This window comes from Leopardus geoffroyi, chromosome E2, assembly GCF_018350155.1.
Source record: "Leopardus geoffroyi isolate Oge1 chromosome E2, O.geoffroyi_Oge1_pat1.0, whole genome shotgun sequence".
NCBI lineage: Eukaryota > Metazoa > Chordata > Mammalia > Carnivora > Felidae > Leopardus > Leopardus geoffroyi.
In genome coordinates this window covers 12,893,947-13,001,653 of record NC_059335.1, presented here as the reverse complement: position 1 = coordinate 13,001,653, position 107,707 = coordinate 12,893,947, and the positions used below count along the sequence as shown (strand labels likewise).

The following is a 107,707-nucleotide window of genomic DNA, read 5'->3' as shown; positions in this document are numbered from 1 at the left end:
TCCCCGGCGGCCCGCGTCTCCGGCTCTCGGCGCGCCTCTCTCCCGCGCGTCTCTCTCCGCGTCTCGCGGTCTCTGCTCGGCCCCCCTCTCCGCGTCCCCGGCTGTCCCTCCGTCTCCGGGTCTCTCCGTCCGGGTCTCGCAGTGACTCTCGCTCCCGCTCCGTCCCCCGGGGCCCCCGGGCCTCGCCCCCCGCCCGGCCCCGCCCCCCGCCCCGGAGCCCGCTCCCCAGGACGCCGCCGGGGCCATGGCTGCGGGATCCGAACTTTAAACACTTCTCGCCGGACCGGAGCGGAGGCGCAAACCCCGGAAAGTGAGTGAGCGCCGCGGGCCGGCGCGGGGGCGGGGATGGGGGGCGGGGCGCGGGAGGTGCTCCCGAGAGACCGTCGGAGCCCGGCCGCCGAGCCCGGGGCGGGGAAGACGGGAGGGGTCGGCGGCCCGGGGTGGGGGTGGGGGCAGCGCCCAGCTCTGGGGGTGGGGTGGGGGGAGGTGGGGGAGAGGGCTGGAGGTGCGCGCACGGGACAGGGGCTCCGGAGGCGGCGGGGGGTGGGGGCGGAGGAGTGCGTGAGAGCGCTAGAGATGGGGGCCGGCAGAGACTGGGGTCTATTTGGGAAGCGGGGCCGACGGGCACACTTGAGGGGGTTCTGGACGTGCGGGGCTAGAATCCTGGGAGGTTTTAGAGACCAGGACTGAGGGCTTGAAATTTGGGACCCGGGGGTTCAGAGCCAAGAGACTGGCTATTGGGGGTTGAGAGCTGACAGTTTGAGGCTGGAGTCAGTATGGGGCGTGGACCTTTGGGGCTGTGGTCAGTATGAAGGTTTAGCTGGGGGTGGTGGTGGTGCTGGGAGGTCTGGATTTGGAGCTGGAGTTCAAGGCTGAGGGTCTGCACACTTAGCTCTGGATATTTGGGGTCTGGATATTTGGTGGAAGGGGGTCATCTAGGCCAATAAATGGGTCTGCACACTTTGGGGCTGGGAGCTCCTGACCTTCCAGGGACTGTGTCCTTCTGGGGACAGGTGGCCAGTATGCTGCACGCCTTTGCTGTCTGTCATTCCACCACCGTCCCAGGGCCATGCTGGGCCACCTCTGCCATCTCCTCCGTGACTGGGTCTCTCCTGACTGTGTCTCTGTCTCTTCCAGCATCTCTGGCTCCACCTCTAACTCCAAGAATCTGTCTCTGCCTCTTTATCTCTGTCTTTTGGAGCATCTCTCTCTTCCTCTTTGGGTCCAACTCTCGGACGATCTCAGAATCTCTGTGCCTCTCTCTCCCCAGGTCTTTCTCGGTGTCTCTCTGTCTCTGCCTTTCTCTGTCTCTTGCTATCTCTCTGTCTCTGCCTCTCCCGGCATCTCTGTCTCTGTCTCCCCCTCGCTGGTTTCCGCTCAGATTAAGCCGGGGACCTAATTCCAGGCCCAGGATCGAATTTTCTGGCAACAAAGGGAAATAGCGAATCGATCGGTCGCTCCGGAGATTAAGAGACAAGCGGCGCGCGGATCTATCACGGCTAAACGGCCCCCCCGCCCGCTCCCCCTGCCCGGCCGGCCCGCCGAGGCCCAGACGCGCTCCGCATCGCCAAGCAGCCTCAGGAGCCCGGCTGCCCGGCAGGCCCGGCCGGCCTCGCTGAGCCCAGAGCTGACTGCGTGAGCTAACTGCGCGCCCTGCCAGGGGCCGAAGCCGCGGGAGGGATCCCAGCGCCAGCCCTGGCCCCTGGGGAGGGGAGGAGAGGGAAGGAGGTGAAACCAAGGCAGTGAATCACCCTGAAGAGCCATGCTGCACGCACCTGTGGCCGCAGGTAACACCTTTCACTCACACCTGTGTATCAACACACCCGTCACGTTAGCGTGTCCCCTTCAGTTCCCCACATCTGGACCTCCAGGTAACATTAGTCTCCTTATACCTGTCCCCTGCAGGTAACCTGTTCTCTTCATCTGTCCCTGTAGGTGTCACCTATTTCCTGTCACCTGCTTTTACAGGTAACACGTGTCCCTTGCAACCTGCCCCACAGATGCCTATGATCTCTCGGTGACACGTGTCCTCTCTTACCTGCTTCTCCAGGTAACACCTGTTCTCCAAAATCGGCCCCTTCCATTCGAATCCCTGCCTCTGTCCCACGCATGCCACATCGTCCCTTTCCTACCTGCACCCCCCCCATTCCCTGAAGCTCTAAACACACTTATTAAACACACTTCTCACACATTCCTGTTCACTTCTGTGTCTCAAACAGTACCTGTCCACCATATCTTCTCTCTCCGCCCCCCGCCACACACACACACACACACACACACACACACACACACACACTCACTCACTCCGTCCTTCGCACATAAGCACTCATCCTCTTAACCTGCCCCCTCCCACCTCTCCCGTCCCATACTCCTCCCTTCCAATGCTAACCTTGTCCACTCTCGTATCTCTCCTTCCAGAAGCACTTCCCACTCATGTGTCACCTGAGAACACACCTGCTTCCCACCATGCTCCCTGCCTGCACCTAACGCCCCCACACTCCATCTCCCATCCTTTGGCCCAAAGATACCTACTTCCCGCTGTCTTTTCCACTTGTCAGTTCAGGTGACTCACCCTAGATGGCAGGTGCACCCACCTACCCGCACCTGTCTCCTAATCGGCACGGCTTGATTGCTCACACGTGCAGTGGGCCCTGGGCACCCTTCCTCGTGTGCCTCCCCCCTGCCATGATGTCTCCTACGAGCCCTTGTCCTGAAAGTCACCCCTCCCCCCTCCACACTTGAGCTGCTCACATTGTATCTGGCTCCTTCTATCTCTCTGTCTCTGGATCTCTTTTGTCTCTCACACCACCACCTTATAGGTACACAGGTTTGGACGGGGAATCTGACCTTGGCCTCGGGCAGCTACCTGTTTCCCCACACCGTCCCTCAGGCACTGCCTACTTCTCTTCCTCCCCCACAGAACTAATTCCCCGTGTTTCCCACATCCCCCCTTCCTTGCTGCACGAGGTCACCCCAGCGTCTCTCCATACCTGCCCCTTCCTCACCTGTCTGCCAGAGCATCACCGGCTCCAATGTCCTGTCCACTCACTCCTGCAGCAAACACGTACCGAGGCTTCCACACCTGTCGCCTCCCTGATCTCTCTCTGCTTTTCATCTCTTCAAGTGAGTCTCTGCCATACCCCTGGCATCCGCAGCCTGTCCACAAAGGGAATGCCTGCTCCTGGCCACACTCTTGCCCCACAGACGTGAACCAGCTTCAAGTCCCCTTCTCTCCTTCCCTCTCACTGACGTCCACGTAGCTCTTGTCCCCTCCCAGCTTTTTCTTTATTATTTTTTTATTTAAATAAACATTTTATTTATTTTTGAGAGAGAGACCGAGCATGAGTGGGGGAGGGGCAGAGAGAGAGGGAGACAAAGAATCCGAAGCAGGCTCCGGGCTCTGAGCGGTCAGCACAGAGCCCGACGCGGGGCTCGAGCTCATGAACCATGAGATCATGACCTGAGCCGAAGTAGGACGCTTAACCGACTGAGCCACCCAGGCGCCCTGCTTTTTCTTTAAAAAAAAAAAAAAAAAAAAAAAATCTTAAGTAAGCTCCATGCCCAGTGTGGGGCTTGAACTCATGATCTTGAGATCAAGAGTCTTATGCTGTGCCGACTGAGCCAGCCAGGCCACCCCCCTTCACGACTTTTACAGACATTGGGTACGTACCCCAACACCTCTCAGCCACCTTGTCTCAGCTGTGCTCGTCTTCACTCCCTGCTCGTGCGGCCTGTCACCCCCCCCCCCACATCCCACCCCGGCACCTTGAGAGCCTAACCTTCAGATCCCTCACACCTGTCTCCAGCCTGCTCCCCTCTGGAGATACCTGTCCCTTTTCACAGGACATGTCACTGGCCATCTAGCCCCTCAGGGAACACCTTCCTTGATGAGCTTAAGTAACACCTGTAGCATTTGCGGACCACATAACACTGTTCCCAGGGGTTCCCACACCTGCCCTCTGCATCGTACAGACTCCCTTAAGCCAGAGGCTCTCTGACTTCAGTGTGCAGGGGAAACACGTGGAGGGGCCGCCGGCACGTACCGCTCCGGGCCTCGCCCCGGAGACCCTGGTGCGGCAGGCCTGGGGTGGAGCCTGAGACTGCATTTCTAGCAAGCCCCACGGGGCTCGAACCCACAACCCTGAGATCAAGACTTGCACGCTCTACTGACTGAGGCAGCCAGGAGCCCCAGCCAGCCACTGCTTACTCAGCCTGTCTCGGTGACTGGCAGTGTTCTCCGTCCCTTCTAACCACAGTCTCGTTTCCTCCTCACGAGGCCCCCCGGGAGGCAGGTCCTTATTCTTATCCCCAGTTTACGGAGAAGGAAACTGAGCCCCGAGAAACGGAGGAGTTTCTCTGAGGTCTCAGAAACTGGCAGTTCTTGGAGGCCGTCTGACTTCAGTCATCCAGGTGTCCTTCCCTCCCCTCCCTGCCTCTCAGGTGACCTGCTTCCTCCACAGAGGCACCTGTCCGCCCTGTCACTTTGGCACCCTTTGTTTCTCCACGACCCAGCAGCCCTCCTGCTCCCCAGCCTCGCGTTCTCCCCCCCCCCCCACTCCTGCCATCAGTCGTGTCCCATCTCCCTGCTCGTACACCTGTCTCTCGGACACCCACTCCCCGGGGCCGAGCTGGTCACCCACATCCTTACTCCCTCCCACCGTCCAAGCTGCCCGGAGCCAGCCCAGCTCCTCCCAACACGCTCCTGTCTCCTCAGACACCCCTTGCCCTGCAGAACTACCCATCTCTGCACACCCGTCTTCCCCAGCCTGGTGCCTCTCTGCCCGCCCTCCCTCTGTGTGCTTCCTCTCTGTCTCCCGAATCTGAGTCTCTGTCTCTCTGTGTATCTCTGTCTGGCTCTTCCTCCCTCCCTGTCTCTTTGTTCGCTGTGTTTCTCCACCTCCGTCTGTCTCTGTGTCCCTGTATCTTCTCTCTTTATAGGGTCTGATTCTTGTTCTGTGTCCTGCATTCTCTGTCTCTTTCTCATTCTCCGTCTCCTCCCACCTCTTCTTTCCCTCTCCTTTGTTCTCTCCTCCGAAAGTACAGGTTTTGGGGGCTTGGAGTCCTGACCCACGTTTGAGTCCAGGCCTCCCCACTCACCCCTGTGGGACTTTGGCCAAGTTACTTTTCCTATCTGAGCCTCAGTTTCCGCATCTGTGAAATGGGCATCACGGCACTTGCTACCTCCCAGGTCGTGTGGTGAGGATGGGGTGGTGAGGGAGGCGAGAGGACCTGGGCCAGATGGGGGCTGATCTTCCCTCCATGGCTTCCTCTCTGCTCCCGTCTCTTCCCAAGGGCTGCTGCCCCACCTGGATGTTGGTGGGAGTATGTGTGGTGGGGGAATGGAGAGAGAGATGGGCAGAGGCGTCCGGGCCAGGGCTTGGGCATGGGACCCGGTGTGGGGCTGGGGACAGGGATCGATCCGCCTCGGCGGCAGTGCGCGGGCCAGGATTGCATCTTGTCACAATAATTTATTGCTCTCATCCCGTCTGATCGATGGAGCTGAATTAGCACCGTGCGATGCCCCTGGAGCCCCGAGCCTCCCCCAGCCTGGCCGGACCCCGGCCCTTCTCTGGCCCTCGTGGGATCCCCTGCAGCCCAGGCACCCAGCTCCCATGGGCCCAGGACCTGCACTTGGCCCCAGGCTCTGGGGCCCTGCCCTCTGTTTCCTGGTTGCCTGTCCCCCTGTGCCTCTCTTCCCTTTTTGCCTCTATGTTTGCCTTCCTGGGTCTTTGACCCCATTTATCTGTTCCTCGTTTTCTCTGACCCTCAGTCACTCACTTCTCCCCCATTTTTGTTCCTCATCTGTTTCTCTGTCCCCCCTCTGTTCCTGTGTCTCAGTCCCCCATCTGTCTGTCCCCCTGCTTCATCCCTCAGTCTTCCTGTCCCCCCCCCATCTCTGTGCCCCTGACCCCACGTCTCGCTGTACCCCCTTCATCACTGCCCCTTGGTCTCTGGCTTTCTGTCCCTTTGACTCCCTGTCTGTCCCTCTGTTTCTCTGCCTCCTTTTAATATGAGTTTCACTTAAGCCCCGTTTCCTGAGCACGTACTTGGTGCCAAGCCCCATGAACAGGACACAGGGTGCCCCCGCCCCTGCCTCTTGGCCATCACGGTCCAGAGGGGCCCCCTTAGACTTCGGCCACTGGGATTAGCTGGCCACACTTGCCTTCAGCTTTCTGTCCCTCCACCCCTCCGGCACTGCCAGATCACAGCCCTTGCCCCTGCACCTCTGTCACTGTCTCTGATACGAGGCAGTTGGTGGGGGGGGCGGGGGGGGGAAGGTGGTGCTGGGGTGTAGGGATAAGACAGGGGAGGGAGCTGGAACTGAGGAGTCTAGGGAAGAGGTTGGGGTTCAGGATGAGGCAGGAGGTGGGACCTGGCCAGGTGGAGGTGAGGAGGAGGGGCAGGGTGGGTTTTGGAGTTGGGGTGGTAGCCAGGAGCTGGGTCAGCCCCCGGGGACGCTGACCACCCCCCCCCCAAAGACCACAGCTGGGCCTTGTGCTGGCCGTGAGCCCATACTTGTGTCTTCCCCTTGCTCCCGCCTCCTCTGTCCCTGTAGCCCCTGCAGCCTCTGCCCTCCTTGCCCACTCCTTTGCCTCTGTCCTAATCCCTCAATTTTCCGCATCTCTGCCCCTCCTCTCCTTTCTCCCTGACGGGGTCCCTCCTTGGAACAGCTCTCTTCCCGACCTCTGTCTCCCTAATTCACTTTGTCCAAGCGGCTCTGACTCACTCCCCTTTTCCAGGTTTCCCTAACTCGTCCCCTTCTGTCCCCCTCTGTCTCCCGGTAGGTGTTGCTTTCTGCTTGTCTCTGTCCCCCACCCTCCCTCTCTGGGTGTCTCCCCCCTCCCTCTACCCGCCCCCCACACTTCCTCCATCTCTTGGGGTCTCTGAAGGGGAAGGCGGGGGGGGGGGGGTAGGGAAGCAGCCTGAGCTCTGGGTCCACATCCGCGGTGGCGCCTCCCGCCCTCCCCTCCCCCAGTGCTGTTTGGTAGGCGGGGTGCGTGGCACTGCGGCTCCCACCTCCCCGGGGACGCTCCCCCCCCAACTGACACGGTTCCGCGTGCTGGCCACAGCCCCAGGGATGTTCGTGCAGAGACTGGGACTCAGGGAACGAGAGAGACGGAGACAGAGAGACAGACCCAGAGACACCAGCGAGAGGGAGAGAGGGGGAGAGGGTGGGTGTGAGGTCTCTGGTGCTGCCATGGCTTGGTGCCTCTCGCCTTCCCCAAATCGCGTCTCAGACACGCCTTCTCCGGGCCGGGAGGCCGGTGCCTCGTCTGTCTGCCCGCCTGTCCTCCTGTCTCACACAGAGAGTCTGGTGTGTGTGCATGTGCACACGCGCAAGCTACCGTAACTCTGTGTGTGTGTGACACTGCGGGGGGTGGGGGCGGGCTTGACGGTTCGTGTGGCTGTGACTTGTGTTGCAGCGCATGCAGACGTGACCTGCGGAGACCTGTGCGTTCCAGGGCAGCGGGGACTAAGCGTGGGAGCGGGAGCCCGTGGGGGCTGGGAGACGCCGTCTGAGCCGTGTCTGTGAGCCCGGGCGTGCCTTGTGCGTGTGACGCTCCTCTGCGGGCATCTGGTGTGACTGCCCACGATTCTGGAGTGGTGCGGAGTCTGGACTTTCCAAGTCTGCTGGCCTGTCTCGGTGACCGGGACGGCCCACGCCTCTGCAGGCGAGGAGACCAGAAGGCTTAGTCCAAGGGAGGCGTTGGGGGGGGGGGGGGGGGGCGAGCGGGCACCACCCCGGGAACCGGGCTGGCGAGTGTGGGCGTGGGACACCGTGAAGGAGCAGCTGTGGGCTGTGATCACAGCTCCCGCTCGCCCCCCCCACCCCCACCCCCACCCCCACCCCCACCCGCGTCAAAACCGGCCGCGTGAGCCTGGGTGGCGGTGCGTTTTGTGTTCAGGAGGTGCCGTCGTGTCTCCGAGCCTGTGGGCTTGTGTCCGAGTCCGAGGCCGGACGTGAAACGATCCTGCCTGTGCCCCGAAGAGTGTCGAAGGCCCTGTGCGCTTGTGGTTGCGTGTCTACGTGTGCCCGCCCGGCTGGTGCGCGTCTGCTCTCCACGTGGGAGCCGACGCCCCAGCACGCGTGAGGCCATGTGTGTGTGTGTGTGTGATGACGCACGGGCACAGACGTGTGCTCCGCGCTGCCCTGTGTGTGTCGCGTATATTCCGTGGGTCTCTGTCATGGGGGCCTGCGTGCTTCTGTCCCTGCGTTTTTGGGTTTTTTTTTTTTTAACTTTTTAATTTTTTTTTTTTTGAATATTTATTTTTGAAAGAGAGACAGAGTGCAAGCAGGGGAGAGGCACCATGAGAGAGGGAGACACTGAATCCAAAGCAGGCTCCAGGCTCTGAGCCGTCAGCACAGAGCCCGACGCAGGGCTCGAACCCACAGGCTGTGAGATCACGACCTGAGCCAAAGTCAGATGCTTAACCGACGGAGCCGCTCAGGCGCCCCGTCTGTCCCTGCGCGTTTCGTGTGCCCGTGTGAAGATGCGCTAGCTCTCAAATGAGCCAGCCTGTTGTGGGGATGACGGCGTGTGGCCTGGAGAAAAGCAGCCAGCGGCGTGTTTGTGTGCGAACGTACGTACACGTGCGCTCACGCACCCCAGACGCAGAGACGCCCCCGCCCAGGGGCAGGCTGAAGCATTTGGTTGATGCGGGTAGGGGTGGGAGTGAGGGTGACCTTGGGGATGGGGGGGGGGCGGGCAAGTCCAGGCAGGAAAGCCCCCGGTCCCGTTCCTGGCCCAGTCCTCCTCGGGACAGCCGCAGAGGCCCCCTCGGTGCCTGCGGTGAGACCGCCCGCGGGCCCGTGTGCACACAGATGTGGGCAGGTGCGTGTGCGAGCATGTGCGCAGGTAGCGTGCGACAGCGGGCAGCTGGGCCGTGTGCGGCCGGAGGGGACAGGGCGCACGGTGCGTGACGCGTGCCTACCGGTGGGGGCCTGGAGAGGGTGGTGCGAGAGTCTGCCGTGTGTCGGCCGTGTGCACAGATGTGTCCCGCGTGGGCGTGTGGCCTAGGGAGGGGCGTGTCCCCGGCGTGGGTGCAGACGGAGGGTCAGGGTGTATACGTGTGTGTGTGTCTAGCCGTGAGGTGTGTGCCTGTTGGCGTGTTGTGCGTGTGCACGTGCGGGGGCGGCAGCGGGAGAAGGGTCTTGGGCCGCGTCTCTCTCCTCTTTAGACAGAGCCCCGGAGAAGATATGAAATTTAAAAAAAAAATCAATTTTCATTCCACTTGTGCAGATTGTGTTAAGGGGAGGGGGTGCTGGGTGAGGGATGAAGGGGCTGTGGGGGGGGGTGAGGCCCGAGGCGGCTCCCGAGGCGGCCGGAGCAGCTTAGAGAAATCAAAACAACTGGTTAAACCCCAGCCCAGGGGGCCGGGGTGCTGGAGGGGGGGGGGGTGGTGAGGAGACCAGAGGCGAGGAGAGATGTGGAGAGACAGAGACGCCCAGAGACAGAGAGAGACAGAGACGCCCTAAGAGACAAGAACCGCAGACCCTGAGACTCTTGGAGCTCCAGGCGGACAGAGGGATGGAACAACAAAGACCTCTGTGAGACGGACCCCGCCAGCCCGTGGGCCTGAGGCCGGGAGCCCCATCTCTAGAGAGACAGAGGCAGACGTAGGCCTGAGACGGTGCCCGCTTTATACACGCAGACACGCGCTGGAGAAGTGCGGGGGGGGCGGGTGGACAGACAGCCGGACAGACGGCGGCTTGACCTCTGAGTGCCCGCCTCGCCGCGACACAGCCCGTCACCCAGTTGGCCTCTGGGTGTGAGCGTGCTGCTGGGCGGGCTGGTCCGTGTGCGCGCGCGCGTGTGTGTGTGTGTGCGTGCGTGCGCGTGTGCGTGGTCTCATGGTGGCTGTATCGGTGCCACGTGTGCGTCTGTGTCGCCGTGTGTGTGACACAGGGTCTCTGGTGCTGGTGCGTGTGGCACTGTGTGTAGCTGTTGCGTCCCTCGTGTGTGTCCCTTGTGTCCCTGGCTTGGCTGTGCTGGTGTGTGTGCCCGGGTGGGTGTGGCGCCGTGTCCGTGCGCGCTCGTAGGTCTGCGTGTCTGCGTGTGTTTCTGTCCACGGTTGTGTGTCTCCGCTTCCGGGTGGGATCAAGGTGGTGTGTGTATCCCTAGACAACCGTGTGTTCCTCTGTGAATATCTGTGAGCGTCGTGATGTGTGTGTGTGTGTGTGTGTGTGTGTGTGTGTGTGTGTGATGGTCACGGGGCGTGTGGCTGTTTTGACCTGCATGTCTGTGTGTTGCGTATGACACGGTGTGGGGGGGGGGGTGCCGAGGGTGCCGTGTGGGTCTGTGTGAAGTGTGCCTGGGCCGGATTGTGGGTCTGTGTGACTGCTTGGCGAGGAGGGGAGAGGCAGCGTCTTGCCTGCCCAGCCCCTCTCCCCACACTGCTGCACGCACACGCACAAGCACACACACATTCAGTGCCGTGGCTGCAGGCGGTGGAGATGGGGGGCGGGGGGGGGGTGGAGGAAGCAAAATAAAATTAAAAATTAAAGCTGGCCCGGAGTCCCCATCCGCACGGCGCGGACCGGTGGGGCGGGGGTTTGCAGCGGCTCCCCCTCCACAGCTACCGGGTCTGGGGCCGGCTGTCCGTCTGTCCAGCGTCCTAACCGGGCCCCTGCCTGGCCCCGCAGCCCCAGCCCCAGCCCCGCAGGCCCCGCTCCTTCCACCGGTCGATCGGCGATCAATGGGGCCAGGGGGGCGCCAGGGGCAGGGCGAGATCAAAGGGACCCCAAGAGACGGACAGTGGGACGGAAACAGAGATGCGGAGACAGAGATGGAGACAGAGACAGAGACGGAGAGACAAGGATGTGGGGAGGAGAGACGTGGAGAGACGTGGGGACCCAGAGAGAGAGACACGGGGACCCTGAGACGTGGTGCTGTGGACCCTGTCCGTCAGGGCAGGGACCCAGTCCCTGTGGGCCTGACCGGACAGAGACGGGGACAGAGAAGGGGCAGGCAGAGATGGCGAGACGGCAGAGATGCGTGAGAGACGCGGGGGGGAGCGTGGGAGCAGGGCCCGGAGCGCCGATCCCACGGCTCCTCGTTATAACGTGTCCGGAGGAGGCGGCGGGGAGTTGAAAGCGTCGGGAAGAGAAATCAAAACCAACACGGAAATGAGAGGGGCCAGTGGGGGTGGGGGCGGGGGCGGGGGCGGAGGCAGGAGGGAGGGGGACCCGGAGAGGCAGAGCGAGCGGGAGGTGGGAGAGAGGTGGCCGGCGAGGTGCGGAACCGGAGCCGGGAGGGAGATGGGGAGACTGAGGCGGGACGGGCTGGGGGCCGAGCCGGGGTGGTGGCACAGCTGGGGAGAGGGGAGAGCCGGCGGAAGAAGGGACGGAGGGGATGGGGCGCGGGGAAGCCAGAGATGGGAGAGACCCGAGGGAGGTGGGGGGGGGGCACAGGGGTTGGGGAGAAGGGGTGGGAAAGGATGGGAGGAGCCCCCCTGGGTTGAGGAAGACAAGGAAAGAGAGAAGAGAGGTGGAAAAAAGGAAAAGAGATGAGGAGGAGACAGAGAAGGGGAGAGAGAGAAGAGTGTGGGAGGGGGGGCGGGGGGGGGAAGAGACAGGGAGGGAGAGCAACAGAGAAAGTTGGGGAGATTGGATGGAAGACAGGGGACGTGGGGGTGTGGGGGCAAAGTGGCCGCAGGAAGGGGGGACCCTGAGGAGGCAGATGAGGTGGCCGGGGGGCCTGAGTGATGGAGAGGACCGTGTGGGAGAGACGCAGTGGACACCGGGTGGCGGGGGGGGGCCGCCTGGGTGCCCGTGGGGACGCGGCAGGTCTGGAGGGAATGGGCCATCTGCCAACTCTTGTCTGCCGTCCAAGGGGTGAGGTGGGGCTTGTGGGGAGCAGAGCGGCCGTGCGGGGTCTTTGGGGAGAGCGGTGTCTGCGGGGAAGGCTGTCTTATAAGAGCACGTCGTGGGGGTGGGGTATTTGAGGGGGGGGTCTGAACGAGGAGGTCTGAGAAAAGTGCTCTCTCTGAAAGGTGGGGTCTCAAAGGGAGGAGCGGTGAGGGGCTGAAAAGTATCTAAGGGGGAGGATGTGCCCGAGGGCCGGGTGTCTGAGAGGAACAGATGTCCAAGGGTCTGGGGGCACGTGGGGGGGTGTCGGTGTAGTGGGGTATCGGCGGGGGAGAGGCTGTCAGAAGGGTAAAGGTTCTGAGAGACGGGTGAGGAGGGGGGCGGGGGTATCTGAGGAGTAAGGGGTCTGAGAGAGAGGACCTGAGAGGGGAGGCATGTCCAAGGAGGAAGGGGTGTCTGAAAGAGGAGGCATATTCAAGGGGGAAAATACGTCTGAGGGAGGAGGCAGATAGGGGCACAGGTGTCTGAGGGGGGAGGCATATCCAAGGAGAAAGTGGTATCTGAGGGGGGCCTCCCGGAGGGAGATCTAAGAGGAAGGGGTGTCTGGGGGACGGCTGGGGGGTGAGGGGAGGCAGATCTAAGGGGAAGCGGTGCCTGGGGGGGCTGTGGAGTGAGGGGAGGCAGATCTAAGGGGAAAGGGTGTCTGGGGGGGCTGTCTGGGGGATGGGGATCTGAGGGGGGGGCTGTGGGGTGGGGGAGGCAGATCTAAGGGGAAGGGGTGTCTGGGGGGGGCTGTGGGTTGAGGGGAGGCAGATCTAAGGGGAAGGGGTGTCTGGGGGTGCTGTCTGGGGAAGGGGATCTGAGGGGGGCTGTGGGGTGGGGGAGGCAGATCTAAGGGGAAGGGGTGTCTGGGGGGCTGTCTGGGGGAAGGGGATCTGAGGGGGGGGCTGTGGGGTGGGGGAGGCAGATCTAAGGGGAAGGGGTGTCTGGGGGGGCTGTGGGTTGAGGGGAGGCAGATCTAAGGGGAAGGGGTGTCTGGGGGGGCTGTCTGGGGAAGGGGATCTGAGGGGGGCTGTGGGTTGAGGGGAGGCAGATCTAAGGGGAAGGGGTGTCTGGGGGGCTGTCTGGGGATGGGGATCTGAGGGGGGGGCTGTGGGTTGAGGGGAGGCAGATCTAAGGGGAAGGGGTGTCTGGGGGGGCTGTGGGTTGAGGGGAGGCAGATCTAAGGGGAAGGGGTGTCTGGGGGTGCTGTCTGGGGAAGGGGATCTGAGGGGGGCTGTGGGGTGGGGGAGGCAGATCTAAGGGGAAGGGGTGTCTGGGGGGCTGTCTGGGGGAAGGGGATCTGAGGGGGGGGCTGTGGGGTGGGGGAGGCAGATCTAAGGGGAAGGGGTGTCTGGGGGGGCTGTGGGTTGAGGGGAGGCAGATCTAAGGGGAAGGGGTGTCTGGGGGGGCTGTCTGGGGGAAGGGGATCTGAGGGGGGCTGTGGGTTGAGGGGAGGCAGATCTAAGGGGAAGGGGTGTCTGGGGGGCTGTCTGGGGGATGGGGATCTGAGGGGGGGGCTGTGGGTTGAGGTGAGGCAGATCTAAGGGGAAGGGGTGTCTGGGGGTGCTGTCTGGGGAAGGGGATCTGAGGGGGGGCTGTGTGGTGGGGGAGGCAGCTCTAAGGGGAAGGGGTGTCTGGGGGGGCTGTGGGGTGAAGGGAGGAAGATCTAAGGGGAAGGGGATCTGAGGGAGGCTGTGGGGTGGGGGAGGCAGCTCTAAGGGGAAGGGGTGTCTGAGGGGGCTGTCCAGGTTGGGGGAAGCAGGTGCAAGTGGTAGGGTCTGAGGTCAGGGAGGCGCATCTGTGGGATCCCTCCTTCAGGGTGCTGGGGTCTGCTCTGCGGGGGCGGGGGGGCCCTCTCTGGGCCGGCGGGTGAAAACTGGGGACCGCTTGGGAGCTAGATGAGCCAGCCCGGGGGGGGGAGGGGGGTCCACTGGGCGGGCCAGGGGGTGGGGGCGAGGTTCAGAGCGAGACAAATCTGGGGCGGCCAGATAGAGACCCAGAGACGCTGAGACGGATGAGAGGTCAGGCACGAGCCGGCCGGAGAGGCGGCGGCGGCGGCGGCGGCAAAGCTGGTGCGGGGCGGGCGGGTGGCGTGGCCAGCCAGCGAGTGTGAGTGAGCCAGAGAGTGGGAGCAGCGCGGAGGGAGGCTGGGGGCGACGTGGGTAGTGACTGAGGCACAGGGTGAGGGCGAGGCTGCGGGAGGAGAGGCTGGGAGGCAGGGTCCGTGGGACGTGGGTGGAGAGGGTGGCGGGTGGCGGGCCGGGAGGGCCCGTGGGGAGCGCCCGCCCCACTGACCCCTGTCTGTCTCTCCTGCCTGTCCCCCGCCTGTCCCCCGCCTGTCCCCGTGTGTCTGTCCCGGCCTCTCTGCAGGGCTGGCTCCACCATGGACTGTAGCTGCGTCTCCGACCTTCTCTTCGCCCCGCCCGCCCTGCCGGCTCTCTGGACCCCCGGTAACTGGCCCGGACCTCCTGCCCCTCCCAGCCAGCTGGCTCCTCCTTTCTGCACCTCTTCCTGTCCTCCCTCCTCTGTCCGGGTCTGTCACGGTCCCCTGAATGCCACCCCCTAATGAGAAACTTGGCTAAAAACTTCACAGCCAGATGTCCCTGCCACCTGCCTGCTGGGACGCGAGGGTCTTTGGAGGGTAGGGGAGGTGTTGGGGTCCGAGAGGGGTAGGCTCCTGGGATCCGAGGTGCTGGGGTCTCGGCCTGCTCCCACCCAGGATCTTGGGCAGAGAGGCAGGTACTGGAGACGCCCGGGCAGTGATGGAGCAGGGCCGGGGACCAGAGGGGGCACCAGGCCAGGCGCGGGTGTGCAAACGGACAGGGGCTGCCTGGCCAGGGGGACGTGGAGCACGGTCCAGCCAGCCGGAGCCCTGGGACAGAGGACGGCCTGCTCAGAAGCGGACACTCAGAGCTGGGGATGTGGACAGTAAGACCGGCTTGGACGTGCATTTAAGCCCAAGTCACACGCCCCACAGATGGGGAGTGCGCGTGTGCGTGCGTGTAGACTGGGACTCTGTGCCTGCTAGTTTGGGGGCTCGGAGTGTGTCCTTGGGTCACACGTCAGTGCTTCTGGAAGAAGTGGTCGCACTGGGAGAGTGTATGTGCAACGTCTGTCTTTGTGTGAGCTGGCGAGCCTGCTCGTGCGCGTGCACACACACACACACACACACCCCTACCTGAGCGCCTCTGGGCTGGGTGGGGGGGGGGGTTCTTCGGGACATCGGGCAGAGCATGTCTGCGTTTTAGGATTGGGGGTGTCTGTGGGCTTGCCAAGCACGTACCTGCCTCGGGGGTGAGGAGCTCTCGACCATTACTTCCCAGTGTGTGTCATGGTCCGGGACGGAGGTCTCGGTGCACTTCGGGCTGCGTGGGCGGGTGGGTGCCCCCCAGGCCTCTGTGTCGGTGTGTGCGCGGTGTGGGGAGGGGTCCTTGCATCCGTGGGTCACTGTGACTGAACTTGGGGGGGGGGGTCCGTCACCGTGTGTCTGCGGGCTGAAGTTGCGGGTCCTCTCTAGTTGTGCGTTGTGGGTCCCGGCAGATCCAGTCCGTCTGAGGAAATGTGTTTGAGGGCACGTGGTGGTTCCGGACTGGGTCGTGTATCTGCAGGTGTGGGGCAGTTGTGCACTGTCCTCTCAGGGTCGCGTGTGTGTGCGTGTGTGTGTGATGCAGTAGCGGATGTGGAATGGGCCGGAGCTCACCAGCTGATTGAGCCCCATCACCCGAAGTAAGAAAGACCCAGAACGGGGTTGAGAGAAAAATTCTCCCTTCGGGGAGGAAACCGCCTGGCCTCCCAAGCCCTCAGCGGGAAGGCATTAGCGCCGATTCTCACACACCAGCACCAGGCAGCCTGGGTGGGACCCGCTGCTCCTTGCCTCCTACTGCTGAAATTCTATTAAGCCAGAGAGGGCAAGGACCTACCCTGGGGCCACACAGCAAGTAGGTAGCTTAGCGTTGTCTTCCTCCCCAACCTTGGTTCTCTGTAGGCTGATCCTGCCTGCTGTTCTCAGGCCTGGGCCCCGGGGGTCTCTGAGGAGGGAGGGAGGACAGAGGATGTGGCCCAGGATTGAGCACAGAAGTGGGCCCGGGGCCTTGTGGATGGGAGGGGAGATTCGGGGGGGGCGAGACCCTCCCCTTTCCATCCAGCTTATTTGGCACATTTGGACGGTAGGGTGCAGGCCACCCGTGTGTGTGAAGCGTGTGCCGAGGGGCGAGCCGTGGGTGTTACAGAGCGCGGGTGCCTGCGTCTCGTGGGTTTGGGAGGCCGTTCTGCAGGCGTGGTCTCAGTCCGCGTGCGCCTGTCAGGCTGACACACGCGTCCCGATGCCGCACCCGCCAGTTCTGCCACACCGTGTGTGATTTGGGCCTTTGGCGTCCTGTGCGTCTCCCGTCATGGCTGCGTTGTTAGTGGGTCTTGGTTCCGAGGGGCCGGAGATGTACGATAGTGTGTTGGGACGGACGTGTGATGCCGGGTATCTGGTGTGTCCGCCGTGGTGGCACGTCGTGGGCGAGGTGTCGTGCCCCAGCAGGAGCGCCGCCCTCGGGGCCGCCTGTGTCCCACGGTGTAGCTGGGCATCCCTGGAGTGTGAGGGGATGGCTGTGTGTGTGCTGCAGGTTTACGCTTATGCACACTGCTCTAGGACCGACAGAGCCAGGTGTGGGAGGGGATGTGGCACGTGAGTGTAAGTACACGGACTGGTGCAAAGACACACGGGCACACGGGCCTGGCCGCCCCAGGGTGGGGTCAGCGGAGGGCTTCAGGGAGAGATGGAGCAGGGGGCAAGGGACAGGGAGGGGGTCATGCAGCAAGGGGTCAGGGGTGTTCCAGAGAGCAGGAGCGACCGGGGGCTTCCCAGGGCAGGGCTGGAGGGGGCAGCGGGAGGAGGGCTGTCCCCGTGTCGGGGGTGCCCTTCCCCTGCAAGCTGCCCCCTCCATTTCCTCCCCACGGTCGAGGCCGCAGGAAACTGATCCCTCCCACCTCCACCCCGGGGGCGCTGAGCCTGGCAGACTTCAAGTGCCAAGGTCGAGGATGAGGCTGGAGGTGCCACCCCGGGGTCCCCGGACAACGGAGTTCTTGCCTCTTTGGCCAGATGGGGGACTAGACACCAGCTGGGGTAGAGAGTAGGAATTGGGTCCCTAAAGACATCAAGGGGTGGGTAGCTAGCTGTTCATCAGAGGCTGGGAGCCGGGGGAAGACCGGATGCCTCTCGGTTCCGGAGTCCAAGTAGGACCGGGAGCCCTGGCCTCGGTGTCCTGACCCGGGGCCACTCCCCTGCCTCCTGTCCCCAGGGTTTGCCTTCCCAGATTGGGCCTACAAGCCGGAGTCGTCCCCTGGCTCGAGGCAGATCCAGCTGTGGCACTTTATCCTGGAGCTGCTGCAGAAGGAGGAATACCAGGGTGTCATCGCCTGGCAGGGGGACTACGGGGAATTCGTCATCAAGGACCCTGACGAGGTGGCTCGGCTCTGGGGCATCCGCAAGTGCAAGCCCCACATGAATTATGACAAGCTGAGCCGGGCCCTGCGGTGAGGAGGGGTGGGGAGAGGCCGGCTGGCACCTTGCCCCTTCTCCCCTCCCTGTCCCTCTCGACCCCCACCCCCCTGGGGCTTGCCCTCAGTCTCCTGGGGCAGAATCCCTCGGATCCCAGCACGCAGTAGCTACCGTGACTACTTGTGAGCGGACGGGAAGCAAGGAGGAAGGCCGGAAGCCAGCGTCCCAGCCTGCTTCACCCTTTCCTTGCCTTGTGACCTTGCTGAAGGGACTTCTGTGAGCCTCCGTTCCCCCAAACTCTAGTGCTCTGTGCACCGTGCCTGGCACAGAACGTGAGTTAGGGGCCCTGCCCAGCATTCCCTCATTCTCTCTCTAGCTACTACTACAACAAGCGGATTCTCCACAAGACCAAAGGGAAGAGGTTCACCTACAAGTTCAACTTCAGCAAAGTCGTGCTGGTCAACTACCCGCTGTTGGATGTGGCAGCAGCCACCACGGGCTCCCCACTCTTGCTGACCCCTGGTCCCTTTGGGGGGACCCCTGGGCCAGATGCTCCTCCCCTTACCCCTGAGGTGAGTTAGGGACACTGAGGTCCCAGCATTGGGTGTCTGGTGCCCCCCTCGCCAGCCATCAACCCCCTGGGGACGGGGCAGCCACTCTGAGCGGTGCTGCCTCCCCCCTCCCCCTCTAGACCTTGCAGACCCTGTTCTCTGCCCCTCGCCTGGGAGAGCCAGGGGCCCGGGCGCCCCTGTTCACCCCTGAGACAGACAAACTGCGTCTGGACAGCCCTTTCCCGTTTCTGGGCTCCGGTAAGAGCCTGCGGGTGCTGGGGGGGGGGGGAGGGATGCTGCACGTGTTTGAGGGGAAAGGATGGGCAAAGATGGGGAGAGACAGGATGCAGGAAGGAGGCCCGGGGCGAGGTTGTGTGTGTGCACGTTTTAAAAGCCACAGGAGGATTCGTGGAGAGGCAGGGAGGAGGGAAACTAGAGAGGGAACAGCCTGGGAGAAGGGCTTTCAGGGCGCCAAAGGAATGGGGAGACCTGGGGAGAGCTGGGGGCAACCACAGGGTGGGGGGCGGCAGATGTCACGTGGGAGAGAGGGGGAGAACCGGGTGGAACACTGCAGGCAGCCCCGGCAGTGGAGGTGTGCCCGGCCTGATCCTCTGTCCCCTGTACTCACCAGGTGCCACCGGCTATTCCAAGCCCCCTGGCCTGCTGGGTCCTTATGGCCGCGCCTTCCCAGAGTACCCCTGGAACTTTAATCCGTACCTCACCGGCCCCTTCCCCAAGCTGCCCCCCTCTCTCTACCCCCCACACTTCTACCCCAACCCTCTGGCCGGTCCCCTGGGCCACCTGCCCTCAGCAGGGGCAGGGGGAGGCCCCACAGCTTCACCCCTGCTGGCTGCGACGGGGGAGGGCCTGGGCCCTGAGCGCCCCTCGGGCCTGGCAGCCGCCCCTCGCCTGGCACTGCCCGGAGCTGGGGGTCCAGAGGCTGCGCTGGGTGGGAAGGAGGACAGCGACTCGGAGCTGGAGATCACTGATGTCAGCGGCTGCAGCTCTGACAGCGAGGGCGACGAGGGCCTCCCTGTGCCGCCCAAGGCCAAGGCGAGCAAAGGGGGGATCGGCAGCTGAACCACCGTGGGGTAAAGGATTCTGCCAGGGTGGGGGCTTGGGGGGGGGGCAGCCTCTGCCCTGGTCCAGTGTGCCCTCCATGTCCCGCCCAAGGCCAGGGCCCTGCCCTCGGCCCCTCCTAGGACCGGCCACATGGTCACCCACCTTCTTTCCTAACCCTGGGTTGGGGTCTCACCTCCCCCTTCAGACGGGGAGGGGACACAATGGTCTCCAGCCTCTTTCCCAGGCTCCGGTTTGAGGGGGCTCCCCGCCTGGCCCCACTCCAAAAGTGCAATATGGCGCCCAGCCTCTCCTGCCCGCCCACCCCTGTGCTGTGACCTGTGTGTTTGTTCGGCCATGTCTGCTCTTGTGCCAGCCCCAGTCCTGACACCCTCCCCACACAGGCCCCCTGGGGACAGGGAGCTCAGAGCAATAACCCCGCCCCCAGCCCCTGCCCAGGAGGGCCCCCTCCCCACAACCCCCAACAGCCACCTCCAGAGAGTTTACTACAAAAATAAAAGAACGGAAAGGAGTGTGAGATGTGGGGGAGCCCAGTGTCATGGGTGACGGCGGGGGCTCAGGGTGTGGGAGGAGTGGCCTTGGGAGTCTCTGTTAAAGCACAGGAATCAAAGAATGACGAACTGGAGAAGAAGGGGATGTCAGACAACCCAGGAGGGTCCAGAAGCCACTCCAGAGCCCTCACCCCCACACACACACAGACCTCTCCTTAGGTAATATATATTAAAAAATAAACCTCCAATTCAGGGTATAAAAACAGAGCAAAGGCACTTGGGGGTGGGGGGATGGAGGGGTGGCCCAAGCCCAGGCAATACAGAGCTGGCCCGGGGAATGGGAGGTCACTGTGGGTCCGCCCTGGAATGAAGCCCTGAGTCCCCCAAGCAGAAGGCAGGAGGGAGAGAAGGCCAAGGCCAATGGGAGGTTGGGGGGAGGCAGTGATCCCAGCTGGGCCCCCCAGGCACGCCTGGCTCCCTCTCCTCAGGCCCTTGGGGTTGGAGATGCTGCGGCAGCTGTGCGGTGGGGGCGGGTGGCCCTCAGTCTTGCGGAAGGCCTGGGGGCTGGAGGAGAAGGGAAGCGGAGAGATGAAGACAGCAGAGAAAAGGCGGGGAGATGGGGGGGGGGGTGGGGAGAGGGTGTGGAGTTGGGAGGACAGAGGTGGGGGGCAAAGAGAAGAGGGAGGGAGGGGACAGAAGAGCCCGAGAAACGGAAACTGATGGCCAAGAGGTGGCACAGGGAGATGCAGCGAGACCAAGGGAGAGAGATGGACGGGGCTGTGGACAAGGGAGCCCTGAAATGCCCACTCTGGTCCCTCCCCTCTGGGCAGTGTTGGGGCTTCTGGTTCCCCCACTCACCTGCCTGGGGCAGGAAGCCTCAGGTACAGCCAGGCTGGGGGACAGGGTTTTCCCCAAGCTGAGACAGGAGGAGTCGTAGGCGACAGAATTCCTCTTCCACCTCCTGGTTGGGGGGGACAGGGGCACAGAGGTCATCAATGAGTGAGGTCCCTCCACCGAGCCCCATCCTCCCCCCACTCTGACCCTCCCCCCAGGCCACCACCTCCAGCTGTTTAATGGTCTCCTCCAGGCTGAGCAGCTTCTCCTGAATTTCCTGGGTCTGGGTCTGTGTCGGGCTCGGGGGGCCGCCCCCCGGGACCCCATCCCCTTCACGGGGAGGCCCCGCCCCACTATCTTCCTCCGAGGGAAACAGGAGTTGCTTCAGGGACAGCACTGGCCAGGGACAAGAGGACAGAGTCAGAGGCAGGACTGGTAAAGAGGGGAGGTGGGGTGCAGAGGTGAGCCTGTGGCTAGAGCTGGGGCAGGGTGGGAGGGCATGGAAGATGGCATCCTGGGAGAGGTCGAATTGAAAGGTCAAGGAAAGGACAGAGGCTGCAGAAGGAGGGGCTCGGCCCCCTGAGGGAGGTGGTATAGGCCTGGCATGCAGGCTGGGGCAGGAGGTGAGCTGGAAAGCCGGGCTGGCAGCAGGACGGGACGGCACAGGGCTACCTTTCTCAAGGGCCTTGGCTGCCAGCTGGCCTTCAGGGCCAGGTCTGCAGTAGGGCAGGAGGGTGCTGAAGATTCTCTCCACGCGGCCTGGGTGGGGGAGCAGGGAGGGTGCTCAGTTCCGGCCGGGTATCCTCGGCAACCCTGCCCCCTTCGAGCGCCCCCCGAAAAGGCTCACCGTCAGCTGGGGGCATCTCTCGGCCACCACAGTTGCCATTGTCCGAGCTGCTGAGCAGGGGTTCCCGGGTGCTGTGGGGAGAAGTACTGGGTGACCCCACAGCCCTGGGGGGCAGCAGGGAGACAACAGCAGGGGGCAGGGAGGTTCAGAGACCAAGAGAAATTGAGGCTGGAAGATGGAGACAGAGGGACCTGGAGAGGAGCCAGATGGGCTGTGACGGGGTGGTGGGTGTGCACGCACGTGCACACACACACACACACAGGGCCAGAGCTCAGGTTCTGGGGGCACAGAAAGAGGTCTCCCCCGGCTCCTCAGCCCTCCAATTTCCTCCCAGGCCCCTCACCTGCTCGGGCTGGGCCGGGGTTTGGGGCGAGAGGCAGGGGCAGGGACCTTCAAGGATCCAGCGGTCTCCGTGATGAGGGCACACCAGCTGGGGAGACAGGCCCCGGGGCAGTCAGAGCCCCCCAGACCCTGTGTCAGGGCCTCCCATCGCCAGCCCTGCCCCTGGAGACCCGGGGCCTGGACCTCCTCTTCCACCCAAGCTTAGAACCCAGACCCCCTCACTTCTTCCGTTCCGACACGGTCTGGGCCACCAGCTCGTAGATCTGAGCCTCTTGGTCCCAGGTAAAAATGACATAGAAGGCTTTGTGATCTGCAGGAAGAGGGAGGGGGGGTTCGGAGCCAGGGTCACCCCACCTTGTGCCTCCCCTGAGCCTGGGCAAGCCCCTGACTGCGGTGGCCTCGGACACCCCAGCTCAGTCCGTGCCTCCCTCTCACTCCCCCTGTCCATCAGGCAGTCAGTCCCCAGTCTGGCTCTACACACAAACCCCCGGAGCCCTTCGTGCAGCTTCCCGGCAGCACACGTGCAGACCCCTCCTCACTGGGCTCCCGCCCCCACCGCTGCTCCCCCACCATCCCCAAGAAGCAGCCACGGTGTCCTTTCGAACGCCGGTCAGAGCCGGCCGCTCCTGTGCGGGCACGTGTAGCTGTAAGATCTACAACCCGGCCCCCCGCCATGGCGAGCTGGGGGCCTCTCACACCGTCCCCTTCTCAACCTCCGCAGCGGCCTCCCAAGTGCTAGAACGTGCTTTCCCCAGCTCTCTAGAGGGTCACCTCCCGTTCCACGGGCGGGTATGCCCGGGGCCGCCGGGCCAGGCCTCACCGGTGGCCACCTCGCGGGTCATGGCGGAGGTGAGCCGCAGCACGGGCCGCAGCATGGTCTTGCCGTCGGGGGTGGGCGTCAGCGTCCGGCTGTGTGACTTGAGCAGCAGCCGCTCGTCCTGGCGCTGGAGCAGTAGCAGCAGGTCGTCCAGCAGGAGCACGTGGACCTCTGCAGGGCAAGGCCGAGCTCAGCGGCCTCCCTGCTCTGAGTGCCCCGGCCCTGGGCCCCACTCGGCGCCAGCACCCACCTACAGCCTTGTCCTTCGTCACCCGCCACGTCAGAGGGCCCTCATGGACCAGCTTCCTCCTGGTGATATCTAGGTTCTGGAGGCAGGAAGGAGTCATGGTCGATGCAGGCGAGGGCAGGGGAGGGTCGGGATGATTCACAGGGCCAGGGTCGTAGTCAGGGATCATCAGGAGGGGCAACCCGCTGGGAATGAGGAGGGGTGCAGGGTGCAGGGCGCGGGGGTGGCTCTCGCTCCCTGGGTGCATTATGGGAGACTCCCCAGGGCCAGAGGGTCAGGGCTGGCTGAGGGCAGGGGAAGGCAAGGGAGAGGAGAGGAGGGGAGGCCAGGGCAGGCAGAGCCACCTTGAATTCGTTCAGCATGGGGTCGCTGCTCTGCCGCAGGTGGGACAAATCCAGGCGCTTCTGATAGTCCTTGAGCCGCTGGGGCAGGGAAGGGAGAGTCACGGGGACAACCCAAGGGCTGGGGCTGACCGACAGTGACCCTGAGGGGGACAAGCCAAGGGCTGGGCCCGACCTCCCAAGAAGTGGCCCCGGGGAGGACGAAACAAAGGCCGGGCCAACCTCTGCACACATTCGTCCCAGTGCCCTGGGCCCAGGGCCACACGCGGGCTCACCAGCAGGTCCTCCATGTCGCGCACAGCTTGGTTGACGTGGTGCAGAATTTCCCGGCAGCACTCAGCCGCCCGCTCCACTTTCTCCCGTTCGGCCAGCTCTTCTGTGGTAGAGGAGAGACCGGCCCCGGTGAGCTCCAGCCCCGGAAGCTCGGGTCCCACAGCCACGCGGGAGATGGGAGAGCGGGGCCCGCGGTACCTGTGTTCTGCCCGATGCTCTGCAGGAGCAGGGGGTACTTGGTCAGGCGCTGCATCTCCGTGGGGATCATGTCCTTCAGCTGCAGGCGGCGGCACCGTGGGCGGCTCTCGGCCTCCTGAGGGGAGAGTAGCGTGGAGGCGGCTCACCTCGGGGACTGGGACACCAGCCCCCTCCGGGGCCCCGGGGTCCAGGCTTCCCCCTTACCTGCACAAAGGCGCAGAACCGAGGCTCCTTGCGCTGTTTGGCTTTGAGCTGCTCTAAGGCAAATGACTGGTGGCTGCAGAAGCGGGAGGAGATTTTCTGGAACCAGGAGCCTTCGGCACCATCAAACTATAGTGAGATTCAGGCCAGGGAGGGTGTCTCAGGTAGGATTGGAGAGAGCAGGGCCTCACGTGGGAATAGCGGCCTAGACAGGAGGACAGGGCTAGGGGCCCAGACCCCCGGGTCTTGATGGAGGGGAGGCTTGAGAGCTGGCCTCCTCGGGCCTGGATTCCGGGTCCCTGGCTGGGAGGAGGGGCTCCCGGGGGGCGGGGGGGCGGGCAGGGGCTGGGCACCCTCACCCGGGCCAGCAGTACATCTCCGATCTCCTCAATGAGGTAGCCACTATCCTGCCTCCGCTTCATCAGTTGATCCAGGAACTGGGCTGTGGAGCGCGGTGAGGAAAGGGGGCGCTCTGTCAGGGCCCTGTGAGGACCTCCGTCAGGGTGCAAGGTTGCATGCAGAGCCGGTCAGGAGTCGGTGGTGGCTGGGCTGCAGGGTGTCTGCCTGATCCTTGGGGCCAACGGGCTGTCCCCCACCCCCACGCTTCGCTTATTGATGTGCCCCATGGAACGTGAGCTCTGGGGGTCTGGGGCTGTCCCCGCTGCTAGAAAAGAAGCTGGCCGGGGTAGGGACTCAGGGAGACGTGCTAGGCTCCAGGTCTAGCCGCCAAGGCCTTGAAGGAGGGGGCCCACGGTGGGGCGCACTGTGGGGCCGCTGCCCTGCACTCACAATGCACCTCGATGAGCTCGTCCAGGCTGGGGAAGATGTACTGTAGCTCCTCCAGGGGGAAGAAGCCTCCTTCCGCCATGGGCTGGTAGAAGAGGTCGTGCAGCACCCGGAGCATGCGCACATGGGCCGCCTCGGTCACCAGCAGCTCTGGAGGGGGGCAAAGAACAGGCAGCATGGCTGGGGAGAGTGCAAACTACAGGGTGCAGTCTCAAGGGCAGGTTGGGAGAGGGGGACGAGGACGACTCTCTCTGGACAGTCATTTGCCCCTGAAATAGCCACTGAGGGTTCCTTAGCCCATCACTGCTTTTCCTCGGCTGCAGCAGCCAGCCAGGCTGTGGCCACGGCTCCCAGTTTGCCTGGCACCGATGCATTTCCCGGCGCGTGGGATTTTCAATGCCAAAGCCAGGAAACTCCCAGGCAAACTGGGATGATGTGGTCACAGCACCACCAGCAAGCCTGCAGCTGTGTTTTGTGTCTAAAGGTCCAGTGAGTCTCTCAGCCTTGGCTTCTGGAACAACAACAACCCCTCAAACACACACTGATAGCCTTGGATTCAGGTACCCCGCCCCCAGAGGGACCATATGCTTGGATTTCAGGGGCCCCAGGAGTTCCTGGAGACCGAATGTACAATTCCACATTATTCGTATTTTTCTGACTAGAGAAAGTGCTGTGCTGTCTGCTACGGTAGCCACTAGCCACACACGGGCCTTCGGAATTTAATTAAAATGAGATGAAATACAAAATTCACTTCTCGGTTGTACTGGTCACATTTCAAGGGCTTAAGAGCCATTATGTGGCTGGTGGTAACCATGCTGGACAGCACAGATGTTGCGTGTTTTCATGATGCCGGAAAACGCTATCAGATGGCGCTGCTTTACGTTTGGATCACGTCCCTAGTAGGATCTGTAACACAAAAAGGATTCACCTAACTGCCCTAAAAATTCCAAACGAGTACCCTTCTTACTAAGTAACTTGTAAATGAACTTCCAAACCAGAGCTTCCAAAAAGGTCTTCTACTTGTGCCAAACCCCCCTCCGCACAATTTGAAATCACAGAAAAGAATCCAGACAGAAATGATACTCCCATCATCTCTCCGCCCAGAAGCAAGCACTGATACATTATCTTCTGAAACTTGCCCATTTCGCCCCTAAACGGTTAAGATCACAGCAATAACCGTCACATCGGAAGGTTCTTACCCAGCCCCACACCCACGCTAAACATCACGTGAAACATCTCCGCTTCGTGACAGTCTTTTGGGGTAGGACCGTTACTATCCGTGTTTCCCAAATAAGGAAACGGATTTGCACTAGAAATACAACGTTCTGTGCCATTTCCAGCTCCTGCCTGCACTGTCCCGCACAACCAAAAACTCTCTGCGAGCGTCAGTTTGACGGGCTGACAGCCACAGTCCTGTTCCACGAGTGGCTGTTCTACAATTTACATAATGAATGGCCCTCAATGGGAACAGGCCAGCTTGCAGTTCGGCCTGTTGTCATTGACCCCCGGGTGGACATCTCCCCGCACCTGTCTCTTCGGCAGAACTGGGCTGTGTGGCTGGCCACGGGGTGGGGCAGGGAGGGGTACTCACCGCTGATAACCTCCTGCCGCTTCACCTGGCTCTTGGGCAGGCTGTGCAGGGTGCCTGGGGGGACGAGCTCCCGCCAGCCAGGGGGCTCTTCTGGTTCCAGCTCTAGTCCAGACCGACCTGGGTCCCCTTCATCTCCAGGCTCAGGGCTGTGGGACAGAGGCCTTGTTAGGGCCCCCCGGCTTGGGGCATCCCAGGGAGAAGACCTCCATTCCTAGTGTCCAACCCCCCCTCTGTGGCCTTGGCATTCAGTGCCTCCAAAGTAGCCCATATGCCCCCAGATCTCTAGAAAGAAGAGTCCCACACCTTTCTTGTGACCTTGGTGACCTTAGCATCCAAAACCCAGTTCTCTGTCACTCTGGCAACAACCCCGCCCCCACCATCCTTCTGACTCTCCAGGCTGCCTCAGTGGATGGGGGGGAGGAATGACCTACGTGGCTCGTCGGGCAGGGCCAAGCACGGCCGTGGCAGAGCTGGGGTCCATGTCCACGTCACTCCGGGAGCGGCCCCCACCCCGGCCCTTAGCCCCGAGGCTGCCCCGGGAAGGCCGGCGGCGGTCACTCACCCGCAGGCTCTCCGAGCGCCCCAGACGCCCCGATAGCCTGGACCCCGAGGCCAAGGACAGAGTCAGCCAGAGGCCAGTACAGAGACAGGGAGAGACCAAGACAGGGACAGAGATGGGGAGAGACCAAGACAGGGACAGAAGGGGAGAGGCCAGGACAGGGACAGAGGTGGGGAGATACCAGGTCAGGGACAGAGAGACCAGGACAGGGACAGACGGATGGGGGTAGGGGAGACCAGGACAGAGATTGAACATGCAACAGAAGAGAGGAGAGAGTCAGAAGGAGCAGTGGGACTTCGGGGTGCTGGGGCAGTGGGGGTGGTCAGGAGGGGTAGGGAGGGAAACCCAGTATGGAGCACAGGACTGACCCCTCCCTTCCCTGAGGCAGGGGGATGGTGGGGGCAGAACTGGGAGTGAGGTGGGGAAGGGGATTTTAATACTTAGCTCTTCTGCTGGGAGGGTGATGTCCCCACCCACCCCTTGCAGGGTGAAGGGGAGGGGGTGGCCCATGGGGAGAGGGGAGGGGCTGGGAGAAGTGGGGGAGGGGCTAGCCCTCCCCCAACCCAGGGCCCAGGCACCCACCTCTTCCACTTTCTGGGGAGAGAGGGGCACAGGGTCAGAGGAGGACCCAAATGGAACCCAACTCACCTCCCCCACCCACCAAAGGGTCCCCAAAGCAGCGGCACAAGGACAGGCAGGGGGCAGAGCCTGCCCCCCAACTGTGAGGGGGACAGGGCCCCCAGGCATGGAGCACACAGGGTGGGGGATGGAGGACAGGGCACCGGGAGGCAGGAGCAAGGCGCTGGGCAGTGGCTTAGAAGAGGAGGGAAGGGCTGAAAACCTGAAGGGGCTCGGAGCGCAAGAAGAGGAAGTGGGAGGAGGAGATGAGAAAAGAGGAAGCCGGAGAAGGAAGGAGAAGGAAAGAGAAGGCGGAAAATGGAAAAAGGGCGGAGCAGGGCGGAGTGGAGACGGCTCGGGGACAGCAGGTGCAGATGGCAGCGCGACCCGGCACACGGCACACGCCTCCCCAGCCTGGTAAGCCTGGTCCTGCTCCCAGCAAGCCCTCCCCCCGCACCCGGCCCCGGGCACCTCTCTGTCTCAGCACCCTCCTCCGTGTTCTCCGGGGGCACCACGGGCTCCAGGCTGGCCGGGCCCTGCGGGGGCGGGTCCCCCAGCTCTGGTGGGGCATCAACACCTGTGCGGGCAGCGGGGGAGAGCGAGGCTGGCTGCCAGGCCCTCGTGGCAAGACACATGCTCTGGGGGCCTCCGTGACCCCCGGGGAACGGGGGATGGGGGCTAAAACCACCCAATGCCCGCCAGACACCAGAGGCCGCCCTGCGCTTCAGCGGGGGACGGACAGGTGGAAATGGAAAGGCCTCTGAGAACACGGCTGTGGGCAGCTGGGGCCGGGGGGGGCGGAGGCGGTGAAGAAAACACTGAAGCAGGGGAGACCGGGTGCTCTGCACGATGCTTCCGCGTCCATTCCCTCTCCCGAGCCTCAGCCGGGACTTACGGGAAAGTGGGGGGCGGGGGGTCCCATTTAGGAACGAGGAGCCTGAGTCTCAGACAGAGGAGTGACTCCCGAGATACAACACAACTAAGCCGCAGAGCCAGGATCTGAACCCAGGCCCAGCCAAGCAGCTGTCTCAGATCCATGGGGGTGACTGACAGTGTACTGAGAGGGTCCTGGGAAATGCCGCTGTGGGGGGCTGACGGGAAACGTAGTCCAAGCAGGTGGGAAACGCATCACCTGGACAGCGGTGGGAGCCTGAGAGGAAAGCTGTGGAGTGGGTGAACTGAGGGAAGGGGGTGGTTTTATTAACAAGACTGGTGACCAGGAGCAGGGAGGGGGGCAGTCTCTCTGAGAGACCCAGGAAACTCACCTGGCTCCCGGTCAGGGCTGTCCCCAGACAGAGGGTGCAGAGAAACTCCAGGGATGTCCTGCCCGGCAGCTCCAGTGTTCCGGTCCCGGGAGGGCACCCCCAGGCCTCCCTTCCTTTCTGTAAGGCCTGGCTTCTCAGCTGGGGAAACATCCAGGAGAAAGTGGAAATGAGAGCCCAGGGACTCTAACCCACACAGCAGCCTGTGCTCCAGCTCCATCCCACCGCCCCCCACCCCCTCCCCGAGGCCCCCAGCTAGCTTCAGGACCATTACCATCAGCCTCGACTTTGAGGTGTCGGAGATCTGGGGCTGAAATGAAAAGACGGGACCATGAGGCGGGGGCGGTGTGGGGGAAGTCAGGGAGGGCCGGGGCCAGCCACCTCACCCTGAGGCTCTCCCCGATTCCAGCGGGCAGCATCCAGGAAGATGCTCAGGCCTTTCTTCGTCTTGGTTGGCTCATCTGACCGTCGATTCCCTATCATCTAAGGGAAGGAGGAGAGTGGAGAGGGGGCTGTGCATTTCTGAGACCCCAACAAAGCCGAATCAGACCCCAGGAGGCCAGAGTCACGGGGCTCCCCGGGAGTCCCTGGGGAGGAAAGGGCCAGGTTTGGGCGCTCAGGGAAGCACCTTTTTTCGGAAGAAATTCCTCCCTGACTTCTTGTCCCCGCTCTTGGTCCGCACCCCAAGGTGGCGCATGTACAGGCTGATGGCGTTGACCACAGCGGCACTGTGGGAAGGGGATGGTGAGGGCCCCGACACGTGCACAGATGCGCACATGCCCATGGCCGCAGGGACACCGCCATCCCCAAGCCTTCCCCTCCACGTTCGCTCCCCACCCCAACCCCACAACAGCTTCCAAGTGAGTGTCTGAGGAAGGGGGAGAGGGCTCCGGAGGACAGGGCCAGGGATGCCGTTCCATGCCCAGGCCCCCAGACCCCTGGTCCTCCTCCCTGGGTCCCAGGGGGCTAAATGCCTCTCCTGCTGTCCTCTCTGCTTCCATCACCTCTTTTCCTCATCAGTCGAGATGGTGTGTCTGTAAAAAAGAAGAAAGAAGTTTGTGATAAACTTGCTAGGCCTGGGTCCCTGCCTACCCGGCACAAACGTCTGGGTTGCTGTCCCCTTAGACGCTGGGACAGGAGAGAGAGAAGAGGCAGAGAGGGAGAGTGCCAAGGCTGAGGGGAAGGAGGATCACAGCAGGGAGGAGTGTCTCTTTCGAGGGCACCAAGGGCAGCCGGGAGCTGCAAGGACAGGACCCAAGCGCCAGGCCCACACGCAAGGCTGTGGAAAGACCTGGAAACTGGGAGGGTGCCCCAAAGCTGGGAAGAGAGGACACAAAACCAGACAACCAGACGGATTAAAATGCCAGGGCCAGGGGACCCAGAGCCCAAACGTTAAGGAACGAACGCTGAAATTGCAGGGACCAACCCCCCCACCCCCACCAGGCTGGACAGGGCACGGGCCCCACTCACTGCATCTCTTCCAGGTGGGTCAGCAGCCGCTCGGCCAGGTGCCGCTCCCGGGCCTCAAAGCTGGCACGGTCCCGCCCCACCCAGGCCTCCAGCTGGGTCAGGTCGTGCTCCCAGGGCGTCATGCCCATGAGCCGCTTGGAGCGGAAGTCCTCCAGCAGCTGGCTGACGGTGGCCTGCTGGCTCTGCACCACCTCCTGCACAAACTGCCGCTGGAGGTCCTCGGAGAGGAGGTCGGGCCGTGTGCGGTCTGTGTAGGGACACAGGCAGGGGGCTGGAGGCCAGTTCCACCCACCCTTGGGCTGCAGCGACCAGGGGGAAGGGGAGGAGGAATCTCTACTGTCCCCGTGAGCAGAAAGGGCGGCCTCCCTCCCTGGGACTCCCCGGATACCCCAGCCCCCGGCTAGCAACCTCTCCCTCACCCACAGTCCCCTTTTCTCTCCTTACCAAGTTCAAAGGCGACAGTGGGAGGGACTGGCACCCGCAAAACCTGCTCGGGACAGAGAACAGAGAACGGAATGAAGGAGAGGACTGGGCAGTGGTGGGGTCACGGGACCGCAGCCCAGGTGCCCACTGGGAATGACGGTCTGAGGGGAGGGAGCGGCAGAGGGTGGGCCAGGGTGGCACAGAGTCTCCCCAGGACCAAGGAATGGGGGGGGGGAGGGGCTGGGGTCCCCCGAAGGTGTTTCTCACCGCTGTCTTTTCCAGGAAGCTGTGGCAGAAGTCGAGGAAGGCCTTTCTGGCCTCCTTAGGGCCCAGTGAACCCAGCATGTCCGCGTGCAGGCAGCAGAGCTGGGGACACAGACTGTCACTCGTCTTCTTCCTCCTCCCCAAACCATATTCTCCCTCAAAAAGCCTGGGGCTCAAACCTTCTGCTAGTGCTCCCTGATTTCCATCATCCCCCCACCACCTCAGGCCCTTGCCTCTCTTGGCCTCCCTGGGGCCACCAAGAGCATTTGCTAATTTTCTGTCCCGTGAAATGGCTCTCTCCGGTTCTGTCTCCTGGCGTCGCCTGCTACACTAAGACAGCTAGGGGCGTGTACCAGATGCTGCTCTAAACCCTTTAACCACGTTAACCTGGTCAACGTTATCCCATTTTACAGATAAGAAAACTGAGCTCAAGAAGCTTGCTCGAGGTCACACAGCTAGTAAGTGGCAAAGTTGGGATCAGAATCCAGGCAGCCTATTCCACTACACCCCACTGCCTAGGAACACCATGAGCAGGGCGCCCGGGGGGGCTTAGTCAGTTAAGCATCTGGCTCTTGATTTCAGCTCAGGTCATGATCCTCAGGGTGGTGAGATTAAGCCCAGAGCTGGGCTCCGTGAGCTGGGTGTGGAGCATGCTTGAGATTCTCTCCCTCTCACTCTGCCCCTCCCCCTGCTCTGCTGGTGGGTGCTCTAGCTCTAAAAAAAAAAAAAAGCCACAATACCACGAGAGACTTGAGGATGCGTGTGTGTGTGTGTGTGTGTGTGTGTGTGTGAGGTTCTGACTCGCCTGCGCCCCAGACAAGGCCTAGTGCACAATGGGGCTGAGTAAATAAACAGGTGGACAAGTGGGCTCTCTCTTTCATTTACCGCTCTTTTCCTGAGGCTGGCTGTGTGTCAGCCCCATGCTGGGTGATGCTGGCAGGGAACTGGAAACTCCAACCCGACTCCTGGGGTCTCTCGTCCAGTAAGGGACATGGTCTCTGCGCTAAGAACTTGCTCCGGCAGGGGCAAGAATCTATTTCTCTGCTGTAACCATTTCCAACAAATCTGCGTCTGCACACCCCCAAACTCCAGGAGAGGCCAACAGGAAGCAGCCCACGGGACCGCAACTCTTTCTTGGCCGCTTTCCCAGCTGATGAGGTGAGGGAGCAGCAGGAGGGCAGATTCCAAATGCTGGGGTGGGGGTGGGGGGGCATCTGGGTCACCTCAGCCAAGCCCCTGGCCCTTGCCGGGCCTCAGTTTCCACATCTGTAAAAGGCCATGGCAGTCAGCACCACCCTGGGCTGAGTTCCAAGAGCTCAGGTTCTAGAAACCTCAGGTTCAGTAGGGGGACCCCCTTGCCTGGAGGACCAGAGCCTCCATTCACAGGTAAGGGGCAGCTACTTTTCTGGAGAGAAGGCACCTTCCCGATTCCTGCCGATCTTGGAAGCCACAGGATCAGTCAACGCGCCCTCCCTTCTGCATCCCCCAGGCATCCTGCCCTGGCATTTCTACCAGTCTCTGGTTTCCAGAGGGACCTACTATGCATTTCCAGTGCAGTCCAGTGCTCTAGGCCACCCCCTAACTGCAGCCTGTGCTGGGTTGCCCTGGGTCATCTTAGGAGGAGATCCTTGCCTGGAGCCCCCTCCAGCCCGAGCGGTGGCCTCTTCCTTTCTAAATCACCCACTGGTTCTCTGGACTCTGCATGTTTCCGGACGGCACAGTTCTCTGGGCATCCACCACCACCCAGGTAATTTCTGTCTGATATCTGTGGATCATCAGCTGCATTCTCTCTGCCTCGTGGGCTGCTTGTGGTGGCTTCTTATTTCTGGACGGGGGCCTCCTGTGCCACCTGGACCTGGGAAGGCTAGTGGCTTTCTCCCGTGCACCAGCCCTGAATGACTGGTGGCACCTGCTGAGGCCACAGAGGGCGATCCACTTGCAGGGTCCGTGGGAAAGGTCGCTGTCACTGCCACGGGCTGGGAAGGCAGGGGTGGGGCAGGATTCCCTGCTGCCCTCCGGGTGCCCCTGCTGGGTGTGCTCTCCCGCCTGCACCTGCTGCTCACGGAGACGGACACGGGGTACCTGCAATCTCGTCGGGATCACGCGGCTAGTCCTCTGGCTCTGTTTCTAGATCTTGTGCTGTGTATTCTGGATCTGTTTTCCAAACCCTCCCAGCTCACCTTCACTCGCCCATCTCTCTGAGCGCGTGGCCTGTCCCGGTCCCACCCCTCCCTCGGCCCACCCAGCCTTGCCCTCACCAGGGGTCCCGGCTCAAACTGCAGGGCGACGTGCTGCAAGAAGGCCATGAGGTGGGCGGGCCGCCGCTTCACCTGCTCCAGACTCTGGAACTGGCTGTTTTGCTCCTCTGCATTCTGAGGGTGGGGATGGGGGTGAGACGGTGGGGAGAAGGGGAGCCTTGGGCTTGACCCGTCCCCCACCCACACCACCACAGGCAGTGGTGTCTACGCTGTAAGGGTGGTGGCCAGCGCTGGTGTCGGGGACAGGGGATGAGATCTAATGTTATGCACGTGGGTGACAAGGACAGGCATTAGGAGACAGAGTAGGGGTCTGTGCCGCAATTAAGGAAGATGGTGACAGAAACCAGGGTGAGAGTAAAAAGGGTGAAAGTCTGTGCTCTAATGGGGCATCAGGGATGGGGTAGTAGGGGACGGCAAAGGTGGTACCCAGAAGATTAGAGAAAGAGGGGCGAGCGGCGAGAGGAGGCAGGGGGCAGCATCCAACCTAAGCATGGACCTAAGGAGGGAGGGGACCCTGAAGATGGGACTTGAGGGCTGGGGCCTAGGGAGACTGGGACAGAAGCTCTTCCACCCCTCACCGTCTCCAGCTCATTCTCAAAATCTTCGTCTTCCGCCCCGATGATGCTGACTGGCACCAGGCCAGGCCGCGGTGGTCCCGGGGCCTGTGGAAGAGGGATGGCTTCAGCTCACAGTGCTCCTCACTTCAGTCCCCCAGTCCTCTCACCCCAGGCTCTCTCCACTCACCAGCCCGCGGGCAATGTCGTCTGCCTCCATGGGCTCCACAGGGCTGAGGAAGAGGAGGGGCCACGGTTAGGGGGGGCAGGAGGCAGCGGCACAGGCACAGGGCGGTTACTCACAGATTCCTGGCCCAGGTGTGAAGGTGAGTAAACAGCACCCCCCCCCCCAATCCCGGCGTCCGCAGCTCAATGGGGCCTCTGTGTGGCGACAAAGAGCCCTTCAGAGGCCAGCCAGGGCGGGGAGCCCAAGGACAGGGAGCCTTGGAATGGGGGGGAGAGATGGGGGCCCAGGAGCCTGGGTCCATGAGAGAGCTGTGGACATGAGAGCCTGTAATTTGGGGTCCCTAATGGAGGAGAGGCCGGGGGGCCTGGACTCCTGGGTCTGAGGGAGGAGGGGGCTGCAGGCTGGATCCTAGGGAGGCAGGGCCTGGAGCCAAGCAGAGCTGGGAAGGTTGAAAGGGAGGTAGAAGGGAGATAACTGGGGTGTGGGGGGGGCTCTCCTCCATCTGACAGGCTTGGGGCAGGATGTTGCCTCTGAACCCACCAGCCCCACTTCCTGTGACAGGAAATCTAATGGCAGATCCCCCAACCCCCAACTCGCTCTACATTAGAAAACAAAACTGAACCTCCTTCCCCAAACCCAGCAGTTTCTTTCCCTCAGGGACCCGGTATCTTCCCCAGCTTCCAATCCCAAAAAACAAGGGACAGTCCTCAGCCAGTCCATCCCCAAGGGGTGTCGGTCTCCCTCACCCTGCATCAGTCTGTCTGGTCGGCCCTCCTGCCCCAGCCAGCTCTCCCTGGCTGTCTGTCCTGTGAATGTGCCTCAGGTCTTTGCCTCTCTTCTCCCTGTCTCCCTTTCCTCCCTCCCTTCCGGCCCGTCTCACTTCCCCACCATCTCTGCCTCCCTTCCGAGTCAGCCACCTCCCCCTAACACTGCTTCTGCTGCTCCCTGCCTGTCCCCTGTGTCTCTGCCTGTCTTCCCACGTCTGGCTCTGCAGCCACCTCCCCAAGTCCTCTCCGAGTCACTGTGTCAGATGCTGTCTCTCGTCTCTCTCTCTCTCCCATCTCTTGCTGTCTCTCCCATCTTGTCTCCCTTAGAGTCTCCACTTCCCCCTGTGTCTTCCCACCGCCATCTTCTGTGTCCTTAATTAGGCTGACTAATGCCACTCGAGCCCGTGTCAGGCGGGAAGGAGCTGTGGAAACAGGGTGGGGTGGACCAGCAGGGCTGTGGGGGGGGCCTCTCCCAAAGCTATTTATAACCCCGGTCGCCTCAGACCCAGCCTTCTCCCTCCTCCACAGGCCTCCTCCCTGGCACTCAATAAACGGTGGCTATGATTTTGATTAGGCTCATCAGGCAGCGACGCTTTCTGGAGTCTTCAAGTGCTGTCCTGTGGGTTCCCCAGGGCCCGCATCGTTTTTATTCTTTTCCATAGAGTGTATCTGTCCAACTTCAAGTTTGGGTTAACCGAAGATTTGAGCACCGCTTAAACTTCACTTAAATAAATTTGTAAACCAAGGCAAAAAGAAAAAAAAAAAAGTAATGCTTATTTATGACAAAAGCTAAACTTACCTAGCACTTACAGTGTGCTAGGCATCGCTCTCAGTGCTTCTCACATACGAACTCAACGCTCACAACCACAAGCACCCCATGCGATTAGTATTCCCGTTCGAGATGGAAAACCTTCACCAGGCCACCAGCTGCAACTTCTGGGCTGGAAAACATGACCACGCACATGGAACGTCCGTGCTCATCCCACTTGGGGGGGGGGGGCGGGGGAAGGTTCAACAGAGGCAGGGAGGTTCCAAAAGGGCAAAGGAAAGGACCCACATTATGTGAGCAAATGCTCAGTGCCAGGCAGACCCCAAATCATGCACTAGATGCTCGTGACCTGCTTCATTCCTCATCACGCTAATACGAAATAATAGCTAACACCTGATCTGCGTTTAAGGGCCGCTGAGTATGTGCCAGGTACCACGCAACTGTTTTATAGGTATCAACTCATTGAATCCCCTAAATGACCCCTGGAGTTCAGTTTTATAACTATCCCCCTTTTACAGAAGAGGAAACTGAGGCACAGCTCATAAGGGACAGCACCAGGATTCAGACCCACATAGTCTGGCTCCAGAGTTTATGCATTTATCAGAATGTGCTGCTTCAGAGCATGGGGAAACCCCACCCCAACCTTAAGAAACTAAAATCTGAACCGAAGCTGAGACCTATCGGGTCTCTTCATGGTGTCTGGGAAAGTCAGAGGTATGTGGGCACTGTGACCTGGGCAGGAGCGCAGGCTGCTGCTGAGGCTGCTTCACAGGGACTCAGGGCTCAGAGAGGACGCTGGCAGGGAAGGTGAGGGGTTGGCTGCTTAGGAGATACAGGGTGAGGGGCTGCCACAAAGGGCAATTATAGGTTGAAGCCGTCAGATGGGTCTCTAGGCAACTGACAAGGCCTAAGGTCCAGCAGAGGGGACGCTGTGTGCATGGGACTGGGGGTGGTGCTGGTTGGGGAAGGTTTAGAAGGTTCTTAGAGATAAGGGTCCCAAAGCAAAGCAGACATGGGTCAGGGACCACATGGGCGCCTGGATTCTGTGCAAGGTTTGGGGTCTATAAGACATTGCATGGATGACCCTGGTCTCCAAGAACCTCTGGGAGGGAGCCTTTAAGAACCTAAAATAGAGTATTCAAATTAAGTCCATGAAGGGCCCTTGGAATGTATAAGGCCCCAGATTCTATTTGACACATGGTGGGTCTACACGGATCTGGGGATCACACAGAATCATGATTCCATATGTAAAATAGCCAGTTCCTGGGGCCTATGTAAGGTAAAAAGGGAACCAGGATTCTCTAGGAGCTTGTGGTAGTCCCAAGACCTAGGATCTACAGGGCCCAGGATTCTAGGAGGTACTAATGACTGATCTATTAAGAAGCCTGCATCTATTAAGAAGCCGAGTTTCCATGGGGGGCTAGCAGAAAGCTGGTGAGCCTGTAGGGCCTCGTAATTTATATGGAACGTGGCGGATCCATAACAGCCCCAAATCCTATGTGGGACGTGGCGGGTCTATACGGGCCCCAAATCCTACAGGGGACGTGGCGGTATGCACGGCCAGGGATGCTGGGGCGGACCTGCGGAGTCAGGGTTTGACGCCTGACAGGGGCCGCGTCCCTCACCTGCTCCTGGTCGTTGGAGTATCCACCGCAGCCGCCAGAACCGAAGTCTCGGCGCGCCGGTCCCCCACCCCCAACTCCGAGTCACTCTAGCTGTCCCCAAATCTACCTTTGCTTCCAGCTCCACTCCTCCCGCCAGCCACTCTAGCCCAGCTCCTGCCAGGCTACTGCCCAGGCGACTCTACTCCTCCCGCCGGCCGCTCTAGCTCTTCACTGCGCCACGCTGGCCAGACAGGGCCGCTCTGGCCTGCCTTGGAGGACTGGCGTTTCCGTATCTCGACTGCTCCTGTCACTCTACCCTGCCCCGCCCCCAGGCCGACTAGAAAGTGGTTCCAGCCCCCTGGCCAAGGCTCAATTCGAGAGCTCCGAGCCACCCGTGGCCCTTAGTCTCCGGACTGGGCTCCCCACCCTATCTTGCCTTCCTAACTCCGGAACCAGCTGAATTCCCAAGGTGTACGTTAAATTTTCCCCGCATCCCCCACTCCCCACCCCCCGCCCCGGCCGCACGCTTTCTGCTGGGGCTGTAATGCAAAAATCCTGTGTTCCAGCGTACCTCTCCCGCAGATACCTTTCCAGTGTAACCTGGAAAAAGTAATTACCTCTTTCCGAGCCTCAGTCTTCCCACCTGTACAATGGGGGGAAGGTCTCTAGCTCTGTCCCCTACAACCCATGTCTCAGGGTATAACCAATGGCCCAGAAAAAGAGCTTTCCAAAACTGCTTTCAAAAGGCGCTCTGCAACTTTCAGCTTCACCGCGGCCTACGGCGTGGTAACGGACGTTTTTCTTTTTAAGTGGCCCTAAAGCATGTGGCGTCGGAGGAAGGTGCTTGAAACACCTGCAAGTTCAAATCCCAACTCCACTCGGTCTCACGGTGTGTGTACCCTGGGATGAGTCGGTGCCGCTCCCCGAGCCTCAGTTTCCCCAGCAGTGCAATGGGAGTGGTCATCCGTCCTCGGCTACACAATTGGGAGGCCTTGACCCCGGCCTCGCACCCCTCACCCCCACTTACTGGGCATTCGGCAGGCATGAGCTCTCTCTCCTCTCTTTGCCCCCTTTGACAGATGGGAAAACTGAGGCCCGGGGAGGGGCGGCCGCTGGCTCTGTGGGGCGCAGCGAAGGCCCCTCCACTGCCGGCAGCGCCCCGGCCCCCTCCCTCCTCCTCCCAACTTCCCCCGGCAGCCGAGGGGCGGGAGGCCGGGCGGGGCCAGGGACGGTGTACCTGGTGTCCGCGCGGGGAGGCGACCGGCGGGGCGCCCGAGGTCGGGCTCGGCGATCCCGGGCCCTGTGTCCCGGCTCCCGCTTCCTGACTCTGGCGGGGCAGGAAGTTGGGGCGTTTTTCCGGAGGCCCCCGCCCCGCCGCCCCTCCCCGCTTCCTGCCCGCGCCCCGCGCCCGCCCGGCACCTCCGCTTCCTTCCCCTTCTTGCCGCTCGCCCGGCCCCTCCTTCCCCCCCTCGGCCCGGGACCCGCGGGCCCCAACCCCGCCCCGGCCCCGCCCGGCCCCTCCCGGCTTTGTCCGTCTGTCCATCCGCAGGGCGTCGGCCCCACGTTTCTCGCCCCTGCCGGGTGTCCGCCATCGCCTCCCCTGCTTTCCGTCCGGGTCTCTCGGTCTTCCTCTCTTTTATTTGCCTCGCTGTGCGTGTTTCTTTACGTGCCTCTCTCTGCCACTTTCTCTCCGTTGGGGTCTTTTCCTCCCGCTCCCTCCTGCCCCCCCCCCCCACCCCACCGCTTCCCCTCGTTGTCCGTCCCCTCTGTCACTTCTCCCTCAGAGCCCTTCTCTTCCCACCTCCGGGTCTCTATCTCTCTGCATCTCTCTGCGTCGCCGCCTCAGTCATTTCCCCCACTGTTGCTTTCCTTAGAGTCTCGGGGGTCAGCCTCTCCGGGTCCATTTTTTCATGGACCCTTCTTTCATTTCTCTCTCTCCCTGCTTTCCCTCTGTCCCAGTACCTCTGCCTCTCCCTGATTCCCTGTCCACTCCTTGTTTTTCTCTTCACTTGCTCTCTCTCCCTCACTATCTCTCTGTGTCTCGGCCTGTCTCTCCTCTCCCAGAAACCCTGTGTCCCTCTGCTTCTGTCATTCGCACCCCCCCCCCCCCCCCAGGCTCCCTACCATCCCCAAGTCAGAGCCACAGATTACAAATCCCCCTGCTTGGACTCCACTGCCAGAGAACAGGTACGGCCTGGCTGTGATCAGAGTCCGAGTCTGGTCCCGGCCCCACCAGACAGGCCCCTGTGTTTGTGAGACTTAAATAGGCAGAAATGAATATGGTCACCTGGCTCCTTCCTGTGTCTCTTCCCTGCTCTGGGATGTAGCCTGGGCAAGATGCTCCCCCAGACACTTCCTGTTTCTCTCACCTGGCAGCCAAGGCTGGCTACCTGGTCCCAGGTGTGGACAATGGGTAGGGGCTGGGGTCCCAGGATCCTGGGTCTGAGGAAGGAGGAGGCCAGAGGCCTGGACTCCTGGGTCCCACCAGAGGAGGGGGGGCATCCCCATGAGATCCATGACTCCTGCCAAGGTCTGCAGTTGGGAAGGATTTATTATCACTAAGTGGCCATGACAGAGCAGGGAGGGGGAGGTGACACTAACGAGGCTCTACAATCAGCTCCCCTGGAGGCAGCGATTAAGGGCTCATTACCCGCTGGGTGTAGGGGGAGGCTGGGCCGGGCAGCGGGAGAACTGAATTGGGGTGTGGGGAGGGGATGAGGACGGTCGAGAGGGAAGAAGAGTGGATACCCCCAAGGGGGAAGTTGAGTCAGGACACTCCCAGGGAAGATTTTGTGAAAAGAGAACAGGAAGGGGTGGGGTGGGGGGCACGGGGGCTGGCAGCACAGCTGGTTGGCGCAGCCCTCAGGGTCAAGGCTTCTCCAGCTGGACGTCCCCGTCTCCGATGTGGAGGCTGCCCACATCCTGGTAGGTGCCCTGGAGGCCCCGGGAGATGTCCTCGTACATGGAGCAGTCATCAAGGTTCAGGCCCTGGGGTGGACACATGGTGGCGGGCCTCAGCGCCCTGATGGCCGAGCCCCTGCCCCCGGATGACCCTAGGGAGGACCCCACGAGAACCCCCAGGCGCCTGCCCCTAACTTGTCCCCACCCACCACTCACCTCGTAAAGGTTTTCGTCTTCATAGTCATCCTGGACGTCCACCCCGAACTTCAAATTCTGCCATCGTTTCTGGGGGGGGGGGGTGGATAATTGGGAGCCTCAGTGAGGGGGGTTGTGGGAGAATGTTTTCAGACCCTCCTGGGTGCCAGGAGGGGGTAAGGGGCATGCCAAAACCACATAGCGGGGGAGTGGCAGGTGTCCCTGGGTCCAAGCCAGTGTCCCGGCTGTCTCCACTGTCCTTCCACAAATAGCAGCAATCACAGTAAATGGCAGTGGCTGCCCGTGGCCTCAAGAGGGGCTGGTGCAGGTCAGAGGCCCCTGGGGGAACACGCAGCCCCCATCTTCCCTGGAGGGAGGGCCACTGCACTCCCGGTTGGGGGTGGGGGTAGAGTGAGACACCATGACTGGGGGGGGGGCGGGGAGAGGGAGGTACACCTGGGGAGGTGGTGGGGGGAGGGGGGGTTGAGAATGTCCTGGGGTAGGGAGGTTGAGGACAGCCCTGAGGGGAGACTGAGGCAAGATACCCCTCTTGGCCCCCGCACTCTTTAAACTCCCGTCATGGTACTAATTCATTTACCCCCTCAGCACTGTGAGGGTGCTGTCAGTCTCCCATTTTAGCAGGTGACCTCAGACTCAGAGGGCCCTGGTCCCCAGGGGGCTCACCCTGAACAGCAGCAGTGTCCCAGGTACCACAGCACAGAACAGCAGGATGATGCCCTCGGCCGTGATGATGTTGTTCTTGGTGCCCTCTCCCATGTCCAGGAAAGGTCTGGAGAGTGGCTCTGTGAGGAGGGGTGCTGCTCAGAGCGCTGCTGCCCCCTGCCCCCACACCCCTGGCCTCCCAGCCCTGCCCCCCCCCCCCCGCCCCGCAACGCCAGACCACTGAAGCCCCCACTCCACAGATGAGGAGATCTGGCAGTGCGGGCCAGAATATGCCCATGGTGGGGGCACTGGCTCTGTCCCCCACCTCCCAGGCAGGGTGGCAGCGGTGGGGGGGGGGAGGGGAGACCCCCGGAGCCCAGCCAGGGCTGCCACTCACCGCGCACGCGGAGGTAGGTGCCGCAGGACTGCAGGAAGTTGAGGACTTTGCTGTTGGGGCCTTTCTCCTCCACCTGGCACCTGTACATGCCCATGTGGCTCTTGTTCACGGTGCTGATGGTCAGCTCGCCATTGGGGCCTTCGCCGTGGCTCCAGAATATATCGGGCCACGTAGCATTGCCTTGGAGGACACGCCACCACGTGACGTTGAGGGTGCTGTCCGACCCGCTGCCGTTGTGCAGACACTGGAGGTGGACGGTGTCCCCCAGGCTCACGGTCACTGATGGTGGGCCCCCATCCACCCACAGGGCCTGGCAGCCGGGGCCTGCGGAGAGGCGGAGGAGTCAGGGACTGTGGATGGGGACACAGGCCCCAGCCCTGGCCCCTGCGGGCAGCTGCCTGTGTGTGTGTGTGTGTGTGTGTGTGTGTGTGTGTGTGTGTGTGTGTCGTGGGGCTTGAGGACACTCCAGCAGGGCGGGGGTGGGGTGAGGTGGGAAGAGGGCACACAGTGTTGTCATTGGAGTAAGGCTGGGGGACTGAAGCTGTACCTAGGGCAGCGGAGGGAGGGCACACCTGTGGAAGATGAGGACACCCTGGGGGAGGAGGGGAGGACACACCCCTGCTGGTCCCCACTCACTTCTCCAGCACTCCCTCTTGCCCCCCTCCCCATGCTCTGTGCTTTGGCCCCACTGAATTCACTGGCATTTGGATATTTGGTTCCCTAGTGGCAGAGGTGCCCCTGCCCAGGCAGCTCCCTCCAGAATCAGTTTGGGCATCACCTCCTCCTGAGGCCCTCCTGGTCCTCCTTCCACCACCCCCCCCCCCAGCCCTGCCCCGCCCCTGCCACTTTATCTTGTGTAATCTTCACAAAACCCTCAGAGGTAGGTTCTCTCATCCCAGTTTACAGGTGGGACAGCTGAGGCCCGGGGAGGGCAAATCTGTTGCCTGGCATCATCAGGGCAGGGGGAGTGGCTGGGGTTTTTAAAGCCTGAGCCTCCCGGGCCTCTTCCTGCCAGTCTTTGGGCCTGCCTTGCCCTGCACCCTCACGCCCACCCATTATTCTCTGTAACTTTCCTGTGTCAACCTTGAGGTTCTGGAGCGAGTTCAGTTGATGGCTGGGCTGGGGATTAGGGTAGGGACTCAGCACGGTGGTTGTCAAAAGGAAGCCAGGGGCGGCCTCAGCTCCCGGCCCCACGGGCCAGCCCACAGCTGTCTTCTGAAGGGAGGAGGTGGGAGGTGAGGAAGAGAGGAGGGGGAAGAGGGGGGGAAAGAGGCAGCCATCTCAGGGTCATGGGCTACAGTCCCCAGCCCGGCTCCCAGTGTAACCTGGGTGGTCACAGCCCCGCCAGCTGGCATTGCCGGGGCGGGGTGGGGGGGGGGGCGGGCAGTACAGCTGGGAGGACAGTGTCAACGAGGAACCCCTCCCCTAGCATTGAAAAGGGGCTCCCAGCCCATCGGGGGTGACCGAGACTCAAGGCAGAGAAGGAGAAAGCTCTTTCTCCCCCCTGAAGCTGAGCCCTACCCCCAAGTGCTCTTCCTGCCCCCAGCTCTGGAGCTCAGTCAAGGGCGACCTTAGTTCCTTATTTTGACCTGTGGGGGAGATGAGGGGGTGGGGAAGTCATCTCGCGCCCCTGTCTCCTTCCATGTGGCCGTGGACGGCCCTTCAACTTCGCCGAGCCCCCTCCGGCCTCCCCTCGGACCTGCGGCCTACTTGGGACAGTCAAGCAGACAGATGCAGTTTCTTTAGGGGCCTTCCCAGCACTGCCCCCCCCCCACCTGCCAGTTCCTCTCCCCCCACTCCTAGTGTCCTTCTCTCTGCCCGAGCCCTCTCTCCAGCCTCCAGTCCTCCCCCGGCCCCCCAGCACCAGCCTGGTAGCCACGTACCCAGACCAACAGCGGCGATTAGGAAGAGGAGAAAGGTGGTGGCACACGGCACTCGGGGGACCCCGGGACCCCCAGGCATCTCTCCCAGTGGGTTGGTTAGTCTGGGCTGCAGCAGTCCTGGGGTACCAGATTCCACCTCACTGGCCCCAAGCCCCGCCCCACTTCCTGCCCAGCCCCGCCGGAGATGGGCTCCAATGGCCCCACTGCTGGGCCCTTCGGCTGTGGGCCCAGGGGCAGCCCCTGCCGGTGTGCTTCAGGCCCCGAGTGGAGAGAAACCGCTCCCTGCACCTGTGGCCGCAATTCCCCCGAGGGGAGGCTGCTGGGTTGGGGACAGAGACCAGTTCACAGCCTGGCTCGGCCACTGGCCAGCCCTGGGAAGGAAGCCTGAGGGAGTCAGAGTTTGAGGTGCCTGCTGCGTGCAGGCGGTCTGTCCTGTCGGGGTGGTGGTTCTGAGCCCGGTCTCAGTCACTGGCCTTAGGCAAAGCTGAGCCTCTCTCTGAGCCTCCACGTCTTCACCTCTTGAGGTTGGAATCCAGGATTTAAAGGGGCTGTGCATGCACAGCTCTGAACGTAGGGCCTAGCCCATAGCAGGTGCTCAGTAGATGTTGGTTGCTCTTAATGTTCATGAAAATAAATGGGGGCAGGCTGATCGGCTCTACGACTAGGTGGTGGCTTTCTAAGCCTTGGCATTAAAAGCAAAAAAAAATTTTTTAATGGTTATTTATTTTTGAGAGAGAGAGAGAGAGAGAGAGTCAGAGCTCGAGCAGGGGAGAGGCAGAGAGAGAGAGGGAGGCACAGAATATGAAGCAGGCTCCAGGCTCTGAGCCGTCAGCACAGAGCCCGATGTGGGGCCCCAACCCACAAACTACAAGATAATGACCTGAGCTGAAGTCGGATGCTTAACCGACTGAGCCAGCCAGGTGCCCCCTGGGCCTTGGCGTTTAAAAGTTTTTTTTTTTTTTTTTTTTAAGTAATCTCTACATCCAACTTGATGGGGCTCGAACTCACAACCCTGAGATCAAGAGTTGCATGCTCTATTGACAGAGCCAGCCGACAGCCCCAGCCTTGGTGTTTTTAATCTCAGCAATGAGAACAAGAATATCTCCCTGCTGTTGTGAGATGAGCTGATGTCCCCGGCACCCAAGGAGTTAGAGCCATGATGGGCTCTCGACATGAGTCAGCCTCCCCACAAGTAGGTAAGGTAGGTCACGCCCCCCCCCCCCATTTTACAGAGGAGAAAACTGAGGCCCAGAGAGGAGATGCCATCACTTACCCAGTGTAGTACAATTTGGGAGTAGTGGAGCAGAGATTCAAAGTCACTTATGTGGGCCCACATACCTTTGAGCATCATTTTAGGTCACGTGGAAGGAAAATGAGGTCTGAGGAGTGGGGGGGGGGAATTACAGGAGGTTGTTGAGATGTTTGTGAGCCGTTAGGGGACAGTCACACATGCACCTAAGGAGACACATAGGGAAAACATTTATTGCAGGGAGATTTTTGGTAGCAGAAGTGGGAAACAGAAAGCCCATTTACAGGAGAATGGGACGCATACATTGTGGTGTAGGCAGCCGGTAGAGTAATACTCAGCAGGAGAAAAGGCAGAGCTCTGCTTGTCAACACGGCTGCGTCTCAGAAATGACATGAAAATGACAACGTGTAGCATGAAACAGTTGACTTGTTTTCAAAAGGCGAAGCAACACTGGGTGCTGTTAGGGACACATGCATCTGTAGTCAATTAGGGAACCCATGCAGGTGAGTGACACCCAGTTCCTGAGAGGGGGTTCCCTTTGGGGCAAGCAAGGAGGGCTGTGACCTCAGAGGGCTGGTACAGAGGCTTTGTCCCAGTTTTAGGTCTTGTGTTACTTCTTAAGCTGGGTAGGGGGTACGTGGGTCTTTCTTACACTAATAGGTATACTGTTTTGATTGCTTGAAGCATTTCATAACTTATAAATGAAAATGCAATTGTCACCCACACAGAGCATGGGCCTCCAGAGTTCATGTTTGAATCTCAGTTCTGTTTCAATCTCAGCTCTGCCAACTGACTGGTGGTCTGAACCTCAGTTTCTTCTCCTGTAATCATCCCGCTTGTCCCCCTTGTGAGGCTACAAGAATACTACAGTGAGCTTATCACAGTTCCTAGGACACAGTTCCGCTTCTCTGGCCTGGGGCCCTCCCCCTTCCCTCCAGGGACCCAGGTGTATCTGCTGTGACCCTCGGTGTGTAGCAGGTCACCAGCCCCTCTCTGCTTTAGCTCCTCCTTATGATCCTCGCCCCCCCCCGCCCCCCCTCAAGAAACCTGGGCAGACGCTGCAGCAGCCCTATAACTCACCTCCTGCATCTGCCGAGGCAGTTTCCAGGCCCTCGACTGCCCCCCAGCGGCTGGAGAGGCGCAGCTGCTGGATTGCAGGCCTTTGAGGCCGAACTGGACTGTTTGGGCACGTCCACACCCCGCTTACCTCGTTGCCCCATTTCCTGTACTTCTGAGGCGGGCAATGCACTGTAGTGGCTGGAGCCCAGCTGCCCGGGTTCAAATTCCGGCTTTGCCACCCCTATAGTACATAGGCAAATTACCCACCCTGTGACTTACTCTCACTAGATCTAAAATGTGGGGGCTTTTGGGCACCTTCAGCAGGTTGCCTTGTGTGTTAGGCGATACAAAGTGCCTTTGCATGTGGTAGGCTGTTTATTCAGTACAAGTCTTCCAGCACTTTTTTTTTTTAAACGTTTATTATTGAAAGACAGAGAGAGAGCGTGAGCAGAGGAGGGACAGAGAGGGAGGGAGACACGGAATCTGAAGCAGGCTCCAAGCCCTGAGCTGTCAGCACAGAGCCCGACGCGGGGCTCGAACTCACAGACCGTGAGATCATGACCTCAGCTGAAATCGGACGCTTAACCGAGCCCCCCAGGCACCCCCAGCACTGACTTCTAAGCTGGGAGGGAGGCCAGCTTCATTTCCCACCCGGTGAGGGACTCTGCTTTGCTGTTCTCTGGTAACTGGTTGTCTGCTTGGTGTGATGTTCTGAGCCATGGCACAATCTACCTATATGGTACCTCCCCAGATCCCTCAAGAGTAAGAAACTAAGCTGGGGCACCGGGGTGGCTCAGTCTGTTGGGCGTCCGACTTCGACTCAGGTCATGAACTTGTGGCCTGTGAGTTGGAGCCCGCATTGGGCTCTGTGTTGACAGCTTGGAGCCTGCTTCTAATGGTCTCCCTCTCTCTGCCCCTTCCCCATTTGCACTCTGTCTCTTCCAAAGCCAGCTCAGGCTCAGCATCTTAGCACTCCCCAGGTAGGAGATGGGTTTGGTCCCACGGGGGCCACTTTTCCAGGCTGTTTTCTGGGGCCTGGCACATACACACTTGGTGCCCTTCGTATCCCCTGCCCCTACCAGGGGCCCAATCATAGGCAGGCTCCTGCCCCATTCATGCCTGAGAGCCAATCACCTTGCAGGACTGAAGAGGCAGTGCCCTCTATCTCTGCTCAGGTGCCTCTTGCACCTCTCCACTAGGAGGATGGTGGGTGTGGGTGGGAAAGGGCTCTGGGTCCCAACTCTGGGGCAGGTACGACCAACTCCAGAAGGGCCCAAGGCAATAGATCTCTAGAGAGCAAAGGTTCAGGCAGGGTCAGTGGTCTGTTTGCCAACGAATGGTGAACACCAAGTCACCTTGGTCTGGAGGCACTCAAGGAGTCACCAGGAATGAAGGCCGGCTGCCCCAGCCCTGCTTTGTTGCAGGAAGGGACAGAATGCAGTCTCTGTAGCCCAGGCCCCAGCTGGGGCCACTGCCTGAAAGCCACTCCTTTTCAGTTTCTCATCTTACTGAGAATTGCAAAGGCAGGATGTGGGGGAGGTGCAAGGGCCTCTAGTCCTGGCCCCACCCAACCACCAGTCCAGCTAGGGCACCAGGCCCACCGGGGGTGGAACTGCTTGAACCGGGAAGGGTGGGCCTTAGGCTTTAGTGGCTGTTGGTATCAGTCACTAGGGATCCCTAGTCCCCCTCTTTCACGAGGAAAGGGAAGCTCAATGCGCCTCCCTCATGCCCCCAAAAGGAAGAGCAACAGCAGCCAATCAAGAGACTCGGACCAGGATTACGAATGAGGCAATTTATTAACCCAGCATTTGTTCTAATGCTTCTTGTTGGCAGCTGCCACCTGTGGGAAAAGACGGGAGAGTAATTAAGATCGGCCGTGGGGTCTGTGTTCCGGCGCTTTGGAGCAGATACCCCCCACTCCAGGGACGCCAGGCACCTGGATTTGGGGTCTGACAGGTGTTCATCCAATCTAATCCTTACAGCCTCGGGCATTTCCCCATTTTACAGAAGTGTCAACGGGGACTAAAAGAAAGGGAGTGGCGGGGCAGGATTCCAACATCTGCCCACTGCTCTGCTATCCACACTGTCTATGCCCTGCCCTGCGCAGAAAAGATCACCGGCTCCTTCCAGGCAACCCCCGGACTCCCAGGGGGCTGACACCTTCTACTCTTTTTTGACACTTGACTAAGTGATTGAGCCCTCCAAGGCTCCTAGGAGACCTGAGTCAATGACACAGAAAGAAAAAACCCAACAATGGGTTCATGCCTGGCCCTGGGGGCTCCCCCTGCTGTAGCCCACTGAGCCCTCACCACTACCCTATGGAGGCTGGCAAGAGTAGACCATTCTACAGATGGGAATGGCTCCAGGCGAACAGACTCTGCCCCAAGGTGTCCAGCCAGTCAGGGATCTGGATGGAGACCCTTGTTCTGAGCTAGCTTGCCTCCCCCACTCTCTCCACAGCCATCCCGGCTGATGTCAGTGAGCATGAAGAATGAGGAAACACTGCAGCTAGAGTCCTGAGAAGGCTGACTGGGCAAAGGGGAGTTGTGTGCAGAAACCTGTTCTGCACGAGAAACAATTCCAGCTGCACGCCAGGCCTGGGGTCCCGACACCCACATTTCTAACCAGCTCTAGCAGGAAGTCAGTCAGAAACGTTCTTTCTCCTGCCCCTGACCCCACCAGCCTGGGCTGTGCCCTCTAGGGTAGGAAATTCTGACCTGACAAAACCCAGGCTCTGGAAACGCCCAGGCAGTGACTAAGAGACCCAGTCCCGGCCCACACCCAGACCTCACCTGTCCCGCGATTCTGTCCAGATCTCTCTGTCCCTGAGGTGTCAGTTTGCGTCCCCTGCGGGAGAAGGGTCATGCAGCCCCCCATGAGTGAAGGCTCTCAACCATGTCACTGCCAGGCCCACCCTGGATGTAAGCCAGGCTTCCCAAGAAGGCACCTGGCCATGGGACCACATGACACCAGCCAAGTCCCACTGAGGGCCCCAGTCAGCTGCATTCTAACGAGCTGGGGGCAGGGGTGGGAGCCCCCCTGGGAGCTGCCAGGGTGTCGTTTGTGCAAGCATTAGATCAAAAGCCCCGAAAAATCAATTGGGAAAAGTTAACGAGCAGGCTAATGAAAGCGGACAGTCGCTAAATTACCTTCCTGGAGCTTGGGGTAGTCAGCCAGAGAGGTCGGGGTGAGGCCCCTCACTGTTCGCTTTTCTGCAGAATCCCCTGCCCGCCTGAGGGGCAGGTGCAGACGGCAGGACAGACCTGGCACCTCTCCACACGGGGGAAGGATGGCTCTAGACAACTTCATTACAGGTGATCTGACCCCAAGTCTCCTCCATCACTCCTGTCCCAGCCATTCCCCGCAACCCCACTTACCCATCTTGGTCTTTTTCCACCATTTTCAGCCCCTCTAGGGCTTGGAGGACCCTGCGGGCCACGCTCTTGGAGCCTCTGCTAAAGTGGCTGGGCATGACCCCATTTCTCTGACGTCCTCCGTAGATCTTGGTCATGGAGCCGACTCCAGCGCCGCCCCGGAGGTACAGGTGCCGTGCTGTGGAAGCTGGGTGGGGTGTGCGTGAGATGTGAGGATCCTTCTCAAGCAAAGCAGAGTCCTCTCTACAGCTGAAGCAGGCTGAGGGAAGGGCCTCACTCAAGGCCACACACATAAACTGTGTGCGTAGCAGCTAATTCCTCCCATTGTATAGCCCGGAAAACTGAGAATACACAGACTAAGGACTGGGCCCCCACCCCAGCTATCCCACAGCCAAGCTGCCCTACACCCCGGGCCCAGCTGAGGAGACTGAACGGCCTGCCACAGCTGAGATGCCGTGAGCCTGGGCCCAGGGTCCTATGGGCAGAGCCTGGCAAATGCTTAAGCCGTGACTTTCCACCTCCAGACCCAGGCCTGAGGGGCAGGAGTACGAGCAGGGATATGTCGCCACCTGAGCACAGCTCCCTAAGCCCCTTGGCCCTGGAGAACTCAGGGTCAGAGCCGAAACCCCATGCAGTGACGTTCCCAACCCTGAAAGGGCATCACCCCTTCCGCAACCACAGGATTCTTATCCGGCTTGGACAAGTCCCCCGTCCCTCACTGTTCTGTTCAACAGGGCCATTTGCCCACCAGGCCCCGTGCCATCTGCTTTTCATGATCCCCCATGAGGCAGTAAGATGGCCTTACGACCTGGCCTGATGGTGTGTGGCCTCGGTAAGTCACCCACCCTCACCTGAGAGCTGCACGGATGTCCAGTGCTATTCTCCTTCACAGAAAAGCAAACAGGCTCCAGAAGGTACTCACTGGCCTCATGTCACATAGCACGGAGGGACAGACTGTTCTGGCTTTCTATCTCAGGGGGCCACTGAAATTTGAGGGAACTAGGGCTTGAGATGCAAGAACTCCAAGTCATTCCAGGGCTGCCAGCGATCAGTACATAATGGTTTTGCCCAAGTGACTACTTTTAGTCCCTACAGATCAGAGGGAAAAATCAGGATTCCTTCCTCCAGTAACTACTTACTCCTAACAACCAGGTGCCAGGCCACATCCATGACCTTGTGGGGTTCTGAGCTGGGGGTGGGTGGAACTTACCACCTGAAGTGGGCTACTCCTCCCAAAGAAGTTCTTCTACACCACTTGTCCCCACCCAGACCCCTCCTGCCCTGTAAGATGGTCTTCAGATACAGTCATGGGCTTCTGGGGGCCCCGGCATGGCTGAAACCCTCACCACCTTTATCAGGACCACTGTACAACCTCTCCCTGGTTTCACTGCTTCCAGCTTTTGCTCACTTTAAAACTGTTCTCCTTGGGGGGCGCCTGGGTGGCTCAGTCAGTTGAGCATCTGACTTCGGCTCAGGTCATGATCTCACAGCCTGTGAGTTCGAGCCCCGCGTCGGGCTCTGTGCTGACAGCTCAGAGCCTGGAGGCTGCTTCGGATTCTGTGTCTCCCTCTCTCTGCCCCTCCCCCACTCATGCTCTCGCATGCTCTCTCAAAAATAAACAAACACTAAAAAAAATTTTTTTTAAACAGTTCTCCTTGGTTCTTCCTACCTCCACACCACCATCCAGGATCAAAACTCCCCTTCCAGTGATATCACTGGAAAAGTCCAGACTTCCAGACCAGCTCACATGCCCAACAGCTACCACCATTCCTCCTGTGCCTGTGCCAAGCCATGCTTTGGCCTGGGTGGAGATGTGCTCTCCCACCTGGGCTCTACCCAGGGCTGAGGAAAGCAGAATAGCCTCAGGAAGGGGTCAGTGGAATACTCCCAAGCACACAGATGCCCAGCAGAAGCCTGGTCAGGCTAGGACCAATGCTCAGCCTAGTCCCAATCCGGGCTCTGTATAAAAAGAGATGGCCAACCCCTGAGCTGTCTGGCAACACAGGGTGTGAATCCCAACACTGCTCCTCTCAGCCGAGTCCACCCCCTATTTGGGCGGCCTGGGCCACGGGACTCAAGGGGAAGCACTCAAATCCTGAGGATTGAGTGGCAGAGAATAAGCTCCAGTAAAGTCCAACTATTAGTTTCTTCAAGGAGGAGGTGAAGGGGCTGCTGTAAATTTTTCCTTAAGCTGCAAAAAACTAGCTGGTGTGGTGTCAGATAGAGGGTACCCCCCACCCCAGTTCTTGGTAATTATTTTCCTGACCTATTAAAAGGGAAAGAATATTAATGCTATAAATCGGAAAGCATTACAGTCAAAATAACAGAATTCTACAAAATAATTGGCCTTTTCTCACTTCCTTCTTAAGTGGAGCTGTAATTGGGGCGCCTGGGTGGCGCAGTCGGTTAAGCGTCCGACTTCAGCCAGGTCACGATCTCGTGGTCCGTGAGTTCGAGCCCCGCGTCAGGCTCTGTGGGCTGATGGCTCAGAGCCTGGATCCTACTTCCGATTCTGTGTCTCCCTCTCTCTCTGCCCCTCCCCCGTTCATGCTCTGTCTCTCTCTGTCCCAAAATAAATAAATAAACGTTGGGGAAAAAAAAAAAAAAAAAAAAAAAAAAAGATTTGAAGTGGAGCTGTAACATCACAAATCAGGCCATCCTAGGTGCTGCTTAGGAGGTGACAGCAAGCCAGGTGTGGTCACAAATGGCTTCTCAAGTCCCTCTAAGACTTTCTGTTCCTCTTGGAAATCCTGCCCCAAGTGTCCAGGAGTCACTCCCCACCTCAAACTATAAAGGAGGGACCAGTAGCATCCTCCCACCCAAGGGGCCACCAGGCGGAGAGGGTCACAATGCTCTTGAACACCTGGTATACCAAAGTTTTACAAATGTCTTTGCAGCGCAGCATCTTTTTTTTTTTTTTTAAGTTTATTTATATTGTGGGGGGCAGGGGAGGGAGGGGGGGGGAGAGAGAGAGAGAGGGAGAGAGAGAGGGAGGGAGGGAGAGAGGGAGAGAGAGAGAGAAAGAAAGAGAATCCCAGGCAGGCTCTGCACTGTCAGCATGCAGGGCCTGAACTAACTGTAAGAACATGACCTGAGCTGAAGTTGGATGCTCAACTGAGCCACCCAGGTGCCCCTACAGCTCAGCATCTTAATAACTGTTCTTTGCCAAGCTTCTAAGGAAAGAATCCGGACATTGTCACTCCTTAACTTGTTCCTGCAATGTCTCCAAGGCCTTGATCTTTCCAGTTAACAGCATATGTGACTGCCCAGCCCTATGCACTGATCAGAGAAGACCACGTCCCATCCACAATGATTTCATTTGAGACATTCAGATGTCCCAATTCAGGAGTCACTCACTGCTGGACAAGACACAATGGATTCCCACCTCCCTCCCAAGCAAGACCTTCTGACAACGAAGAAACCAGGGGGCTTGTCCAAGGCCACACGGCAACACCCCCTCCCCTCACAAAGCCCTACAGTGGTCTTTCCTTGACATCACAATGCAGGGAAGGAGAAAATGCAAATACAGCACAGACTCGGGTCTGCCAAGCTTGGAGTCAGCGTGTCATGCTCTCCTAGGGTCACTTCACCTATCTGTACCTGTTTCCTCTTTGGTAATTGAGTATCTCCAGTGACTTGCCCAGAGTATGAGCTAACCCCAACTAGGTGGGAGCACTCTAGGCCGGTAAACTTCTCCAGTAAAGGGTCAGAATAAATATTTTTGGCTTTGGAGGCCACCAGTCTGTCACAATTGCAACTCTGCCTCTGGTGTACGTGTAAACAAATGGGCGTGGCAGTGTCCCAACAAAAATGTGCACAACAGACCTTGGTCTAGAATCACTATGCTATGCCACTAAGGCAGATGGGGAAATGAGGTCAAAAAGGGAGTTTTGGAAACCTTGAGTAAGGGAGATCAGGATGGCAGGTAGAGGATGCACACTCCGTGTGAGTTGTCAGAGAAGGGGCCAGGAAACAGTCTAAGGCTCATCTAGGTGTACTGCCCAGGGTGGTCTCGATCTCATTTCACATTAATCTCTCCCCATCTACAAAAATACAACAAGCATAAAACAAAAAACCACCAGTACTATCTGGGAAGTTTTCAACAGGGCAGATTCAACAAAATATGTAGATTTACCTGACCACATAGGAAAAGCCAGTAGACTTTCTCCTCATCTTAGATCCAAAGCTGCCTTGACCAACTGATTCTTGGGGCGTTGCCAAAGAACATTCAGGACCAGGCAGCCTTGCTTCCCAAGATGGGTAGATGGGGTGGTGGTCTCATCCAGGCCCCATCACTAACGTGTGCCTGGGGAAATCAAGCCAGCTTCCCTTCCCCAGCCCTTTTTTCTTCCTAAAAGCACAGTGGGGATCCCCGCTATATGCTACCCACCCTACCCACCTGTGAGTTGACCTTTTAATCCTCAGGGGTCTGAGGCTGTGGCCAAGTCATGTTGGCCTCTGCCCGTCCAGGGCCTGAAACAGAGTGGACCTCATGGACATCTGATGCACGAGGGCAACACCAATCTACAAAATACATCATATTCCAAAGTGCCAAAGGGACTTGGTGCCAAGGCCAACTCTTCTCAAAGTCACCCTGAAGCTTTCTTTATTTCTAAACTGTGCTTCCCACCTACTTCCCGTCTGGAGACAGTCTTTGGCCAGGATGGAGCCCCTAGGTCAGAGATTGAAGGTTAAAAGATTGCAGAAGCTGAGGGTCCTTAACGAAGGCCTGTGCAGAGGTTGCTGCCTTGAACAACCTAGCACTGACCACCCCTCCATCCCTAAGTTAGGCCTACATGGAGTGACAGCCGGGAGAAACTTGAAATGTCAAGGACAGGTGAAAATTACCACTGTGCCATTGGGCACTACACTGAAGTCACTCCTTCCAACTTATCACTGGTAGACTAATAAGAGAGGGGACTGGCAAATGGTTACAGGGTGATCATAAGGCTTTGTTTTGGGTACTTGGGACTTACCAACATTTAGAGCAACGAGTGACCCGGCCAGATCCCAACCACTTAAAAGAAATGGTCTCTCTAGAGAGACAAGGAGAAAACCAGCCTATGGATCTGAACGATAAAAACGGGACACCTGACGTTTCTTGAAGGACTACTCTGCCACAGGGGTATTGTACAGGTTCTAACTGTCATAAGCTCATTTGATTCCCACTACAATCCTGCGTTAACAACCGTTAGCCTCATTTCAGAGAGGACACAAAGAGGAACAGGCAGATGGAGGTCACACAGTTAAGTGGCAGACAGAAATCTGAACTGGGGAGAGTCTTGACTCCACGAACATGGAAGAGTCAGTACACGCTTTCCTCTAAGTAAACTATGAACATTCACTTGACCCTGGGTTTCCCTAGAGCTTCAGAGGAAGCCACAGGTCCTCACATCAACCGCTTACAAACGAAAACAGACTCAGAAAATGAAGTTACTGAGCATCACACAAGCACGTAGCGATAGCCTAGTGCTTTTCTCACACTGTAGATCAACTACAATTTAAAGAGTTTCTCTCCTCTTGCAATCTTGCGAGAGCTCACAGAGAGAACAGGGAGGTATGGTTTGTGCCAGGGGTCACCCAGCACCCCCCCCCATTACCCAGAGGCCCCAGTTCCTCACCAGCTCGTGTGTAGAACCAGTTCTCATCGTAGGGAGCAAGCTCTTTATGCTTGGCCAGCTTGACAGTGTCCACCCATTCAGGGACTTTCAGCTTCCCAGACCTGGGACCAACGGTGAGAAAGTGACGATCCAGGAGTCGCCCCAAACTCCAGCTCCCAAATCCCCTCTGCTCAACCCAAAAAGTATAGGTTACCAGGAGCTCCACGTGTCCCAGAATATAAAAAAGCCAGAAACGCGGCCACAACCCAAACCCAGGCCTCAGGCAGAAAAGCAGCCTCCACACGGAGACCTCACACAAGCCTCCCGGTACCCGAGAAGACAAACAACGTCCGCGGAGGAGTCAGGCAAAGACCACAGCCCCCATCCACCGAGCCCGAGGCCCCACACTCACTTTTTGAGGAAGGCTGCCAGAGCTCTGACGAACTCCTGCTGGTTCACGTCTTTTACAGTAACTCCAGGCATCTACGAGAAAAAGAGCAAGCATGTGAACTTGGCACTGGTGGAGACGGCTGACAGGGGCCAGGGCCTTGCCCCCACGCGACCGCAGCCGCCGCTCTCCCGTTCCTTCCCGAGGCCCTACTTCAGATATGGGCTCTAAAGGCCCCGGCGCCTGTGGGTGCTAGACTTCACCGCCGCTCACGGTCTCTGCGCGTCGCACGAGCACGGCCTGGCGCCGTGGTGGAGACGCTAGATGACCCCAGCCCCTGATTCTGGGGACCCCCTCCTTGCATCCCCGCCGCCCGCCTGGCCCAGTCTCGGACCCCGGACCTCGCAGACCGGGCATGTCCGGGCCTGCCGCTCGCACGTGGCTGTGGCTCCAGGGGGCGGGGCGGCCCCACACGGTCTCCCCGGGGGCCCCAGGCACGCACTCCCGACTGGGGAGTCGGGCCCCTGACGCCCCGCGCCCAGCCCGAGCAGGAGCGCCCGTCTTACCGTGCGGCCTCCGCGCTGCCAGCCAGGGGAAAGGGAGCAACGGGGTTTCCCGGGCGCACAAGTCGGGCGTCGGGTATCGCGAGAAGTGCGAGCTCTCGCGAGAGCGAGGCCAGACGAGCCGCCCCGCCTCTCTGAGGGCGAATGCGGCTTCGAGCTGGGAGGGCGTGTGGTGTGGAGGCGGGCACGCGAAGGGGAAAGCCTAGGGGGCGGGGGTGGAGGCCTTTCCTCTCCCGGAGTGTAATCGAGCGCCCGTCCTGAGCTGTGGGGTGGGACGGCTTCGTTTGCGTCGATCGCGGCGGAAGAAACAGCGGCGGAGGAGGCTGTGGCGGCGGAAGTTGGGCATTTGGGTGGGCAGGAACGGGGGACCCGGCCACGGCCCGTGCCCCCGCGGGACGACCCCCTTTGTGGGTGGAAGTGGCTTTTCGGGCCGGAAGTGGGGGGTAGTAAGGGCGGAACTGTGATGGGGAACCCTGCGGTAGTGCAAAGAGGAAATGTGTTCGATCACCAGTCCTCGCGAGAGCAGAAGGAGCCGCACCACCCTTCTTAGGGCGGAAACTGCTTCATCACCGCCCAGGCGACCGCAGTGGGAAGGAGGAACTACAGGCGGGGAGGAGATCAGGGCAGGGACAAAGAGGTGGAGGCGGGACCTCCGGAGAAGTTAGTGCAGCTCTGCCTCCTAGTGCTTGAGTGTGTTCGCTCAGCACTTTAGGTTTCTTTTGCTCACTTGCCTCACTGACCCGTGTGGCTTTAGGCAGTCCACTTGCCCTTTCAAGGCTTCAGACTCTCAGTTAAGAAAAAGAAAATACAGGGGTGCCTGGGTGGCTCAGCCGGTTAAGAGTCTGACTTCAGTTCAGGTCATGATTTCACAGTCCGTGAGTTCGAGCCCCACGCGGGTGCTCTGTGCTGACCGCTCGGAGCCTGGACCCTGCTTCAGATTCTGTGTCTCGGTCACTCTCTGCCCCTCCCCTGCTCATGCTCTCTCTCTCTGTCTCAAAAATAAAAACATTTTTAAAAAAGATTTTAAAAAAGAAAAAGCAAACACAATTTAGATGGAAACACCAAAATCCCGGCGTTTTGCGCCTTTTTAAGTGTTCTTGTACATGGTGTTATCACATTAATTCTATCAACAAATATTTTTTGTGTGCCTACTCTGTGCCAGGCACAGGTAAACGTTATGTAGTGTTACATGCGTGATTTGGTTCAATCCTTGAAAGGTCCAACGACCAAGAACAGGAGGGACACACTTGTCTGATAAAATGGTTAACTTGCTGCAAAAGGAAACATTTAAATGCGTGTTGCTATTTTCTTATGTTGAAAAGACAGAGTTTAAAAATCAGAGCGAATAATATTATTTTTTTCACAGTGATATACTGTGTACACAAAATGCCTTAGTTATTAGTAAGCCAATGTGTTACACCAATACCTGTTAAAACAAATAAAAGTTAAAACCAAATATCTTAGTTGATTCAGACTGCTATAACAAAATACCATGGATGGTGACTCATAAACAACAGAAATTTATTTCTCATAGTTTTGGAGGCTGGGAAAAGTCCAAAATCAAGGTGCCAGGCGATCCCGTGTCTGGTGAGGGCCCACTTCCAGGTCCATAGACAATTATTTTTTGCATGCCCTTACTTGAGTGAGGGAGCTCTTTGGGGAATTTTTTATTAGGACACTAATCCCATTCATGAGGGCTCCACCCTCATGATGTGAATCACCTTCCAAAGGCACACCTCCAAATACCATCACAAGTGGATACTAGGTTTCAAGATAGGAAATTGGGGGGAGGGGCGACATAAGCACTAAGTCTATAACACAAACCCTGTTTCTAGCATGATAACATCTTGTGTTTACATTAGGAGCTTCACATTCAGGTAGAATGGTGTCGAAACCTATCTTACACTGTCTTGAAAACTTAAGAATAGTTTTAGTATCTCAAATTCCATGCAAAATATGTATGAATATGTAGTTGTATGTAGGTGTAACTATAAGTGTCCATATACATAGGTAACTTATGTTCTCCTTTTGTACATTTTTGATGTACATTTCTTTTTTTTTTTTTTCAACGTTTATTCATTTTTGGGACAGAGAGAGACAGAGCATGAATGGGGGAGGGGCAGAGAGAGAGGGAGACACAGAATCGGAAACAGGCTCCAGGCTCCGAGCCATCAGCCCAGAGCCCGACGCGGGGCTCGAACTCCCGGACCGCGAGATAGTGACCTGGCTGAAGTCGGACGCTTAACCGACTGCGCCACCCAAGCGCCCCAAATGTACATTTCTAATATCAGTGCTGAATCATTTAAGGTTAGTCCACTTGAGTCAATTTACTAAAGAGTTCTTTAAAAAAAGCTTTCCAGAAGAACTGTAGGTAAAATTTATATTAAGCAGAGGTTTGAGGGACTCAAGGCAAAGCAGGTCCTATATAATGGAGTCAACATCATACCTTGGCTGAGAAGCAGACACAGGGTCCTGTTTGTTTGGAAATTATAGGGTTAAGATAAATGTGCAATGTTATCTCCAGAAATCCCTCCTCTGAAGCCCTGCACCTGGGTGAAAATCATGGCTACGTCTCTGTGTCAAAGTGATCCCCCAGGCAAGAGTGAGATGTCCCGTTCTCACTATTGCTATGATTTCAAAGAGCAAACTTTCTGACAGTCTATGATTTTAGATAACATGGTTTCTCAGCACTGTGTCCTTGGTGTTAATTTTTACACGTTCATAACCTTAACAACTCTGTGAGGTGGTTGGTAGGCAACTGGATTTTAGAGCGTCAAGTAGTTTGGCCAAGCTCATGTAAATGTAAAGCCCAAACTGGATTTGAATCCATAACTGGTGACTGCTTAACCTCTTTCAATAACTCTATAGACAGAAAATTTAAAAATGATTCAGAGTTGTGGTGCAGACAATAGAATGCCATTCAGTGCTAAAAAGAAAGGAACTATCAGGCCATGCAAAGGCATGGAGCAAACTTAGATTCATATTACTAAGTGAAAGAAGGCAATCTGAAAAGGCAAACTGTATGATTCCAACTATACAACATTCTGGGGGGAAAAAGCAAAATTATGGAAACAGTAAAAAGATCATTAGTTGCCAGGGGTCAATGGGGATAAGGACGATGGGAATAAGGATAGGTGGAGTACAGAGAAATTTTAGGGCAGTGAAACAATTCTGTTTGATACTATAATGGTGGATACGGGTCATTATACATTTGTCCAAACCCGTAAAGTGTGCAATACCAAGAACAAACCATAATGTAAACTATGGACTTTGGGTGATACTGACATGTCAATGTAGGCTCCTCAGTTTTAACAAATGTACCACTCTGGTGTGGGATGGTGATAGTGGGGGAGGCTGTGCTTGTACGGGGGCAGGGAGACCACAGGAACACTTACATTCTGCTCAATTTTGCTGTGAACGTAAAACTGCTCTAAAAAAAACTCTTAAAAAAAAATTGGTTTGAGGACAGGAAGTTGTTCATATTGTGGTGAGGGGAGAGGCAACATTAGAGTTTATCAACTTTGTAGGAAAAAAAAAAATTCCTAAGGAATCAGACAGAATGTATTTAGTTATTTATTCTGAGTTCCCAGAGAGGAACTCCCTGAGAGTTCCTGAGAATAAGTACTGCTCCCTGAGAGTACTAAGAGGGGGAGACATAGAGGCACAAAGCCAGACGCAGCTCAGGGTGATCAGGCCTGTGGATGTAGGAATGTAGGGAACTTGGCCCGATCTGTTTATAGGAGACATTAAGTCAGATGAAAAGGAGGAATCTTGCTTTTGGGGAGAGCTCAGGATGTCATTAGGGCCCAGGCAGGGTATGGGTTATAGGACTGTGTTTCTGAGAACATATGTTGGGGGCTGCAGAGCCAGCTACACAAGGGGCTGGGGGAGCAGAATGAGGCCTGCATGGACCAGGTAATGAGGGTCTGAGTAGAAACTGGATGGGGTGGGTGATAAGATGTCGGTTCTACACTGAACAAGGACGGTGGTCACGTGTGGACCAGGTTCACGTAGGGCTGAAGTGAAGGGAGGAGCATCGATTCTCAAAAGGCAGAATGTGAAATGAACTTCTGAAGTAATACGTGGGTGACTGGTGGGATGGGGCAATCTTGTTTGGACAGAGGGATGGCGCCTCAGATTTGGAACCTCATTGGTTATTTCTGCAGAACGTCAGGGTGGTACCCAAAAGGCGCTTAGAAGGGGGATGAATTCTGCATTACCCTATTGGACCTGGGTGGCACCTTTCCTCGCCTTGCCATGGGAAGTGGGAAAGTGGCAGCACATGAAACAGTGCTCACAGCCCACTGACTCTAATCTCTAAGGGCTGCTCACAGGCCAGGAACCCACTGGCTCCCTACAACCACAGCAGACGAAGGCGGCTGCACCCAAAGAGGCAGTGACAGAGAGGAGCAGGAACAATTCTGAAATCTGCCCTTTTCCCCAGGGCTCGCTCCTGCAGAGTCTCCACCCTCTCCCTCAGGCACCAATGGGGAAGCCCTGACAATGTGATGGACAAAGTAGGCCTAGCCAATGGCGTGAAAAGCCCTAAGGATCTGGCTGGGAGGGGAGGTGGACCGCAGAGAAATAAGAAGGGCCAGGGAAGAGTGGCCTGCCCCTAGCTCCTTCGCCCAGTCCTCTCTTTCCCCACCTTCTCATGTCATCCCTTAACCCCACATTGTACTTTCCCATTTACTCTTCCCAGCTGTGTGACCTTGGTGTACTGGGACCTTTGGTCAGCCCTGAGTAGCAGGGTCTCAGGCATCTTTCCTGTTGCAACGCTTCCCTTCTCCGCGACTATGTGGGCTTGGTCATCTGTCACTTGAGAGGGCAGGGCCCAGCAAGGCTTAGGCAGGTCTATTAAGGAGCAATCATATATCTAAGTTATAACAAGGGGAGGGAAGGAAAGTGTGAAGCAGGCTTTCCTCCTTTGATTATCTTGTGTTGAGTCCTGAGAAGTGTTGCAGATTTGTTACCCTGTAATGTTAGGCAGTAGAAGCAGCCCATCTTTTCAAGGCTCCAGACACAAAAGAACAAGCAGTGACTGAATGCCATCACCAGCAATCATCTTGGATAAAAAGAGGAGTGTAAGTGGCCTCAGGAAAAAGAATCAGTGATCAGGCCTGTCCCTTGCGCTTTCTGTCTGCTGCTTCTACGAGTGGAAACGGGGATGGGGATCTCCAGGTGTTCATATCTTTGGAATAGCTCAAGAGGTCTTCATGTGTGGAATGGTTCGAGGAGAAGGACTTGACAGCAGCGGACAAAGAAACATGCAGGTACGACCTGCTTATTATCTAAGGATACCTTGAGTAGAAAAACAAAAGACTTTCTGAAAAACCCTTGGGCTCATGCCTGTCTGCTGGAGTCCTGAATCTTTCACTCTGTTTTATAAAAATTACCTAATTGATTTAGGGCTTGGCAAGGAGAAGGAAACTTCCCCCTTTATTTGCCTAGAAATTTTCCCTAAAATAGTTGGGCAAGTTACTTTCTCTCTTTGAACTTGTTCTTGGGGCACCTGGGTAGCTCAGTTGGTTAAGTGTCCAACTCCTGATTTCGGCTCAGGTCATGATCTCATAGTTTGTGAGTTCAAGCCCTGCATCAGACTCTGTGCTGACATCACTGAGCCTGCTTGGGATTCTCTGTCTCCCTCTCTCTCTCTCTCTGCCTTTCCCCTGCTCATGCTCTATTTCTCTCTCTCAAAATAAATAAACATTAAAAAAAAATAATAAACGTGTTCTTTATTTGTAAAATGGGAGTAATCATGCATGGCTTACAGAGTTGCTGTGAGCATGTATGTGAATCACATACAGCGGGGTACTTAATAAATGGTAATAATGTTCTCTTACCTTTCATAGGTCCTTCAAAATGTAGACACATGAATCTCCCTAGTTCAGAAAAAGCCCTTGAAAGAGGCTAACTTGATTCTTCCTATTCTCATTGGCCTCAGTTTCCCCATTTAAAAAATGTTACATTATGTTAGCATTATAGGTATTCCATTTGGCCAAAACTGGCCTGAAGATGTGTTTTGTTCAGCTCACCTAGAATTTAAAGAAGAAAACTGAGCCAACACTTGAAAATTAATATGTTTTATATAGAAATTCAGTTTTCCAGCTTCTCTTAAGGAGTCAGAAATTGTGGCGATAGTCACATTCCTGCCTGGCAACAATCCACTAAGGCCCAAAGGAGGCTGCCCTCTCTGGTATGGCATGTATTCTGTTTTCTAGGGCTCATCCAGCTTTCTGTACTCACTTAAATTTAAAAAAAAATTTTTTTTGAGAGAGAAAAGAAAAATGAGTGGGGGAGGGGCAGGGAGAGGGAGACACAGAATCCGAAGCAGGCTCCAGGCTCTGAGCTGTCAGCACAGAGCCTGATGCGAGGCTTGAACTCACAAACCATGGATCATGACCTGAGCCGAAGTTGGACACTTAACTTACTGAGCCACCCAAGCACCCCTCTTTACTCATTTAAATGATGGGCTTGGCCTTGTATGCATTTCAATTTTTAGCCCTCTGGACAGCTGGAAAGTGTCTATGCCCGGCACAGGGCAGACACTTAATTGTTGAGTCACTGAATCTCCCATCTCCCTGTACCAATCTGTCTTATCGAGCCATAATAAGAAATCCAAGTTTGTATTTATTTATGGTAGTTACTGGATAACTATTTTCAATTTGAAAAGTGAACTGAACAAGTCCTTTATGTCAATCAGAACAGAATAGGTTAGGCTTTGGCAACAAACACTCCCTAAGTCTCCGTGGCTTAAAACAACAAAGGTTTATTTTTCGGTTACTCACCCAAACGTAGACACAAAATGAAAATACCCTCCTGTTTTTGCACGCATGGAGTCAGACATAAGTGCACAAGTACGTACAGAATCACATATCAAATATTCTGGAACATGAACTCATGCAAAAACCTATTTAGATACTTGTTAGCTTAAATTGCATAACTCTCACTTTGTTGGGTATTTAAAAAGGTCCCCGGACCCAAGTGGGTAAGAGGATATCCACTTTCAGTCAAGGAAATACCCACACTACAAAAGGAACCAAAAGCTAACAAAGCACAATAAAGCTTAAAAAAAAAAAGAAAAAAGCCGGAAGCTTGCATTATATTATATTCCACGCACAAATCCAGAAGCAAAATACCAAATATGCAGTGACTGCAGGCTCTTGCCCCTTGCTCAAGTGAGGTCTCAACCTCTGGGCTTCTAGCTTAGGAGGGAGATGGAGCCCAGATGCCCAATATGCAGAGCTACGGAGGGGGCTGGGCTGGGGCGGAGAGAGGGGCCGACAGGCTGGAATCCTCTTCCTCCAGCAGGAGCTATAAGCAAGAAGGAAGGGGGTGGGACTAAGTCACATCCATTTCCTTTCCCAGCAATCCCCTCTTTCTACCCCACCCAATCCAGGCCTCATCCTTGTTCACCTGGCTCATAGCAAACACTTCCTCCTCCCCGACTTTCCCACCTTGTCTCTCAATCCCTCCATCAAGCCACCAGACTTGTCTTTCAAAGCTCAGGGTATCTAAATATGTCCCTGCCTAGCTCAGAAACATACCCTGGCTCCCCTTCATGCACAGTGGCTGCTCTAGATGCCTAAGCCTGGCAGGCCACACCTCCATGATCAGAAGTCTCTCCAGCTTCATCTCCTTCATTCCAGCAGTTCTTCCATGCAGCTTTCCTCACTCGTACCCATGCCTAATTCAACATTTTGGACAGGAAGATCTTCAGCCTTCCCTCTCTGTCCCTGTAAGTCTCATTCCTCAAGATTCTTCTAGTTCTTTCCAGGTTTGTCACTGATTTTAAGTTTTATTTATTTAAGTGATCTCTATACCCAACATGGGGCTTGAACTCATGACCCCGAGATCAAGAGTCGGACGCTCTACCAACTGAGCCATCTGCTCTGTCACTGAGCTTTGTGAAGGCATCCAGTTTCCCCAAGTAAAACGGAAGCTCCTTGAAGGCAGTTATCGGATCTCCTTCCACGCCAGACCCTTTTTACTTCTTCAGCCCTCTCGAGACAACAGCAGGCAGCATAGGTCTAGAGAGCGAGCCTTGGGCTGAAGTCTGCCACTGTCTTGCCGCATGCCCTTGGGCAAGTCCCTGCCTCTCTTAGGCCCTCATTTTCCTTGACATCAGGGCACTGGACATTTGCTTTTGAGCACGAAACTAATAAAACTAATCCACTGAACAACTCTCAACTGCAATTCCAGAAGCTAGGTTGAGAAGCTTGGGGCCTGAGTCTGAAGATGTTCAACCTGCTGATCCCCCTGATCTCCTTGGTTAGTCCCTACTTAATTCTGGTACCTCCATTTCCCAATATCTCTATCCCATCATCTCCTTTCAGGGAACAGGTTACCTGGTGGGACACAGGGGTGGAGCAGGGAGATCCAGGCAGGGTTGGGAGGAACAGAAGAGGTCAGGCGGGGAGCCTGGGAAGAATCTTTCAGACCCACAAGAGCCTCAGCTGCCTCCCGCTGCAGCTGCCGCTCTGAGGGGGCAGAGGTCCAGGCTAGGCGAGAGGCTGCAGGCGCCTGCAAAAGAAAGGGAGAGAAACAGACTGGGAACCCCCACTTCTGCCCACCCTCCAAGTGCTCTCAGCCCCTGGTTACTTCACGATCCCCTATGTTCCCTTCCCCTGGCTCAACTTCCTCCCAGGGTCCTGGATCCCACTTTGGTCCCAGGACCTGTGGCTGCAGCAGAAGAGGGTCTGGGGTGCCACAGGGCTGGAGTATCAGAGTCGAGCATCTAGAAAGAAGAAGAGAAGATGCCAAGGGGATTAAACACATGGACAGACATGTACACATGGGAGAAAGGGCAGGATTTTGCCATGTGCTGATCTGAGAGTCTGAGTGCCTGGTGGGTCATTAGGCTTTGTGGACTTGGGCAAGTCCTTTCCCCTGGCTTGGCCTGCTTTGTTTTCTATGAAATGAAAATATCTGCCAGCTTCTTTCCTCCAGCGCTACTGTGCCGATTATGGGAAATCATCGATGTCAGTTTTTAAAAACATACCAAACATCGGGAGGGACTGGGATGACTGTTCCTGCCCTACCAGAGTCTAGTTTCCCTCCCCAATCCCCATGGAATTTGAGGAACAGGTTGGGACCCCTTGAAGAAGCCTTCCCTAATGGTCTCTGGCCTCTATCTTAGGCCTCTGAGGCTCTCACCATCATGCCCCACCCATTTCAGCGGGCAATTCGACTCCATCTTATCTGTTTAAGAGGATTTAATAGCCCCTATTTGTCCAAGGCCAGGGCTTGTGCTAGGTGCATTCCATACATTATCACTAATGCTCATGACAACCCACAAAGAAAATAATTGTGTCTCCAACTTCCTGATAGAAAACCAGGTTCAGGGAGAGTAAAGATACTTGTACAAAGGTTCATAGTAAGGCAATGGCAGAGCTAGGAGAGCTCCTCTTCACAAGGTCTAAGACCTTATCTTCTATATCATCTGCTGTGATGTCCAGAACAGGGTCAGGCATATGATAAACGCGTGTTCTTCCCTCCCTACTCACGTGCGGGGCAAGGCAGAGGGCCCTTGGGATTCTCTGGAAAGAGGAGCCATCAGTATCGGGCAAGATCCTGGGCAGGTTGGGCGGGGTCCATGAGTGGGCAGCCAGAGGGAAGTGCCAGGGTGAAAGTCTAATGAGGGTAAGAGAATGCAAGAGGGTACAGGGGTTAAAGGTCATGGCTTCTATCTTCCTTCCTACCCTGTCCTCTTCTCTTTCTGATACAGTGGTACAATGGCATTTAAACATCTGTTGAATGTTGAATTCGTCTTACCAGAAAAGGGATGCAGAGGGACAGTAGGTTCTTGGCATAGCAAGCGGTACACCACTGGGGGTGGCATGGAAAGGCCTGGAGGAAGCCAGTGTCCAGGAGCCCAAGGGCCTGGGGGCATTGGAGTCCAGGACAAAGGCAAGGCTTCTGGGGGACGGCTGAGCAGCAGAGGCCCCTGGGAGTTATCCTGCAAGGGCAGAGAGCACAGGTTGGATTCAGGTACAAGCCTGGGGAAAGAATGAGTATGTTCTAGGATGGGGGCAGGACCTCAAAACTTTAGACTTGGAAGGCTGTAAAATCCCACTCTCTCATTTTTTGCCCACAGAAGAGAAGTGATTTGCCCGGAGTTGATATTACAAGTCAGGGCTAAACCTAGAACCCAAGTGTTGAGGGCACAGAGGAAAGGGCCTGGGCAGGGGCTAGTGTAGGAGTCATTCCCCCCACGGCCCAGGTTCTCCTTACCTTCCCAGGGGGTGTCAGTGCCAGTGGGACTGCCCCATGGGGCGTCTGAGGCTGGGGTGCTATGTTCTCCTTTCCAGCTATAAAGGACCAGGGGGAGTTTTGATGAGCCCTTTTTCCTGACCCCCATCCCACTCCAACTGCAAACTGAGTTTTTATCTCCCCATGACCCTCTCTGTGACCCTTTTTCTATCCACAGATCTCACTACATACTCCCAATGATCACATTTTAAAGTTGGAGAGACTGAGGCCCAGAGAGTAGAAACGCTTTGCCCAAGGTCACACACTAATCCAGTGGCAGGTCTGGGACTGTTTTCCACCCCAAACCCTGCCCCATCCCTGGCCAGACACTTACAGGGGACCCCTGGTCGAGTGGCTCCCTTCTTGGCACCGCTAGGAGCTTTGGGAGGGGCCGCCCCTCTCCTCATGAGTCCCTGAGCCAGGTGCCTCTTTAGCTGTGCCTCCTGTTGCCTACGCAAGGCCACCTGGGCAGCCATGACCCTTCGGCGCTCCCTAAAATGGGGGGTGCGAGTCAAAAGTTAGCCTCCCTTGAGATGAGGCCCATCATCTTCCCTTCCCTGGATCTCCTTCATACTTACAAGATGAGGATACATTTGTGACACTCGCAAGTCTGAAAGAGGCACAGGCGCTTGTGGCCCTTGAGGTGCGCAGTGACGCCATGGTTTCGGCAGCGGGCGCAGGTTGGAGAGCGGCTGACAGCTCTCCTGGGGATAAGCTCTGTGCCCAGGCGGGCTCTGGGCTCATCCCCAGTGGCAGAGTCTGCGGCGCAGTGGTGGGCAGCAGGCACTTCCTTGGCTTCCATGGATCTAGAGGCAGGACTGGAAGGTCAGGGTGGCCACATGGGCCCTCTCCCGACCAGCCCTCCTGCCCCTGGGAGGCCACACCTGAAGGGGTTTCCATTGCTACCCGTCTGTGGACTCAGCTTTCACCTTGCTTCCTCCCTGGCTTTCTCCCTTCTTCACCCACTGCCTTCCTCGAGCATCCTCCTTCCCAGAAGGCTCACCGTCTTGCCAGGCGCCCCTCTTCTCGCTCCCTTCTTACATATTCCTTCAACGCAAATGGTACTCTATGCTGCTCGCCTGTGCTTTCCCCGCGCCCAAGTCCCACGTTCATTCTCATTCACGGCCCCTTCTCTCCCCCCCCACCCCCAGGGATTCTATACCCCCTTCCCCCCACTGCCCCGATCCGATGATGTTTCCTGCCATCATCTTCGGCAACTATCATCCTTCCCTCGTGCATTTATCCAGTTCCTGCAAATGTTTGTGCTCCCCGTTCCATTCTTAGCCTCACGTATGTCCTGCGAGGCAACGTTCGCCTTGCCCCCCTTTTACATCAGAACACTCTCTTGATCCCACCCCACCCCGCGATTACTTTCTTCTTAGAGATTCCTCGTGCCCCCCCCCCCGCCCCGCTTTCAGGAATGATTGTCGTCCACTCCACAAACGTTTACTGAGCCCCTTCCAGGTGCCAGGCCCCGATCTCGGTCGCAGGCCCCCTCCTCCCAGCACGGAGTCCCCTCTTGCACCCACAGGCGTCCAAAGTCGGACGCCAACCCTGTGATCACTGCCCCGGCGCTTGGGCGCCTTTGCCCGTTCCCAGCAACCGGATCTCATGGACCGCCCCCCCCCCCCCCCCCCCCCCAGCGCACCTCCCCGCATGCACCACCGCCTCGAGCGCCTGCTGCCCGCGTGCACCCCCTTTCAGAAGCTGGGCCTTCGGCCTGTCCTCGCTCCAGGGTCCCAGGGAGAGGGCACGGGGAGCGCGCCGAGGGGCCCCGTGAGGTGGGGGAGGGGAGGAGAGGGGAGCGAGGAGCGCGAGGGGGAGGCGGGGGAGGGGGCCCAGCGCCAGAGACAGGGCGGAGAAGGGGCAGGGAGGGGCGGGGTCGTGTTCGCGTCCTCGCCCCACGGTTACCACAGCCTCGAGCGAGCGAGCAAAGTCGGACTCAGTCAGGAGGACGCGAAAGGACGTGGTGAGGAAGCGGCGTGAAGAACTGCTACGCTCGCGCCGGTTTTCCCGCCCCTTCTCACAAGGACCAATGAGCGTCAAGCGTCGCCTCACGCCACCGAGGCAAGCGACCAGTGCGCTTCAAGATCCTGCACTGACGGCCCGCCCCTTACCTCCAGGCCTCTTCTCCCCGCGCCAGACTGTGAGGCCAGCCAATAGCGCGTCGAGTTGAGTCTCGGCACCCCCCCCCCCCCCAATTCCCCCGCCCCTTGTGGCTTGCCTTCCTGGATTGTTATTCCCCTTTTCGGAGAGGTGGCCAATGGGGCGTCGAGTACTGCTCCCAGGATGGGGCTGGCCCTGCCCCCCAAGAAACGGCTATCTGGGTCCCACTCCCAGGCGTTGACTGGGACCTGCCTGCGCTTGCGCAGTCTCACCCTCTGGGCTGCACAGTGCGGCCTTCCTTTTGGCGTTCCTGGCTTCGACAGGGCGTTTCCTCTTCGCTGTGTGGACGCTCGTGTTTCTTTCACTTTTCTCCCTGTGCCCCAACTCCCGATCTACCCTTCTCTTTTTTATGTGTTCCCCCTCCTGTCATTTTCCCGCTTCCTTCCCTTATCCCACCCCTTTCTGTGTCTCTCTTACCGTCCGTTTCGGTGTTGATTTTCCTAACTCCTATTTTCCCCATTCTCTTGGAGTTTCTCTCTGCCTGTCTGTCCTGCTGATTTTCGGGCCCCCTTCCTCCACTTTCTTAATTTCCAAATAGCCTGGCCCAGTTCCCCACCCCCACCTCCCCCGCCCATCCTTCGCTTTCTTTCTGAGACGCCCACTGTAGTTTTTCAGTCTTCATAGACATAGACACCCTCTCCACCCCCCCACCCCGTGTGCATCTCGCTCCCTGATTTCACCAGAATTCATCAGTTTCATCTGGGCTCCACTCTGTAATCATCGCCTGCCTTCTCGGTGTGTCTCACAATTTCCCTCCCACCCTCTGTTTGTCCCCTTCTCGCTGCGCATCCCGCCCTGTCTCCTTCCCCCCCACCCCCTCACCCCCCCCCCCGCCCCCAGAACCACATCTTTGTGCCCCAGGCCTCATTTTCCTGCCTCTCCTCTTGTGCTTTCTCTGCTGCACCTCTTGACTCCCTTGCACGGTTCCAGTCCATCAGTTTACCCTTCCTCCTCTGCATGGTTTCTCTTTTGTAGGGATAGTATCTTCTCTGACTACCTCTCTATCCTCTCCATCCTTTTCCCCTGAGGATTTCATTCCACTCTTTTTTGAGTGTGTCTCCACCTGTGCTCAGATTTTTGGGTCCTGTCGTTTTGCATTCCAGGCTGGTGTGTGCCATCTTTTCTGATTGGCCCAACCCCTGTGTGTGCTCCTTCATCAGCCTTCATTGCCCCTTCCTGTGTCCCATCTTTTCTGTGAGTCTTAGTCCCTTTGTTTGCCACGGACTCCTGTGTTACAGAGCCTGTGTGCCAGGCATTCTGGACAGAAAAGGGTTGCTGATGTGACCTCTAGCTGGACTGCTGTGCAGGGGAGCCGTACTAGACAAAGTTGCAAAGATTGTTTGGGGCCAGTCTGGGGTGGGGAATGTGGGGTGCGGGAGGCTTGAATGCCAGCTAGTGAGGTTGGCCTTGTTCCTTTAGATAGTGGAGAGACAGGGAAAGACCGGGGAATGGACATTTATGGAAAGCTTAGTTCTTGCCTGGCACTTTATGTTAATAATCTTACTAATTTTCAACAGTACCTTATGAGAGGTATTATTAATCCAGTTTATGGATGAGTTCAACAACTTGCGCAAGATTGCACAGCTAGTCAGTGCAGGGGTAAAGATTCTAACCTTGCTCTACCTTTGAGTCCAAAGCCTATGAACTTTGTACCACCTACATTGTTTTCGTTAGTTTTTCCAGTAATCATTCTCCACTTTCATCCCCTAACCCTCCTGTGGGCTCTCACTTCAGGTGGCTACTGGGTATCTTTTGGTTCATGTGTGTGCTTGCAATATGTGCAGTGTCTTACGTGCACGTGTTTTTTATTTTTTTTTTAATTTTTTTTTCCACGTTTATTTATTTTTGGGACAGAGAGAGACAGAGCATGAACAGGGGAGGGGCAGAGAGAGAGGGAGACATAGAATCAGAAACAGGCTCCAGGCTCTGAGCCATCAGCCCAGAGCCTGACGCGGGGCTCGAACTCACGGACCGCGAGATCGTGACCTGGCTGAAGTCGGATGCTTAACCGACTGCGCCACCCAGGCGCCCCTAATGTGCACGTGTTTTTTAAAGTGTGTGTGTGTATGTATGTATATATGTAGTTTCTACACCCATTGTGGGGCTCGAATTCACAACCCCGAGATCAAGAGTTGCATGCTCTCCTTTTCTAACTGGGCCAGCCATTGCCCCTCTGCATGTGGTTTTAACTTACGCAAGCGATATTGTGTTATTATGTAAGATAATCAGCACTGCGCTTTTTTGATCCATCCACGTACATATTAAGTGTACATCTCATCAGTTTCTTTTAATTGCTGCATGATATTCCACGGTTGGCATCCCCTGCAGGTTGCGTGTTCACTAAGTCTCAGGGAGGGATGCCCACAGTGCTCTCGACTCGCCATCTCCCTGATAATGCTGCGTCCTTGTATACATTCCTTTGTAGATGAAGGTGGAGCTCTTTATTACGTCATACCTAGGATATAGTAGTAATGGGTATTTGTAAACCTAATTTGACTCAGTATTGCCAGACTCCTCCCCACAACACTGCTTTGGGGCTGAAACATCGATCAGAACTCTCAACTCCTTTATTCTTCACGGTCCAGAAGAAGGTCCTGTCCCCCTCCCAACGACCCCACGAGCAGCAGTACACAAAAGTCCCTGCATCCCCACATTGCTGCCAACACTTAATCTTCTTCCGGCTTTCTGGTTCTTTGCCAGCCTGATAGATGTACAGTTTGATAGACTGCATTTCTCTGGTTATTGTTAAGCTCGGGTGTCTTCACGTTTTTCTTAGCCTCTCTGGTTTGCTCTTCTGAGAATTGTCTCTTCCTATGCTTGGCCCATATTCCTACTGGGGTTACTCTCTTTTTCTTTTCAATTTGCCAGAGATCCTTGGCCATTTTCATTGCTTTGAGGCATTGCGTATACTCTTCATATGCCAATCTTGACATTTCATATTATTTTAGAAATTAATCCACTTCCTCTGGGTGTTCTAAAGATTTTTTTTTAAGTCATCTCTCTACCCAACGTGGGGCTCGAACTCACAATCCCAATGACAAGAGTCGTGTGATCTACCGACTGAGCCATCCAGGCACTCAGACTTCATCTCGGTTTTCAAATTTATAAATGTAGAGTTCTTAATGATACTTTTATTTTTTAAAAACATCCTGTCTGTTACTTCCTATTTTTCATTTTGTATTTTATTTGCATCGTCTCTTTTTCTCCTAATTAGATTTGCTGGAGAATTATCTTGTGGATCTTGTCAAAGAATGTTAGTTTCCTGCAATAATTTTTATTGTTGCTGCTGTTTTCTAATTCACTGGTTTCTGCCGTTATCTTAATTTCTATCCTTTTTTTGGGGGGGGAGCAGGGGATGCTTTGTTGCTCCTTATACAATTTCTTAAGTTAACTCATGATCATATTTTTTAACGATCCTGTTTCCTGATAAAGGTATTGAAACTATAAATTTACTTCTAAATACTGCTTCAGTTGTGTCCCAAATTTTGACTTGTAGTTGAAAAAAAAAAACCCCAGTTGATTTTGAAATGATTATTGGCTCACAAGAAGTTGCAAAAGTTGTAAACCCGTAAATACTTCCTCTCACTTCCCCACAGGGACATCTTCTAGAACTGTAGGATGGAAACGTGAAATTGACATTGGTATAACACTCTTAACTAGACTGTAGACCTGATTAGGTTTCACCAGGTTTTACATGCACTTGTGTGTGTGTGCGTGATATGTACTAGGTTCATTATTACTCACCCCTGAATACTGATAAATATCCTTTTCAAACCCAAATCTATTTAGTGGTATTTCAGTGAGCTTCCGTACACACCTTTGCTGTTCTGGTCTCACTGTCTCTGGCTGGAGAGCAGCCTGTGTAACAGTGACTCTGATTAAGTCAGCATCTTTGCTCAGCCTCCAATGGGAGGACCTAAGCAGGGGAGAGTCATAACTTGAGAAGCTAACGTGGTGGGTTCGGGGCAGGTTGGAGGGGAGACTATGGAGATGGGAAGACCTGTGTCCCTGAAGGTCTCAGGGAGCCTATGTCACAAAAACTGACAACTTTCTGCTCTCGAAACAGTGACCCAGAGGCAAGTGAACAGAGGACTCAGAAGCTAACTAGAACTGACCTTGATTGATACCTGGATTGAAATTGGTTCCAGATTGACCTCCAGCATCCGGAGACCCAGACCCAGGACCATGGGACCCCAGCACTTGAGCCCTGTGCATCTGCTCTGCCTCCTAGGGGCCATCTCCACTCTGCCTCGTATGTCCTGCAAGGCTAGATGCTTTGGGGGCCCCCAGAGGGTGGGGGGCTGGATTCACATAACTAGGGGACAGAGGGCAGGATATGTGGGTTCCTCGGGGGGACAGGATCTGTGGAGGCTGAGTTCTTGGTTGGCAGTTTGGGGGCTGAGAAAGCAACGTGAGTGGCACACGACTGGAAGGACATTCTCTCCTTAGGGGCTGGGGCTCTTTTGTGCTACGAAGCAACATCCTCGCTCTTCAGAGCTGTTTCTCTCCATAACTGGAAGTGGCTTCTGATGAGGAGCATGGTGTGTAAGCTGAGTGAGGGCTGTGAGGAGACGCTGGTATTCATCGAGACAGCTGAAGGGAAGTGGCTCTGGGCTCCAGCGGGGTGTGGTGTGGGCTGGATAAGAGGGCAGGAAGGAGGTGGGCAGATCCCAGGAGGAGAGGGGCAATCTGGGAGAGGAGAAAAGGAAGGGACACAGGGGAGAGAGGAGCAGAGGGGCTCCTGTGGGGAGGGTGGGTTGAGGAGACACAGATGGAGACCCCGGGACCTGAGCCCCGTGCGGCTGAACACCTCAGCACAGCTGGTGATGGGACAGAATGAGCCAGAAGAGCGGGGTGCAGGGTGGGAGGGGGAACTCTGGGTGCGACCAACGACACTGATCAGAGCTCTCTAATCTGCTCCTCAGGGTCCAGAAGGGGAGTTGTGGGTTTTAAGGGCTGCAGCCCAGCCTCCTCTTACCCCCAGCAAGTCTCTTACCTCGTTTCACCGCCTGGACTGTCCGTTGCCTCCTACAGCCGCGTCTGCCGGTCATATCTCTGCAACAACCTCACCAGCTTGGATCCTTTTGTGAAACTCAAGGCCAACACTCCGAGGTCTACAGCATTTTCTTCCCATGGTTGCCCAACCTGTGTGGGCGAACACTCTAAGGGCTGCCTCCCAAGTTTTGTCACCACTGATTCTTGCCCCCATGACGCCTCTCAGTGCTACAGTTCCACCTTAAAATTTCAGGCAGGTGAGAGAAGAGAAACTTGCGTTAGTGCCTTCTCATCTCTCAGAGGGGCTGGAGGACGGAGAGGGGGTTGGGGCTGTGGGGAGCAGGCACGTGAATTCCAAGAGGGAAGGAATACGGTGCCTGGTGCCCAAGTTTTTGGTGGAAGAACGGGTGTTCTGGTTTGTGAGGCGTGTCTGGAAGGAGGGGTGGGACACTTGCATCTTGAAAGTGTCCCTAACTGCTCTGTCTTCCTCACAGGGCTCCTCAATACCACCTTCCTCCTCATGGGCTGTGCTCGTGGACATCACAAACTTTTAGCCGATTTTCACCATATTGGGAGCATCAGAGTGACCGAGGTCCTCAACGTCTTAGAGAAGGCCCAGATTGCTGGCGTAGAGCCCTCCAGTCGGGGTCCTGCTTGGGGCATCCTCTCAGGGCTTCTGCTTGCCTTCAGGGACTGACAGTCTGGCTGGACTGGACAACCCCCTTCCCATAACCCAGTAAAGTCACAGAGTTGCCTTTCTGCTTTGTCCTGTGGTCCATGAGGGTTGTGGAGACATGGGAGGTGTGGGGGGGGGGAGGGGCACGTGGTGGGCAGTGTGCACGGTGAAGTGAGCAGGGGATGGGTGGGGGTGGGGAGCATCACTGCCAAAGTGACCATGTCATGCCCAGCAGCCAGAGAGAGAGAAAGGACGTGAGCGGGGAAGGGGCAGAGAGAGGAAGATACAGAATCCAAAGAAGGCTCCAGGCTCTGAGCGGTCAGCACAGAGCCCAATGCGGGGCTCGAACCCACGAACGGCAGGAACATGACCCGAGCCAAAGTCGGACGCTTAACCGACAGCCACTCAGGCCCTCCCCAAGTTTACTTTTTTAAGTTTGCCTTTTTAGTAATCTCTACGTCCAAAGTGGGGCTTGAACTCATAACCCTGAGATCAAGAGTCTCACACTCCAATGACTAAACCAGACAGGCACCCCCATATTTCCAATATTCCAGTGTATGCTTTTGTTCTTCCGTTTTTACTGGTGTATTACCTCCTACTGTATCACCATGCATTTGTCGTCAATCATCCTTGGATTCCTGTCTCCCTCCCCTGCAGTGTTTTGATCCAGCAGTGGCTGCTTATGGATATTCTTTTACATGCCCCCTTTTGCTTATGTGTAGGGGTTTTTCCTGGGTACACACCCAGGAGCGGTATAGCTGGGCTGTAAGGTCTATTCAGCTTTAGGGGCCAATGCCAAATTGTTTTCCAAAGTGGTGGTAGCAGTTATACATTACTAGTGACAAAGGAAAGAATTCTTTTTGATCCGCATCCCTCCGACTTTTCTGACTTTTTAATTCAGAAATACTAAGCAGGCTGGGCTTCCTTTCGTGGGTGTATCGGCTGTGCTTCTTTTGTAAAATGCCTATTTTATGGGTTTTTTTGGTCTGTTTTTCTATAGGGTTATTTATCTTTTTTTTTTTAATGTTTATTCATTTTTGAGAGACAGAGTGCGAGTGGGGGAGAGGCAGAGAGAGAGAGGGAGACACAGAATCTGAAGCAGGCTCCAGGCTCCGAGCTGTCAGCACAGAGCCCGACGCGTGGCTCGAACTCATGAATTGTGAGATCATGACCTGAGCTGAAGTTGGTTGCCCAACCACTGAGCCACCCAGGTGCCCCTTATCTTTTTCTCATTGATATATAGGAGTTCCTTATGTATGCTTATATATTAAGTGCTAATAGTCTGTCAGTTGGATGATTTGTCTTCATTTCTTATGGTATCTTTTCAAGAAGAGAGTTTCAATGTTGAATTTCTCAGTCTTCCAGTTTTATGGTTAAATCTTCTCGTGCCTTGCTTAAGAGATATTCTCTTTTCTCCAAAAAGTTAAGTTTGGCTTTCCACATTTCAGTTCTTTTTTTTTTTTTTTTTTAAGAAGACGGAAATCATACCAACTATATTTGCCAACCATAATGGCACAAAGCTAAAGATCAACAATAAAACAAAGCTGGGGGGCGCCTGGGTGGCTCAGCCAGTTAAATGTCCAACTTCGGCTCAGGCTCATCTCACCGTTTCTGAGTTTGCGTCCTGCATTGGGCTCTCTGCTCCCAGTGCAGAGTCTGCTTCAGATCCTCTGTCTCTCTCTCTCTCTCTCTCTGCCCTTCCCCTGCTCTCAAAAGTAAATAAATATTGAAAAAAAAATAGCTGAAAAATCTACAATGTAAATATTAAATATTTAATATGCAAATACCAAGCAACACATAACGACACAGCCAACGGGCCAAATAAGAAATCAAGCGGCAAGTCAAAGCATGTCTCAAAAGGAAAGAAGAAGACAATATTCCATTCACATTTAGATTCTTAATCGATTTAGAATTGATTTTTGTGCTCCTTTGAGGGAGGAATCTACTTTCATTTTTAAAAATATGGGTAACTAATTGCTCCTCCTCCTTTATTAAATAATTCTACCTTTCCTCATTTATCTGCACCAGCATCTTGGTTGTATATCAGAGTTCCACATCTGCATGGGTCTGTTTCTGGGCTCCCTGTTTTTTCCAGGGATCAATTTATCCACTCCTGTGCCAGCCCTACACTGTCTTAATTTTTATAACTTTTTACCAAATCTTTCCACCTGAGAACGCAAGTCATTTCCCCCTTGTACTTGTTCATCTTCAGGAGAATCTTGGCTTTTCGTGTAAACTTAGGTTCAGCTTGTAAGTTCCATAAAAACCCTGTTGGGATTTTGGTTTGAACTTCATTGAATAATAGCCAATTTAGGAGATGCTTTATGTACTTATGAAGCTGACCCTTTCTATCCATGAACATGTGACGTCTCTCCATTTAAGTCTTCCCTAATATTTTTCGGTAAAGTTTTTTTTTTTTTTTAATTTTATGCATAAGAGTCTGCACATCTTTTGTTAATTTATGCCAAAATGATCTATAGTGTTTGTTACTATAAATGGTTTCTTTTCATTTTTTATTATTTTTTTAAAGTTTATTTTTAAGAGCGAGAAAGCGAGAGAGCAGGGGAGGGGCAGAGAGAGGGAGAGAGAGAATCCCAGGCAGGCTCTACACCATTAGCGCCCCCCACTGGGCTCAATCTCAGGAACAGAGAGATAATGACCTGAACTGAGATCAAGAGTCCAACGCTCAACGGACTGAGCCCCCACGGCACTCCGATGGTGAGCCCCCTGTGTGGCTCAGTTGGTTAAGCGTCTGAGTCTTGCTTTTGTCTCAAGTCATGATCTCTCGGTTCCTGAGATGGAGCCCTGCATGGGGCTCTGTGCTGACTGTGAGAGGCCTGCTTGGGATTCTCTCTCTCCCTCTCTCTCTCTCTCTCTCTCTCTGCCCTTCCCCTGTTCTCTTGCCCTCTCTGTCTCCCTCTCCAAATAAATAAATAAATAAATATTTTTAAGAAAGGAAAAAAAGGACATGTTCTATTTGTTTCTAATTTATAGAAATGCAATAAATTTTGTACACTATGTTGATCTTAAAGTCAAACATCTTGCTATACTCTTTTATTATTTCTACCAATATGTTGACAGGCTTTGGGGGCTTCTCTGTATAGACAATAATCACCTATGAGTGATGACAGTTGATCTGTGCTGTCTGGGACATCCCAGGAGGACACTGACAATGCTGGACATCTTTGAGTTGATTTTAAATGTAATTCTGCCATTTCCCTATCAACAATATTTGCTGGGGTGCCTGGGTGGCTTAGTCGGTTAAGCCTCTGGTTCTTGATTACAGCCTAGGTTATGATCTCATGGTTTGTGAGATCGAGCCCCGCCTCCAGCTCTGTGCTGGCAGCGCGGAGCCTGCTTGGGATTCTGCCTCCCTCTCTCTGCACCTTCCCTGCTTGCTCTCTCTCTTAAAAAATAAATAGAAACATTTTTAAAAGGCAAAAAAAAAAAAAAACACCCCACAATATTTGCTGTTTGTTTGTTTACTTGCTTTTTTTTTGGTAGTTCTTTAAAGTTTTTTCCCAGATTTACTGAAATATAATTGACATACAATTGACATACAACATAAGCTGTACAATGTGATGATTTGATTCATCTATGTATTGCAAAATGATTATTACCACAGCATTAGCTAACACCTCCATCACATCACATAATTATCATTCTTTGTTGGTGGTGCGATCACTTATGATCTACCCTCTTAACAATTTCAAATATACAATACAGTATCGTTGACTAAAATCACCATGTTGTACATAAGATTCTCAGAACTTATCCAACTTATATAGTAGCCCCCCTTGTCCATGGGGAATATATTCAGGCATCTCCAGTAGATGCCTGAAACCATGATAGTACTGAGCCTTATGTATACTATGTTTTTTTCCTATGCATACATACCCAAATTAAGTTTAATTTATAAATTAGGCACAGTAAGATGTATAGATGTAAATATGTGCACACGTGTACCCACACATTTTTTATTTTATACATATATATGTATATATATATGATTTTTTTATGAATCATTTGAAAGTTATAGATACCATAATACTTCACCCTAACTACCTCAGCCTGTATCTCATCAGAACCAGGACTTCCTCCTATACATCCACAGTCCTATTATCAAGCCCCCCAAATTTAATATTAATGCAAAAATGTAAACTAATATGACATCTATATTAGTGCCCTATTACTGTTGTAACAAATTACCAGAAGCACAGTGGCTTAAAACAACACATTTGTTACCTTACAATTCTGGAGGTCGGAAGTCTGGCATGGATCTTGCTGGGCTAAAATAAAGATATTGGCAGGGCCACATTCCTTTCTCCGGGTTCTAGGGGTGGATCAGTTTTCTTGCCTTTACCACTTTCTGGAGTCTGCTGATAACTGCTTCACTTGTGGCCTCCTTCCATCTTCAAAGTCCAGAACAATTGACCAAGTTTTTCTCACATCAGCTCACTCTGACATTGATCCTTCTGTCTTCTTCTTTCACATTTAAGGACTCATGACGACGTTAGGCCCATCCCAGATAATCGAGGATAGTGTCCATTTTTTTTAAGGGCAGCAGATTAACAACCTTAATTCCATTGGTGACATTAATTCCCCTTTGCCATGTAATGTAGTATATTTACAGGCTCCAGGAATAAGGATTTGGATATCTTTGGGAGGACATTATTCTGCTCACCATAGACTGCCCATTGAATCCCAGAGATGGATGTAGAGACAGGAAGTAGATTAGTGGTTGCCTAAGACTGTGGGCATCTGGGGAAAGAGGGCATGACTGCTAATGGCTGTAAAGTATAAAAATAGTTCACAATTGATTCTGCTGATAGTTGAACAATTCTGTGAATTATATACTAGAAACCATTGAATCGTACACTTAAAAATTTTTTTAATTTTTTAACGTTTATTTATTTTTGAGACAGAGAGAGACAGAGCATGAACGGGGGAGGGTCAGAGACGGAGGGAGACACAGAATTTGAAACAGGCTCCAGGTGGGGCGCCTGGGTGGCGCAGTCGGTTAAGCGTCCGACTTCAGCCAGGTCACGATCTCGCGGTCCGTGAGTTCGAGCCCCGCATCAGGCTCTGGGCTGATGGCTCAGAGCCTGGAGCCTGTTTCTGATTCTGTGTCTCCCTCTCTCTCTGCCCCTCCCCCGTTCATGCTCTGTCTCTTTCTGTCCCAAAAATAAATAAACGTTGAAAAAAAAAATATTATATTGAAACAGTCTCCAGGTTCTGAGCTGTCAGCACAGAGTCTGACGCGGTGCTCGAACTCATGGACTGTGAGACCATGACCCGAGCTGAAGTTGGATGCTTAACCGACTGAGCAACCCAGGAGCTTCTATTATTACTTTTTTAAATGTTTGCATTATTTTTGAGAGAGAGAGAGATAGGGAGAGAGCACGGGGTAGGGGGAGAGAGAGAGGGAGACAGAGGATTTGAAGTGGGCTCCGCACTGACAGCAGAGAGCCCACGTGAGCTTGGGCTCACAAACCCTGAGATCATGATCTGAGCCGAGGTCAATCAACAGAGCCATCCAGGCGCCCCTCATTACATCTTTCTTACAGAGAATAGACATGGGCAGCTTCTTCAGCCCCAGGCTGGGACACTGTCCAAGGTGCTGATGCCCCCCAACTATGCCCAGGGCTTAGTTTGAAAGAGAGAGAGAGAGGGAGAGACGCAGAATCCAAAGCAGGCTCCAGGCTCCCTAGCTGTCAGCACAGAGTCTGACACAGGGCTGAAACTTGTGATATCATGACCTGAGCTGAAGTTGAACACATAACTGACTGAGCCACCCAGGCATGAGAGAGGGAGTGACAGAAGGAGGCAGGAAAGGCAGAACCAGAGACAGGTGATGTGGAAACAGGACACAGAGACTTCAAGATGTTGCACTGCTGGTTTTGAAGGTGAAGGAAGGGGCCACATCCATGGAAGGTGGGCAGCCTCCAATGGCACAGCTTGAAAAACAAGGAAACAGACTCTCTCCTAAGCCTCCAGAAGAGACAGCCAGGTGGGCACCTTGATTTGTGTTGACATCCACCACTAAGCTTACAATAATTTGCTAGAGCAGCAAGAGGAAACTAACAAGAGGCGTCACTTTGTCTAATCCAACATAGTGTGCATTGCGATAGGAGCATCACAGAGCTAAAAATGACGTGATACTTTGCAGCTTGTTTTTCTTACCTCTCATCTCATGACTAAGAAACAAGTGGGTGATGGCAAACCCACCTGTGAAACATGGGTGCGGTGCTTTGGTGCTTGGACCGCTTTTGTGTGAACAGGGCACCTTGACGCGAGCGAATCCACATGGACACCCAACCGGGGGCCTCAGGGAAGGACTGAGAGCCGCTAGCCCAGGTGTGTGGAGGAGGCTGCAGGTGGGACAGTAGGACGAGGCCTGTGGACCAGGTGGAAGAGAACTTTGTCCCAACACCATGGGAGCCTGGGTGAGTTAGGTGGGGATAGCCCTCTGCCTCTGACCTGCATGCTTATTTATGGGGAGGAGGTGTGTTTCAAGATAAGATCCCTTTCAGGGAGAAAAGTGGACACTGCTGGGAGGTACTGGGTTAGACGTCATGGGCAGTGTCTGGGAAGGCTATGCTCAGAGCATGAATTCTGGGTCCTAAACCCTGGGGTTCCTCTGACAACCTGCCTTTATGTCACCCCAGCAAGAAGGACATCCCGAAGGCTGGAGAAAGCTTCAGACAGGTCTCAATGCCCTGGATCCTGGATTTGGGGACAGGGCAAGTTTATTGGTGAAGGCCACCAGTCAGGGCCACCGGGGATGGGTGAGGAGGACCAAAGGGCTCAGGACACCAAAAGGCTATGAAGGGGTCCCATCTGGGATGTGTGCCTGCCCAGGGTTGCTCCTTCCAAGCTCCTCCTCGTGTGGTCATTAGAGGCACCATGTTCTGTGCTCCTGAGAACCCCGTGCACATTTGCAAACACTGGAGGTGTCTCCAGCCTTGGTCCCTGAGCAGGGTGAGGACCGCTGAGTGCTGTCATAGTTTGGCCACAGCTCTGGTGATCTCTCCTTTTCGAGTTAACGTGGTCCCAGCATGTCAACACCCCTCGCCCCTCCTCTGTCTCAGGGGACTAAGGTGGGGGCTTGGTGAACTCAGAGGGAACATTTCCCTGTGTGACCCAGGAGAGAAGGGCCCCAGAGGTTCAGGTGAATTTCTGCTCAGAGAAATCACCATTCACCAAAAAAGGGCCAAGGAGGGGGAAGAGTCCTGATTCATCAGATCCCCTCATGCTGTCCCTGGTGGGTCAGGGCCCGGGATACATTCCCTGGGAAACCCCACTTCCTGGGACATGGGGGCCTTTGTCCTGGCCCATCCGGGGTTCGTGGCAGCCTGTCAGGGCTTCCAGAAATCAGGAAGGCCCGGACTCTGGGTCCATGTCCCTGAATATCCTCTGGGCTTAGAGCTGGTTCTCTGGCTCAGGCGGGGACACCTGACCCCACCCAGGGTCTGGGGTCTCAGGAAGGCCCCTGGAAGGAGTAGCTCCCAGGGGAAGGGGAAACTAAGAAGACACTTGTCCTTTGTGGTTGATCTGGCAGTAAATGTTCCTGTCAGGGTGTTGTAACTCCTGTAAAAGAAAAAGAGGCCTCTGAACCCCGCAAGCTTCTCAGAACACGTCTGGGTGACTTTCAGGTCCTGCGTCCACCTCTCTGGGAACCTGGCTGGGTGGCAGGTTTCTGCCCCAGGCCCCTCCTTCCTCCCACTAGCCCCTGTGCCCTTTTGCCCTGCTGTGTCCTAAACCTGAAAGCACAGGCAGGGCAGGCTGGGGACAGATCCTCAGCCCCCTTGGGCTTGGGGGACCTGAACATTCATTGCCCACACTCACCTGGTAGATGGGAACGGCTGTCCTCGGGCTGGGTAGGGCGCTCTGAACAGGGGGAGACAATGGGTGTCAGTGGACAGAGGGAGAGTCATTTCTCTGCAGGGGTGACCTGTTCTGCCTCTTGAGCAGCTTTCGCCAAGCCTGTTGACCCACACCCCAACCCAGACCAGTCTCTCCTGAACTCCCTGCCCCACTCCTATTAGCCCAGGACCCCTGGCTGATGTTCCCAGTGCTCTGTCCTTGGCCAGACTCCAGGGTTCCCCTTGGGCCAGCTCAGAGTGGCAGGAGAGACTCAGGACGGGGTGGGGAGTGGTCCTGTCCCTGAAGACGGTCCCAATCCCGGGCAGAACGGGCCCTGCCTTGTCCTGGATACTCTGGGGGAAGCAGGGTGTGTGCTGTGCTGCTGAATTCGTTGGTTCTCTGCCTTGCGCCCGCACAACCTAGACCCCAGTGGGGAGGGGGCGGGCTTACCGGGGATGTGGAGCTGCTGACTGGACCATGACCTGGGGACAGAAACAGGAATTAGCACCCAGGGTCCCAGGAGGTACCTCCCAGGAGGTACCGGGTCATCGGCTCTCGGAGAACCAGGGAAGGAGCACCTCCCACAGGGAGACCCACTGGTGCTGGTCTGTGAGGTGCTGAGCCGTGCCCTAGATTCCATAGGTCAGGGAGTATGGCCAGTTGGGGTCCCCTGTACTGAAGCCCCAGGGACGTGGTCAGAGGCCCCAGGGTGTGACTGGCAGGAGTGGACATTGGGGGCAGGTCGAGGGGCTCCCTGTGCTGCCTGGGCTGAAGGGATACTCACCAGGGGTGCAGACTGGGTGCCCCATCTCTCTGTGATTATGTTGGCCCCTGGCCCTAGGAAAGATCAGGCTTATTTGTGAGGTGGGCAGGGAGAGGTCACAGCTCTGGTGTCAGAACAGGGGACAGGGAGGGTCCTCATTCCAAGCAGGGCTTAGAGACCACATCTCTCCTCCAGTCTATTTAGGAGGGGAAGGGCCCAGGAGAGGGATAAAAAAAGGCCTTCGGAGCACATGTATCCTCGGACCAGAGAGGAAGCCGGGCAGCGGATGGACACCTAGGAGAAAGTGTCCCGAAAAGGGATCAAGGGCCCAGGAAAGGAATCACACACGAGGGTCTGAGTGAGTGGAAGGGTCAAGGCGGCCAGCTGCGTGTGCAGGACGCTTGGGGAGCCCCAGGTATGTCAGATCCCTGAATGCGGTGCCCCTGCTGTGGCCAGACCCTCGAGTCCTCAGGCCAGAAGACGCTGAAAACTGACATTGGCTCGTGCTCTATCTCCATCTGTCTGGACGAGGGGCTTCGTCCCAGGACCTCTACCTGACGGGGCCCAGGGTCTGCGGCGTCACACATCAGGCGCCGTGGTTCCCACATGTGCCACTTTGGGGGTCGACCCCACCCGGCCTGTCAGGGTCTTCCACTCTCCCTTGCGTGACCTTGGCCAGGACCACCCTCGGTCCTGAGGCTGCAAATCCCCGTCCCAGGGCATGTGGACTGACAAACCACGGGAGGTACCGGCCACTGTGCCTTTAGTACCGAGCACTGCTGTAGGGTTGCCGAGCGAACCAGGACAACCCTGAGGGGCTGTTCTGTGATTGTCCCTAATTTTGCACAGAGGCATCTGTGGAGGAAGGGCCCTGGGCAGCAGCTGGTGAGGAAGGAGCCAGGTGTGATCAGAGGAGAAATCCAGGGGGCAGTTGGGAGGTCTGGGACACCCAGCCCAGAATCCTGGGTCAGGACGGCGTCTGCCTGCTGGTGAGTCCGCTGGGGTGGGGGAGGGGTGGTGGACAGGATCGTGTGTGGGAAATGCCATCATACCTTCCCGTCTTCACCCGGAGCAGGACATACCCCAGGGAGGCCACGAGTGCCACCCCAACCAGGACCCCAATTGCAATGCCAACACTGCTCCCCACAGGGAGGCCCGTGGGGCTTCTTCCATCTGAAATAAGAAGCAAAAGGGAGGAGGAATGAGTCCCAAGTCATATCTGCTGAAGTCAAGAGGGGATTGGGGGTGGGGGGAAGGGCCTGGTTAAGGAGGAAGGAAAGACTTTGAGGTCTGGGTGGTGTGTGTTATCCCTACAGCATCCCAACCCGCTTGGCTGCTGTGTCATTTAGTTTTTTTATTTATTATTGAGAGATAGAGAGACAGAGAGACAGAGAGAGAGAGATCAAGAAGGGGGAGAGGCACGAGAGAGCGAGAGACAGAATCCCAACCAGGGTGTCCGCTTTCAGTGCAGGCCCCAACGAGGGGCTCTAACCCACGAACCATGGGATCATCACCTGAGCTGAGATCAAGAGTTGGATGCTTGGGGCTCTTGGGAGGCTCAGTCGGTTAAGTATGTGTCTTTGGCTCAGGCCATGACATCATGGGTCATGGGTTCTGGCTCCGCATTGGATGCTGTGCTGATAGTACGGAGCTTGCTTGGGATTCTTTCTGCCTCTCTGTCTGCATCTCCCTAACTCTCTCTCTCTCTCTCTCTCTCTCTCTCTCTCAAAATAAATAAATAACCTTAAAAAAAAAACTTTAAAAAAACCCACAAGAATTGCCAGCTTAACCAACTGAGCCACCCAAGTGTCCCCTGCTGTGTCGTTTCTACTCCTCATAGTGAAACCTTGGACTTGAATCTTCATGTTGCCCTCCTCTGCCCAAAACTGTGGTCAGTGCCAACATCCTGTTTATTTTCCTCCTAAGGCCTCTCTCTCTTCCTCTCACATTATGCCTCTTCCCCCATTTCTTCTTTTCCATCACTATCGATGGTCTTAGAGGGAGGCCCCTACTTGTCCACTCAACACGAATTAGTGAAAATAACACTAGCTGACTGCTTTCGAGGTCAGCGCTGGGCCAGGCACATGGAAAATACTTTGTGTTTATCTCATCTGCTGCTTCCATGAGGCGGCCAGGTGTCAACCCCACTGTGCAAATTACGGTCTGAGAGTGTCAAGGGCTTCAGTAAAGTAGTGAAGGTCACAGAACTGGACCGAGTTGAGACAACACTTAATCCCAGCTCCACGGGACATTACGGCTAATAACAACAACGTCAATGACAAAAGAACAAGAACTGCTAAATTTGATTGAGCCTTGAACCTGTGTAGGATGCTGTCTCAGGATTTAAGATCTCATTAACCTCATAGTGACAACCCTCAGAACAGCCCTAAGAGCCAGCCGTTCTTTCCAGTTTTACAGATGAGGAAACTTAGGTTCTGGAGGTTGAGTGTCTTGTCTGAGGTCCCACAGCTGGTATAAAGCAGAGCCAAGATGTTAACAAGATTAGTCTAATTCCGGGGATCTCATCCACATTGCTGTAGAGGCTGTGAAGGAGGCTCCCACCTCCCCCAGACCGGTATTCTATTTCACACACACCCCCTGCTCATGAAATATACAGGGAGGAAGGGGGAGAGGTCGAGGGTCACTCACAGCTCACAGCCAGCCTGATGGGGTCACTTCTGTTGGAACTGGCCCAGTTGGAGACCTCACAATGATAATCCCCGGCATCTTCCCTCCTGACAGGGTCTATGGTGAGGGTGCTGTTGTCTGGGGACAGCTTCATCCTCTCCGTGAGCTTTAGACTCTGGTTATTGAAGAGCCACCAGATGGAGACCCCTGTGTTATTTGTAGAGCAGGTCAGGACCACAGAGTCCTTATGTTCTGTGGCTGTGGTGTTGCTGATGTTGATGGAGGGCTGGGACACTGGCTCTGTGGAGAAACAGAGGAGGTGACAGAATGAGAGGGGGCCTGGGGTCATGCTCCTTCTTCCAAGATCTCGGCCACTCCGAGGGCCCCACTGGGCTCTGTAAAGGTGCCCCAGAGGATGGCCCTGATGTCTGCAGAAGAATGAGTGTCTTTGTTCAGGTGGTGATCTATAAGGAGGGGGCTGTACCTCTCCCTCGGACCCTCAGGTCCCCCTCTGGCCCTCAGTCATCTGCCTGGTCTGCCTGGACATGTCTGTAGTATCAGCACCACACATCTCTTAGCCCATGTCCAGCATCCTCATCAGCAGGTGGAATTCTTCCCATGGACTCCTGTGTGATTCCTTTCTTGAACTTCTATGACTTTAATAGATCAAGCCTCACTCCTTATATACCTTTTCGTGTATGGTGGGGAGGAAGGCTTGCAGGCCTTCTATCTCTGCGTCCCCAGCAGCTCTGTGTAAAGTAGGGAAGGTATTTGCACGGTTATAATTTATTAGGAAATGAGAGCAGCCCACCCAGTCTTCATCACCTTAGGAATTAAAGAGTTTCAATCTACAGGATTTCTCAGGCTGAAGAAGACTTTTACTTCCACCACTGTGGATTGACTCTCATGGTGAAAAACTTCTGTAAAGAAGCGGTTACTGTATGCAGAATACTGGCACCCTTATAAATAGAAGGAAATGATTGCAACAGAATAAAGGCCTTATAGGAAACACCCCCAGCTAGCATCATACTGTATGGTGAAACACGGAAAGTGTTTCCTCTAAGATCAGATAGTACATAAACATGCCTCTTTCACCACCCATGTTCAACAGAGGAAAGGAGTCCAGGCCAAAATAAGTAGGAGAAAAACAATAGAATGCAATCAAATTGGAAAGGAATAAGTACAATGAGGTCTGGTTGTAGATGATGGAAATTATATGTACAAAACTCTAAAGATTCTGCAAAAATTGTTGAACTAATAAACAATTTCAACAAACTTGCAGGATACAAAATCAACAGGCAAAAATCAATTGTGCTGCTATACACTAAAAAGACCTTCCTCCCAAAATCAAGAAAAAAAGTCATTTACAATAACATTAAAAAGAATAAAATACTTAGGAATGAAAGAATGAGGCAATAGAGTATACATGGAAATCTAGAAAACGTTGCTGAAAGAAATTACAGAAGACACAAATGAAGGCAAAGACATCCCATGTTCATGGATGATGAGACTTCATATTGTTAAGATGACAATACTACCCAAAGAGATCCACAGATTCAATGTAATCCATAACAAATGCTTTTATTTTAAGATTTTATTTTTAAGGAATCTCTATACCCAACGTGGGACTTGGACATACAACCCCGAGATCAAGAGTCGCATGATCCACTGTACTGAGTCAGTCAGGTGCCCCCCCCTGTTAAATTCTTAAGGAAATATTTTGCAGAAATAGAAATTTCCAAAAAGTCACATGGAATCTCAGGGGCCTCAAATAGCCAAAATTATTTTGAAAAAGAACAAAGTTGGAGGACTCCTACTTCCTGACTACAAAGCTACAGTCACCAAAATAATGTGGGCCTGCTATATAGATAGACATAGAGACCGATGGGATACAACAGGCACCCCAGATACAAATCCTGATACCTATGGTCCAATGATTTTCAGTACGGTTGTCATGACCATTCGATGGAGAAAAACTTCTATTCAAGAAATGGTCTTGGGAACACTGGATACCCATGCAAATGAATGAAGTTGGATCCTGACCTTACATCATGCACAAAAACTAACTTAAGACAGATCAAACATCTAAACGTAAGAGTCAAAACAGTGAAAGTCTTAGAAGAAAACATAAAGCAAAAGCTTATTGAAACTGGATTTCCCGATGATTTCTTAGATATGACACGCAAAGCAAAGACAACAAAAGAAAAAACAGATGAACTGGATTGCACTGAAATGGGAAACTTCTGTGCACCAAAAGGCACAATCAAGAAAGTGATGGTAGCACTTAAGGAATACACAGGACTCAGGAAGGAAATAGACAGCATAGGAAATATAGTCAATGGCATTTTATTATTTTAATTTTTTAAAGATTTTGTTAAGATTAAATAAGCTCTACACCCAATGTGGGGCGTGAACTCACAACCCCGAGATCAAGAGTCACATACTCTACCTACTGAGCCAGCCAGGTGCCCCTAGTCTATGGTATTTTAATAGCATTGCATGGTGACAGATGGTAGCTACACTGTGGTAGGCACAGCATAACACAGAGTTGTCCAATCTCTATGTTGTGCACATGAAACTAGTGTTACATTGTGTGTCAACTAAAGTTCCCTAACCAACAACAACAACAACAACAACAACAAAGTGATGGCAACCCACAAACTGGAAGAAAATATTTGCAAAACATAGCTGGTAAGAGATTAATATCCAGAATATATAAAGCACTTCTGCAATTCAACAACAACAAAAAGCAACTTGACCCTGAGGACCCTTCTTTTTTCCCCACCTGCAAAGGCGCCTTGTATGTGTGGGGGTTTTGGGAGCTGACAGAATCCCCTCCCCACATTGCAGACTGGACTGGGAGATCTCAGATCTCAGATCTCAAGGACTGCCATGAGACATCAGACAGCACAGGGAGGAAGCATCTGCAGACATGTGATGGGAGAGTTCAAGGACAGATCTGAGTCACAAGCAAATGCAAAATAACTTCTTCTAGGCTCTTTTCTGGAAACCAGGAAGATCTCCACCACAGTGCTTGATGTAAATGCTTTAGGGATCCACTTACCAGAGACTGTGAGAGTCTTGACCGTGAACTTATTGAGGCGAGTGCCAGGGTTATAAACAAGGCAGGCATAGGATCCAGTATCATTCACAGTGATGTTGGGGATAAAGAGCTCCTGTGAGGATGGCTGGGGGCTCCCATTGATAATCCAAGAATACTGTGCAGGCGGGTTAGAGGCTGAGTGGCAGGAGAGGCTGAGGTTTGCCCCTGGACGGTAATAGGAGTCTGAGGGGGAAATGGTGGGGGCATCCGGGCCATCTGGAGCAAACAGAATGAAGCCACATGTGATGTAATCCAAGGGAAGGGGAAGAGGAAGATCTGGGTGTGTATAGGGACCACAGTGTCCATCTAAGTTGGGTCAGAAGCCATGGGCTGCCTGGGTGTCTAGGTGAGAGTCAGGTACTCAGACCCCAGAAGGACAGATGTGGCCTGACCTCTGGCAGCGTGGATTTGGGCTGGCAGCCCGGGGCCAGGTAGGAATACAAGTTACTCACAGAGAACATTCAGGGTGAATGGGTCACTACGACTGGCACTGACTAGGTTCCAAGTATCACACTCATAAGGTCCTGTGTCATTCCTTGTGACACCATGTAAAGTGAGAGTCCTGTTGTCCAGGGACAGCTCCGGCCTGGCGCTGTCCGGGAGGCTCTTACTGTTTACTGACCACAGGTAGCTTGTGTTCTGAGTCTGAGGTTCACACGTTAATACTACAGAATCCACGTTCTCCACGGGGTCCGAGTTGTTGCTTGTGATGTTGGGTTTGGGTAACTCCGCTGTGTAGACAACAGAGAGAACATTGCCCTGTGTGGTACCTGTGATTCCTCCAAAGGCATCTTCGATCAGAGCTGCCTTCTCTCATCTGTCTGCCAACCCGAGTCCTTAAGAATAAAGCAGATCTGTGAATCTCGAGACAAATGCCAGAGGATCTGAGGACTCACAGAAGGAAAAGCCCCCTGCTCTGTGTGTCTGAGAGCAAGCACAGGGTTTCTCAAATGTCAATCACAGGGCAGAGTTTTGTCGTGGAAGACGCGGGACAGAGTCAGAGACAGCCCCCAACCCCCCAACACGGCGCCTCTCCTGGTTCTTCGCAGACCTGATGGCTTGGCCAGGGGACGGGGATCTGAGCAGAAATGACACCCAGGGACACCAGAAGCAAGCCCAGAGGTCAGTTCAGTACTTGGGCCCAGGGCCTGAAGGGGCTTTGATAAAGACTGCCGTGAGACAGCGATCCCATACATGGCAGAGCAGAGTCCAAAATCAAGCAAAGAGTCAGAGAATGAGCAGGAAGGAGGGGTGATGAGCGAATGAACGACCACATCTCTTCAGAAAGGCATCGTGGTGCAGGATCCTAGGAGGCCTGGCCCTCCTCCAGCAACAGAGGCATCCACACTGTTCACTCCATCCCTCCTATTTTTTTTTAAATAATTTTTTTAGGGCTCATTTATTGTTGAGAGACAGAGACAGAGAGAGACACAGAGAGGGGTGGGAGGGGCATGGAAGGAGAGAGGACAGAGGATCCAAAAGGTTTGCCCTGACAGGAGGGAGCCCAATGTAGAGCTTGATCTCAGCAGATCTGCACCTGAGCCGAAGTTGGACACTCAACCAACTGATCCACCCAGGCGCCCCTCACGCCTTCCCTCCTAAACAATAGCAAGTGAGTTGGTTACACGTGGACCCTGTGCTGGTTTCAGGTGCAGAGTCAGAAGGAGAAGGCAATTCCACCCCAGTGGGAGGGACACCAACACACCAGGAAACACTCAGTGATTTCAAGTCCAACACAGGGAGGTGAGGATGGGCCACCTGAGGGGCGGCCGGGGCATGCTGACTCAGGTCGCTGCTGGGGGTCATTAGTTGTAGAGTGAACACAGAATGAGCCTCTATTTGCTCTCAGTGCCCACACCAGCACCCTTCCCTCTGATGGAGGAGAGGACGGGGCTGTGCTGCCCAGCAGCCCATCAGCCTGTGTGACCCTGATTCAGTGACTATACCTCCCCGGGCCTCAGTTTCCCCCTAATACAACAGGAATAATGCTAAATGATCTCCACCTGCCATGCCTGTGAAGTAACCTTTAACCATCCTTAAATACCTGGCCTTAAAATGGCATATCGCGGCCGGCCAATCAAATGGCCTCTCTTACTCTTGCCTCCACAAGACAAGGCTCCCTCCCTGGGCCTCCTTCTTGGGAGACGAAGAGCCATCAAGAGCATCTCTCTGCTCTGTTCCTCCCTGGGGGTGCTGACCCTCCTCTGGAGTCTCCTAAGTCCCCCACGGCAGTTGGCTAATGGACCGGAGCCTTTTTATGTCTGTGCTGCCCATGCCTCTCTCCAGATGTAGATCTGGAGACGAGCCCTGGCTGGCGACCAGCTCAGAGGCTCAGGACTCGGGCAGCTGGGAAATCATTGCTCCCTGTCAGCCCTGCCCAGCAGCCCTACCCCACCCTGGCACAGAGTCCCCGGGGTCACGAGACTCAGGAGCCCCAAGGCACTGCTCTGGGCAAGGGCCTTCTGGGCTGAGCTCTAGTGAGGATCCCAGGGCCCCTTCGGGCCTGGCCTTGACTGTGACCTGCATGGTCTTTCTCAGATGGTCGTAGAGTCTGGATTCCAGGAAAGGAGTTGCAATCTTAGGAAATTCATCTCTACTGTGTGTGTCCTGCACTAAATGCTCAAACACCATTTGGAACAAAATGCAGAAGGGAAGGGAGGCACAGTCCAGGCCTGTCAATCCTGTGTGTACCAAGTAGAATTCACTCTACCCGACATCAGAGGTTAGAGACGAATTACTCACGATATACACGGAGCTGTCCAGTTACTCTTTCAACTTGAATATTCCTCGTTATGATTTGTAGGGTGTAGTATCCTGTGTCCTCCAGGTTGATGTTCTGGAACAGCAGGGATCCATTGAGATATAATGTCTCTCTGCCGCTGTATGCAGATCCTGGGGTAATTTCTTGTAAGTCGGCTGCATATGATAGAATTTCCCTACGGGGATCTATAGCTGTCCCTTTGAACCAGCCAAGGCCTATAAGATTCACAGGCAGATTGTGGACACGCAGAAGAACGTCCTTCCCTTCGGCAGCATTGGGCGGCACCGATTCAACAGTGACTTGGGCAGTGGTGGGAGGGTTCCAGAAGGTTAGGAGTGAGACTAGGAGGGAAGAGAGAGGACCTGGATCAATATTTGGCCTATGTATTGGGACGGAAAGATGTGGCCCTGGAGACTGAGCAGGTCCTAATCGCTCAGCCTTGGGCCCAGGGGTGAGCGTGTGTGTGTGTGTGTGTGTGTGTGTGTGTGTGTCCTACTGGTCAAGGTCAGCGGCACGACCGCCATGGCTTCAGTGCTTCTGAACTTGTGATTTCCTCTGTTTCCAGTACTCTCCCTCAGATGTCCGTGGGCTCACTCCCTCACTGCCCTCAGGTACCTGCTCACACTCAGGGGTCCTTGGGAGAGGCCTGCCCACACCGCCTCCTCTAAAGACCCTCTGTCTTCACATTCTGACCTTTCCCGCTCTGTTCCCTTCATGGCCTGTCAATGCCCGACCTCCCATTCTGTGTCTTTGCTCGTCTGTCTTCCTCCCCAGAGAAGTGTGCTCAGGGAGGGCAGGGACTCTGATCTGTGTTGTGCCCCAGTGGTGGGGCCGGCTGCAAATACCTGTGGATGAATGAATGAGTGTTCCCAGGGCCCAGCATTGATCTGTCAATATCTCAGGTTGGTGGGAGGGGCAGCGTTTAGGGTCCCTGGTTGCTCACATCGTGTCCAAAATTCAGTCCTCAGTGATGAGTAACTTGGGACACAACACGTCATCACTCGCTCGCCTCTTCCAGATCATGAGATTTTCCTGTTGCTGAGCCGGGAACCCCCTGTCCTGCCCTGCCCTGCCCTGCCCTGTTCCCATGTCCCCTCTCGGCGCCCCATCCTCCCCTGGGAGACCGCAGCCAGTCTCTCTCTTCCCTTCACCCTTAACCCAGGGGATCGTCCCTCTCACCTGCCAGCAGGAGCTCCTGCCAGGGAACACGCCCTCCTCGGGGAAGGGCCGAGGGGGGCTCCATGCCGCCTGCTGCCTGCTCTGTCCTTCCCTCTGTGAGGAGAGCTTCGGCTCCAGAAATGCTCAGGAGCACCGCTGTCACGACAAGTTGGCTCCGTGGTCCTTCCTCCCTCTGTGCTGAGCCGCCTCTGGGGGCAGGAGCGCTTGGCCGGGTCACGTGGGCAGGGGCGGGGTCTCTGCCCGGTCCCTCCCCCTCCCCTCCCCTCCCCTCACTCCTGCCCTCCTGGTCTCCTTCCCCTTTCATTTCGTCTACGTTTGGGTTCCCTGCGAACTGCTGAGGCCTCTCCCTCTTCAGCTGGGATTTCCCACCATATGCGAGTGCGCACACAATGCCCTTGTGTGGACAAGCACGAGCCTGTGGCATTGGTGTCCTGGGCGCTCCCCACAGCTCAGGGTCGGGGCGCACAGTCAGCCCCCTGCAGCCCCCTCTCCTCCCCATGTGGCTTTTCTCTTCAGAGCAGGAGCCCGAGGAGCTACCCCAGGAACTCTCGTCACAGGGATGTTACCCCCACCGGGCATCGGAATCACCTGTGGAACTTTCTAAAGATCGCGAATGCCCTGGTGACCCCTAGAAATGCTGCTTCAGCAGATGGCCAGCCAGGCTGAGACCCCAGGATGTGGGAGTGGGGCCACCTCCTTCTTTCCTGCACCCACAGAGGGTCTGCAGATCCTGTAAAATGCAGATTCTGACTCAGCAGTGTGGTGTGGACCTGAGAGTCCGCATCTGACAAGCTCTCAGGTGAGGCTGGTTGTCCTGGGCCAGGCACACTTTGAAAAGCCAGGCTGACGGGGACCTGGTTCTCTCAGAGGACGAGCCTCCTCCCTACTCCGAGTTGGCCTCTGCTGAGTCCTGGCCTCCAGTCTGTCAGCACCGCACACAGAGCCCCAGAGGCCCCAAACCCAGGGGATTCTTTCCATCTGTATCAGAGAAGCCCAGCGGGGCACCGGGTCCCCCCAGTGTTCTCAAATGCTCTGGGGAAGTTGCATTGACTCCTGGCAGCAAGGTCACAGTAATGCTCTGAGGGTGAGAAGAGGGCAAGCAGGGTGATGACTGGTGAGGGACCCACTCTCCATCCCTGGGTGTCCCCAGCCCGGCCTCTGCTTCCAGGGACCGACACCCGGGACCAAGCGTCTCAGGAGCTCAGGTTCCAGGTGTGCAGGTGGTTTCCTGTGTGTCCTGGGAAGAGAAGAGGTGGGGGGAGGTCCGGTGGCGGGAGGTTCCCTGATCCTTGAGGGAAGATCGTGAGGAGACCCTTCCTCTACGTGTCTGCTGGCTGCACTGGGGCCGAGAGGCTGACCGTGTGCTCCTGAGCGTCCTGGGCAGCCCGTGTCCTCTGCCAGGGGGACTTTCCTGTGGTCACCCTGCCTCCCCCGTGGCTGGTGCCAGGCAAGGAGTGGGGGCTGCACAGGGACCCCTGACAGATCAGGGTGCTCCTCGGCCCCTAGAAGGAGTGGGCAGGACAGAACAGCCACATGGGAGGGACTCAGAAGGGTCTCTTGGAGAAAGAGACGGAAATCAGGCTCCTCTACCTCCTTAGGCAAACAAAGCCAGCTTCGCATTTTAATTCCCTGTGTGTTGCCCGTGTGTCCCTATTCGCCCCCTGGAGGCGATGCTGAGGCTGCACCAGGGACCCTGACCGGGCTCCAAAGGATGTGTGGGCCCTGAGCCCTGGGCAGCCTGGGTCCTGGTCCCTGTGGGTCCTGGGTTGCCTGACTCCATTTCAGGGAATGGTGAGCCCAGGGAGCGGACAGGCACCGTCCAGAAGATTCTTGATCGTGAGTCAGGAGAATTGTCCGCCCAGAGAGATGTGCTCCCTTAGGAGGAACTCTCTGTCCTTGAGGTTTCAAGGAATGACCTAGTAGAGTCTCTTGAGACTTTGGAAGAGGCACTGGCTTGGGGGGAGGGGGCTGGACACCACAATGCCCTGTTTCCTCATCACAGCACAGGGCGGGAGGGGGGGGGAATGCATCCGTGTCATCTGTGTCCCTGCTTTTGCTCTAGGCCTCCCCACAGAGCCCACCTGGAGACGCAGCTGAGGGTTCCCAGGGCTTCCTCTGCTACAGGGGAGGAGACCCTCAGCCCCTCTGAGATGGAAACAAATGTAGACCCTGGGTTCTCCTGTCCCATCCTGCACAGGGTCAGGCACGGGGCACGGGGCTGGGTCCTGGGGACTCCAAAGAGAACAGGACAGACACAGATCCTGAAACAGGGCCACAGGCACTCAGAGAAAATCATGGCTTTGAGGACACACTTAAAATGGAGGGAAGGTGGGGAGCCTCTGTCGCTCAGTTGATTTAATGTCCGACTCTTGATTTGGGCTCAGGTCATGATCTCTCTGCAGTGAGATTGAGCCTCTTGTCGGCTGCCCGCTGGGTGTGGAGCCTGCGTGGATTCTCTCTCTCTCTCTCTCTCTCTCTCTCTCTCATTCTCTCTCTCTCTCTCTGTGTAAAGTGGAAAAAGGGGCGCCTGGTTGGCTCAGTGGAGTAAAGTGTTCCACTTTGGCTCAGGTCTTGATCTCATGGTTCGTGGGTTCGAGCCCTGTGTCAGGTTCTGTGATGACAGCTCAGGGCCTGGAGCCTGCTTTGGAGTCTGTGTCTCCCTCTCTCTCTGCCCCTCCCCTGCCCACGGCTGTCTTTCTCTTAAATGAACATCAAAAAAAAAATTTTTTTTAAATAAGATTGAAAATCAAGTACAATAAAATGGAGAAAAGAGCCGTGAAGGGAAAGCGTCTAGTGTGACAGGAGCACGTAACGGGGTCTCAGCTGACCTGGGGGTCACGTCAGCACCCCTGACAAAGTAATCTTTTGGCTGGGACCAGAAGTGTGAGTGGGCCTTTGCCCCTCGAAGGACAGAGGGTGTGGAGGGCTAAACTGCCTACAGAGGGACCTGTCTCAGCGGGCAGACACCCGACTGGCGGGAGGGGCTGACGGAGGTCAGTGTGGGGAGCCTGGAGAGCCAGGAGGACTGTGACTGGGTGAGGCTGGGAGGGTCAGACCCTGCTGGGGAGTGGCACGCCAAGGGGCATCAGCAGCGCCCCTCCCTCCGCCCCCACCCTACCCAAGGCTCCAGGCTGCGGAGTTTCTCTGCCGCCCTCTGCTGGACCATGCGGAAAATGTGGAAGAAAACGTCCTGCTTGAGTTCTGTATTTTTAAAGTATACTTTAAGTAATATTTCATGTATGTAGATATAATTTTTAGCGACCTTATTGTGTTATAGTTGACATATAAGAAACTCCACCTGTTGAAAGTATAAGAAAAGGGGGGGGGGGCGCCTGGTGTCTCAGTTCTTGTGTGGGACTTGGGCTGGCCCTGAGTTTGAGCCCCTGGGTAGGGCTGGGTGCTGACAGCTCAGAGCCCGGACCCTGCTTCTGATTCTGTGTTTCCCTGTCTCCCCGCCCCTCCCCCACCCCGTGCACTCTCTCTTAAAAAAAAAAATTAAAGTATGCAACTTCATAAGCTTTGCCATATGTATGCACCAGAGAAATCCCTCTTACATGCACATAGTGAATGTGTCCCTTAGTCTCAAAAATCTCCTCATGCCCTCTTTATTCTCTTCATTCAGCCCCTCTCTCTCCCTCCTTCCCCATGTCCCATGAAACCTTATGTTGGCTTTTGTTGTTATAAATTAGTTGGCATGTTTTAGAACTTTTAAAAGTTGAATCATACAATATGGTTTGGGGCAGGGGTTTGTTTCTTTACTCAACGTGGGTTTTTTAAAATAGTTTTTCAAAATGTTTATCTATCCAGTGGAATAAAGACAGTCTCTTCAGCAAATGGTGCTGGGAAAACTGGACAGCGACATGCAGAAGAATGAACCTGGACCACTTTCTTACACCGGACACAAAAATAAACTCAAAATGAATGAAAGACCTAAACGTAAGATAGGAAGCCATCAAAACCCTTGAGGAGACGGGATAGAAGGAACATACTTAAAGATCATAAAAGCCATTTATGAAAAGCCCACAGCTAACATCATCCTCAACGGGGAAAAACTGAGAGCTTTTTCCCTGAGATCAGGAACACGACAGGGATGCCCACTCTCACCGCTGTTGTTTAACATAGTGCTGGAAGTTCTAGCATCAGCAATCAGACAACAAAAGGAAATCAAAGGCATCAAAATTGGCAAAGATGAAGTCAAGCTTTCGCTTTTTGCAGATGACATGATATTATACATGGAAAATCCGATAGACTCCACCAAAAGTCTGCTAGAATTGATACATGAATTCAGCAAAGTCGCAGGATACAAAATCAATGTACAGAAATCAGTTGCATTCTTATACACTAACAATGAAGCAACAGAAAGACAAATAAAGAAACTGATCCCATTCACAATTGCACCAAGAAGCATAAAATACCTAGGAATAAATCTAACCAAAGATGTAAAGGATCTGTATGCTGAAAACTATAGAAAGCTTACGAAGGAAATTGAAGAAGATTTAAAGAAATGGAAAGACATTCCCTGCTCATGGATTGGAAAAATAAATATTGTCAAAATGTCAATACTACCCAAAGCTATCTACACATTCAATGCAATCCCAATCAAAATTGCACCATTCTTCTCAAAACTAGAACAAGCAATCCTAAAATTCATATGGAACCACAAAAGGCCCCGAATAGCCAAAGGAATTTTGAAGAAGAAGACCAAAGCAGGAGGCATCACAATCCCAGACTTTAGCCTCTACTACAAAGCTGTCATTATCAAGACAGCATGGTATTGGCACAAAAACAGACACATAGACCAATGGAATAGAATAGAAACCCCAGAACTAGACCCACAAACGTATGGTCAACTCATCTTTGACAAAGCAGGAAAGAACATCCAATGGAAAAAAGACAGCCTCTTTAACAAATGGTGCTGGGAGAACTGGACAGCAACATGCAGAAGGTTGAAACTAGACCACTTTCTCACACCATTCACAAAAATAAACTCAAAATGGATAAAGGACCTGACTGTGAGACAGGAAACCATCAAAACCTTAGAGGAGAAAGCAGGAAAAGACCTCTCTGACCTCAGCCGTAGCAATCTCTTACTCGACACATCCCCAAAGGCAAGGGAATTAAAAGCAAAAGTGAATTACTGGGACCTTATGAAGATAAAAAGCTTCTGCACAGCAAAGGAAACAACCAACAAAACTAAAAGGCAACCAACGGAATGGGAAAAGATATTTGCAAACGACATATCGGACAAAGGGCTAGTATCCAAAATCTATAAAGAGCTCACCAAACTCCACACCCGAAAAACAAATAACCCAGTGAAGAAATGGGCAGAAAACATGAATAGACCCTTCTCTAAAGAAGACATCCGGATGGCCAACAGGCACATGAAAAGATGTTCAGCGTCGCTCCTTATCAGGGAAATACAAATCAAAACCACACTCAGGTATCACCTCACGCCAGTCAGAGTGGCCAAAATGAACAAATCAGGAGACTCTAGATGCTGGAGAGGATGTGGAGAAACGGGAACCCTCTTGCACTGTTGGTGGGAATGCAAATTGGTGCAGCCGCTCTGGAAAGCAGTGTGGAGGTTCCTCAGAAAATTAAAAATAGACCTACCCTATGACCCAGCAATAGCACTGCTAGGAATTTATCCAAGGGATACAGGAGTACTGATGCATAGGGGCACTTGTACCCCAATGTTCATAGCAGCACTCTCAACAATAGCCAAATTATGGAAAGAGCCTAAATGTCCATCAACTGATGAATGGATAAAGAAATTGTGGTTTATATACACAATGGAGTACTACGCGGCAATGAGAAAGAATGAAATATGACCCTTTGTAGCAACGTGGATGGAACTGGAGAGTGTGATGCTAAGTGAAATAAGCCATACAGAGAAAGACAGATACCATATGGTTTCACTCTTATGTGGATCCTGAGAAACGTAACAGGAACCCATGGGGGAGGGGGAGGAAAAAAGAAAAAAAAAAAAAAAGAGGTTAGAGTGGGAGAGAGCCAAAGCATAAGAGACTGTTAAAAACTGAGAACAAACTGAGGGTTGATGGGGGGTGGGAGGGAGGAGAGGGTGGGTGATGGGTATTGAGGAGGGCACCTTTTGGGATGAGCACTGGGTGTTTTATGGAAACCAATTTGGACAATAAATTTCATATATTATAAAAATAAATAAATAAATAAATAAATAAATTAAAAAAAAAAAAAAAAACCCTTGAGGAGAGAGCAGGCAAAAACTTCTTTGACCTTGGCCGCAGCAACTTCTTACTCAACACGTCTCCAGAGGCAAGGGAAACAAAAGCGAAAATGAACTATTGGGACCTCATCAAAATAAAAGACTTATGCACAGTGAAGGAAACAATCAGCAAAACTAAAAGGCAACCGATGGAATGGGAGAAGATATCTGCAAATGACGTATCACATAAAGGGTTAGTATCCCAAATCTATAAAGAACTTATCAAACTCAACACTCAAAAAATGAATAATCCAGTGAAGAAATGGGCAAAAGACATGAATAGACACTTCTGCAAAGAAGACATCCAGATGGCAAACAGACACCTGAAAAAATGCTCCACGTCACTCATCGTCAGGGGAATACAAATCAAAACCACACTGAGATACCACCTCACACCAGTCAGAATGGCTAAAATTAACAACTCAGGCAACAACAGATGTTGGTGAGGATGTGGAGAACCAGGAACCCTCTTGCACGGTGGTGCAGCCATTCTGGAAAACAGTGTGGAGGTGCCTCAAAACATTAAAAATAGAACTACCCTACAAGCCAGCAATTGCTCTGCTAGGTATATATCCAAGGGATACAGGGATGCTGTTTCGAAGGGGCACATGCACCCCAATGTTTATCGCAGCGCTATCAACAATAGCCAAAGTATGGAAAGAGCCCAAATGTCCACTGACAGATGAATGGATAAAGAAGATGTGGTAACTATATATATACAATGGAGTATTTCTCGGCAATCAAAAAGAATGAAATCTTGCCATTTGCAACCACGTGGATGGGACTAGAGGGTATTATGCTAAGCAAAATTAGTCAGTCAGAGAAAGACAAGTATCATATGACTTTACTCATATGTGGAATTTAAGATACAAAACCAATGAACAAAAGGGAAGGAAGCAATAATAATATAAACACAGGGAGGGGGAGGGGGACAAAACATAAGAGATTCTTAAATACAGAGAACAAACTGAGGGTTGCTGGAGGGCTTATGGGTGGGGGGTGGGCTAAATGGGTGAGGGGCATTAAGGAGGACACTTGCTGGGATGAGCACTGGGTGTCATACATAGGGGATGAATTGCTGGAGTCTACTCCTGAAATCATTATTGCACTATATGCTAACTAACTTGGATGTAAATTTAAAAAACAGAGAGAGGGGCGCCTGGGTGGCGCAGTCGGTTAAGCGTCCGACTTCAGCCAGGTCACGATCTCGCGGTCCGTGAGTTCGAGCCCCGCGTCGGGCTCTGGGCTGATGGCTCGGAGCCTGGAGCCTGTTTCCGATTCTGTGTCTCCCTCTCTCTCTGCCCCTCCCCCGTTCATGCTCTGTCTCTCTCTGTCCCCAAAATAAATAAACGATGAAAAAAAAAAATTAAAAAACAGAGAGAGAGAGAGAGAGAAGTCACAACTAGCCAATATGAAAACATTGGACATTTAAAGGTAACGACGGAATGTTATAAACAACTATATGCCAAATTTGAAATGGACAAATCACTAGAAAAATACAACTTACAAAACTGAATTCCAAGAGACAATCTGATAATCCTATAAATCCTTTAGTTAACCATTCTACTGTTTTGCTAACTTTTCTCTTTAAACTTTTTGTAACTATTTTGCATTTGCAACCATACTTTAAGCAAAATATGTGTGTGTGTGTGTATAAATAGTTTATGTAATTCTGCATGTAATGAAAAAATAAGGGTAAAGAGTAAACATACATAAATTAAGAAAAATAAAATAAAATGTTTATTTTTGAGAGGGAGGGGGGAGGGGTAGGGAGAGAGAGGGGGAGGGGTGGTCTGAAGTGGGCTCTGTGCTGACAGCAGACAGCCGGACATGGGGCTCGAACTCATGAACCGTGAGATCGTGACCTGAGCCGAAGTATGAGGCTCAAAGCCATCCCGACGTCCTTGAAATGGGCGTGTGCTTCCGTTTCTGTTCTTTAGAGATCCACCTAGGGGTGCGGCGGGTGATCACGTGTTTAATTTTTTAAGGAATGTGGCACACTGTTTTCCAAAGTAGTTGCTTTTACTTTTTAATTTTGCTGCCTTACTTTTATTATTTTTTTTTAATTTTTTTAATGTTTATTTATTTTTGAGACAGAGGGAGACAGAGCGTCAGTGGGGGAGGGGCAGAGAGAGAGGGAGACCGAGAATCGGAAACAGGCTCCAGGCTCTGAGCCATCAGCACAGAGCCCGATGCGGGGCTCGAACCCACGAACCGTGAGATCATGACCTAAGCCGAGGTCGGACGCTTAACCGGCTGAGCCACCGAGGCACCCCTGCTGTCTTATTTTTAATTTTTCCTTCTTACTTTTCATTGTACTTTAATTTTACTTTCTCACTTAGCAGTGAATGAGAGGCCCAGGTGCCCCATATCCTCAGCAACACTTGGTGTGGACAGTCTAATTTTCTTAGCCCGTCTAACGTATGTGAAGTGGCATCTCGGTGTGGTGGTAGTTTTGGTTTTGACTGTGAAAACGTCTTTCGTTTTCTTTTATCTTTATTCCCTTTTTTTTTTACACTCCCTATGAGCTCTAGCCTCTTAGTAGTGTTCCATTATATGTATGCGCTACATTTTCCTCAACCATTCATCTGTCGATGGACACCCAGGTTATTTCCACGGCTTGGCTGTTGTGAAGAGGGCTGCAAGGAGCCCAGGTGTGCCAATAGCTTCTCGAGATCTCGATTTCAGTTCTTTTGGAGAAATACCCAGAAGTGGGATTGCTGGATCGTATGATAGTTCTGTGCTTAATTTTCTGAGGACCCTTCATACGGGTTTCCATAGTGGCCGCACCATTCTGCATTCCCACGAACAGTGTGCAAGGGTTCCAATTTCTCAACAGTCCTCACCAACGCTTGTCTTTTTTTAAACAGAGATTTCTTACGTTTATTTATTTGAGAGAGAGAGAGAGAGAGAGCTGGGGAGAGAGGCAGAGGGGGAGAGAGAGAGAGAGGGAGAGAGAGAGAATCCTAAACAGGCTTCACATCTAGCACAGAACCCAAGGGGCTCGATCTCACAACCCTGAAATCATGACCTGAGCTGAAATCAAGAGTTGGATGCTCAACCCAGGTGCCCCGTCTTTTTTTTTTTTTTTAGTAATAGGCATTCTTGGGGCGCCTGGATGGCGCAGTCGGTTAAGCGTCCGACTTCAGCCAGGTCACGATCTCGCGGTCCGTGAGTTCGAGCCCCGCGTCGGGCTCTGGGCTGATGGCTCAGAGCCTGGAGCCTGTTTCCGATTCTGTGTCTCCCTCTCTCTCTGCCCCTCCCCCGTTCATGCTCTGTCTCTCTCTGTCCCAAAAATAAATAAACGTTGAAAAAAAAAATTATAAAAAAAAAAAAATCGACACTTGCGAGACAAGCGATGATGGGTAAAGAAAGGTTGCTTGATTCGGGAAGCTGGCAACCTGGGAAGACGGCGGACGAATGTCCCAAAGACCATCCCCCCCTTCCAGGGGGAGTGGGGTGCAGGGCGGTCGAAAAGAGAAGGCACGGGAAAGAGGGGAGGGCTGCGTGCAGAAGAAGCAGGTGCCCAGGCGGTGAGTCGTAGGTCGACGTGACCCTGAACGGACTTGCTAGCATCACGGGCACCTGTTTCAGCTGTAGGCAGGTCTTGTCTCCTGGGAGGGTCTGGTCCTTCCGTCCTCAAGGTTCTCACAGAGAGTAGGTTAGTTCTGCTAAAGGTCAAGTTAATAACGTATTGTACCCCTTCAGTTTACCCAGGGTTACAGGGCCAATGTATCCAATAAAAAAAGGTGGAGGGGGGGAGAAGAAACACAAAGTCTCTTCTCAATCCAGAAAACCTCTCCACACAGGTGGAAGAGAAAAAAAATAAATAAAAGCTTTAAAACGTTTATTTATGTATTTTGAGAGGGAGAGAGAGAGAGAGAGAGAGACTCTCAAGTAAGCCCCACACTCAGCATAGAGCCTGTGACAGGACTCGATCCCATGAACTGTGAGGTTATGACCGGAGCTGAAATCAGAGTCGGACGCTTAACCGACTGAGTCACCCAGGCACCCTCAAAATAACCGTTTTACGACGGAATAGGCATTAAACCAGAATGTGATGTGCACCCCAGGCGACCCGCCAGGCAACTGTACGGACAGAAGGCAAGCTCCCCCCCTTGTACAGCCGGGCAGACACGACTCATTACACAATGTTCTCTGTCTGAACAATAACCCTCAAATAAGAGGCCTGGACGGCACCATTTATCATACAGAGTTCGTCCTAAGTTAACCTGGTAATCGGGGGTGACCATCTGTGTTAGTTAACTGGCTGTATCCGAAGGAAAGATCAACTTCTCCTACCGTTATGACTAGAGGTAGTTCTGTAAGCTGGAAGGAGGTGACCACCCTACATCAGGTTCCTACCCTTCCCCGGATACTGGGGATGAACCGAGCTAGACTGAGATCATCTTAGGGCGCTATCTTCCCTGCTGATTGTATTTCAAGGAGATGGGTCCTACGTCCTTGAGAAAGGCATTCCTGAGCTGTAAAGGGGACAAGAGACCTATTTATGTTTTCAAGATTTACCTACATCCCAAAGAGAAATAATCGACTTAACGATTACACATTTCCTAAAGAAAACACTTCTGAATGGGGCCCCTGGGTGGCTCAGTCAGTTAAGCGTCTGACTTCAGCTCAGGTCATGATCTCCTGGTTCGTGAGTTTGAACCCCGCGTCGGGCTCTGTGCTGACAGCTCGGAGCCTGGAGCCTGCTTCCGATTCTGTGTCTCCCTCTCTCTCTCTGCCCCTCCCCCTCTCATACTCTGTCTCTCTTTCAAAAATAAATAAAACATTTAAAATATCATTAGAAAATGCTCCTGAAAGAAAGGGGGCTCTTTTTCCCTTTTTGCACCAGGGAAAATTAATTTTTCTTTTCTTTTTCTTTTCGATTTGTCACCCTGTCAGGGGGTGACTGCAGGAAAGAAGTGATGTATCATATCAAATGCCACAAAACTGGCCCGAAGAGTGGCTGGCAGGGTGTCAGCGACCTTGCTAAAAGCAATTTTAGCGAAAGGGGAAGATGGAAAGACGGATGGGTGAGTCAAAGGAGAACACATAGAAGCTAAGAAAGGGATCCAGAGAGTTGAAGATGCTTGTCTGAGAAGAGAAGAGGCGGGACAAGCAATGCAAGACCAACGAAGTGATCTTTTTAAATGGTTTTTATTCATTTTTGAAAGACAGAGAGAGACAGAGCATGAGCAGGGGAGGGGCAGAGAGAGAGGGAGACACGGAATCCGAAGCAGGCTCCAGGCTCCGAGCTGTCAGCGCAGAGCCTGTCCCAAGCTCGAACCCACGAACCGTGAGACTGTGGCCTGAGCCGAAGTCGGACGCTCAAACGACTGAGCCACCCAGGCGCCTCTGTGATTTTTTTTTTAAGTGTCTTCAGAGGATGTGTAAGTATAGGACACAGCCGGCACAGACGGGGAAGAGGAAGGCTGGCAGAGCATAGACTGCCTCCCCCAGCGCTATCCCAAGAGGCACCATCTTGGGGGAATGTCTTGGGAAATGGCCATTTTAGGTTCCTTAGAGTTCAAGTCTGTGGTGCAAACAGTCAGGGTTTAGGGCCAGGGTCAGGGCTCAGCCTGGTCAGGAACTGGCTGTGAGAGCATGGTCACGGTCAGAATGTGAACTTGGGTGGGGTCGGAGGTAAGGAGCTTCTGATTCTGGGATCAGATTAGAGGTCAACGTCCAGAGGACAGAGGCTGATCTTCAGCTACTATAAGCCTAAACTTCACGCTGTCGCTTTTTACTGTCTATTTATCCTTCTCCATTCTGTAGCTAATTTTCTTTTGCTCAGAACTTTCAATTTTCTTCTTCTCTCTTCCTCTCTTTCCACCTCTTTTTCTTCACCCCTTTCTTGTCTCCTCCATCCTTACTTTTGCAACTCCTGTCCCACAGAATTTAAACAGCTTTAAAAGCTGGTTCTTTGTTGGGGTGCCTGGGTGGCTCAGACTCTTGATTTTGGCTCAGGTCATGATCTCATGGTTCATGAGTTTGAGCCCCGCATCGGGCTCTGTGCTGACAGTGTGGAACATGCTTGGGATTCTCTCTCTCCCCTCTCTCTGCTGCTAACCTGCTCACGTCTCTCTCTCTCTCTCTCTCTCTCTCTCTCTCTCTCTCAAAATAAACAAAAAAGAATGTCCTCGGATTTAAAAACCCAAAATATTTTTCTAAAAAGTTGGTTCTTTGTTGATTGAAATTGACTTTAGACCCAATGTGAATAATTTAGAAATCAAATGACCATAATCTGGCTCAAGTCTCTGCAAATAAATAAAACCTAAATTCCAATTATTTTTTCTTCTGGTGTAGCCCGCAGTTCACTTTTTTTTTTTTTTTTCCTTTTTCCTTTTCCTTTTTTTTTTTTTTTTTTTTTTTTTTTTTTTGCAATGGATCGGTCACTTGCAATTGATTTTTAAAATCTTGTGACTGGTTTCACAAATCCAATTAGGCAAAAACCTTACTTCCTGTAAGGGGAAATCAGACTTGACTAATCCTCATGCTGGCGCTAAAAGAAGGAGAATTGCCATGTTCATAAGTGCAGATACATTTGAATACTAAATGGTAGGGACAGCAAACGATAAGCCATATAGGAAATAGCCATAACTTAGGAGAAGGACCAACCATTAAAAACCTCAAAGGAATTATATTAAAAATTAACCCTTAGACCTTGGCCACCAAAGTCTTCCAGTTGGAAATGTCAAAATAGTCTTCTAAAATAACTCCTGGGTGATTATATTTAGAAATTAAGGGCAGTAAAAGCATCTGTTTCTAATTTTTTTTTAATGTTTGTTTATTTTTGAGAGGGAGAGACAGAGCGTGAGCAGGGGAGGGGCAGAGAGAGAGGGAGACACAGAATCCGAAGCAGGCTCCAGGCTCTGAGCTGTCAGCACAGAATCTGACACAGGGCTCAAACCCATGAACAGTGAGATCATGACCTGAGCCGAAGTCAGACGCTTAACTGACTGAGCCACCCAGGCGCCCCAAGAGCATCTGTTTCAAACCCAGCCCACTTTCTATGGACTATTTTACAATCTCCAATGGAAGAATCGCAGTGCAGAACTCCAGGCTTTGGAGAAAATCCGTGCCTCCCTCTGCAGATACCAATCTGAAAATGAACTCCTGGCTTGTCTTTGGGCCACTGGAATCTGGATGCTGGGTGCACTGGACTAATGTGTGGGTCCCACCCAATAATTCGTATGTTGAAACTCTAATCTCAGTGTGAAGGTGTTTAATGCTGGAGCCTTCGGGAAGTTACCAAGTCATAAGCGTGGAGTTTTCGTGAATGGGATTAGTGCCTGTTTCAGTCAGGGTTCTCCAGAGAAACAAAACCAACGGGGCATATACATAGAGAGAGATGGGCTAAGAATTCCCATGATCTGCCGTCTGTGAGCTGGAGGCCCAGGGAGCTAGGTGGTGTCATTCCAATCCAACCTCAGGCCTAAGAACCAGGGAGCCAATGGTCTAAATCCCCAGTCCAAATCTGAAGGCCAGAGAACGGGAAAGCTGATGCCTAAGGGCAGGAGGAGCTGGATGTCCCAGCCCCTGCAGAGCTCAGATCCCTTCTTCCTCCACCTTTTTGTTCTATTCAGGCTCTCAACAGATTGGAAGAGGCCCCCTCACATCCATTCAAGTGACATTCTGAAGGCTTCTGGAAACAGCCTTGCAGAAGCACCCAGAAATAACATCTTACCAGCTATGTGGGCATCCCTTAGCCCAATCAGGTTAAAGATCCAATCAACCATCACAGCGCCCTCGTAGGAAGCAAGCCCAAACTGGTTAGCTCTCCTTCAGCCACGTGAAGACGCAGTGAGAAGTCTATCATCTGCAGCCCACAAGGGGGCCTCCCCAGAACCATGCAGGCACCTTGATCTTGGACTTCCAGCCTCCAAAACTGTGAGAAGCGAGCGTCTGTCGTTGATAAGCAATGGTGCTTTGCTCTAGAAGGCCAAACTGACAGAGTCACCTGGGCACGAACGCCAAGGGCATTGTGACCTGAACTGCCCATCACATCCTGGATGAAAACTACCAAGCCATGACATTGGGTGTGCCCACAGCATCCATCATCCACAGAAGAGGCATGTATGAGATCAGACTCAAGCACTAATACAAGGCAAAGGCGTATGCCTCGACAGATGGCTCAGATGCCCATGGCACCTGATCCTGATGCTTTTCCCTCCACCAACACCTATGGGCTTACGGATATTCCCTGTGATCCCAGAGGAGAGAAATAATAGACCAGGTTTATAGATGGATCTGTACGATGGGCTGGCACCAGGCAGTGGGTAGATGCTGGGTTAGCCCTGCACCCATGTGGTCCTGAAAGCATAATGTAGGGAAGTCCTTCAGGTGGCAAAACCTCAGGGCTCCACCTTACGGGACAGAGGGACGTCCTTAGGTCCACTGATGCACGGATCCATATGAGCCACCTAGCCAAGGACTCGGAAAGAATAAAAGTATATACAAGAAAGAAAAGACTAAAAGGATAAAATGGATACTGGGGAAGATACGTGGATGGTCCTCTGGGGGTAGACACGGAGCGTGAATCTTCACGACCCACGCCGATGCCCACAGAATGCACGCGCTGAGGAGCGGTCCCATGGGCAGGGGTGGAAGCTCCACACGGTTACAACACGTGGGCTACCTCTCCTCAAGGCCGACCTGGGTGTTGACTGAACTCAGGGCCCAAACCAACAGAGGCAGAGGCCAATGCGAAGTGCCTCATGGTGTCGTTCTATAGCAGGACTACACAGGACATACCCCATCGTGGAGAGGGCTAAGCTTCACCCTTATAGGGACTGGCACATACCATGGGTTCCCATTTGCCTTCCTTGTACTCAGTGCTTCTGCCAACACTACCACTTGGGAACTTAGAAAATGCCTACAGGGGCGCCTGGGTGGCTCAGTCGGTTAAGCGGCTGACTTCGGCTCAGGTCATGGTCTCGTGGTCCGTGGGTTCGAGCCCCGCGTCGGGCTCTGTGCTGACGGCTCAGAGCCTGGAGCCTGCTTCAGATTCTGGGTCTCCCTCTCTCTCTGCTCCTCCCCCACTCACGCTCTGTCTCTCTCTGTCTCTTAAAAATGAATAAATGTCAAAATTAAAAAAAAAAAAAAAAGAATGAGGGAGAGCCCCTCCCACCAGTGCACTCGATGACCCACTTAAAGAATTCTTGCCGGGCGCTTGGGTGGCTCAGTCGGTTAAGTGTGTGGCTTTAGCTCAGGTCTCGATGTCACAGTTTGTGAGTTCGAGCCCCGCATCAGGCTCTGCAGGGTGGTGTGGAGCCTGCTTGGGGTTCTCTCTCTCCCTCCCTCTCTCTCTGTCTCTTCCCCACTTGCGTGGTCTCTCTCTCTCTCAAAATAAATAAAAAAAAAAAGGATTCTTGCTTCTGGCCTCTGTGGCTTTGGGATTGAGGTGGGTGGGGAATCCATCGTAGTTCTAAGCAACTGGAAGCCACAACTGCAGCCTCGCCATTTTGTGCTTACCCGCGCCGCTGTAACAGAAGGTGGGGTCATTCTGCTGGTCGCCAGATGGAACCTGACCACCAGAGGGTGGAAACCGGATGACAACTTCGTATTTCAGGGGCCAGTGGCCCTGCTCGATGGAAAACTGCAGACAGCCGATGAAAATGAGATCATCAGACACCCACCCCTCGTAAGAATGATTTGTGTCACACAGCGATTTGTTGCGAGTAGGCGTTGGCAGGTGGCAAGAGGATATGGAGCGTGTGGGGGGAGAAGGCAGTTCTGATCACCTCCCGCGATGCACCCAGGACCTTTGCAGCTTCGTTTTACGTGATCTTCTCCACCGCCCCCCCCCCATCTTCCTCTTCCCACGGCACTTGGAGAAACAGGTGTCTATCGCTGTGAGAGTCCGTCGCATCGTCATTAGCACACCGTGTTCCTGTGGTTAAGTAATGGATGAGAATTGCGTGTCTTCTAAATTGAGGACTCTGGTTTTCACCTGGACAAAGGAAAGGAGGGAAGAGCGTGGACCGGGCTGGACACTTGGCTTCCTTCTCCAGATTCCGTCTCCCCTTCTCCCCCTGCTCTGTGCCTTGCGCGGCAGATCCATGGGACCTCCTATAGGAGGGCTCAGTCAACAGAAGCCCCTAACAGGAGACCAGAGGGAGGACACT

General features: G+C 54.9%; 7 protein-coding genes across 31 annotated transcripts; 2 read left to right on the top strand and 5 right to left on the bottom strand.

Moving 5' to 3' along the window:
* Positions 1 to 204: 204 nt before the first annotated feature.
* ERFL (ETS repressor factor like) lies at positions 205 to 19,000 on the top strand. Its single transcript, XM_045442147.1, has 6 exons — positions 205 to 310; positions 14,222 to 14,301; positions 17,140 to 17,374; positions 17,716 to 17,911; positions 18,031 to 18,148; positions 18,522 to 19,000. Exons 2-6 carry the CDS (start codon positions 14,235 to 14,237, stop codon positions 18,968 to 18,970), a joined length of 1,065 nt encoding a protein of 354 aa, XP_045298103.1. The 5' UTR covers positions 205 to 310; positions 14,222 to 14,234; the 3' UTR covers positions 18,971 to 19,000.
* A 671-nt stretch (positions 19,001 to 19,671) lies between these two features.
* On the bottom strand, positions 19,672 to 38,333 carry ARHGEF1 (Rho guanine nucleotide exchange factor 1). 9 transcript variants are annotated; one of them, XM_045442135.1, is made up of 32 exons: positions 37,911 to 38,043; positions 35,100 to 35,241; positions 33,537 to 33,579; positions 33,371 to 33,454; positions 32,793 to 32,906; positions 30,538 to 30,636; positions 30,292 to 30,334; positions 29,848 to 30,094; positions 29,382 to 29,411; positions 29,006 to 29,105; positions 28,764 to 28,860; positions 28,652 to 28,687; positions 28,381 to 28,518; positions 27,587 to 27,692; positions 27,080 to 27,091; positions 26,370 to 26,537; positions 25,939 to 26,084; positions 24,351 to 24,497; positions 23,921 to 24,003; positions 23,565 to 23,690; positions 23,361 to 23,475; positions 23,165 to 23,265; positions 22,893 to 22,970; positions 22,552 to 22,627; positions 22,305 to 22,472; positions 21,707 to 21,794; positions 21,486 to 21,572; positions 21,143 to 21,213; positions 20,968 to 21,054; positions 20,522 to 20,691; positions 20,320 to 20,422; positions 19,672 to 20,025 (listed from the first exon to the last, which is right to left on the bottom strand). In XM_045442135.1, the coding sequence occupies exons 3-31, from the start codon at positions 33,564 to 33,566 to the stop codon at positions 20,339 to 20,341; spliced, it is 2,931 nt and encodes a 976-aa protein (XP_045298091.1). In that variant the 5' UTR covers positions 33,567 to 33,579; positions 35,100 to 35,241; positions 37,911 to 38,043; the 3' UTR covers positions 19,672 to 20,025; positions 20,320 to 20,338. The 9 variants fall into 9 exon arrangements, with proteins under 9 accessions (XP_045298091.1, XP_045298088.1, XP_045298089.1 ...); XM_045442132.1 differs by having other exon boundaries at positions 35,111 to 35,241; XM_045442133.1 differs by lacking the exon at positions 37,911 to 38,043 and adding an exon at positions 36,695 to 37,030 and having other exon boundaries at positions 35,111 to 35,241.
* An 873-nt stretch (positions 38,334 to 39,206) lies between these two features.
* On the bottom strand, positions 39,207 to 42,860 carry CD79A (CD79a molecule). Its single transcript, XM_045442153.1, has 5 exons — positions 42,713 to 42,860; positions 40,830 to 41,153; positions 40,454 to 40,572; positions 39,791 to 39,859; positions 39,207 to 39,661 (listed from the first exon to the last, which is right to left on the bottom strand). Exons 1-5 carry the CDS (start codon positions 42,789 to 42,791, stop codon positions 39,542 to 39,544), a joined length of 711 nt encoding a protein of 236 aa, XP_045298109.1. The 5' UTR covers positions 42,792 to 42,860; the 3' UTR covers positions 39,207 to 39,541.
* A 3,937-nt stretch (positions 42,861 to 46,797) lies between these two features.
* On the bottom strand, positions 46,798 to 55,308 carry RPS19 (ribosomal protein S19). 8 transcript variants are annotated; one of them, XR_006702539.1, is made up of 7 exons: positions 54,949 to 55,025; positions 54,407 to 54,477; positions 54,016 to 54,116; positions 48,398 to 48,581; positions 48,170 to 48,292; positions 47,813 to 47,867; positions 46,798 to 46,860 (listed from the first exon to the last, which is right to left on the bottom strand). XR_006702539.1 is itself a non-coding variant. In XM_045442157.1 (6 exons), the coding sequence occupies exons 2-6, from the start codon at positions 54,475 to 54,477 to the stop codon at positions 46,834 to 46,836; spliced, it is 438 nt and encodes a 145-aa protein (XP_045298113.1). In that variant the 5' UTR covers positions 54,949 to 55,308; the 3' UTR covers positions 46,798 to 46,833. The 8 variants fall into 8 exon arrangements, 4 of the variants coding, with proteins under 4 accessions (XP_045298113.1, XP_045298112.1, XP_045298111.1 ...); XR_006702538.1 differs by having other exon boundaries at positions 46,798 to 47,042; positions 48,398 to 48,653; positions 54,949 to 55,019; XR_006702537.1 differs by having other exon boundaries at positions 48,398 to 48,653; positions 54,949 to 55,019.
* A 6,386-nt stretch (positions 55,309 to 61,694) lies between these two features.
* On the bottom strand, positions 61,695 to 72,462 carry DMRTC2 (DMRT like family C2). Of its 6 annotated transcripts, none has more exons than XM_045442145.1 (10): positions 72,359 to 72,462; positions 69,744 to 69,817; positions 65,775 to 66,002; positions 65,531 to 65,688; positions 65,179 to 65,255; positions 64,720 to 64,903; positions 64,452 to 64,578; positions 63,622 to 63,682; positions 63,294 to 63,468; positions 61,695 to 62,259 (listed from the first exon to the last, which is right to left on the bottom strand). In XM_045442145.1, exons 3-10 carry the CDS (start codon positions 65,996 to 65,998, stop codon positions 62,147 to 62,149), a joined length of 1,119 nt encoding a protein of 372 aa, XP_045298101.1. In that variant the 5' UTR covers positions 65,999 to 66,002; positions 69,744 to 69,817; positions 72,359 to 72,462; the 3' UTR covers positions 61,695 to 62,146. The 6 variants fall into 6 exon arrangements, 5 of the variants coding, with proteins under 5 accessions (XP_045298101.1, XP_045298100.1, XP_045298102.1 ...); XR_006702536.1 differs by lacking the exons at positions 69,744 to 69,817; positions 72,359 to 72,462 and adding exons at positions 62,493 to 62,632; positions 66,200 to 66,323 and having other exon boundaries at positions 62,147 to 62,259; XM_045442143.1 differs by lacking the exons at positions 69,744 to 69,817; positions 72,359 to 72,462 and adding exons at positions 62,551 to 62,632; positions 66,200 to 66,323 and having other exon boundaries at positions 62,147 to 62,259.
* On the top strand, positions 66,889 to 73,116 carry LYPD4 (LY6/PLAUR domain containing 4). 5 transcript variants are annotated; one of them, XM_045442151.1, is made up of 5 exons: positions 66,889 to 66,977; positions 71,429 to 71,614; positions 71,812 to 71,961; positions 72,288 to 72,614; positions 72,852 to 73,116. In XM_045442151.1, exons 2-5 carry the CDS (start codon positions 71,548 to 71,550, stop codon positions 73,052 to 73,054), a joined length of 747 nt encoding a protein of 248 aa, XP_045298107.1. In that variant the 5' UTR covers positions 66,889 to 66,977; positions 71,429 to 71,547; the 3' UTR covers positions 73,055 to 73,116. The 5 variants fall into 5 exon arrangements, with proteins under 5 accessions (XP_045298107.1, XP_045298108.1, XP_045298105.1 ...); XM_045442152.1 differs by lacking the exon at positions 66,889 to 66,977 and adding an exon at positions 67,147 to 67,165; XM_045442149.1 differs by lacking the exon at positions 66,889 to 66,977 and adding an exon at positions 67,259 to 67,367.
* Positions 73,117 to 79,738: 6,622 nt separating this feature from the next.
* Positions 79,739 to 91,537, bottom strand: LOC123578855 (carcinoembryonic antigen-related cell adhesion molecule 6-like). The gene is made up of 10 exons (XM_045442130.1): positions 91,334 to 91,537; positions 90,136 to 90,495; positions 87,846 to 88,124; positions 87,355 to 87,609; positions 84,312 to 84,590; positions 82,715 to 82,835; positions 81,684 to 81,736; positions 81,350 to 81,381; positions 80,882 to 80,923; positions 79,739 to 80,623 (listed from the first exon to the last, which is right to left on the bottom strand). The coding sequence occupies exons 1-10, from the start codon at positions 91,395 to 91,397 to the stop codon at positions 80,558 to 80,560; spliced, it is 1,551 nt and encodes a 516-aa protein (XP_045298086.1). The 5' UTR covers positions 91,398 to 91,537; the 3' UTR covers positions 79,739 to 80,557.
* Between the last annotated feature and the right edge of the window lie 16,170 nt (positions 91,538 to 107,707).

Bases quoted from the DNA above. Each gene is read 5' to 3' on its own strand.
- ARHGEF1 (XM_045442132.1), bottom strand. The intron at 29,412-29,847 runs GTGAGTGGGGCC...TCTTTTTTACAG, and splicing joins ACCCACCTGGAAGAGATGCA to ACACACCATCTCGACTGATG. The intron at 23,691-23,920 runs GTGAGGGTGCCC...ATCTCACTATAG, and splicing joins GAGATGTACTGCTGGCCCGG to TTTGATGGTGCCGAAGGCTC.
- ERFL (XM_045442147.1), top strand. From the start codon at position 14,235: ATGGACTGTAGCTGCGTCTCCGACCTTCTCTTCGCCCCGCCCGCCCTG. The intron at 17,375-17,715 runs GTGAGGAGGGGT...TTCTCTCTCTAG, and splicing joins AAGCTGAGCCGGGCCCTGCG to CTACTACTACAACAAGCGGA. The intron at 18,149-18,521 runs GTAAGAGCCTGC...TGTACTCACCAG, and splicing joins TTTCCCGTTTCTGGGCTCCG to GTGCCACCGGCTATTCCAAG.
- RPS19 (XM_045442155.1), bottom strand. From the start codon at position 54,477: ATGCCTGGAGTTACTGTAAAAGACGTGAACCAGCAGGAGTTCGTCAGA. The intron at 47,868-48,397 runs GTAAGTGGGGTT...CTTCTCCCGCAG, and splicing joins GTGGAAAAAGACCAAGATGG to GGGACGCAAACTGACACCTC. The intron at 46,861-47,812 runs GTGAGGTCTGGG...CTTTTCCCACAG, and splicing joins TGGACAGAATCGCGGGACAG to GTGGCAGCTGCCAACAAGAA.
- CD79A (XM_045442153.1), bottom strand. From the start codon at position 42,791: ATGCCTGGGGGTCCCGGGGTCCCCCGAGTGCCGTGTGCCACCACCTTT. The intron at 39,860-40,453 runs GTGAGCCCCCTG...CCCCCCCCCCAG, and splicing joins GGACACTGCTGCTGTTCAGG to AAACGATGGCAGAATTTGAA. The intron at 39,662-39,790 runs GTGAGTGGTGGG...TGTCCACCCCAG, and splicing joins AAGACGAAAACCTTTACGAG to GGCCTGAACCTTGATGACTG.
- LOC123578855 (XM_045442130.1), bottom strand. From the start codon at position 91,397: ATGGAGCCCCCCTCGGCCCTTCCCCGAGGAGGGCGTGTTCCCTGGCAG. The intron at 84,591-87,354 runs GTAAGTGGATCC...GTTTCTCCACAG, and splicing joins CAAGACTCTCACAGTCTCTG to AGCCAGTGTCCCAGCCCTCC. The intron at 80,624-80,881 runs GTGAGTGTGGGC...TTTCTTTTACAG, and splicing joins CAGCCGTTCCCATCTACCAG to GAGTTACAACACCCTGACAG.
- DMRTC2 (XM_045442142.1), bottom strand. From the start codon at position 66,315: ATGAGAATGAACGTGGGACTTGGGCGCGGGGAAAGCACAGGCGAGCAG. The intron at 65,256-65,530 runs GTAAGTGTCTGG...GGTCCTTTATAG, and splicing joins CACTCGACCAGGGGTCCCCT to CTGGAAAGGAGAACATAGCA. The intron at 63,683-64,451 runs GTGAGTAGGGAG...TCTTCTTTCTAG, and splicing joins CCCTCTGCCTTGCCCCGCAC to ATGCTCGACTCTGATACTCC.
- LYPD4 (XM_045442151.1), top strand. From the start codon at position 71,548: ATGGGACCCCAGCACTTGAGCCCTGTGCATCTGCTCTGCCTCCTAGGG. The intron at 71,615-71,811 runs GTATGTCCTGCA...TTCTCTCCTTAG, and splicing joins GGCCATCTCCACTCTGCCTC to GGGCTGGGGCTCTTTTGTGC. The intron at 71,962-72,287 runs GGAAGTGGCTCT...TCTGCTCCTCAG, and splicing joins ATTCATCGAGACAGCTGAAG to GGTCCAGAAGGGGAGTTGTG.